The 144,179-nt window shown below is 40.3% G+C and overlaps 1 protein-coding gene across 1 annotated transcript; it reads left to right on the top strand.

Annotated features, from left to right (window-relative positions):
* Positions 1 to 40,104: 40,104 nt before the first annotated feature.
* LOC148035264 (uncharacterized) lies at positions 40,105 to 89,941 on the top strand. Its single transcript, XM_087680265.1, has 8 exons — positions 40,105 to 41,214; positions 41,378 to 42,585; positions 42,720 to 43,026; positions 44,366 to 44,623; positions 59,030 to 59,197; positions 59,290 to 59,469; positions 88,854 to 88,967; positions 89,128 to 89,941. Exons 1-8 carry the CDS (start codon positions 40,399 to 40,401, stop codon positions 89,524 to 89,526), a joined length of 3,450 nt encoding a protein of 1,149 aa, XP_087536391.1. The 5' UTR covers positions 40,105 to 40,398; the 3' UTR covers positions 89,527 to 89,941.
* The last annotated feature ends 54,238 nt before the right edge of the window (positions 89,942 to 144,179 follow it).

Genomic DNA, 144,179 nt, shown 5'->3' with positions numbered 1-144,179 from the left:
CTAGATTTTGGATCAATTAGCGGGTAGGGAGATATATTCGTTTATGGATTGCTTTGCAGGATATAACCAGATGGCAATTGCAGAAGAGGATAAGTTGAAAACAACTTTTATTACTATCTTTGGTACTTTTGCATACCATGTGATGGCCTTTGGTTTATGCAATGCAACTGGTTCGTGGCAACGAACAGCAGATAAGACATTTGGTGACATATCCCCTGAAGAGTTGAAGGTGTTTATTGATGGCTTAGGGGTAGCCACCGTGAGAGAAAGGCAGTTGATCATTTTAAGAAAGTGCTTTGAGCACTGCAGACAATTTTGCATCGCTCTTAACCCACGGAAGTGCGTTTTTGGCGTACCTTATGGGCTATTGCTGGGCCATGTGGTCAGTTTGGTAGGGATTGCAACAGATCCCGAGAAGGTCAAAGTCATAGTTGCCATGGGTCCACCACGCACTTCGAAAGAAGTTCATAGCTTCCTGTCTTCAGTTGGTTATTCTCGTAGATTCATAAACGCCTTGGCAGAAAGAACGTTGCCGCTTACAAAAATTTATTGTCCTTTAGCTGTTTGTTTGTATGGAGCGACCCTTGTAAGGTAGCTTTCGAGGATGTGAAGCAGGAGCTAGTAAAAGCTCCCGTTTTAAAAGCACCCAGAAGAGGTGAGGTGTTCTATATATTTTCAGCAACCACCATGCATAGTATCAGCTGCTGTTTAGCCCAAATCTGGGAGGAAAAGTGGTATCATCCGATAGCTTTTGCTAGTCGGAAATTGGGCATTTCAAATATCAATTATACCTACATGGAAAAGTTGTTCTTGCGATGGTCTTTGGGACCAAGAAATTCAGGCACTATATCCTCTATGAGAAAGTTGTGCTTTATACGAAGGCGGAGGGGCTTCGATTATTGATGAATAAGCTGCAACCGCCTGATCGTTTAGCGAAGTGGTTAATCACTTTGTAGGAGTTTGATTATGAAATCAGGAGTAAGCCACCAAGGTTACAGGGTATTATGGAATGTCTTCTGGACTTTGGGGAGCCGAAAGAATCTGTGGGGCTGAAGGTAGTGACATGGAGTTGTTATTTAAAATAGATACGACGTCTATTCCCTCCTGGTATGCTGCAATAATGCATTATTTATCAATAGGAGAGGCTGGATCCGAACTATCTAAAGCTAAGAGAAGGAAAATTAAGCAGCAGGCATTGAAGTTTGCCTTGATCACAAGTACATTATATCGGCAAGGGGTTGATGACATCTATCGCCGATGTGTGATGCCTGACGAGGTGCCATTCATTTTGGAAGAGTGCCATGATTCCGCTTGCGGAGGCCATTTTGCTGGACGGCTTACAGCACAAAAGGCTTTAAGGGCAGGTTATTGGTGGCTTGCCATCTTCCAGGATGAGTTTGTGTATGTTAAGAGATGTGATATTTGTCAACGACATGATAGTTGAGAGAATAGGAAAAGACCACTCACTCCTATTATGGCGATACTTCCATTTGAGAAGTGGGGAATAGACTTTGTGGGTCCTATTACTCCGTCGTCGAGACGACTGCACAAAAGAGGTATATTATTGTAGCAATGGACTACTTCACAAAGTGGTCAGAAGCACGTGCAACAAGGAAAGATGATGCTAAAGAAACTGCTAGTTTTCTTTTAGAGCGGATAATATGCCGTTTTGGTCCACCTAAAGAATTAGTGTCGGACCGTGGAACCCATTTCCTAAATAAGGTGATCAAAAGCTTGACAGAGGCTTGGCAGATCAAGTACAACTAAACAACTCCTTATAATCTGCAGGCGAATGGGCAGGTTGAAAGTACCAACAAGCAACTTGTGGGTATCCTATTGAAAGTCGTATCTAAAAAGAAACGCGACTGGGATAAGAAGCTATATGTGGCAGTATGGGCATATAATACCACGTTAAGCGAGAGCCACTGGCCACATGCCGTTCAAACTAGTTTATGGAGAAGAGTGCGTTTTACCCTTAGAAATTGAGTTACCGACTATTAGATTCACAATAAACCATTCTTTGGGTAATGAGGACGCCCTATTAGAGCGATTTACGACCTTAGCCCACCTAGATGAAATCAAGTTGCAAAGCCTATTACACCAAGAGGTGGCTAAACGTTGCATGAAACAGTTGCATGACCTAAAAGCGAAGAAGTACGCTTTTAAGAAATGACAACTCGTTTTGTATTACGATACACGTAGGGAGCTGTTCCCAGGAAAGTTGGAGCCTAAATGGGATGGGCCCTACAAGATTGTCAGGTTAGGGAAGAATAGGTCTACATCCCTATTAGCCGATCTACAGGGAGTAGAGTTTAAGAATAAGGTTAATCTTAATAAGATTAAACCTTACTATTTTTGAGTCTGCTAATACAAAGAAAATGCATTGTAGGTCCATGCTAGGAATGATCTGAGACCTACGGAAAAGAGCTTAAAAGACCTTTGATGGATCGATTAATCCCTTATTTGGAGCACCCATATTTCGAGCAAAGATACCATCAGGGAAAACTCATCTGGTGGAGCAAAGGATATAAAGTGATTGAGCAAGAAGATGGAACCTTTGTGTGGGAGATTAAAGTCTTCTGCCATCACTGCTTACGACTGTTGATGAGTATCCCTATCGACTTCAATGAAAAAGGTGGGATGGAGCCGTCAGTTCATCCTCTCAACATGCTAAACTTTGACTATCATAACTACGAATAGAGGAGTTCGTGATGGCTGGCTGTGTAAACCCATTATGGACGTATACATTATATTTTGACGGAGCGTCCAGGGGCCCTAATAGAAAAGGAAGTGTTGGAATAGTAATCCGCGACCCCCAACGAATAGTTACAATGAAGTTAGCTGCTTATCTCGGGGTAGAATTCACTAACAATATGGCGGAGTATAAAGCCTTGATTACGGGACTGTATATTGCCAAACAAGGTGGTATTCGTCGATTGTTAGTAAAAGGGGATTCCCAGTTGATCCTGAATCAACTAGATGGGACATACACAGTGAGGAATCCCATTCTTTGTATGTATCATCAGACTGCGACGACCCTACTTGAGGAGTTTGAGAGAGTGTCTTTTTAGCTGATTCCCCGTTACTGGAATCAGTTTGCAGATTCATTGGCAAATCTTGCTTATGAGGAAGACCTCTTCTTTAATTGTAGTCCTAGTTTGGATATTGTGATCAACGATGAAATAGGACCCGGTCGCTTGTGGGGTATGTTATTAGAGCATGCAATATATGGTAGACGATGGTTGATATGGGTGATGCAAAGAGTAGCCGAGACCAATCTATCGTTATTATCTGGGATCCATAAGTTAATAAGACAACATATTATGTGTATGCCTCTTGCTATTTATGCAGGAGGGATGGGTCATAACCTTATGTATTTAGTTTAGGGCTATGAGCCTGTTTTTCCTCCTTGGAAAGGAGCTTATGATTGTATATCTGGATTCTTCCAGGGAGGGATGTATAGATGTTATTTTGTTTGATCTCGTTAGGCCAAGAGGGCCAATGTTGCGAGGTTTTGAATGCTTTATTTTGTTAGGCCAAGAAGGCCAATTCAATTTGGTAGTGAAGTGTTTTATTTCGTTCGGCCAAGAGGGCCAGTTGTCTGTTTAGTGCTGGTGCAGTTAATGGTTTCTTGTTTGAGTTATGTGCTAGACAGGTTTGAAGACGAGCTTGGAAGGAGCCTCTTTGTTGCGTGGAAGCTTCTCGTAGCCCTATCCAGGTAATATATTTCCTTTATGAGTACAGTGGTTTTATGCTATATGTGTTTGGGTACTTAAAGGGGTTTTTCGTTTCTTGTTGGGGACCGGTGTCCAAGGCATGAAGTCCTGAGGTTTTGATTTAGTATGTTTGAGGGAGGTCTGAGTAGTCATTGCCTCCTATGAAGACATTGCCAGGCATTGAAAGACCTGTTTTAGAAGGGAGTCCTAGTGACCCTGTTCTGCTAGCTTGCTAGGCAGCCGTTCTAGGAGTTCTTGCTAGTTGTGAGGCAGTTAGAGAAGCCTACCAGAAGGAAAATAATGATGATAAAGGGGAAAAACCCTGAATATCTGACAAGAAAATAAATCTATATACAATGGTGTATAAAAAGGGGTTCTAACCTCTATCAAAGAAAAGAAAAGAAATAAAAATGTATAAGCAGTTGATCATTGCCTTGCGAGGGCCTAGTAGGTTCCTGGGGACGAGTCAGACCCGGGGCCGATACCTTCTCTTCCTAGGGGTGGCTTCTTGCTAGAAAAAACAAAACAAGGAAGGTTGGAGCGAAAATAAAAGTGAGCGTTAGAAAAGAATTAAGTGTCGCCTTGCAAGGGCTTGGTAGGTTCTTAGGTACCGAGACAGGTCCTGAGGCCGATGCTCTGTTCTCCTTGGGTTACTACGCTCAGCTCCCTCCTTTTTACATGCCCAAGTATGTCAATAAAATAAGGGGAAAAAAACCCTAAGAGAAGAAGAAATGTGCTACAAGAAAATACTTCTTGATTAGGCTATATGAGTCCTCGCCTAATAGGAGCTCCTAGTTGTGTTGTCCTTAGTTAGGTAGGTAGTTCAGACCACCACTTAGGATGACCTCTTTGATAGGTTTTTTTTATTTTGGCTGTGTTGGAGTAGTTGGTTAGTAACTAGCTTCAGATCTTCTATCATATTATACTAGGCCTACTCCTTGTGGATGTCATGCCTTGGTTTTGTCAGGGGGGTAGGGTGAGCATTGTGATGTGTTTACTATGTATCTATTTTGTATCAGCTTGATGCTTCCTTTGGTTGTTTATGTGCAGATATGTTCGTGGGTTCCACGGGCTGAGTCGCCCTATCCCGTGGTCGCCAAGGAGAGCGGAATTTTGGTGCCGAGAAGTGTTGAAAAATAGATAAAAATTATGAATATCAAGGGAAAAATATTCAACGTCGAAGGCGGTGGCTCGATCTAGGACGATTTTAAGCGCCAAAGTGCTTTAAAGGCGCCCGAGCGAAACTTGTTGATTTTTCATAATTTTTCACACAGTCATGCGGGTTGACACGAGTTACCGGTCAATGCGGAATGCCAAGCCAGACGCCCAGGATTTTTCAGAGCTCAATTCGGAATCCGAACGAGAAAATGGCCAAGAAACCGGTCAAGATGCGAAGAGGTGAACAAAATTTGGCCAAAATGGGCAAGTGACCCTTGGGAGCCCAAATTTAAATGTGGCATGAAACTTTCATGCAAATGAGAGATGAAGAATTATGGAGAGAAGGCGTGAAGGAAAAGGGCGCAAATTTCGCTTGAAGGGATGGAGAGGCATCATGGCTGCTCAACACAACCCACCCAAGTGATCATGGGGCTTCAATCCCCCCTGGATGCTGACTCTATCATCGTGCTTGGCTCCTCCATTGACGGTCTCTATGAAGAATTCTGATTTCAGTCTTTCTCTCTCCTCCCTCTCTCTCCCCTAAAGGCAAATTCATGTGGTGAAGAGGAAGAAGAAGAATGGATGATGGATGCTTGTCCAATGAAGACCGGATTGCTCCGTGGTGTAAGAAGATTGAAGATTGCTGATTGTGGACTGTCATGAGCATTAATGGTGGCTGAAAATCAGTCCTGAGATATGGCAAATAAAAACCCGCAACCCGCAAAGAACGGTAATCTCATTTTTACAAAGGAAATTTGTGTTTTTATGCAATTTGCTTCATGAATACTTGTTCCCATGAGATGATTATGCATTGTAATGTTGTTTGCAATGTCTTTCAACTGTTTATGCTTAGAAAATCAGAAAATCATAAGTGTTATGGATGAAATTAGTAGTGTAAAACCCGTAAAACATGCAAAATATGGAAAAATTGGGTGTTTTTGAGATATCAATGGAAAATATAGGAAGACACACCAACTCAACTTGTGTTTTTTCTGCAAATGAACCTAAGGGCCACATCCCACAACTCATTTTTTATTTTCAGTCATTTAATATTGCAAAAAATATAAGAAAAATAGAAAAAATGAAGAAAAAATATGGAAAAAATGGATTTTGAGTGCCGAAAATTGAGGAAAAATAAGATTCATGTTTGTGGATGTATGGGGGGTCTGAAGTATGAGGTTTAGCCTCAGTTCAGCCCTACCTTTATGTTTTAGTGAGTTTTTTATGGCTTTTTATACAATAAAAATGTGGAAAATGAACCCTAAACCTATGCACGATGCACAACCTAAACGGGTGAGGGGGTAGAGTGTATGAAAAGTGTTTAAATACTAAATGAAATGATGAAAATATTGCTGGGTTTTATGCATACCATTTAGGTTGGTCGATATTTTAAAAATTAAGGACCTAGTAGCACGAGGGTTTCTCGGTGCTAGGTTCATGCAATGCAGCATACGAGCAATAGTCAAATTCATTGAAAGAATGCTTTTGTACTAAGCACCAATGCTGATTTTCTTAATTGTTTGAGCACGTGGATATTCACCATTTGCATGAAGCATGAAATTTAAAATGTATCAGATAATACCTCCTGAATGCATAGCAATTTCTTTCTAGAGACATGACCAACGTTGAGTAGTAAGGTTGTCCCAAGCTGTAGGTTAGGCATTGGGTCTAGGGGAAAGTAAAGTGAGGAGCATGGTATATCTCTTGGAAATACGCGAATCATAAAAGAGAGAAGTTTGTGTTCGTATGTTATATATGTTTAGCGACGCATCGAGGGACCAATCCCCAAGGTGTTGGAGAGTCGCAGTGAGGTAGCGGCAGTCAGCCGTGGGAGGACGTCCTATGTTTGTGCTTCGTGCTATTTGGAAATGTATTGGGACTCCCTCTGAGGAGTGTTAATTGGGTTAGAGTTGGGCTACAAGACGTGATACAAACGCAAGATGTTTAGGAAGATGATGTATGTGTCATCCACGCTCCTGGCCGCGAGGTCATGGGGTTGTTGAGCGCATGATAGAGGTCTGGCTAGTGCATGAGCCAGTGCCGGCCCGTTTTAGGTCCCATCAGATGGCCAAGGCAAAAAAATCAAGGTTGAAGTAGAAATATGGATTGAGTCCATGGAAGATTATTTCATTGTTGTTGGAGTTACCCTAGCTAATCAAGCAATGATTGGCAAGTTAAAGCTAATAGGAGAAGCTCGAATTTGGTGGAAACAATGGTGTAAAGATGAGGGAATCTCCAAAGCGTCTGTTAGTTGGGACGTATCAAAGGATGTAATGCGAGGCCGATATCTTCCGATAGCATACCACATAGAAAAAATGAATGAATTCTTTGGTTTAAAGCAACTTGGAATGACACTGGAAGCCTATTACTCAAAGTTTGTAACACTTCTCAAGTATGCATTGTCTATGGATACTGTGCATCAAGTATCCAAGTTTTGCCACAAATTGGATGATTCCCTGAACACACGGCTTGAAGCAATGCGTTCATTCGACCTCCAATATGCATCAATAAAAGAAAGACCAATTGTACAAGAACTCTAGTCCAAACAAGAAACAATAAGCCTTGGAATAATAAGTTCCAAAATAGAAATATAACTAGGGGCTATGCAAAAAGAGCCCAAGGTCAATTCCAATCTGCTAATAGCAAGAAGGCTAAGACTTGACTGTGGAGAACTTTACTGGTGGTAATAAGGATACTTTCATGTGCTATTATTGTAATGAACCTAGCCATATCCAAAGGTGATGCCCAAAACTCAGACAGAATAAATGCCAAAGCAAGTTTTGTAACAACCAGATCCGGACAACCACGGTTAGAGGAAGAGTTGCCAGCATAACCCTCAAAAAAGTAGAAGATGAAGGTCCCACCTTGAAAATCAACATGGAGAAAGCAATATTTCATGCCTCTCTCAACAAGAAGGACCAAATCAACAATTCTAAGTGATTCAAACACCATCAACCTATAACAGTAAACCCTTTAAATTTTAATTGATTGAGGAAGCACACATTCATTCATATCACCAAGGTGTGTTAGAAAACTAGGCATAGACACAATGCATGCACTTGGGCTGATAGTTGAGTTAGCTAATGGAAAAGAAGTTTCCTTGTGTTAACCCCAACGCGAAGAAAGCAAAAGGAAATAAAAAAGACGCAAGGCAAAGGCGGAAAAAAGATAGCTCGACTGAAGAAAGAATAGGAGAAAAGGCCAAAAGCACAAGGGCAACCTTAAAAGTCCAAGGCAAACACAAAAGGGGAAAGGCACATTTTAAAATAAAAAGGTGCACCCTGAAATCTTGTAAAAGAGCGCTGGGCTCTCACCCGTGCAATTTGTAAATGTAGACGGGTGGTGGAAAGGAATCTAGGAAGATAGAAGGACAATGGGAAAAATGGCCAAGGCTACGGCCGGCCATGTAAAAAGGGGAAAAGGGGATGACCACCCAAAAGGGATTTAGGGTTTTGTATATAAAGTTGAAAAGTGAATGAGAAGCTCATTCTTGTGTGTGGCCAAAAGTGGCTCTCCTCTTCTTCTTCTTCTTTTTTTTCTTACTTGCTTGAGCTTGTGCTTGAGAGAGGGAGTGTGAGAGTGTGAGGGAGTGAGTGTGTGAGGGTGAGGGACTGAGGAAGAGAAGCTCTCCATCTTCTCCTCTCTTCTTCTCTTATCTTCTCTTGTCTTGTCTTGCTCGCGGCAATGGAGCTTGGAGCATGGATTTTAAGGATGGAGCTTGCTTGAAGCTTGCACTTGGATTGTGGAGCTACCGGAGTGCGCGGGAGAGGAGGTAACTCGAACGGCATCAAGGTAAGCTCACTACACCCGTAAGGTATGCATTGCGCGTCGGCTATGTGAGAGGTAGCCATTAGTGCTCGGCTTGGAACGCTTGAATCAATAAGCACTCCGTGGGTCTTGGCGGTTGAACAAAGCTCCCACATTTTGGTTCCATTGCTGGGACCTACGGATTCAAGCCTTGAGCACTTGCACGCTTCGAATCGAGCATCAAAGTAAGGGTTCTACACTTGGTTCCTATCCTCGTGAAGTGACATTATGTATATAAATAAACACGCATTCTCTGTGTCACCCTGTATAAACAATATCAACACACACAAGCAATGATAGTCAAGTGCAGGGACAAGAGTTGGGTCTGACAGGCTAAGCTCCTCAAGTCCTCCTCTCATCACGCATTTAAAAGCCGTGTGACCATCCCCACCTCCAAGTGAAGGGCATGCAACCCACATTACCGCCATAGGAAGCCTTGACCAACAACTCTAATGGTGTAGGCAGGATGTAGTACTTATCGACTAAGCCCCTATGATGTACTAGTAGCTTGGCAAGTCATCATGCCAGAACTTTTTGTTTTTAATGAGTAAAGGGGCAAGATCCCCACTTGTACACACTTCCTTCACCTACCGTTAATGTATGCGACCTTAACAAGTAATGGGATAGGCATCATAGCATTGTGAAAAAATTGTCTTAATATGATTGCATTGGTCCGATGTACTTAACGCAAGCGAGCATGTACTCTCACGAAGTGACAAGTTGATGTAGAATGACACAGGTCAATGTCTAGAAGCGTTTTATATCCAAGTCACCACAAGACCACCAACCCCACAAAGAACCATTATGGAGGAAGTGACAGGAATACCCAGAAACAAAAGCCATGATGAAACCGCCACTGGATGAGAACCCAAGGACACCTCTACAGAAAAAGCACATATCGCCAACTGAGCATGGCCAAAGATTACCTCCTCCTTCTTGGCCAAACTCTATGTTCGGGCAGGAGCCACACTCTCAACAAGGGCGAACGTCTCTTCATCATCCAGGATTCAATTCGCACGATGCTCTGTCCTTGTCCATGCACAGCTCACTCCAAGTGCTACCTCAATTGTTCTATGGCTCTCATGTTACAAAGAGGTTTGCAAAATCTCAAGTGTATCTCTTTATCTCAACAATAGTTCCTTTAGCATCAAGGCTGGTAACACAATCATCTCTGTAATATCAATTCTTCATAGCCTTTGAATCCCAACATTTCTCAATCCAAATGAAAGGCTAACAGTCTCAATGTATGGCATTGATTGTATTCACTTTTCCCACCCAAAAAAAAAGAGAAACAAAAAAAAAGGAAAAGAAAAGAAAAGAAAAGAAAGAAAGAAAGAAAGAAAGAAAAAAAGAAAAGACGAAAAGAAAAGAAAGAAAGAAAGAAAAAGAAAAAGAAAAAAGAGAAAAAAAAGCACACACGATCACAGCACCGCACCTAGGGGTCCTCAAATTAGGTACGTCCACTGACCTTGGTCGGCTGGCTACGTCCCTAATCCCCTAGCCCTTTGTATGTCCCCCACAATTGTTCAGGGCACATTAAGGGCAGGACATACCTAGGGAGCTCCCCTCGCCTATGGTTAGACCGGTCACCCTGAACCACTTGCACAATTCTTTTACACTCCATCTCAATGCCATTACAATCAACAGTGGTAAGCAAGGCATGGAAGACAATGGAAAAGTACACCATACTTTTCAAGCACTACAAATAGCCACTAGCTACCAAAAGCTAAGACATCAAGAAGCTTAATTATGCTACATTGCCTTGACAAGACCATAATGATGTCTCAAGCAATCTTCAAGTGTACTCCCCGTCTTCATCAAGGAAATTTTCCATCAACTTAGCCCCTTGCTTCACTAACCCATTGCTATACAAGGAACCATGCCGACAATCTTCTAACTAAGTAATACCTAAATATGCACGAGCACTCACATAATATCTGCACCGAAGTATATACATGGTTTGGGTCCTCAAGTGCAAGACAATACTCTCAGCTTGCTTAGAGTTCGACCTGTCTCCCAAACTAATCAAAATTTGTCTTGTGCGCAATAAGAAGACTAGCACTACCCTTGAGGGAGAGACCACATGAGAGGTTTTCCATTGCAGGTACTGAAAACCCCAATGAAGGTGTCATTCGCTCTTCATCAACACTCAACTCTGAATTCCTATCCTTATCACCTTGTAAGCCTGCCAAGAATCAACATGTACAGAATCCCCAACAAACCAACACTTGTGCTGGCCATCAATGCAATCCCCAACACAAAATAGCCCTACCACCAGCTCCAACACACTTCCACCAGCCACCTTGGCCACCAACAAGCCCCCAGGACCTTCTGCCACTCCACCACTAATACTTCTCCACAGAAACCACAGGCGTCCTTGTCACCCATATCTTCGGTGCATGCTACAGCCTGCTACCTACGACGGTGAGTGCCATGGGACTGGTACTCGTATAGGAGGGGGTAATGTTAACCCCAACACGAAGAAAGCAAAAGGAAATAAAAAAGACGCAAGGCAAAGGCAGAAAAAAGGTAGCCCGACTGAAGAAAGAATAGGAGAAAAGGCCAAAAGCGCAAGGGCAACCTTAAAAGTCCAAGGCAAACACAAAAGGGGAAAGGCACATTTTAAAATAAAAAGGCGCACCCTGAAATCTTGTAAAAGAGCGCCGGGCTCTCACCCGTGCAATTTGTAAATGTAGACGGGCGGTGGAAAGGAATCTAGGAAGATAGAATGACAATGGGAAAAAGGGCCAGGCTACGGCCGGCCATGTAAAAAGGGGAAAAGGGGATGACCGCCCAAAAGGGATTTAGGGTTTTGTATATAAAGTTGAAAAGTGAATGAGAAGCTCATTCTTGTGTGTGGCCAAAAGTGGCTCTCCTCTTCTTCTTCTTCTTCTTGTTCTTGCTTGCTTGAGCTTGTGCTTGAGAGAGGGAGTGTGAGAGTGTGAGGGTGAGGGACCGAGGAGGAGAAGCTCTCCATCTTCTCCTCTCTTCTTCTCTTCTATTCTCTTCTATTGTCTTGCTCGCAGTAATGGAGCTTGGAGCATGGAGTTTGAGGATGGAGCTTGCTTGAAGCTTGCACTTGGATTGTGGAGCTACCGGAGTGCGCGGAAGAGGAGGTAACTCGAACGGCATCAAGGTAAGCTCACTACACCCGTAAGGTATGCATTGCGCATCGGCTATGTGAGAGGTAGCCATTAGTGCTCGGCTTGAAACGCTTGAATCAATAAGCGATCCATGGGTCTTGGCAGTTGAGTGAAAGCTCCCACACCTTGACACAACAGACAAGTAGGGTGGAGTTTAATCTAGGTGGCAATCAGACCAACATGAAATTCAGAGTGATGAGCCTGGGAACCTATGAGTGTCTGTTAGAAATGGACTAGTTAATTCCCAATGATGCTCATATTCATTGTGAAAAGGGCCAAGTCACATTCTTGAATCTTGTAGGGCAAGAAGTGTTCACACAAGGAGAAGCAAGAAAACCAAAGATTCAATTAACGGAAGCTTTTCAAATCGCTAAAGGTTTAAGAAAAAGCTCACCTGCATACCTAATCAAATTAAATAAGACTGAATAGGATAACAAAACCGAAGATGAACCATTGTAGCTTAGGGAATATATTGACATATTTTCTAAAGAATTAACTAAACTTTCACCATATAGAGAAGTCGACTACCAAATCAAGCTAGTACCAAGAGTTGTACCAGTTGCAAAACGACCATATCAAATGTCCATTTTGCAAGCCATAGAACTAAATGAACAACTCAAATGGCTATTAGATCAGGGATACATTAGACCTAGTAACTCACCTTGGGGAACTCTAGTGTTATTTCAGAAAAAGAAGGATGGGACTCTCAGTCTCTCCATTGATTATCGAGGGCTAAATCAGGTAACGATCAGGAATAAGTATCCGATTCCAAGGATCGATGAGCTACTTGATTGACTACAAGGAGCGAAGATTTTCTCCAAGATTGATCTCAAATTAGGGTATTACTAGATCAAAATCAAGTAAGAAGATATCCCAAAAATCACTTTTAGCACAAGGTACAGTCATTACGAGTTTATCATAATGTCATTTGGATTAAGAAACGGCTATGCTACCTTCAAAATATTAATGTAAGATATATTTAGACCTCATCTTGATGATTTCGTCCTTGCATTCTTTGACGACATCTTAATATATTCCAAGGATGAAGGAAGTCATGAGTCACAACTGCGGACAGTTTTTGAGACAATGCGGACTCACAAGCTATATACTAAGAAATAATAAGTGTGCGTTCTTCAAGAAGAAAATTGAGTATTTAGGGTTTATAGTTTCATCAAAATGAATTTTAGTAGATCTGGCCAAGGTCAAGGATGTATAATATTGTCTGCCTCCAACCACCGTAAGCAAAGTTCGTAGCTTTTTGGGTTTAATAGGATGGTATCGGGTCTTTATCAAGAATTATGCATTGATTGATGTACCCCTCACCGACCTACTCAAGAAGCAGGTTGCCATTACATGGACCCAAGATGAACAATCTAGCTTTGACAGACTTAAGCAAAGTTTAGTCATAGCCTCGATCCTCAAACTACCCGATCTTAACAAAGAATTCGAAGTGGTGAACCAATGCAAGCTCTCTTGCTTTGGGATGCATACTCATGCAGGAAGGACATCCAGTAGCATATTCCTCTAGAAAATTGAAGACTCGCGAGAGAAATTATGCTACTCATGACTTAGAATTACTTGCAATTATCCATGCTCTTAAGTTATGGAGACATTATCTACTCGGGAAGAAATTCTCACTGGGAACTGACCATAAAAGTCTTAAATGGATCTTCACTCAACAATATCTAAATACGAGGGAATGTTGGTGGATCGAAGTCTTGCAAGAGTATGATTTTGAGATCAAATATAGACTGGGCAAAGAGAATGTAATTGCAGATGCTTTAAGCTGCAATTTATTTCTCAATGCACTTATCTAAGAAGAACCTCTTAGAGCTCAAACACTAACTACAATGATATCAATGCCTAGCAATCCCATCCTTGAGCTAGCCAAGGAGAAGGTGAATAATGATCCCAAATATCAACAAATGCTAAAGGAAATTCAGAATAAAAAACAAAATTCTAAGATTAAGACAAAGTATCTTAACTTCTCAGTTGATGAAGGCCTTATCTACTTCAGGACAAGATTATGTATTCCTTCAAGTCAAGATCTTAAGAAGAAGATACTATGGGAAGCTCATGATTCCCCAATTTCAAGACATCTTGGCTATGCCAAAACTCTCAATGCAATTAGGAAAAGCTATCATTGGAAAAGCTCAAAAGTGACGTACATAAATATGTAATTAAATGCTTGAGTTGCCAACGAGACGAGTTAAGCTGCTAGGAAAGCTACAACCACTTAATATTCCTAAGATGAAATGGAAATTCATTAGTATGGATTTTGTAGTTGGAATACCCTCAGTTCAAGGAGGATACAACTTAATCACGGTAATTGTGGACATGTTGACTAAGGTTACCCACCTTATTGTGGTCAAAACTAGCTACAAAGCCTCAGATATTGCTAGGTTATTTGTTAAAGAAATCTTTAGACTTCATGGACTACCAAAGAGAATTATTAGTGATCGTGATTCTCTATTCACTTTGCATTTTTAGAAGGGATTATTTTAAGCTCTCGGAACATAGCTTTGTTTTAGTATAGCTTATCACCCTCAAACTGACGGGCAGACATAGCATGTAAATTAGGTCATTGAAGACATACTCAGGGCATATTGTTGCAAATAACCTAGATGGTGGATACAATATCTACCTTTGGTGGGATTTTCTTATAATGTGTTCTATCATCAGAGCATTCAAATGACCCAATTTCAAGCTCTATATGGGCAAGAATGCTTAACCTTGCTAAACTTCTCTGACCCTACCTTGAAGGTTGAAGCTTCTAAGAAGATGCTTCAAGAGATGGACGAACAAGTCAAAACCATCAAGAAAGATATACAAGCTGCCAAGGATCTCAAAAAGCCTATGCTAACCTATCCAATCCTTATGTACAATTGAAATTGAAGAGATAGAACATGCCCACATCCATGATAAAGCATCCACCATAACATTATCTTTTCTAGCCATGTAGAATATTTCAAAATCATAGCATTGAAGAGTAGTTAGCCACCTCCTTTGCTTAGGGGACAAATTTGGTTGGGAAAGGAAGTATCTTTGCTTTTAAATTTGCTTTCTCCATCAAGCAGTGAGTGCTCTATATCTTTGAGTGAGAGACTGGGAACATTACTTAGAGTGGACACAAGGTTCTCATATGGATCCTTGTTTACACTTGCAAGCAGTACGGCTATTGCTTCATCTTCATCAATAGTCTTCTTAAGAGTTGCAAGCTGGGTTTTCAGGCTCTTGAACTTGTTAATGTGTGTGGTCATAGAAGCATTGTCTTTGATATCTAGTTTATAAAACTACATGAGTAGTTTTACCTTTGAGTTCTTTGCTTGGGTACCAAACATTCTATCAAGTTCCTCCCAAACGATTCTAGCATTTCTAATGCTAGATATATGATGTAGTACATCATCACTTAGTCCCCAGGCAATGATGCCTAGTGCCTTGTTATTCATTTTCTTCCATTCTTTGGTTTTGAACTGGTCTGCTTCAACGAACCCGTCTTCGTCATCTTCCCCCTTGCTATCTGCATCATCTTCAAACAGGTCCCACGAGTCCTTTTGCATAATGTGATACATGGTCTTCTCCTTCCAGGCATGAAATCCTTCACCATTGAATTTAGCTATTTTCTCAAGCTCTGTCATGTTGCTAAACTTCAGTTAACTAGCAAAAGTTTGTATTTTAATGTGTCAAGAGACACAAGAGAGTCAGTGTCAAATTGACACTAGTTGAGTGTTAATGGATACTAGTCGGTACTTGATTTCCTTTCTCTCATAAACTTCGTGGATGGCTTGTAAGCTTCCACCAATGAGAAGAAACTATGAAGAATGTCAAATTTTGAAGCTTTGGCTATGGCTTCTTGGATTAGGGTTTAGACATGAGTCTGGTTTTTTATTGATTTCATGAGCTACAGTGGATCATTTCCAAAAAAAAATTAATGGAAATGTAGCTCTCTTCAATCTCTACAGAAGCCTATGATGTTGGTGAAAATCGCACTGCGTGGAAGGAGAATAGACTACTCAAACAAAACTAGGCGTAGATCAGCCCCAGTGTCGTCCAATTTTCACAATGCTGAGCAACTGGGGGGCCAATGTCTCATTGTCATGTGCTAGATAGAAGTGCCTGAAGTTCTTGAAGGTTTTCCTAGAAGAGACCTTGGAGAGATATGGCCTCTATGTGGAGATACAACTCCTCTAAGTCAGGTGGGTGTTGTTGTCCACATACACAGATATGGCAACAACTTCAAAAACAGGCAATATTGAGGCAATAGTGACCCGATGTCAATGATTGAGGTGCAAGGGAGGAGCTCTGGAAGCAAGGAAATGCTTCTATAGAAGCAAGTCTAGAGAAATTTGGCATGCGAAGAGAGATATAAAAGCTTCAAGCTGATAGGGTACTGTTGGCTATGGCTGCCATGGAAGCTTTGTTGAAGGTAGAATTGTAAATGAAGTTGGGAATGAGATCCAACACTCAACCTGAGCTGGGAAGAGATGGAGATGATCTAAGCCATGCCCAATTGGGCTCTGATACCATGTTAAAAGATCCAGGTCTAGAGCATGACACAAGCTATGGTGGATTCAAGATGAAGACCAAACTCATAATGACATGGACAAGTAGAGACAAACTGTAACAACTCCGAAATCTGAAATTCTCATACGAAATCCCTCATAGGGATTTTTTTTTTTTGAATTAAGCAAAAAAAATTATTCACTCCTTCCCCCAGCCGACTGTGGTGCTAGGGGAGAGGGAGGGAATGGTGGATGACTAAGCATCCTTATTGGATGCTCTAGAGGGAGGAGGCTCATGCCTGCTGCCATGCAGGGGAGGGAGGATCCCCCTCCCCTTACCTATATAAATGGGGGGGGGGGATGCAAGTGGAAGGGGAGGGAGGCACTGCCATGAATGCTATAAGAGGAGGCTATCGAACTGCATAAAGAGGGAGAGAGGAGGCTATGTGGGTAGGAATCGTGAGGGAGGGAGAGGTTAAAGAGGTCGCCACCCTGTGCCACTGCTAAAGATAGAATCGTGATGCTAGGCGAGAGAGAGGTGGACATCGCTGCTGGGAGAGGCCATGAGCTGCAGTAGCAGCAAACACTGGTCGCCACCGAGGAAGATCGCCGCCGCCTGAGTAACGCGCCATCCCGAGATGCCATCTGTCGTCTATCCCCCCCCCCCCCCCCATGAAAGGTTTTACCTTAAAGCCTTTTCCCATGTCTTAAATTCCCCCCTAAGGGCCCCCCCTTAGCCCCTTTTTCCTCTCCCCCTCAAATTTCCCCCTTGGACCCCCATAAGCCCCTTTTTCCTCAAAAACCTTGGACCCCTATAAGCCCCTTTTTCCTCAAAAACCTTGCAGCCCTATAAGCCCCTTTTTCCCCAAACCTTGGAGCTCCATAAGTCCCCCCCCCAAAAAAATCGACTTGAAGGGGCCTTCATGTGGCCTTAAGTTTCTTTTTTTCCATACAAAAAAAGTCCTTCATAAAGCCCTTTGTTTCCCCCCCTCGGGATTCTTCCACCAAATTTCATGTGAAGTCCACCTAAATCCCTTTCCGTGTTCGCATACAAAGGAGATGGATAAGATTGCAACTCCGCACCCAAGGCAAAAAGGCTGCATTCACGATGCCTCCTAAGAAAGCCCAAGGCACAACCGCATGAGGATTGTCTCCTAGCATCCATGTGGACATCTCACCACAAGTCCAGGTTCTTCTTCCTAATTTTTATTTTTTCGTTGTTATAATTCAATCGTGCATAGATAATTTTTGAGATAGGATGTAATTTTTGTCTTTAATACTTTGATTAAATTTAAAAGAATTAGCTTACGACAGACAAGTTCAGTCATTAGTATTTTCAATAAAACGAACAAAAATAAAGTGAGCAAAAAATTGATATGCATTTCTAACAAGTAGTTTTTGTGCATTTCAATGAACTGAACTTAGATTTAATGTCCATATTTACAAAACGGAATTAAAATAGTGCATGGAAGTAAAAATTGCATGTCACATTATTAGGACATATCTTCTTTGCAAATGAGTCATTATGGAAAGTGCTAATAACCCATAGGGAATTGCAAGGCATGAAATGATTATTACGTTGCATAACTCTAGTCAATTATCGTTTTCAACTGCATAACTATTTGTAAACGTTTGCTTGTTTAGCGTGAATCTCGTTCGAAAAATTATAGGATGATCAGTTGGAATTAGGTTATAACCTAACCTACACTTGATCTTCAATCGATAAGTTAGGGTTGAAAATCAATGTATGCGTAGACAATGAGTCATGTGTTTATGGAAATGATAGCGTAATTATCTTCGAGGATTAAACAAATTCGCATAAACCTAAACACCAAAACCTGCGGAGTACTCATTTTAGAAAGAGTTAATTCAATTCCAAAGAACTCACTAGGATTTAAATATGTGACCTAGTCACACATATTGCTAAAATCGAAACTCCTATACCCTAAATACTTGCCCACATTCATCGAATGTAGGGATAGCGGAACATACTTAAGAAGTGATCTAGGGTTGTCCCTGAGAATCTTTCTCTAAAAAAGATGGAACTTGGATCCCTAGGACTGACAACGTCAACCTAATGTAATCAGGAACAGATTGTTTCGTGACTCCATTTGACGAGTAGAATAGTCTCATAGTTTGATGCGACACTTGTGCAACAAGTGCGGAGTCGTATGATCTTGTGATTGGATCACAAGGAAAGGCCAAGTCTCAGAATGAGGTTGGCAGATTTGTACGCAAGTTATCTTGCAAGAGGATGAATAATCGTCCTAATATAGTATCTTTCTTGAGTAAAGATAATTGCTTGGAAGCAAAAGACCAGCCGATAAATTGGAATAATCTATGAACTTAAGGTTTGACCAAGTCGGGTTAATAGGGTACGCCCTAAACCAGGATATAGGGGATCTTGCCAAGTTGCAAGTCATCCCGGATCGAGTGTTGGACGCATTCGAAAGGAAGGATTCATTCCTTAGCAGTTGGTCCCCAACAATAAATGACCAATGGAAATGTTTGTGCTTGTTACAGATTTAAGAGCATTGTTTTGCTTTGTTTGATCAATGAATTAAAGAATAAATGGATATCTAATGCTTCAGGTTGAAGGCCTGAAGGGAGAGGCAGCTTTAGTTACCCTCGACTGCCTGCCTAACCCTAACCAAGGGGGTTGTTGACCGCGCTGGGAAGGTGGACCGAACCCACCGCGAGAGGTCTCTCCGTTGAGCACTACTTGGAGCAAGAGGACGCTTGGATGCCAGGGGGGCTCTGGCCGTAAATCCCTTGCCTTCTGGGCCCTGCACAAGAGACTAACGTGACTCGAGATTGGATCTCGAGGCCCGCATACTAGTCTACGAGCGTAATCTTGGATTGGTAATCCCTGTAGATTGCTGGATAGCCTTCGAGCGGATTGTGGATAAGCCTACGGGCTAGACTTTTTGTATTTCAAAGATAAATATGATAACCTGTTAATAAGGAACTTGTTTGACATTGCTTTTCTATGTCAGTGATATGATTACGTGAAGGAATCAGTGCCTAACGGGCTAATTAAGGAAGCTGATTGATACATGTCCAACTAAAATGTGCTAGGTAATTAAATAACTAAAACAACCTGAGGAAAGTGCGGTGGATGTGGCCATAGGTCCGTCCTACGGATGGGTGGTCTCAGTTAGCCGGGAACTTTTCTCAAATCACAATGGACAGCTAGAAGATCGTCAATGAACACGAACAACAAGAGCGTTGACCTAGAATTATAACTAATCCCAATTTACGTTGTTTTAGGGGAATGGAATGGGACTATGCCTTATGGCAGAGAGATTGAGCTTTGCATCCCTCTTGTTTCCCATTCTCCTTGAACCAAGTGCAGCGTGAATCCGCTTCGGACCTGGCGTTTCTGCGTAAAGTAGTTCGCTTGGGTTCGACGCTAGTTGCCGTTAGGAAATGACCAATAAGCAAAATCCTAACTCAAGTCGGAACGGCCGGAATACTTCCGCTACATGGCAGACGTGGAAAACCCTAGATCACAAACCCCGTAACATTCCATGGGAATGCCGGGCGGAGCTTTCTAGACATCCTTTCCGATGGACTGCCAAGACGTGTCCTGAAGATCCGAGTGGACATGTTACACAAGTGAATTAGGTTCCAAGATTGGTGCACAGATCGGACGCCGTATGCGCGCATAGTGAGCATCGGAAGGTCCCCAAGAAAAATAACTCTACTTTTGCACAAAAAAACAAGGAAGAAAGCTTGCACGACATGAGCAAGAGACTAATTGGGTACAATTTTCCCCCATGCCTTGTGTGAGCGCTCCACAAAGCATATATTTTATATATTATTCATCTTCAAGCTCAAAAAATACCCCAATTTACAATTAGCACACTTTAGCTTTTGTGTTTGCTTTTGTGCCACTAAAGAATTAAAGCTATTGGGTGCCCAAGGAGTCAGGCGGTACCCAAATACAATGTCCAATACAAATATTTAAATCGTGCGTCCATGCGTATACAAAAGTAATAAATAAGTATCAAGCACTTTAATAAATAATCGCGTCAAAATATTGGCACCATGATGCCAGGAGGCATATTCCATGGTGGATTCCGTGAGGTTTTGCGGTGGATTCCGTAAAATTTTATTACCGGGGCTCATACACAAGTTGGATTCTTTGTGCGAAAAGTCGATGGGGACGCCTATCCTTTTTGGGCGTCTTGTTAATTTAATGTGCAAGTGGGTGATTCCATAGCGGGTGATTCCGCAAAATACATATTTAAATTAATAAACATTTATGAGTTTAGAGTGCACACTCGTAATAAATTAAGGTTAGGATTGAGTTCTAACCAATTTATTTATTTTGTAGTTGAAGACTGCTAGGTATTCACTTTTATCGGTTTAATTATATTATTTTTCTAACAATTGTGAATGCTTCAGTTGATGTGTAGAGCAAGCAGCGGTGGCATTGGGAAGCATTGGATGATAGCGTGTATTCAATTTATTATCATTTTTTTATGGACGCGCATCTTAGACATGGCGCCAATATTTTGATACGCTTATTTATTAAAGCGCTTGATATTTATTTATTACTTTTGTATGCGCATGGACGCATGATTTAAATATTTGTATTGGACATTGTATTTGGGTACCGCTTGACTCCTTGGGCGCCCAATAGCTTTAATTCTTTAGTGACACAAAAGCAAAGACAAAAGCTAAAGCGTGCTAATTGTAAATTGGGCTATTTTTTGAGCTTGAAGATGAATAATATATAAACTACATGCTTTGTGGAGCGCTCAAACAAGGCATAGGGGGAAATTGTACCCAGTTAGTCTTTTACTCATGTCCTGCAAGCTTTCTCCCAATCTATGCACTAATGATATTAGAGTGAAGCTGAGATCGAGAAATTTCAATCGCTTACCATCTCGCGCGAAGGCGGAGCTCCTGGAACAATCGAGCTCTATAGTCAGTCTCATGGCAAATGGTCGATACTACCATGTTCCTGGCAGTCAAGAACCCCTGATGTACACTCAAATCGCGAGGGACCGGCCTCTGCAGTGGAGGACCACGCGGAAAGATCCTACATCAAGTCGTTGGTTTCTTCTCAACAGATAAGCAAATTTCAACCATAGCTATTAAAGCTTCAAGATCAAGCTTAGAAGGCTTAAAGAGAAGCTTTTAAAAAGCTTCAAGCCTCGTTTTTTTCCGTCGGCGATGGCAGTATGTACTACACATCGCCGAAACAGACGTCAATATATCCTTGTTCTCAAAAGTCATATTTAATTAAAAAAACTAAAGGCTACAAGCCCCAAAGGTCCTAAAGTTCCTAAGCTTCAATCACAATCAACTACTATAGAGGCAGTTCCTATTTGACAATACACGAACCTGCTTACAACTCTCTGGAAGCCCCTGTTCATGGAAGATTTTATGGCTGAAGGTGATCTACTTGAACCAACAATGGAGCAAAAACTGGATTTGATTATGATGTAGCTTCAAGAGGAACGAAAAGCACGACAAACTTTGCAAGCTCGATTGGCTAATCTGCAATGATCTACTGTCGACCAAGATGGATCGCAACCTAAAGATCTTATACGATGTACAATCGATACAACACTTAAAGCTCAATCTATTCGAAAAGAAACAAAGATAAGTAAAAGAAACTTCAAATTTCGTATTTTCACTGGATCACGCGATGGAAAGACTGCACTTGCTTTTATCAATCAATTTGATGATTATTTCCATGAAGAATCATATGCTCAGAAATACAAAATTAAATGTGTCACTAACCATCTAGTTGACCGAGCATCTTTATGGTGGACTGTTGTCCGCAAAAGCGTTGATTGTCCCACTACTTGGGAGACTTTCCAAAAGAAATTTTTGCAAAATTTTCTTCCACCCCAATTCCATGAAAAAGCAATCAAGCAATGGGATCTTCTATAATAAAGGGATCACGAACCTATTTCATAATATACTGAGCGTTTCTGGAATGCTTTATTGCAGCTACGAATGCTCGAAGATGTACCTGAAGCAACTCATAAGCACAAGTTTATGTCTGGCTTACTTGGACATTTTTATGCGGAGGTCAATATGTTCAAGCCAATAACCCTCGAAGATGCAATTTCCTTGGCCCATGACACTGAAGACAAAATTCGCGGACAAGATAAGCGACCACAACAATTTCAAACTAATGGTAACTTTGGTTCCAAACAATTCAATTCAAAATTTCGAAGATTCAATCAAAGTCGTTTTCTTTCATATTCATTCCGTAAATCTTGGACACGACCACCTGCCTTGCCATCAAACACAAATCCAAACCTTGAGCCATCTCTTCAGTCAAATCCCAACATTCCTAAACTTCTTGCCATTACCAATAATGCATCTAAAGCAAAACCTATAGTTTGTTATAAATGTTATCAACCTGGACATCTAGTAGCCAATTGTCAATCCAAAAGGCCATCTGTTCATATCAATTATTTGGGAGCAATAGAAGATGAAGAATGTGAAGAGATGTCGGATTTTACGGAGGATAATGATGACTTGGTACTACTTCTGATACTTTGCCAGGTACGCCAACTCCCCATTCCTTATTAACAATGAAATGTTTTGTGCATGGTTAAAAAAATACTATTTTACATGATGATGGGAGCACACACGACTTTATTTCTGAAACATTGGTCAAAGTATTGAATTTACATACTGTTTCTACACATTACCGCATCAAGGTTATATTCCTAGGTACGAGATATAATGGAACACAAGAGGTGCATACTTTAGAAATTAAAATTGGTGATTATACTGAACGAAGAAATTTCTTAGTTGTACCTTTGTAGTCTAGTGACATTATCTTAGGAATGCCTTGGCGACATCAATACAATCATGATATAGATTATTCTACGCATTCAATAAAAATCTATTTTCAAGGAAAATAAATCACATTGCATGCACACTTTCAATAATTTTCCATCAAAGCATCAGCAAACATTCTCTTTTCTAGGCTGATATTGTATAAGGGGATGAAAACTTTGAATAAAAGCAACCCAATTAATGTGTCGGTCAGATATTTGTGATTGACTAAGGAGATGTCTGATGCTTTGTTAGTCAGTTTTGATCATGAATTCAGATCCCATTAAATAATGTTTCCATTAACGTAAGGCTTGTACTACGGCTAGCAATTCCTTGTCATAGGTAGAATACTTACAATTAGTTGGTTTGAGTTTGCAGCTAGAGTAGGCTATGGGATGAGAATCTTGCATAAGGACTGCTCCTATTCTAGATCCACTAGCGTCAGTAATTACTAAGAAAAATGGTCTATTGAAGTCAGGTAATTGTAATACAGGAGCATGAGTTAAAGCATGTCTTAGCAAATCGAAGGACTTTTGTTGATTGTCAGACCAATTATACACGATACCTTTCTTTAATAGTTTTGCCAAAGGTAATGCAAGTAATGAGAAATTCCTCACAAATTTTCTGTAAAAGCTAGCAAGACCTAGGAAAGAACATAATTCATATACATTTTTGGATATCAGCCAATTTAAGATTGCTTCTATTTTTTTAGGGTCGACTTTAATACATTCTGATGAAATAATATGTCCTAAATATTCAATTTCTGTTTGGAAAAATTCACTATTTTCTGGATTAGCATATAATTGATTGTCTTTTAATAATTTAAAAACTAAAGACAAATGTTCATAATGCTCATTCTCATTTTTACTGAAAACTAATATGTCATCAAAGAAAACAATGACACAATGCTGATGTTTCAAAAATATGTGATTCATCATACGACTGAATGTGGCTAGTGCATTAGTTAAACCGAAAGGCATAACCAGGAATTCATAGTGTCCAAATTGTGTTCTAAATGCAGTTTTGAATATATCAGATTTGTCCAATCTTACTTAATGATATCCAAATTTAAGATCTATCTTGCTGAATATGGCAGATCCTTGTAGCTTGTCCATAAGATCATCCACCCTAGGAATCGGGTATCTATTCTTAACATTATTTTTATTTAGGGCACGATAATCAATACACATACGATAGGTATTGTTTTTTTTCTTCACTAATAAGATAGATGTACCAAATGGAGAACTACTAGGTCTAATTAGTCCTTGGGTTAGCAATTCATCTATTTGGTTTTGAATTTCTTTCTGTTCAATTTGGTTATGTCTATATGGTGCTTTACATGGTGGTTGTGATCCAGGAATTAAAGCTATCTTATGATCTTCAGGACGTACAGGTGGTAATCCAGGTGGTAAATCTGCAGCAAAACAATCTTGGAATTGGAAAAGAAATTGTGCATGCCTAGGATGCATCTGGTTTTCTTAAGCTTTAATTTCATTCACCCATATTAAATAGGATTTGCTACTTTTACGTAATGCACGTTTAGCTTGAGTATGAGTAAGCAATGGAAAATTATTGAAAGTGTGCATACCATGCAGTGTGATTTGTTTTCCTTGAAAATAGATTTTTATTGAATGTAGAATAATCTATATCATGATTATATTGATGTTGCCAAGGCATTCCTAAGATAATGTCACTAGACTACAAAGGTACAACTAAGAAATTTCTTCGTTCAGTATAATCACCAATTTTAATTTCTAAATTATGTACCTCTTGTGTTCCATTATATCTCGTACCTAGGAATGCAGCCTTGATGCGATAATGTGTAGAAACAATATGTAAATTCAATTCTTTGACCAATTTTGTAGAAATAAAGTCGTGTGTGCTCCCATCATCATGTAAAATAGTATTTTTTTAACCATGCACAAAACATTTCATTGTTAATAAGGAATGGGGAGTTGGCATACCTAGCAAAGTATCAGAAGTAGTACCAATGTCATCATCATCTTCCGTAAAATCCGGCATCTCTTCACATTCTTCATCTTCTATTGCTCCCAAATAATTGATATGAACAGATGGCCTTTTGGATTAACAATTGGCTACTAGATGTCCAGGTTGATGACATTTGTAACAAACTATGGGTTTTGCTTTGGATGCATTATTGGTAATGGCAAGAAGTTTAGGAATGTTGGGATTTGACTGAAGAGATGGCTCAAGGTTTGGATTTGTGTTTGATGGCAAGGCAGGTGGTCATGTCCAAGATTTACGGAATGAAGATGGAAGAAAACGACTTTGATTGAATCTTCGAAATTTTGAATTGAATTGTTTGGAACCAAAGTTACCATTAGTTTGAAATTGTTGTGGTCGCTTATCTCGTCCGCGAAATTTGTCTTCAGTGTCATGGGCCAAGGAAATTGCATCTTCGAGGGTTATTGGCTTGAACATATTGACCTCCGCATAAAAATGTCCAAGTAAGCCAGACATAAACTTGCGCTTATGAGTTGCTTTAGGTACATCTTCGAGCATTCGTAGCTGCAATAAAGCATTCCAGAAACGTTCAGTATATTGTGAAATAGGTTTGTGATCCCTTTATTATAGAAGATCCCATTGTTTGATTGCTTTTTCATGGAATTGGGGTGGTAGAAAAGTATGCAAAATTTTCTTTTGGAAAGTCTCCCAAGTAGTGGGGCAATCAATGCTTTTGCGGACAACAGTCCACCATAAAGATGCTCGGTCAACTAGATGGTTAGTGACACATTTAATTTTGTATTTCTGAGCATATGATTCTTCATGGAAATAATCATTAAATTGATTAATAAAAGCAAGTGCAGTCTTTCCATCGCGTGATCCAGTGAAAATACGAAATTTGAAGTTTCTTTTACTTATCTTTGTTTCTTTTCGAATAGATTGAGCTTTAAGTGTTGCATCGATTGTACATCATATAAGATTTTTAGGTTGCGATCCATCTTGGTCGACGGTAGATCGTTGCAAATTGGCCAATCGAGCTTGCAAAGTTTGTCGTGCTCTTCGTTCCTCTTGAAGCTGTATCATAATCAAATCCAGTTTTTGCTCCATTGTTGGTTCAGGTAGATCACCTTCAGCCATAAAATCTTCCATGGTTTGATCAGACATCCTACAAAATTCCAAAAGACCTCACACACTTGAAACCTTGTTAACAGGATGAGCGTAGCTCAAAGGCGGGTTTACAAGGCTTATATAGTGTGGCTTTTGTAGTATTTCTCCTTTACGATTGCGAAATTTGATATCACAGTCGTCTTCCAAGAAAATAATTTTGCATATAGACTGCATGTTACCGATTGTTCACTGGAATCTGGTTCTGTCAATTCACATATGTGAATAGGGGCTTCCATAGAGTTGTAAGCAGGTTCGTGTATTGTCGAATAGGAACTGCCTCTATGGTAGTTGATTGTGATTGAAGCTTAGGAACTTTAGGACCTTTGGGGCTTATAGCCTTTAGTTTTTTAAATTAAACATGACTTTTGAGAACAAGAGTATATTGACGTCTATTTTGGCGATGTGTAGTACATACTGCCATCGCCGACGGAAAAAAACGAGGCTTGAAGCTTTTTAAAAGCTTCTCTTTAAGCCTTCTAAGCTTGATCTTGAAGCTTTAATAGCTATGGTTGAAATTTGCTTATCTATTGAGAAGAAACCAACGACTTGATGTAGGATCTTTCCACATGGTCCTCCGCCTACTGTAGAGGCTGGTCCCTCGCAATCTGAGTGTACAGCAGGGGGTTCTTGACTGCTAGGAACACACTGGTACCGACCGTTTGCCAAAAGACTATCTGTAGAGCTCGATCATTCCAGGAGCTCCGCCTTCACATGAGATGGTAAGCGATTGGAAGCTCTCGATCTCAACTTCGCTCTGATAGCACTGATGCACAGATCGGACGCCGTATGCGCATGTAGTGAGCGTCGGAAGGTTCCCAAGAATAAAAGAACTCTACTTTGCACAAAAAAACAAGGAATAAAGCTTGCACGACATGAGCAAGAGACTAATTGGGTGCAATTTTCCCCCATGCCTTTTGTGAGCGCTCTACAAAGCATGTATTTTATATATTATTCATCTTCAAGCTCAAAAAATAGCCCAATTTATAATTAGCACGCTTTAGCTTTTGTCTTTGCTTTTGTACCACTAAAGAATTAAAGCTATTGGGCGCCCAAGGAGTCAGGCGGTATCTAAATACAATGTCCGATACAAATATTTAAATCGTGCGCCCATGCACATACAAAAGTAATAAATAAATATCAAGTGCTTTAATAAATAAGCACGTTAAAATATTGGCACCATGTCTAAGATGCGCGCCCATCAAAAATTGATAATAATTTGAATACATGCTATCCTCCAATGCTTCCCAGTGCCACCGCTACTTGCTATATACATCAACTAAAGCATTCACAATTGTTAGAAAAATAATACAATTAAACCGACAAAAGTGAATACCTAGCAGTCTTCAACTACAAAATAAATAAATTGGTTAGAACTCAATCCTAACCTTAATTTATTACGAGTGCGCACTCTAAACTCATAAACGTTTATTAATTTAAATATGTATTTTGCGGAATCACCCGCTATGGAATCACCCACTTGCACATTAAATTAACAAGATGCCCGAAAAGGATATGCGTCCCCATCGACTTTTCGCACAAAGAATCCACCTTGTGTATGAGCCCCGGTAATAAAATTTTACAGAATCCACCGCAAAACCTCACGGAATCCATTGTGGAATATGCCTCCTGGCATCAAAGATAGATTAGCTTGGACTCATAAACACAATATTGTGTAGGATTGACAATGACGAGACACTTAACTAAAAGTACGAAGCATCATGACATTGTATTCATTTCATATTCAAGTACAATGCTTTATAGAGTTTGGGTTGTTCCACTTTCCTCACTGTGCATATGGATTCATGACAGCTCTTCCTGGAGCATACATCATTTGTCTATTTCTCAACACTTGGATGTGATAGCTAGAGTGTTGTATGCCTCACTAAGAATGCCATGTTTCATGCACATACCAAACATATTGATGTGCGGTATCATTTTATTAGATAGGTCCTTGATGATGGTCTAATCACACTTACTAAAATCAAAACATTGGATAACCCTGCAAATGTTCTCACTAAAAGTAAAGGCTCAACATGAGCACGATATTCGACTAGTGGGAGTTGGTTAAAGGTTTGCTTAGGATCTTTAAGTGGGAGGTTGTTGGGTGTAAAGGCCCTTACGCTACTCCCATGTATATATTACTTTACACATGTGAACTCACCCTTGCATGTGTAAGTGTACCGTACCCTAAGTATAAATACATTTTTTTATTCTTTGTGTATACCACACTGGTACACACTTGTCCTTTAACTCTCACTCTCACTCTCACTCACTGTTCACTCAACTATCACTGCACCTCGATAAATGCACATATATATACAAATACTTAACAACCGTCAGTGTCGAGCACACCTCCACATTTATGTGCGCATTATACTTCTTACTCAAGAAAGGGATATACGGAACGACCCACTAATTACAACATTACCATTTATAATCACAATGTTTCCATCATCTTGCCTTCAATAGATGGGATAGCTGAAACTATCAATTGTTGTCATGCCCATTGGTTTTCAAAGGTAGCATTTAGTACATTTACCATTTTCCATGCAAGGACTCTTGGGGTTCAATTGTTTGCAAGGGCCATGGATGTTGAATTTGGTCTCAAATAAGGCTAGAAACTTAACTCTGTCAGGCAACTCAACATAAACCATTCTATCGTAACCACATGCATCAGAAGGTTTGCAAGACTACTCTATACTTATCAAAGTATGAGAATGTGGTAGTCCCCTCTTTTGGAATTCAATCACAGTAACATAGCTTGTAACCTTTCCAAATGTAAGGTTTGGGTGCAAGGGTCAATTTTGTTTAGAAAGCATTTTTGTCGAAATGGAAAAGTAATGTTGCCACTGTTGCAATGTCCACCATAGCCATTGCATGATTTTTTGCATGGTATGCACCCTCAAAGTAGGATATTTAAAGATAACATATGGGCATACGACAATGTTCTTGTATTTATATCCCTTGAAGCTAATGTTGATGATGAGTTGCCTATTGTCAAGTTACTCCTTTAGAGTACATGGCTCTATCTATCACCATACAAGTCCTCTACTTCTTGATATGCAACATCAAGAAAGGCCAAGATTTGCACAACTCTATGTTTATGATACTAGGTAAGAGTTGCTTAATCGGTAGGGGATCATGTGTGACTTGTTGCTAGATTTGATTGGGGAGCTACAATCTATGATGCATTGACACAATTTATGTGCACAAGCTTTTAGGTCTATAGGTGTGCAACTGCAAAATAATCCCATGTGACACCCACATATATGCACAATGAATGCAAACAATACTCAGCTCCTATGGCAACTGAGGTTGTTGCTATCATGCCGGGGTAGGGTGATGAGAATGCTCTTGATCACCAAGATATTATTGTTTACACTCCGGGTTGTCAATGTGTTGCTATTTCAAACTTGCATATAGCATATATACCAATGCTATATGTTCTCTTTTTCCTAATGGGCAATGATGGTTGGCATGTAAAGGTTCCTTATAGTGATGCCAATGTTTCTATTAACATACATGACTTGTCCAATAAAAATTGTGTTACCTAGATGCAATTTTATGCATTTCAAATTTAGGTGCGTGAAGATGTTGAGGTGTGCATATTACACGGTAGTCAACTATTGCAATTGTTTATTGTTGATGCTTGTTATACTATAGAGTAGTGCAAGTTAACTTGGTGTCATCAGAACCAATCGATGTTGCAATCCAAGGCCTACAAAGGCTTGGCGGACATGGTGGGGACAAACAATAATGGGCAAGTGTAGATTGTTGGTGCCTTTGTTGGTAGGAGGATAGTTTTGTCGTCGTCATTTACAAGTGGACCAAGGCACATGTACCAATTGTATCGAGATGCATGGCTATAGTGTGATGTAAGGGGAAACTTGACCTTTTTATAGCAATGAAATATAATCCAAAGTGATTGGAGATAACTAATGCTTTGTTGCTTGGAAAGAGTGCTTAGGACCGTCCAGATTTGATTGCTTGTGTGTTTCACAAAAAACATGTTGATTTGATGCACATCATGTAGCAAAAAGAGACAAACTCCCCATGGAATAGACATCTGGCTCTTGAAATAGCAATACCATTGTTGTTAGATGAATATCAATTTGCAGGTAAAGTATGCAAAATGGAGAACAACCCACCATTTTAGGGATAAAAATTTGCAATACTATTAATACACAACTCATTAACCATGGAAATTTTCACATTGCAGCGATTCTTAACATCACAACCATCAATTGATGTTGGAATATTAGGCACAACATGATCAACATGCACCATAGCCAAATCCATATCAACATGTTGTTCAATAGGCTCATTATTCCCATAAACCACTCATTATGATTTTCTTCATTTTGGCAACTAAACATTGAAACGTTACTAACTTGTGACTCAATAATCACACGATTTTTCACATTCTTATGTTTTCAGCCATTGCAAACACCCGTTGATGCCAAAACATTAGTCAAATCCACACCAAACTACCATTAAGATGGCTCAGTATTGCCACTTGCATTCCCAACATAAAAAGGTATACCAAAATCACATTATATTCCACATCCATGCGATGCCAATCATTGCAACCAACCAATGATGGTAAAGCATTAGCCAAATCTACACCAAACTATCGTTGGCCCACTTCACGATGACCATTTGGAATCTCTTGATGAAAAAGGCAGGTTTTGATACCCCTACGAATGGATTTGTCATGCTCTAAAACCCCTCTCTAAGCCCTGAGCATAGCAACCTACCATCATTTACACCTAGGGGAGCTAAGCACACCCCTACAATATATGCAACTCATAATCTCTACCATTTGCTCAATCTGAATACCCCATGTTGATTTATTGCCCACAGAATCTATTATCAACATGTTTTATCAAAGGCATGGCCCAATACATACATACATGCATGTTAAATACACCATTAATATTTAAACATTTAAATATTAAACATAAATATACCAACCATCATTGGATTATCAAAATTTCTCCACGTAAACCTCAAGAAAGAGACATCACATTGTACATACTCATTACACTTTACTCAAATATGTATTCTTACATTAGAAGCATTGCACACCTTAGCACATTCCACACAACCTCGCAAAAAAGAAGCATATATTATCACAAAAAAATGGTTGACCTAAGCACTTTAAAATAAGTGATATAGTATGAGATTATAAGTTTCCTCCCAAGCAAGTCTTGCATATCTTAGCATGTTCCATGTAAGCTTCACAAAAAAGAAGTACATATTATCACAGAAAAATGCTTGCCCGAGCACTTTGAAAATTGCGAGATAGCATGACCTTATAAGCAAGGCTCCCTTCCTAACCATGACTGCATATCTGACAACTCAATTGTTGAACTAAGGCATTGAACCTAGTAACATTCATTTGAAACTGCAAGAACAATAACCAACAACCCCTTTAGCAAATCATAAGCTCATGGTCATCCTCGAGCCCCCAGAATAATGCCCACATATCATTCATTAGTAGATTCATTAACCTGCTTATCTCAGAAATAACTATCAACAATATCCCTACTTCACCACCTAGATCAATCGACATCTAGTGAAGAAAACTTTGGGTGTGCTTTGTCTCACACACAACACCATGCAAACCTTTAACATGTTTGTGCAACTCCATAGTAAGTGCATGATCCACACGTACACATAAACCTATTTGCATTTTCATCAACTCATTCATTTTGTCTCAAGGTTTTTAAAGTCTGAAGAACTTGGAGTACTCCTCGTGTTTCTTCAAATCCTTGCAATTCTTGCATGCTTAGCAACATGCATTCCCTATCCCCTTGCCACCTCTTTCATCTTTCACACATTCACTCTATTAGAGCCCATGTTTTGGCTGCAACAAAATATATGAATGTTTATCTCTGAAAATATACATAGCACCTCCATGCAAGCATAATCAAAACAACTTTCCATACCCATGCAAACAACTCCAAGCTAGCAAGCATCGAAGAGATGATGTTGTGGCTGTTTTTTTAAACTTAGCTGAATCCACTACATTCAATGTAGTTAAAAGCACTATGCCTGGAACATCCCCCATGGCTCCACTTTGTTCCATGACCACACCAAACCTTCAAGAGAATGTAAGAGATACAATAAACAAATCTCAAAGCTATTCAAGACATAAGCTACAGACACACTCGCAATTGCAAACCCTAAATGCATGAACAAATGCATGGGTGACTATGCAAGAGAACCATACACATAGGGCGCTCACTAAAGGCTAGCCAAGCATTGCCCAAAGGCCTTGCTAATGGATGTCTATTCAGCTATATGTATACAAATATATATTATTGAGGAAAAAAAATGTGCCCTACATGAGAAGGTGTCTAAGTCTCGAAATTACAAGAGATGAGTACATCCATTCTAAGAACATCCCAAAAGATCCCAAAAGACTACATTTTGAGCAGCAAAGCATCATCACCAAAAAAGCCCTATAGCCAATAAAAAAACTAAACAAATAGAAGGCACAATAGCCAATTGAAGAATGTAGTGGTAGGGCCTAAGCACACAACTTCTCAACAATAGTTTCAATTGCAAATTCAACTCCACTTTTCAAGTGCGGCATAACTTTTCCACTTAAAAATATGCTATGAAGTCATTGTTGTGTTCCAACACCTTTAAGCTTCATCTATTTTATGTATCTAAACCAAGTAATGGAAGCACTTTAGTCATATTGTATCAACCATATTTGATTTAATAAAACTATTTATTGTCACAAAAGCTTCAAAGTGGAAATGTTACAAACTCAGGAGGGCTATTGCATAGGTACCTTAGTTAAAAGGAACAACCGAGCATTAGGATATGAATGAACTTTGAGGCCAGGTCACAACAACAACACAATCAAGAGCGAGACAAAGAGAAGAATGGACTATTAAAATGGCTTTAAAATACTCTTATAATCTACAAGAGTTAGAGAATATGCTTCAAAATGGAGATTTTCATCAAAAACTGATTTCAGATGTTGTGCATAGACTACATATATCAAGCAAACTATGGCAATGAGCCTACACAACAATTCATCTACGTTAACATTGTTGAAAATATATTGAGATAAACTTAGTAAGTTGCACCACATCAAGAGCAATGTTCTCTAGTGCAACCAAGCTCTCATTCTTGTGGGCAATTAACTCACACACCCCATCAACCATGGCTTCACTTTGTTCCATGACCACACCAAACCTTCAAGAGAACATAAGAGTCACACAACAAACAAATCTCAAAGCTATTCAAGACATAAGCAATATACATACTCGTAACCACAAACCCTAAATGCTTTAAAATGCATGTATGGCCATGTAGAAGTAGCATGCACACATGATGCTCACTAAAGGCTAGTGGATGTCCATTTATCTACATCTATACAAAGATATATTATTGAGGGAAAAGAACATGCCCTAGATGGGAAGGTGTTCAAGTCTCAAAACTGCATGAAGGTTATTTAGAACTTGATAAACAATTCAACAGTTCATGACCTACCGTTGATGAGTACATTTATAATAAGAACATCCCACATGACTACATTTTGAGCAGCAAGCATCATCACCAAAAGATCCCTAACCAATTAATAAAACAAAACAAAACAAATAGAATGCACAATAGCCTATAGAGGCATGCGCTCATGATTGACTTCAAAGCAGGATTATCACATGCCCATGGCTATACCATTAGCTATCCCTAGAACACCTAAAGACAACAAATTCAATTGTAAATCTCGACCCCACTTTTCAAGTGTGACATCACTTTTCCACTTAAAAAGATGCTATGAAATCATTTTTGTGTCCCAACACCTTTAAGCTTCAACTATTTTATGTACATGAACCAAGGAATGGGAGCACTTTAGTCAAATTGTATCCACCATGTTTGATTTAATGAAACTATTTATTACCACATGAGCTTCAAAGTGAAAATGTTATAAACTCAAGAGGGCTATTGCACACATACCTTGATTAAAAGGAATAATAGAGCATCAGTTACGAACGAACTTTGAGGCTAGGTCACAACATCAACAAAATCAAGAGTGAGATAGAGAAAATAATGGACTATTAAAATGGCTGAAAAATAGTTTTATTATCTGCAAGAGTTAGACACGTGCTTCAAAATGGATATTTTCATCATAAACTCATTTCAAATGTTGTGCAAAGGCTACATATATCAAGCAAACTATGGAGATGAGCCTACATGATGGTTCATCTCCATTAACATTGCCAAAAATCTATCAAGATCAACTTTCAAAGAAGTAAGGTATGCATCAAGAGCAATGTTCTCTAGTGCAACCAAGCTCTCGTTCTTGTGGGCAATTAACTTGCGCACTCCATTCTCTATATGACCTGCACTATTAAAAATGTTTTTTAGCTTCTCTTCTTGATCATCCGAGGACCCAGCACATGGCCACCATTTTTTTTAATGTGTTTATAAATGTCACCTATATAACCCATTATCCCTTCTGACTCACCTTGTATCGTTACTCGATTGGCTCCTTCAGATTTCTATTCCAATATTCTCTCGGTCCTTTGCATACGGTAACCAATGTTCTCATCAAGAGAAATTGAAGCTTTTTTATGCCAAGACAATGTCTTCACTTGCTTTTCCATCCCATCCCAATAACAAATAATCCTCAGGAAACCGTTAAAATTATCGTGTCCTCCAATACGCTTGAGTGCATGATGAATCGCCTTCTTTCTGGTGACTGCTTTCATTTTGCGTATAACGTTTTCTATGGATACATTCTTGTTTGATGCAAAAGCCTCCATACTGGACAAAAAGCACATGTTAACCTTGAGAGATATATAAACCATTCTCTCTTTTTCTATGCCTAACTAGCTTACTAAGTAACTAATGTAACCAGCATAATCAACCCTCTCTCTCTTTCTACTTAATTACTTAACTAACTAATGTAACTAACCTACTTATCTCTCACACCTCTCTCTCTCTCTCTCTCTCTCTCTCTGTGTGTACCCAATTAACCAACTAACGTAACCAGCATAAGGTAATTAATCCATAAAATTTGTTACCTAACTAACCAACTAACATAACCAACATAAGATAACTAACCCATAAATTTCATGAGAGAGAGAGAGAGGAGGAGGAGGAGAAAAGAGAGAGAGGCGATAGAAGCGGAAGGAGAGAGAGAGAGAGAGAGAGAGAGAGAGAGAGAGAGAGAGAGAGAGAGAGAGAGAGAGAGAGAGAGAGAGAGAGAGGGGGGAGAGAGAGAGAGAGGTGAGAGAAGAGGAGGACGAAGAAGAGAGACAGAGAGAGAAGAAGAAGAAAAGCGAAGGAGAAGAGGAGAGAGAGGAGAGAGAGAAAGGGAGAGGTGAGAGAAGAGGAAGCAGAAGAAGAGACAGAGGAAAAATAATAAGAGGAGAGAGAGAGAGAGATAGAGAGAGAAGAAGAAGAATAAGCGATTGCAGCAGTGGCGGCCTTGCGATGGTGGCATGATGGTCGTATGGCCATGTCGCCCTACAACAATAAACGATGGAGTTGCAGCAAAGCTTGATGACCTTGTGCAACCCTACCCGATGAAGGTGGTAGCAGACAGCCCATGCCCTACATCCATCGAACTCAAGGCAGAACATCTCTTGGGTGGGGCCACAGGGGGTGCACAGAGAGAGAGAGAGAGAGAGAGAGAGAGAGAGAGAGAGAGAGAGAGAGAGAGAGAGAGAGAGAGAGAGAGAGAGAGAGAGAGAGAGAGAGAGAGAGAGAGAGAGAGAGAGAGAGAGAGAGAGAGAGAGAGTGTGTGTGTGTGTGTGTGAGTGTGTGTGAGTCCGCTAAGAGAGAGCAATCATGAGTCACATTTCCACCACCCGTCACTGTCACTTTTCCACCTTTCCCATCACTAACTAAACCAATTCAAATTTGCTTCATTTTGAGAGCTCTCTGGTGTTTCAGTACCTCCTGAACTTGCAACTCAAATAATAAAGTAGTATAGATGTATCTTAAAATGTTTACATCTCTTCATCGCATGGATTTGTTAGGTAATGGATTTCATTTGGTTTATTTGAAGTGTACTGTGTGCAGTGATCTATTTATGGCAAAATGTCTACATGTCATGAATATGTTGTGGATTTGTATTTAGGTGTGGAAGTAAGCATTGCCGTAAAAGCATTGAGACATAGAAAAAAAAAAGGTTCCATCTTAAGAAAGCTAGTAAACTAGAGCACTAAACTTAGACTTGACCCTTGTGTTGGTTTTCATAATTCAAAATCCTAATGGAGAAGAGAGAACTTGTTTCTGGTTGTTTCAAAAGTCATTCTTTTTCATGGCTCACTCAGTCACATCATATATAAAGATGTTACATATAAGCTTACATGATAGTTAGGCTTTACATAACTAGTGGCTTTGCAATATCTAATTATTACACAAGGTGTTCACCTTATCTCAATAAGTTTAAGCTATCTATACTATGTTAAAGAACTCCCAAAAGAAACAAAGGTAAGGATGGATGATGTTTGCCTATGTAACACCCTTTAATGTTTTGTTTAATTTTCCATCATGTTCATGCATGTGCATGAGTTATATTATGAATACTACTCCCATTGATGTAGCTATTAGGCAAGGGGGTTCAACTTAGAGGTTGAAGGAATCAAAGGCTAGTTGCTCTAAAGAGACAACCTGGTCCAACAGAAAGAGAAAGAACACCTAAAGTGATACATGTGAAAAAAAGCAAAATACTACCTTACAACAATAAAAAATCAAACTCACAATCATTGTAATATTGTTTGCATTGTTTGCAAGGCACCCTTTATAATATGCACTCAAAAGCTACTTGCACATCACTCACGAGGGATCTTTATACCATGGGGAGGCTTTGTTCGTGGAACCATCTAGAAGAAAATGTTGCTAGGCATCAACTTTTGAATTTGGCCTTTCAAAAACGAACCTATATTTATAACACCTTGCATGAGAAGGTCATATGAAGTTGTAGAGGTTGTTTCTCATAATTGGTAGTTGGTACTTGGTTCTTTATTTGTGAAGCAAATTCTTAAACTATCCTTCGGTATCCATTGAGATTGCCCGGTGTAAAGGGGCAAGTTTTATAACAAACAAAGGATACATAGCATATCTTCATGAAATTCCAAATCTACTCCAACTTATAATTTCTTATTATTGTTAAATAGGACATTTGAATAGGGAACTTTAGAACTCCCTAGAAGAGTTGAACATTAAAATAAACTTTACCTTGCAGATAGCAAGAACCAAGGTGACAATCTTTAAACTATCAAGAAAGGACATACACATTATTCAAATATATAAGCTATCACTTTGTCAAAGACTAGGGTTTGCTTATAACATTTTTCGAGACCTTGTTTGCACTTGTTTGGGTTGCGCTTGTGAGTGGCACCTCATGTGCTTGTGTTTTTTGAAGTGTGCCACCTCATGTGCTTGTGTTTTTTGGAGTGTGCCATCTAATCACTCTTGGAGAATTGTCAAAATCCATGATTTATAGTGCCTCTTGTGATATATTGAAATCCAAATTAGCAATGGGATTATCAAGTTGGTATTCATTATTTTGACATGTTAACCTCAATACAAACATGCTTAAATAGCAAAAACTAACCTTCCTAATTTATAGCATCTACATAAATGTGCTCATTATAGACATGTGCAATAAAATGGGCATTTATTGAATAAATTTCCTCCCATTAACAAAACCTCGAAATGAATGTGGCCATTACATAAAGTGTGATACAATGGAAAGTACTTACTTGATCTTTCAACCATCAATATAGACATGTTTAAATAGTGAAATCTAACCTTCCTAATTTAAAGCATCTACATAAATGTGCTCATTATAGACATGTGCAATAAGATGGGCATTTATTGAATAGATTTCCTCCCATTAACAAGACCTCAAAATGAATGTGGCCATTACATAAAGTGTGATACAATGGAAAGTACTTACGTGATCTTTTAACCATTAACATAGGAATGCGAACATTGCTTTACCGCATGCATGTAAACTTAAAGTATGTGCATATTCTAAAATCTAGCATGCCCCTCGAAAGAGGGTTGTGTTGGTTGAGGGTGGCCAATAAGCAAGAATGTGTCACTGAACTTTTAAAGGAAGGGGGCATAAAGCTATGCAATTCTTTATGTGGATGTAATACATGACAACTCCTCTCATTGATATCAAGGGAAGGATGGGGTTGTGCTTGTCCCTCAAATTTAGTTCGAATCAATCTATTGCTCATTAAATATTGCTTTTGGTTAACCACAACCATATTGGGGACTGTGGGATAGAAGAGCTAAGGAAACCCTTGGTTATTTTCTTTAAATCTCCATTTTTGAAGTATTTATTAAAATTGAGGTCACAAATTTTCATGTTAAGAGGCCCTATAATGGTTGTAGAGGATGGTCATAGATTTCTTAGAGTGATGACATGTCCTTTCATAGTGTAGAAGATTATCATTCATTTCTTGCAAGGAGGAGCAATTACAACAATTGAGATTATTGGTAAGTGAACTCATATAAGAGTAGAGCCCTTCCCTATGACAATTCCGTGATTCAAATGCAATTTGAGGTTGTCAAGTTCGAAGCAAGCTCACACATCAAGGTTTCGTTAATGGATCCACCATGTACTTATTGCTAGTGAGGGGCTACTTGAACTTGCTCCCATCTATCTCTCTCCCTTTCGCACATGCCTGTAGGTTTTGAATTTTTTATCAAATCTACCCACTTTGTTTATTTCAAATTGGGTTATTTGCTATTGTCTCTCTCTTTCTCACTCTCAAACACACATACAAAAATCTACACATTGAAATAAGATACCATGCTTCGTATACTCTGCCATCCAAGTCATTAACTTGCTTGTGGAAAGCGTGCTTTACTACGTGCACATGTCTTTGTTCAAGCAATATGCATAGGATCTATCCATTAACTAATATTATGTTGATAATGAAGTCTTAGAATGTTGGGAGTCCAATCTGCCTTATTAAATTGGCATGCGGCACTCTCTTTTTGTCTTATCTCGATATCACATTGCTCCTTATTATGGACACGCGTCTATTTTCAACCCTTCTCTTCTCTCCATGTTGAGACTTATCTTTAGGCATCTAAGTTCTATCGCCTTACCATTCCTTGACAAATGAATAATGCATGAGGGAATCCTCAAAATACTAGAACAAACTTGTATAATGTAGCGTTATTAAAACCTCCCGCATTGAAGGGAGTGGAGACGAGGCTTAAAGTGTGCTTAATGTTTTTCACCCTTGTCTCTCTTGTCATAACGAGATGAGGGACTAGGCTCCTCATGTTATATTCTAGGCGAGCAGTGTATTATTTGTTAAAGCATTTATTGGTTAGAACTTTCTCTTAGCAGCACCAAGATTTGAGCTCTTGACCATGCATTTATTATGTAGTCATTCTAGTGATCGAGTGGTTACTAGATTTCATGGAAGCCTTGAAAAAAAAAAAAGAGCATGGTGTGGCAATCTTACTCTTACTCTTGCTTACAAAAATGCCACGATGTTTACTCGACAGACTCAGGAAAGTCTATTAAAGTGCCTTGGAGAGACACCACCCTCAGTTGTGTGTGTAGCATGGCCGAAAACGCGCCACAAATCTCATATCTGTGCCAAATTAGGACTTAGTAGGTCTTCTAAGCAAGTGCCCCGGCCCTCGCCAAATTAGGACTTAGTAGGTCTTCTAAGCAAGTGTCCCGGCCCTCGCCGTTAGGTGACTTGTGGAGTTCTTGGCCTTCCGCACGTGCGGCGGAGTCACACACGTGAGGGCGTGACATCAGTACTCTCTGAGAGTCTCTCTCTCTCTCTCTCTCTCTCTCTCTCTCTTTGTGTTCAATTTTCATATTTCTGGTCCCGTCACCATATCCGCAACTTGCGCCTTATTTGTCTTCCTCTACTCCCGTTGCTTCCTCTTCTTTCTCTGTTTTTCCCTTCTCTATCTAGAGCTTCTAAAGCTTCTAAGCGTCTTCCGGCTTGCCTCGCCTCCCAATCGCTTGGCTTTTCACATTTCCTCCTCCTCCTCCTCACCCCCAGATCCCCATCCCGCCATCTCCCACCCGCATGGCATGACATCCTCCCTTGGCGATCGCCATGCGACCTTCGCCCTGACAACACATCCCCTACCTGCTCCGACATGGTACTCGGCCTCGGATCGCGATCCAAGAAGGATCGCGGCCCTTCCTCTTCTGGACCGCGCACCTTCGACCTCGATATCCATCTCCACGAGATCAAGCCATGGTTTCCCGTCTCGCGCTCTTCGAAAGCTCCACCCGCGGTTATCCTGCGATGGAGCCGGGGCGAGGTGCCCCTCGGCAACAGTAAGCCTGCCAGTCCGAAGCTCCCGAGTCCCTCCGAGGCAGGGAAAATAGTCTTCAACGAAACGCTTCGAATTGGCGGCATTCCCTTTAGCCATGGATCCAAGAAAGCCAAGAAACCATCCGCGGACCCGAACACGTCCCTCCTCTTCAGTCTCTTGGATGCGAATCATCTCAAAAATCCGCCTCTCGCCCAGACCGGATTGGCCCTCGCAGCATTCGCGGCGACAGAAGAGCCAAGAACTATCTCAGTCCCTCTGTCTCTCGCAAAGAAGGTGTCCTCCAAAGGTGCTACTTTGTACCTTCATCTTACAGTGGAACGTCCTAGAAATGATCAAAACTCGGGCCCTGCTGGTGCAGCAGCTGTAACTGGTGCTGCTTCAAGTGCGAATTCTGCATCCAGTAGAACATCGGATGCGTCAACACCCCCTCCCCTGGACGAGGAGATTCAGCAATCCTTGGTAGCTGCATTGCTGAGCGACGAGGATGAGGAAGTAGCATCCTTTACAGATGATGACGATGCTTCACAGGGCTCAGCTCCATCACAGGAGAACGCACATAGGATTCGTTCAGATGTTAAAGCATTGCAGACCGATCAGAGTGCTGCAAAACCAGCAGCTCAAGAGCCAACAGAGGTAAGCCTCATTTGGTACGTCTGGATTGGCCGTAGCCCAGTCTGGAAAAGAAACCTATGATATAGATGGATTGCCTGTAGCCTAGTCTGATAAAAAGAACTATTGTGTAATCAAGTGGCTGTATTCAGTGTTATGGGAGCATAATGACCTGATCTGAATGCAGAAAACGTCTGTCGCAGCAGATGTTAGAGTGCCTAGACCTCCTGTTTCTGCTCCACAAGCTTTACCTGTCAAAGCAGCTGCAATTGCAGCTGCCGCAGCATATGTTCCAAAGCGGTCATTCTTGTCAAGGGATCCAGCCCCAGTGATGGATACTTCATATGATTCTTATTCGGATCCAGATAGTCTTGAAGATGATGGTGTTGCAAGTCCTGCTTTTCGAGGAGCTCGATTGCCTTATCTACCTGCTAAAAGTCCTGTAAGACCAAGCGATTCTCAGGTTGTGCCATGCTCTCCTGCTCTCACAGATCGAGTTACTCATGACAGTGGATCCAACAGCACAAAGGCAGTTGAAGATGAACACAAGACTGATCTGAAACCTGCCTTGGAAAAGGAAGTGTTTGCAGGAGCAAGGATTGCCACACCAAATTCTGCAAATATTTCAGAACATTCAAGTGCATCTTCAGGCAGTGCTAGTATTGGACGTACAAAAACTACCTCTTCAAATTTGCTCAGTCCCTCTTCTGAAGCACCTTTGAAGGTGGATTTGGGGAGCAATAAGGGAGGAGACAAAACAGAGTTGACCATTTCAACCTTAGTTGTTGAAAGTAAAGGGACGCCACACAAAACTAAACTGGAGCAGAAATCAGTCCTTGATAAAGCTTTGGACAAAGAAAAAATTTCCCAAAAGAACTATTCTCAGCATAAAGGGGAAACTATGCAAACAGAGGCTGGTTTTAAAGCTGAACATTTGTTAGTATCGGAGGGTGGGTTTGAAAGCAAAACATTTGAGGCAAGGTCTAAAGGTGCCGCTAAAGTTTCAACGAGGCCACCTGTCAATGACGAGGGACCCAAAGTAAAGGCTTCTCTGAGCCCAGTTCAAAGCAGAGGGACAGAAGAATGGAAGCTGAAAGTTGCATCTTGGGAAGCCAAGGCTGCAGCTGCAGAAGGAAGAGTCCAACAATTGGAAATGCAGGTCGAGAAATTGAAAGGTGAATTGAGAGATGTTGCTGCTGTTGAAGCTGCCCTTTATTCAGCTACAGCAGAACATGGGAGTTCAATACCAAAGGTTCATGCTCCTGCAAGGAGGCTTGCAAGGATGTATATTTATGCTTCAAAGCATTGGAGTCAAGAAAGGAGGGCAAGTTGTGCTAAAAATACAGTTGCAGGACTTGTTTTAGTTGCTAGAGCCTGTGGTAATGATGTACCCAGGTCTGCAAATTCTTGTGCTCTGCTGATTTGCTTAATATTTTCTAGCAAAAAGCATATTGATTCATGTTACTGATCTGTATGTGTAAACATTTTGTTTTAAATTTCTTCTCTAAGTTCTCAAAGGGCATACACAGGTTGACTTTCTGGTGGTCTAATGTGGCTGTACTAAGGGAAATTATCTCCATGACCTTCAATGCATCATCTTCATCGCCTAAAGCAACAGCTGTTGGGAAATCTATGTCATACATAAAAAGCAGAGAGTTGAAAACCGAAACACGGCATTTTTCGAGTGGTACAAAGCCAGTTGGCTACTATTCAAATCATCTTGCTGCTTCTGCAGCTAATACTGATGACTGGACAGAACCAAACACTTTCACTGCTGCATTGAAGCATTTGGAGGCATGGATCTACACCAAAGTTGTTGAATCTGTATGGTGGCAGGTGCTTGGCTATCCATAATCTTCTCTATTTTAGATTTGATTGGCTGTCTTTGAGAAATATCTTACATTAGGATTTGGCAGTTTGACTTGGATCTTTTGCGTTGTTGCAAAATAACCTTGGTTAGGCTGTTACCCACAAGTATAGGATTTGTTGACTTCCTGAGCAAAGCATCAATGCCAGTAGGAGTAGGGATTGTTAAGATTGCTCAAGCCTCACGGGTTTGGCAAGCAAGGGCCTTGTCACATCATTTAGAGGGCTTCGGCATGTACTGGCATCATTGCCTTATGTGATGACTGAAGCCAGCAGGTGTTAAGTGGGAGGGCTTTAAAAGGCAATCAAGTTGTTCTATTGCAGGATAAGGAATGTGATTGACCAAAGTTTCATCAGAATAGATGGTACATCATAGACACCACTGCATTGGGGAGGCATGTTATTGTGAATAGTATGCATATGAAACATTGGTAGGACTCTTTATATCAATCTCCAGGCAACTATTCTCAGGTCAATAGTATTCCTTGCTAGGAAGGTGGAAAGTATCATTGAAAGTGAAAAATAAAGCATCACTGTGGTGTTTTATGTTTCATCTGACCGTGACAACGTGGGGAAAGAGACTTTTCTTGGTAGGACTTTCAGGCTCAAGGTGAATTGCAAGGTCCGAGTACATGAAAACATTTAAAAAGAATCCACCTGAACTTGCCCAATGCTAAAGGCACCATAAAGTTTAGTCAAGAGAACCTTGCAATAGGAAAGAGCAAAGCAACAATGTTTTCTTGGTCTTCTAGATCTTGTAGGCTATGGTTTTTTCAGAGGGTTTATTGGGGTGATTTCTGAAATAATGGTAGCAAGAGATTTGGGCCTTTAAAAAGAAGGTGAATCCAGGAAGTCCACATTGTCCAAGGGCTCTAACTTTATCATAATCCTGCCTGTGAACATATACATCTCCCTAAGTGCTCAGTTTGCCCGTTGGATATTGGTTCCATCAACATCTCTGATGTAGTATGAAGAAACTGAAGGCTGCTGAGAGAAGCTGAACTTGTGAAGTTTTGTCACTTGTTAATGTTTGGAGATAGTGCAACCATTCAGATGTTTGTTCTTTCCTTGGTGTTGAATGTAATGTGCTGGTACTTTCCCTGCTCGAAACCTGATATTCTGGCCTGTTTCTGTAATCCAATAGATCGTTTGAAGTGGTGTTTGTCAGATGAGCTCTATCCTAATGGGCTGAACCAGAATCTTTCATACTTTCAAGTAATCAGTGTGGGAAAACTATAATGCAATCAAAATGTCATAAGTGATTACATTTCAACTAAACAATGAGAAATCTGAGTGTTCCTTTTTGCAGATATTGACACTACAAATGCAGAAAGCAGCAAATCCTACCTTTTGTGAAATCAACCAAGGAAATGATACGATTGAGGATGGTAGCTCAGATGAAAGAAGGAAAGAAAACATAGCATTTGGTGCAGAGTTTGAAGATGGCATGCACAAAAATCTCTCAGTAGATATTTGGAAGAAAGCATTCTCAGATGCATATGAAAGGATGTGCCCTGTTCGAGGAATGGGCGTTGATTGTGGATGCCTTCCCATGCTGAGCAAAATGGTGAGTGTTTAGTCTCCTCTCTCTCTCTCTCTCACACACACACACACACGCACGCGTGCGCACACACAAGTATGCATGTTTATTTGTGTCATGCACTTATGCATACACATCAAGATATCACTTTTAAAGAATTTAGTGTACAAATGAACTCCAAATAGAGGTTTGGAAACTGTGGTATGAAGTGTCAAGCGTAATGAAAGCTGGTCCATGGGTCTCTTACAAACTCTTTATAAACACTTCAAAATGGTGTGTCAGAATAGTATGGAGCAATAGAAGTAAAGAGACATTGGCCTTCAAAACTGCAATAAACACAAAGGACAGAAAAGAATAGCAAGAACACAAGAACTTAGAGAGAATAGACTTGGGAAATGGAATCCATATACCAAGGCTCAAGTGTAGTACAATGGCATTGGTTGAGTGTGCAGCTACTAGAGCGCAGTAGACTCCTCCTCTATCCCACTAGGAAGCAGACATGTTGTAGGATGAGCATATAATGCATGCTTGACAATGGAGAAGCATCCTTTAAATAGGCTAAAATAAATACATAAAAATGATCAATCATTGATTAGCTGTAGATGCAATAAATGCAGTCGGCCATAAAAAATGATGTAGTCACAAAAATGAAATGCCCATTGGCTATGGGTCTTGGCACCAACATGTATACACTACTAACACCCTCTCTTAGATCATTGGTGATCAATACAAAAAAATATATAATGATCACGGACTTATCACAATACATATAACAATGATTAGATAGGACCATGGATACCCAATCAATGAGTGATCAAGCCACCACCAAGGTGCCTTGGAAAGATATTGACATCGATGTTGATTATACCAATCCTTAACCATAGAAAGTGGAAATAGCTAAATCTTGATGCTTGCCATGGACCAACTCTCGGAAAGCACATTATGACCATGGATTCCTTGCCTCTAGCCAGACCGTCGAAGTTTCATCATGTGAGATCAGACTAGGAGTAAAGACCACTCTTTTTCAAACATCCCATTATGAACCTAAAATGCAAACTTGCTCTAGGATTTTAATTTGCCAGACTTAGTTGATGTTGTGGAAAGTTGTAATTTGGATCACCTATGTATGGATGAGGCTTGGATGTCCCCCTCCACCTCTCACACTTCCTCTTTGGCATTGGAGAGTTGTACGAGATTACATCACCACCACTGGGGCTAGAAAGCTAAAGAGGAGGTCTTTGGGGCCTTTGCCTTTAGTGTATGGTGTGAGCCAGAGTTTGAATTGGAAGATGATGATGACTTGTTGAAAGAGTCTTTGCCCTTTATCTTTTTCTTCTCCTTTGTCACTTTGCCTCTAGTTTCTTGCTAGCCTTTTGGAGATGCCTCTTCTTGTCATAGTGGCAGCACCGATCTTTCTTCTTTTGGTGCTTGTTAGTCCTCTTTGAAGTTGCAAAAGCCTCTTTCTTGCTATCAAATTGAGATGGTAACCTCCCTTGCAAATTGAAAGAAGCCTTGTGCTCAAGCAATAGAGGCCATATGATCAAAACTGATAGGTGTGATTGATGTTTGGGCTCGTAGGGCATTAGCCAGCCCATCAAACTTTGGAAGTAGCTTGCAGAGGACAATCTCCAATATATGAGCTTTCGAAAAAATGGATTGTGAGTTGTGAAGTTGATTCTATGGTTGTGTCACCTTGAGAAGGAACGATTGAATCGTATCAAATGTTTCGAACTTGATGTTCTGTAGTTGACCATAGAGGATCACAACTTGCATGGTTGATGGAGTCTCCTACATCAACTGCAATTTCTTCCACACTTCAGAAGATGTTTTGCACTGGAAGAACTTCTTTCTATGCACCAAAGAAGAGTGGAGAGTGCTCAGGTATTGTCGCAGTCCCAAGTAAGAATTGCTTCCTCAAAGTTATCTTTGTCCCAATAATTTGGAATAGGAGAAGGTCTTCAAGGATGCAAGATCTCACTTAAAACAACGTATTAGAGGCACTTCTGCACAAACCAACATTTCATGATTGCAAGAATAGGGTGTAGTGATGGAAGTGTGAGACTTTGCTATAATCGATTGCACAAACACAAGAGAGAAGATAAACATTGTGAAGAAAAAAAAACATTGCAAAGAACTCAGAATAGAGAGGCTCAAGAAATGCAATCCATATACCAAGACGGGATGATATAAACCCAATAGCGAGTCATTGGGTGTGTGGGCAATGGCACTGTCTTTGTATGTAGTAGGACTTGCATGTGAAGGTGTATGTTGAATGACAATGGAATGAGGGAGCCATAGCCTATAAATAGACCACAAATGTGATTGCATAAACACGAGAGAAAGAAAACATTGTGAAAAGAGAGAACATTGCAAAAGAACTGAGAAGACAAATGCTTGAAAAATGGAATCATATACCAAGAAGAGAGATGGTATAGAACAACAATCAGTCATTGGTTGTTTAGGTACTAGCACCGGCTCCCTCTCTCCAACAGGAGTTGCATATGAAGGTATATGCGCAATATAATGTAGAGGGAGTGCTTGGCCAATAAATAGGCCATCAGTGAGGTTGAGTGCGATCAGGTCGGCCCAGAATCTAGCGCCACAAAAATACAGTTGGTGAGCCTAGAAAATGCTAGTTGGCCATAAATAGACGCCCAAAAAACAAGTAGACCACATCATTGTTTGGTAAAAGATACCCAACCCATTGGAACGTGCACACAGACGCACTCATGAAGTGACAATGTTTACTAGCACCCTCTCTCATATCATGGGTGATTTGGTACGATACAATGTACAATGATAATGGCTCATTATAGCTCATACAATAATGAACATCGGATAGAATCATGGATATCCAAGTAGTGGGTGCACAAGCCGCCGCTAAGATGTTGCGGAGAGAACTTGATATCGATGTCAATCATACTAGCTCCTAAAAATAGAAAGGAATCATAGTAGCTCTCTATGCTTGTCAACAATGCCTTTGATCTAGCATATGTGACCAACTCGTCAACAATGCCTTCGTAGTAGCACGTGTGTGAGAGTGCACAATGGAAGAGGAATATGAACAAGGAGGGCGAAGGGAAGAGAAAAGAAGAGAATGGAAGATGAAAATCTGCATTGAACTTTGAAAGAATATTGAATACAAAGGGATTGATCAGTCCCTGCTCACAGCCCAAGGTGTCAGTAAGGGCATCAGATCAGGCTGGTGACGGATGGCAGCACTCAAAGATGGAGGAATGACCTGAATGTCATAGTGTGTTGAAACCTACAAGACTAAATGACCAACCAACTGAGGGATATTGCTGTAAACAGCAAAAAAAGCCCAAATTTGGGGGACTTGGTCAAACAGGGGGAAAAAATACTGGTTGACTTCCATTTGGTGAATAAAATAGTGAAAACGCTAGGAAAAATGCTGGTCGCCATCATAATGTTGGTTGTCTCATCTTGTTTGGTGTGAATGCAGTCAAAAACTACTCGAAAAGAAATGTAGAGGCTGGAAACTAAGCAGCCAATATGAACACACTTGAAACCCGATTGAAAAAGGGAGAATGAAAAGAGATGGTTAGGTCCAACACATCACGAAACAAACAAGCTAACTCAACCACTCGAAGGTGTCAATGACAAGGGGTGAAGAAGGATGGTAGTTTGGCGGCAAAGAATTGCCAATGGAGACAACTCAGGATTTGCTCAAGGATACTTTGCATAATGAGATACAAAAGAGTATACTACTTGATGAGAATGTGCATGTAGCAAGTGCCACTTGGATAGTGTTCCTTGTGGAAAAATTGTTCACTTGTCCAAGTGCCCTTTACAAATATGATAAAATCATGAAAGGCAAAGGAGAAGGTATAACTGTTAGCAGAGTATGTCAGCTTGTGTGTGAGTCTGAGCATGTATTATGGTTGGGCACATTAGGTCGTTATTTTAGGCATTTTTATTGTGTAGCATTTTATGCTATTGGGGCATTTATTGTTGCCAGTTGGCCAGCATTAAATGGTGGCCAACCTGACATGTTTTATGGCATTATTCATGCCTATATATATTCTGGGCTCCTCTTTCTCACTTAGTTCAGTTTACCACTTGGAGGTCTTGTGGAGAGAGGAGCTGGTGCCGGTACCCACGCAGCTAGTGACTCACTATTGTATGCGATAGTCTCGTGTCTGATATATGTATTCCATTTCCCAAGCATACATCTGATTTCTTATCTGTATTGTGTTCTTTCTTTCCCTTTCTCTTTTGTCTTGTGTTTCACTAGTTTATTATAGCTTATATTTACGTATCCATTGCTGCACCACTTCTGACATGGTATCAGATTTCAGGATTTGTGTTCTTGCTGTGTTTTCTTGCTGATTTCAGGATTGTTTTCACCCTTACTGATTAGGTGACTGTTGCTCCATACAAGCGACCCGTTTTCCTTGCGTTTTTTGCAGGTTTGCCATCGTCTACTGTCTATAGCCCCTTTGCGGCCTGTGTTTTCAGTTTTCAGGCTGCTGCGACAATTTTCTAGCCTATTTGTGGCAGTACTTAGTCTACGTTTTGGTATTTCTAACTCCTTCTTGGTTGGGCGACTGTACCTTCAAGCCATTTTTGACAGTTTTTGACTGATTTTTTGAATTTTTGCAGCAGCTTTTGTCTTCTTTGGTCAGATTTTGGGTTATACTGTACGTGAACTCTTGTTTTTTCGTAGTCTGTACTCTTGTTTTGGCTGTGTTTCCTCTCCAAATACCTTCTTTTCTCTACTTCTTTTCTAAATCCTTTACAGATGGCTCCTCCATGCACATCCACTGATGACAAGCTCCATGGACTTGATTATTACACGTGGAGTGCAGTGATGAAGGCCTAGTTTATCCAAAGGCGGTTATGGTATGTGGTTGGCGGAGCTATTGCACATCCTCAGCAACCTTCTCTTGTTCCAGTTGATTTTTATGAAGACAACCATGAGGAAGCAATGCTTACATGGGATTCGGATGATGCCCGTGCTTACTCGGCCTTACTTCGGTGTATTTCCAAAGAAGTCTTATCAGTGGTCACCTCATGTAGGATAGCTGCAAACGTATGGTCGAAGTTGCAATTGATGTATGAGGATTTTTCCACTATGAGGTCCGTTACTCTCTATGGCTAGCTCCAACAAAACTGAAGCTTGAAACCACAATCCAATCATTTCTACTTCGAGTTACCCACATCCAGGACCGGCTCTGCACTATGTCTTATTAGAGGCACATATTGTTGGTATGGTAATCTATAAGCTTCCTCAGGAGTTTGATGGAGTGGTGAATGCTTTACAGATGCAAACATCTACAACTCCTATCAGTTTTCTTCATATATCCTCGATACTACTTGAGTATGAGGCGACTTTGCAACTACATTATGGAGGTTCAAGTGAGGCTCTTGTAGCTTCAAAGAGGGGTTTGAAGATGAAGAAGTCCAAGGCCCAGTGTCATCACTGTGGCAAGAAGGGCCACTTGCGGAAGAACTGCAAAGAGTTAGTGGCTTCCAAAAACAAAAAGGAGCAAAAGGTGAAACGGGATGTGGACTCCTCCGATGAGTCATCATTTGCCTCAGATTTCGACTCAGATCCTTCGGCCAAGGTGAAGTCCAAGGCACGGAAGGGATCCTCTTCTTCGGATTGTGGGAAGAGCTTGGTGGCTCCTTCCTCAGCTGCTTTCTAGTGGTGGTGATGTTGTCATCCCTCACGACTCTCCAGTGCGAGAGAGGAAGTGTGAGAGGGTGGTGAGATGGGACAGCCATGCCTCATCTATATTTCTATACAGATGCACAGGATCCAGAGAGGGACGTTCTTGATGCATCGATCGTAGTTTGGCAGGTACAAATCCAAGAGCTAGGATTGTCATCCAGGTTCATGATGGGCTGGTTTTTTGATAGAGAGTAGGTGGTTTTCGTCTAGAGCTCACATGAGGGGACACTTTGGCGGTTCGGCCAAAGAAGGGGAATCCATGGTCATTTATACGCTGCGGCATTGGTGACAGGATGGTCACGTGTGCTACATTAGTGGCATTATTGACAGACATTGAGAGCTGCTATGATCTTCTCTATCTTCAGGAGCGATCGATATCGACATTAGGTTCTCTTCGAGGCACCTTGGTGGTGGCTTGATCACCCATTGTTTGGGTATCCATGGTTCTACTTGGTGGTTCTATGTTGTATGGTTTCTGATTCATTCTCATTGTATCATTGTCTTGTATCAGATCACCCATGATTTGAGAGAGGGTGTTAGCAGAGTATGCCAGTTCATGTGTGAGTCTGAGCATGTATTATGGTTGGGTACATTAGGTAGTTATTTTAGGCATTTTTATTGTGTGAGTCGGCCAATATTAAATGCTGGCCGACTTGACATATTTTATGGCATTATTCATGCCTATATTATTTTGGGCTCCTCCTTCTCACTTAGTTCAGTTCACCACCTGGAGGTCTCGTGGAGAGAGGAGCCGGTGTCGTGCCCATGCAACCAGTGACTCATTGTTGTATGGGATAGTCTCATGTTTGATATATGGATTCCATTTCTCGAGCATACATCTAAGTTCTCATTTGTATTGTGTTCTTTCTTTTCCTTTCTCTTTTGTCTTGTGTTTCAACAGTTTATTACTGCTTATGTCTATGCTTCCATTGCTGCACTAGTTCTGACAATAATGAGGGGAGGGAAAGGCTAATGTCCATGACAAGTGTCGAATCTTGTAGAATACCATGAAAGGGTAGGAAGTCCCTCTCAACCCTGGATGTTGATGTTGAAGGAGGAAGAGGAGCCTAATATGAGTCTCTGTGTGGTGTTGTAGAACCATAATGATGAAGATGAGAATGAAGCACCTCGACTAGAAGAGCGAGGTAGACGTCACCGCTAGGATAGCATCAAGAGAGATGTTGCACAATCTACCTTGGGAGAGGAAGCCTCCATGCTAGTAGAAGAGTAAATCTCCCAAAAAGATGAAACTACCAAAGGGATAACACGCATTCCATGTTTTCAGCCTAGGAAGGACCAGTGCAAACTTGCATGTTAGCTCTATATTGAAATACAAAACCCAACAAGAGAGATCAGAACATGCAAAATAGAGATCAATAATGAGATGCTCCAAAGTAAAGCAAAGTAGAAAATGAGAGCTAAATGAAAAATAATGTAGCGAGTGGTGTGTGTGAGTGAATATAGTGGAAGATTGAAGAAGGAAGGACTTAGGATGTGGCCACCATCGCTTACGTTGTTTATCGGTAGGTTGTCGTTGGTGAAATTGATGAGATGGAGAAGGGGTCCTTACATGGAGGCGTCGAGGATGGCCTAGGAATGGATGCAAAGAGTACAATGGGTGAGGAAAATTAGCTAATCCTTTAGGGGTACTGAAAAATATAGGTTGTTTAGGTAGTCCATGTGCTAGGAAGGGTGTCACCCTTGTTTTGACTTGCCTTCATATCTTGTAAGTTCTTGCTATTGCTGATTTTCCCTTGCGAAGAAGAGACAACTAGGCCCCTCTTTGAATAAGGATATGTGGAGAACTTCTTGTGGATTTGATCCTGCTATCTTGTGTTAACACAAGAATTGACACTTGAACTTATAGAAGGTTGGAAATTAGGGCAATGAGATAACGTGTTGAATGAAATGGAAGTATTTTTCAGGTAGTTTATTAAAAAAAAAAACGTAACCTGATCATCGTTTGACTTTGGAGAGTTAGCAATGACAAACTCAATGAGTAAGCACCGATATTTGGCTAACTTGACTTTTAGATCATGCCTTTTTCTTGATGGAAAACTCTTGAAGCTCAAAGTCGAGATTGATACGTTGAGTGTGATCTTGCATCGCATAGTGGTTGATGAGATGAGTCCAATGCTCAAATTTGATAGGAAAATGTTGTAATTGAGAGTGGAACTTAGGAAGCAACCCGTACATAAGCTCAACGTAGGCTGTGGCATTGCAGGCTCTCCATTGACAAATGTACTCAAGGGGAGCGAGTTGACGGTCTCACATTGGCTCAACCAACTACTAGGTCCCAAAGTCATTGAGATTCAAGCACTTGTTGTATGAAGTTCAACCAAGTAGTGAAATTTGATCCATTAAAACAAGTCTTATCCGTGAACGCATTCTTGGCGGTTGCAATAGGAGCGGTAGTGCCAGGAGATGGATAAGATGCGTAATGGGAGTAGGGTGGATAGGGTGGGGGAGTGGAGATTGGAGTATACTTAGGAAGGAATCCGAGAGTGCCCACCATGTATGTGGGAAGTATGCACAATGGATCCAAATGTGGGTATGGAGTTTGGGAATTGATTGCGTATGGGCATGGTCATCGTATGAGTAGCCCATGAAGGAGAGAGAGGGACATGTGGAGCAGAAGATGGAAAGCCTTGCGTAGGAGTGACCCATGGACTGTGTGACAAGGCACCATAAACAAAGGATGGGAATCCTTGTGTCTAGAAGGTTGATAATTTGTTTAGGGGTAGTGAGGGGGATGCCTATCATAATCGTCCTAGGGTGAAAAAAAGTTCTCACTTGTGGAAATGTGAAAGTCACAGTATTAAAGGGTGGCATACCTCTCAACAATGTACCATGGTGCAAAGAGGTAGTGAAGCGAGGATAGGTAGAATATGATATGGAGAAAGAGAAAGTGCTAGGAGGGGAGATGGAGAATCCAATTCCTAGTGTGTTGTATGCAAAAGTGGAGTGCAATTCAAGGTTTTGGAATGAAGAAGAGTTGAAATTGAGGTGTGGATTAGAAGAGGGTGGGATGGGAGGGATTTGAGAGGAGTGGCTTACATGCTCAAATGAAACAAAAGATGCAGATATACTTGATGAAGGATGTTTGCTTGGAGAGCCCCTTCTATTGAAGTTAACATACTTAAAATCATCTGGATCTTGCACTCCAAAAGGAGAAACATTAGAGGGTTTTGATTCATACGACTCAAAGGGGTTGTACAAACTTGACATTGGGTCTAGTTGAGGTGACGAAGATGGGCCGCTATTCGTCCTGTGTGTTGTATGTCCTCCATGATTGGAGAGATGATTAGTCTCACGAACTAGTCCTGATGTAGTAGCAAAGATGGTAGGAGAGGTGTAAGCACAACTATATGTGATGCACAAGTATTCTTCAAACTCCTTCTCTAGGATTTGTTATGAGACTAAAATTTTGAATAAGAGAAGAAAAAGAAGGTGAAGGTGAAGGCGTGGTGTTGTCTTCCTCATTGAGTCCATAATACCTCCTTCGGGCCTCCAATGATGGAGAAGCTTGATAAGACATTGTGGGATTTCGAGGAGGTGTCTAAGACATTATGAATCAATTAGGTGTTGTCCGTGTACCTTGCACAAAACCAAGCCTCCACAATATCTGTAGGATACTCTTTACAAGAGCATCAACTTTGATACCATGTGAAGATATGCTAGGGTTTGCACCGAGGAAACACAAATTGTACGTTCACGACTTAAACACAAAGACGACCTGATGTAGATGATGGAAGCTGATCGAGGCTTGCGACAATTGTAGACCATGTAGGAGTAGTTGTTGGGGGTTGAACAGCTACTAGAAGAGGGCTGATGGTTGAAACCTACAAGACAAAGATGAAACTGAATGGTGGGCAGCTTGTCTATTTATAGAACTGCTCCCGGAATTAGGGTTTTGCGTGTGGGACTTAACTCTCTAAACAGCTCCCCGTTTTGTTCAATGAAACTTTTGGTAATTTACTGTTTTGGGGCTGTTTTAATGAGCTAATCAGTGGGAAATGACTTTATAGCCCAACATGAAGCCCATTGAAATATGGGCTGATCTCTTGTCATGAATAACCAGCACTTCTTGGGCACAATTTGTCCCTTGATTGTGCTCAAATTATGTCTTCAATCTCTTGCATGCAGGCCACAATAATTTGGGAACGGGCTACTCCTTGGATCAGCCACAAATTAATGCCTTTAAGTGCTACACCAAGGACTTGGCTCTTCAGTAATCGAGTACAGATCCGGAGGTGGCTGTGGAAACCTTAATTTTTGTTGTAAATTAGGTTTCAGCAGCAATTTCTACAATTTCTCCTCACCCCAAGCTGGAAATGGCTGAGAACTGCTGAGGGATTATCAGAGGATGAGAGAGGAAGCTCTAGAGAGAGACTTCACAATTCGGTCCCCGACAAGTGCCTATACCAGCTGCTGCCCTGATTTTTTGCTGTCTCCTGCTGATCTATGGGCCTCGTATAGCTGTTACCTTGCTCTTCTTGCAGTAGCCAGCAACTGGGAGGCCAACTAAATTGTCGATTGCTGCTCCTTGGCCTCTTGATGGCTGTTGGCACCTGCTGTAGCAGCACACGCGCATGCGCGTGCTCACACACACACACACACACACACACACACACACACACACACACACACACGCTCTCTCTCTCTCTCTCTGAACCTCCACACAGCTTAGAATGGTTGGAATGACTCTCAACCAGCACCAAACAGTTCACCTAATTTGTGGTGGTCATCTTGACAAGTGGCAGCCTGTTTTGCACTTACCAACCTTCTAGAATTAAAGCTAGTAATCAATTTTGAGCTTTAATTAATTACCTTTCAGAATTTAATTTGTGAAAATTAATTAGTTTATTGATTTGACCCTAGCCAATACTTGGAACTGCCTATCTAAAATTTATGTGCCAACTCCATGGGACATTTAATTGTCGCGACATGGATTGGCCTTGGACTAGCATCAATTTATTAATTGATGTCTATTCCCACAATGTCACCACTAGACATTTAGTGGCCCAATTAATGACCTAGACCCAAGTTGACATGAAGTACCCACGAGTACCTCTTAGGCATAACTTTGTACAATTTTTGCCAATGTCACCCACTATTCACTTGGTTTATTTAGGCTGTCATTGTGACTAAAATGACTGGCACTTCACACGTGCACCTCACATGTGCACAACTCAATAGTGCCAAGGCTAAGCATTAAAAATACATGTCCTTGTGACATCTCTATTTCTGACATGTTGCAACATTGTCTTGCAAAGTGCCCTAACTTGAGAATATCAGAGGATTTTGTCTCATGTAAGAAGGATGTGGACTATGGAGATGAATATCCAAATACAATCACCATTGGTTGAACCAAAGACTTTGGGAGACTAGAACAAGCTATTGGTGCAATGAGCAACCATCTTCAAGTGCTAGTGTAGAAGCATAGTCAGAATTTCACACTAGCTTATTCAAAGCAGTCTCAAACCCCTCCTCATTAGAACCACAACCAATTTTCTCTCTCTCTCTCTCTCTCTCTCTCTCTCATATTGGGAACCAATCACCTTTGAGAAACGACTTCTTTAGTTTACACACTTTATTTAGGGTTTTGCACTGACAACCCCAAAAAGGACTGGTGTCCACATTTTGGCCACTTTTTCAGTGGGTGCCCACACAGTGGTGTATCCTAGACAGCTTATGCCTATAATAAGGTAGTCACTTCATTCATTCTTCACCTCTCTCTTTAGTTATTCTTCACCACCTTCTTTGGTTACCACCACCACTTCCCTTCTCTCATCAACCCCTTCCATTGCCCTCACATTTCTTTAGGAAGACATTGCAGTTCGTGGCTTGTGGCTGCCTTCACCCTTCATTATTTGCTTTAGGCGTCTTGTTTCATCATCAGGCCTTGTGTTTGGAGCATCTTCCACTTGGTGTCGCTATCATCTACTTAGTGTTAGCACCCTTCCCCTTTAGGCCCCATCTTCACTTGCGTTTTTCAATTTGGAGGTATTCTCCTTGCTTGGCGTTAGCATCCTAGCTTTTGGCAGCAATCTACATCACCGAGCGTCAATGATTTCATCACTTGTCTATCACAAGGGCTGCTGGGACCTTCGTTTTTGTAGCTTGTCTCCTCCTACACTTGGCATCACTCGTGTGTCACAGGCTGTTGGGACCTGCATTTTTGCAGCCTGGCTCATCCTCCATCATTTGGTGTTAGCATTATCTACCTAGCGTTAGCATCTGGGCTGCTCTCCCTATGTTTGATAGCTTCGACACTTTGGGATTTGCGTTTTGCTCCCCGCGTCACTCCCCGACATCAAAGGATTGCGGTTCGCTTCCTTGATAGCTGATGATTATCTTCCACATCTTCGACAGCATGAGAGGATTGCAGTTGCTCCCTCAACAACTATATTTCACCTTCTAGTAATTACTTTGATAGCTCATTGCCCGGAGGACTGTGTTTTGCTCCCTTCATTGTGTAGATTTCCTAGAGGTGTTGTTGCTTGATTCAAACAGGAGTGTGCAATTATCTTTTGAGCTTCAGCTCCACTATATCAGCTTTTCTTCTCATAGCATGGTTTAGTGCATTATCACTATGTTCTTGTGTTTTTGATTCTCCTCTCTTAGGGTTTGCCATACACACTTTGTGTTACTCCCCGCAAAGCTTACTATCTCTCTACACAGTCGCTTATTTTGACATGGTATCAGAGCATAGACGTTATTTTGACACCACCAATACCTCACTGTATTAGCTTTTCTTCTCATAGCATGATTCAGTGCATCATCACCGTGTTCTTGTGTTTTTGAGTTTCTCTTCTCTCTCATTGTTTGTTGTACACACTTTGTGTTACTCCTCGCAAAGCCTATTGTCTCTTTGCACTGTTGCTTATTTTGACATGGTATCGGAGCATATTTGTTATTTTGACACCACTAGCACCTCTCTCCCCTCAATAACATTACCACCACTAGCACCGCCACTGCCACCATATCTTACTCTCCCCCTCCTCATCAGAACCACAACCAATTCCTCTCTCTCTCTCTCTCTCTCTCTCATATGTTGGGGATTAATCATTGACATCTCCCCTCAATAACATTTCTCTCTATATCACACACACACACACACACTCTCTCTCTCTCTCTCTCTCTCTCTGTGAGACCCATGGCTGCATGTCCCTCTCCTCCTCCCCCTCACACATGAAGGTCTTCTATTGTCATTGTGATAATCAGCAGACTGTCATGTATATTCATGGTAATTAATAATTAGCTTGCATTGATAAAGCTTAATAGGGGTCTTGTTGGAATCATTTGCATGTTTCATAAAGGTATGTGGATGCTGATGAGATTTGACTCCTAAGTCCATCTTGTGTAGGACTCACTAGTTAGGGTTTTAAGTTTAGGATATCACACTCATTTAAGCATGTTTATTAGCATTCTCATTTGACATGGATTCATTTTGATTTGAGAGACTGGTATGTTTGAATTGTTATTCACCTATGGCGTTATGCTTCTTCTACAACCAAGGTTATGGTTGATCATGGATGATGAATGGGGTATATAAATATTAGTTTTATGTATATCATGGGTTTGGGCAATGTGTGCCACATTTAGACCATTGGGTGGCAATGCAAACTAGCCAATTGGATTCTCTGTGGGTCTTGGTTTCAGGCTATACGTATAGGCATATACTCTTGTTCATCATCATAGCATCACCTAGCATCCTCGGAGGGAGGGAGACTAGAGGCATTGTGGGTGGTCAATAGAGTGTTGGTTACCATGGTGGTATTGTACTCATTCTTGTTCTTTTGTCTATGCGTTCCATTGCCTGTTCATGGGTTCTCTTTGAGTTCATTGTCTCTTTTCTGTTCAGTTTTCATCATGTTCTGTGCCTTGTGTTTATTGCTGCCACTTGTGTTGTGCACTTTCACATGGTATCAAACGTCTAGCTTGCTGGATCCTAGTGCTCTTGTTTGCTGCATTTTGGTCTGATTGTGCAGGTGCTGAACGGCTGTGTTTGTTAATTGGAGTGGCTGCTGCTTTGCATGGTTTTGGGCTGCTGTCCATTGGGTTTTGTCTTCCCTACCATTGTCCCTAGCTGGGCAGCCTGTTTTGGAGGTGGCAACAGCATATCCTCTCGTCTTCCCTTCTCAAACCAGCTGCCAATCTGTGCATTTGCTCATGCTGACGTCTTGCTGATTGGACTGATGTTTTGGCGTCCTATGCTGATGATTGGCTGTTCTGGAATGACCATTTTCCTTTTTGGGTGCCATTTTGCACTTAACTGCTGATTTTGACTGACATTTGGAACTTATGCCAACTAAGGTTGTAGATGCTGATACGTGCTGCTTGAACTGTTGAATATGTGTGTTTTGTACATATTTACACTCCGAACAGTTTGTACTAGAGGGTATTCAGTGCTAACACTCAACTTTGTGTACTATTAATCCTAGTGTCTGTGGTAGTTTGTGTTTGTATGTGATTGAACTGGGACTTCTTGAACTGTTGAAAATTGTATTTTGTTTGGGCTCTTTGACCCATGAGTTGCCCCAGGTATCTCTCTCTACATTTGGTTTTAAGGGTTCAATTACATATGCGCCATGTCAATTTGAATAGTGACTAGTCTCCTCAAAGGGTTTGATTCTAAGTTTGTATTTGTTCAATTTAAGACACAAAGTTATTTAAATAGCAATCACATGCAATGCATGATATCTTTTCAGAGACTGATCACATTCATATAACAGGTTCTAGAGGAATGTGTTGTTAGATTAGATGTTGCCATGTTCAATGCTATACTCCGAGATGATGAAGCTCCTACAGATCCTGTTTCTGATCCAATAAGTGATGCATGTGCTTTACCTATATCTACTGATGGTTTAAGTTTCGGCCAAGGGGCACAACTGAAGAATGCGGTACAACATCATACTTCACTAAGATGGGCTACCATTATTTCACATCCAATTTTGTTTGGTTCTTGTTTTCACATTTGATTGGTGTCTTTCAGGTTGCTACTTTATCTTCATGGATCACAAACTTACTTGGTAGAGATGGAAATAGCAATGTGAATGGCAGTGTCTCTGAGGATGATGAAAAAAACCGAGCTATATTCCCTCTATTGAAAGCTATGGGAGGGTTGCTGATGCTTCCGAAACACATGCTGATTGACAAATCGCTAAGAACAGAGGTATATGATTTCTGTGGGAATACCAACGATATTGCACAATCTATTGACATCATTATCATTTTTTTCTGCTAGCTTGTGATGGTAGTAAAAATTGGTAGTAGCAAAATAAAAATCACATTATGTTCTCCATTTAGTAGCTGGCTGTTAGGTGTGGAGTAGCCCTTAGTTGTGGGACAATAGGTCCATTATCCTATGAAATGCTTTACATTGAAGAGGTACGAAAGGTCAAGGGTGAATTCAAACCCAAAGTTCAACAGTAGAATTATTTATGTTTTATTGTTTGATTTGATTTTTGCTTGTAAGGCAGTCTTGACTTTACAGCTTTAATACCCAAGGGTGTGTATGTGAGTATCATCTGAAAGCTATGTAGAGCTGCTGCCTATGTTGGAGGAGAGAATGCTAAGCTGATAAGTGGAATCTTCTATTAAAGGAGCCTTCCAATCACGAAGACAAAGAGGCCATGGCCGATCTCACCAAGGAAGGGGCTGTCTGATCATACAGCTGTCAAATAAGTTTAATTTATGACATGTTTTGCACATTAGTGCAATTTAAATTTCACTTATTTGCTTGCCCAGTTTCCCTTGACCCCTATTTGACATAGTTGAAAATTCTAGCTTCTGATACTACATAGTTCTCAACAAACCAATGGTAAATTGTGTTGGGATACTAGTATATCTGCTACCCGCCATGAGAGGAGGAGAGGGGTATTGAGGGACGAATTCTTAAGTTTATTGTTTTAACTGAAACTGAAAACTGAACTGATTTATTCAATTGAGAGGATCTGATAAATCACAAACTTGAGATTGGAAAGGTGTCATATTTTAGATTGGCTTGAATAATGGGAAAATTATAGCAACATTTGAAAGGTGGGGCAACTGTATACCTCTTATGCAGGGAAAATAGTCAAGGATGGTCATAGTACATATTTTGCCACCCAGTCATCTGTGGATCATTTGCCCCAGTTATAAAGTGCTGGCGTTTATGTTAGCTTCAGACAAATGGCATAATTGCCCTTCAAAATAGGTCAAGTGACAAACTTCACATAAATGCCACGCCCATACAATTGTGTCTCATATTAGAGAAGTAACAAACTCATTATGCAAATCCCTATTTAGAAAACAATCTTTTTGATGCATGTTGTCTATGAAGTGTTGCAAGTGTAACTAACTAGACATTGTCATATGAGAAGTCACAATCAATACCTAAACCTTGACCACAAGTCTAGCGGTATAACCAAGGCCACTATTTGGCTGGCCTTTTAATTTACTTACCCAGTTAATGCTGATGGAATTCTGATGTGGCATTTTACTGCTTTCTATTAATTTCTATGTGTATGGTTGCCAACTAACACTCGTCCTCTAATATGAGAGAGAGAGAGAGAGAGAGAGAGAGAGAGAGAGAGAGAGAGAGAGAGAGAGAGAGATGAAATGAAATGATATACTAGCGTTTGCAAAAGGCCAAAATGACCTATGAGACCATGAGTTACAAACATGTGTATGATCATACAACAATTTGAACAAAATATGTAGCACAAAGCAAATGAGAAAGAAACTAATTAAAGCTATGCGTAGAACATAGAACTCTATCTAGTAACAATTAGCTTATGGTGGTAAAAATTCATGTACATATGGAGGGCCTAGCTCTAGTCGGTGCGATAATCTCTTGTATTTGCATGAAGGTGTCGTCAGTGTTTGTGTTGAGGTCTAAAATGTCTGGATCAGCTCAGGTGAACGGCTTGATCAATCAATACTCTCTGTTTGTGTGTGGGCTGTGAGTGAGCCTCTTGTGTGGACTAGGGCTGTAATTGTATGGACATCTTCAGAGTCTCCCTCGCAAAGAAATTTGTGAGCTACCTTTGTGAAGGGCCTTGACATCTTGGAGCAGCTATACCCTTGAGGAGTATGTCACAAAGTTGTCGTATGTCTAGGAGGAAGAGGCCAAGGCATCACTGGTCAATAGTGGAAACGGCCACGAACCTTATAATAAGCTACGTAGCGGAACTGAGTGTGGAAGGCTACCCCCACAGTGGTGTTAATGGCATGATCTACTGCATCTTCGAGGAGGCCTGGTGATACTGAAAGGTCTTGGATGTGTGTATCAACATTGGTGGAGTGAGTACGTAGTCTGCTGTGCTGATACAATGTTGATGAGGATAGCATGTGGAGGTGCTGGATAGGGGGTATCTAGCCAAGCCATTAAGGATGGCCAACTCGTGTATTGTGCCCATCTCCACAAGGTATCTCCCATATTCTGCAGTTTCCCCCATTTCTTGGGATGTCCTCTCTAGTTGTAACTTCCACACATCCTACTCTTGTAGTAGCTCCTCTAATGCCTCAAAGAAAGACACTTAGTGGCGTGCTATCCTAGCATTAAAGTCTCCTAGTAACATAACATCTCCCTCCTTTGAGAACTCCCAAATATCCTCATCCAAAGCCACATTGGTGATTGCCCCTTGGGTAGGGCATACCTAGATGTGGTAGAGGGAAAATAGCATATGGCAACATATAAGGTGTGCTCTTGACCACCCACTCTCACCCACATGTATCTAGATTGCTCATTTTTGTGGGTTACCTAGATCATCTGCTGTAGCTCCTCCTTGAATAACACTGCTACTCCCCTCGACCCTTGGTTAACGTGGTTTGTGCGTGTCTCCTGCTTGCAAGCAGACTCCTACCTATAGCTTATTACACATCAGAGTGTAGTATGTGGTCCCTCATGTGTCTTTGAGTAGAACACTATATCTCTCCCTCTAAATACTTAATGTCTCCTCAAAAGCTTTCACATCTAATCAGAGGGCTCGGTTATAGTTCCAAACTACCACTGCAAGGTTGGTCCCATAGGTCTCACACCGTCATTTGGTGCGTCTCTCCATGACTACCACTCTCCCTCCTTTGTAGAAGGCAAGTTTTCCCTCCTCCTTAGTTGCCTTAATTTTGGGCATGCACTCCCTTATGTGGGCTAGTTCGCCACTCAAGAATACACCAGTCCCCTTCGATGTATGACGTTGAGCTAGGAAGTCTCTCTTGGCCTCCATGGTGGGGAAGTGGAGGATGAGTACCCGCTCTTTCGAGCTCTCCCCTCTGCTTTTCTTACTCACTCTCCAAGCGGAGATGTGTGTGTCTTTCTTGATATTCATTAATGTGTATAGCTCCTTGGTGTCCTTTTCCACTTTTTAATGCATCTTTAGCCCCGTCATGCGAACATGGAGTGCTCTCATTTTCCTTCTTTTTTCCTTCTAGTGTGTTGATTATGGTTGTCGTAGATGTGTGGGTTGGGTGTTTTTCCTTCTTTGCAATTTGAATCCATTGTTCCACCTCCTCTACTTGTTGTTGGGTTTCTTGAGCATCTTTGCCCAATGGCCTCCTTTGTTGTCTCCTCTTCCTTTTTTTAGAGCTGTTGTACTAAGTACTTCGTGTTTGATGTGAATGAGCTTCTCGGTCTTGCTAGGTTGAATTTCTCCTTCTTCTAGCTTGGGGCTGAGTTGAATTTGAGTCAGTTGAATCTCCTCATCTTGGGCTTCAATCTTCAATTCCGGCTTTTTAATCTTATTGTTGAATTTCACGTTCACTATACTCAATCCATCGTCGTACTCCTTGACTTTGTTGATGGCATTGGTAATCATCTGCTCTATTTGGACCTTCTCCGTTTGGGGGTGAGTTCTTGCTGTGCTTGTGGAAGAGCTCAATTTAGATAGCCATTTCGATGTACAGATTCAAGGTGCTTTAGGATGGGGGGAAACCATTTCAGTGTGGGGGGAAGACATAGGGATTGCAGGCGTAAAGAGGTGGCTAGAGAAAGGTGACTCGATTGCAGGTGCAGGGATTGTAGGCGTGGTAGCATGTGGTGGTGGGAGGAGAAGCAGTGGTGGGAGGGGAGCAACTAGTGGTGGCAAGAGAAGTAGGTGGTAGGACAGGATGGGAGGAGCAGTTGGTGACGTGAGTAGATGGCGGGAGATGACGGGAGGGGCTGTTAATGCAGGGGCGATGGGACCATAGGTGGTGTGTTGGCTTAGTGGGAGGTAGAAGGTGAATCGGACGGGACATGTCGAGCAAAGTAGAGTAGAAGAGATGCTTTTCTGTACATCCAACGTGGAATTTTCGCATCATAAATCTATTTCGTACCCTTTGGCTAGGAAAATTTGGGCTCTTGAGATGTCAAATATTTGGCAAGCAGTGGTTGGTCTATTGCTGTGCCCTTTTGATTGGGTTTTTGCCAGGGCTAAATATTCCACCTTGGTGTAGACACATATGAATGTCTTGTTCGAGTTTTTCAGATTTTAGGGCTGTTGGCATAATTGGATCACCTAGAATGCTTTCGTCTTTGACTCTACTATGGGTGTTCAGGGAGACGTAGCCAAACTCAAGGGTCTTCTACATTGGAAGCTAGATCTTGTGTAGCATGTTGATCTCCCCAGGGAGGATTTAGCTCCTTGGCATATGGCAATCTCTCCTGTTTCTTTGTTGCGACTTTCGTACTCTTTTAGTTATTTGGTCTTTTGTAAAGTGAGTTTGTGCACGATGGCCTAGAGCCATTTGTATCTTGTAATCATGTAATCTTGTACTTTTTTTGTAATTCGTAATTAATACAATCACCTATGAGAGAGAGAGAGAGAGAGAGAGAGAGAGAGAGAGAGAGAGAGAGAGAGAGAGAGAGAGAGAGAGAGAGAGAGAGAGAGTTGCAGTGGACATGCGTGAGTTAAACATTGTTTCTAGTCGATCAAGTGGTGGATGCTTTGGGACCTAATTCGGATGTTGAGGAAGGGGAAGCCATGGTTCCTATACCGAGATGGAGGTCCCTTGTTTCGAGGTTCCGCTCGGCCTTGATGTGCAACCACTGATTGAACATAGCAAACATGCAGCAAATGCCTCGAGGGAGGAAATTGATGGAATGCTGCGAATGGATAATTAGGTATGCTCCTGTGCGTAGGTCATGTCCGTCTCACTGAAGACTCTTAGGACCTTGATTGGGAACGCTTATTGGAGTTTTCCAATACTTTGTTGGGTGATTATCTTCAACTCAATTTTGAAGCATTCAGGATGATGTTTTAGATGCAACCATTGATACCAAGATAGTGCTTTATTCTTTATTGGCATTTTATGAAAGAGGGGTCATCCCCTTTTTTATAGGCAAGATCCTAGTGCTTTCATGGATCCGCCAATGGCTCAACTCAATGCTATTGGGTGACTATGTGAAGGAAATTTTTGTGGGACCATGGGGGTTTTACCTATCTTGTGGAATTGTATTAAAGGCTTTGCAAGAATCCACAAAGCAACAATAGAGTCTCTTCTTCCTCACTTGCACTTGCTCAATTGTACCTCTTAGGATGAAGATGTAGTCAAGTGTAGAGAATCCCTGTTTGAATCCAGCCTGTTCTGTTGCTCTCAATCTCCCTCTCTTTGTATATGCAGAAAGCTTCACCTACATTGCTACTCTATATATCTTAGCCAATGTGTGGTTCACCATGATGGTCATGTAGTCACCCATATCTATGGGATCTTCAAACTTGTGAATGGGCATGATTATATGCATGGTCCACTCGTCTAGGAAGCCTTCTGCTAGAGCCTTGTTAAACATTAAAGCAAGAAGAGGAGCCAAAATGTCTATTGCATGAAGACTTAGATTGTTTAAAGATTTCCTATTTGAAATAAGGCTAAGCCAACTTTTGGCTTTTGCTCATAAAGTCCTCTTTTCTTTGCTTGTTGGTCTGTTGATTTGAAAAAAGCCTAATGCTTGACAAAGCTCGCATTCCATCTTTAGTTAGCCATTTGACAAGTTAACGAGGTTGGACACTCATGTAAATTGGGTTATTGTTTAGAAGTGCTTACTTTGTATACTTATGTGCTCCATCAATTGTCCATGTTGTAGGCAATCTATTGCTCTTCTCACCATATCATGTGTGAAGAAGGCGGATGTGGTAGGGTGAGGCTTTGGTTGTTGAGGAATCAATATGGTTGGTGTGGTATATTATATAGTCCCTTTGCATAGGAGTGCCATGTCTCTGGGTTGTTGATGGGTGTGAGATGGCATACCTCTTGCAGTTTGCGCCATGTTGTGGCTACATCTTTGCTCATAATAGATAATACAAATCCCAATACTATGCCTATGCATATACCCGCTGTTTACCACAAGTCAGGGTCCTCATCTACTTATAGGCTTTTCTCTTTGTAATAGACCCTAGTTCTCATTGAATTCAGAGGTCTTTGCATAGCTCCCTATACTCATCATCATACCATTTGTTCTAGGCATGGTCCTAGGTTGTGTGAGTACTAGTGTGCGTGGAGTGTGAGAAGCTTTAGAGAGTAGTTGAGTGTAGGATGAAAGTGAGTTAGGAGGTGAGTGTCCCTAGGAGGGGAATGCCCTTAAATTGTGTGAGCCTATCATAGATGTGATGGTTGTATATGTTAGGTAGCTCGTGTGTGAAATAGGTGGTGAGTCGGGTGTGGGAGGTGGTGGGCAGTTGGGCATGGTGAGGAGGATATGGTGAGGGATGCTCTAATCACGCTAAGGGAAATTGTCATGAGGACGTGAAATTTTATTGCTTTGCTTAGCATTTGATTAAAACTTAATCAAATGTGAAAATGTGACTTGAACTATGAGGTGCAAGCTAATTATTTCATAGTGTGGGATCCAAGAACACGAGATATTAGTTGGTGCCAAAGGCAAAAATGTAATAAGTTATGCCTGATAGGTACTAGGTGGTACCTTGTAACCAGGCTTCCTTCTCGGATAGGGTGGTAAAAAACCTAATTAAGCACTTAATTACAGCAATGAAGAAATTCACAAAATTGAAATGCTCACTTTACCATACAATCTTGGACATTGGACAGCCTATTGGCCCCAAAATTGGTGCTCCTTTCGGTATTTCTTTGACTTTAATTGCTAATGGATCGAGTACAAGTTGAGATTCCACAATCTTCTTTGATGATCCAAAATCCCCTTGCTGTAGATACAATCAGTAGGCAATTTCAGCCAATTGCCCCTTGATTTTCACCTAGGAATTGCACAAAATGGAACCATCAACTGGCCAAATGTTCCCTCAATTCACAATGGATGGCTTAGCATATGAAATCCCTGTCAATCCCATGAATTTTAGGTGCTGATTTCAGTATACGATGCCTTCTCTTGTTGGCACAGGTGCCAAGGTGGCTTCTAAACCCTAAATTTTGCAGAAATTTAGGGTTCACAGTAGAGATCTCTGTGTTGTCCACCAAATTTGACTAAGATCTACTCAAAATGGTTGAGAAATGTTGAGATCTCTTGAGAATGGGTTGGAGAAGGTGAGAGAAAGCCAAGATGAGAGAGAAATCTGATTTTCTTCACTAGAAAAACCCTAAATTCTGCCTCTTGCCTACTCCAGTTTACATCTAATGTAGTCATCTATTGCTAGACACCTTCAAAATGCTGTCACTTGATCAACAATGCTATTGCTAGCCCTTAGAAGGTGACTCCTTGTTGTCCCTTGCTTGCTGAGGCCCCTAAATGGCTGTCTTCTGTAGCAAATTGTTGTTCTCTAATTAGAAAATGGACCAGTAGCTCTCTCTCTCTCTCTCTCTCTCTTCCCTCTAAGTTGCAAATTGATTGAATGACTGAGACCCAACCCCTAGAAATGTTTTCTCAGTTTTCATGGGCATTTTTGCGAAGTGACAATATTCTAAAACCATTCTCCTTGGCATCCCTTGCATGTTGAGGCCCCTAGATGGTTGTCTTTTGCAGCACATTGATGTTCTCTAATCAGAAAATGGACAAGTAGTTTTCTCTCTCCCTCTCCCCTCCCCCCAAGTTGTAAATTGAATGAATGATTGAACCAAGTCCCCAAAACCGTTTTCTCAACTTGCATGTGCATTTTTGCCAAGTGGTAGCCTTCTAAATCCATTTTCAGCATTATGCATCAATTTAATTAATTTTTAAAATTAAATAATCTTGAAAATTGATTTCAATCCTTTTGACCTTGCCCAAAATTAATTGTGTCCACTCGTAATTAAATTGGCTATGCCATTTGCAACCTAGAGTGGTTTCCAACCTCTGTTGACTCTTAGACTGACACTAATTAATTAATTAATACTAGTCTCTATTGTCACCGTCGACACTTATTGGCTAGTTAGCATAACTTATCACAACTTTTGTCTTTGACACCCACTGCATCCTTGGGGTCCTTGGTGTGTTAATATGGAATATTTGCCATGTGCATCACGTGCTAAATAACCTTGTTCGTTTGATTAATAACTTAATCAAATGCTATCAACAAGATTAAAACATCTCAAAATTTCATGTCCCCGTGACATACTTGGTGCCAAATTTTAGCCCAGACCAATTTAGTGGCCACTAATGTTAGTAGTGATGTCAGAGACTAGGTATTAATTAATTAATTAATACTAGTCCGAGGATCAATAACGGCTTAGGGATACTTGGAAGACAAATTGGCCTAGTGAATTTAATTATTGGTTGGTGGAATTATTTTTTCTTGGCACGAAAATAATTATTAAATTAATTTTCAGAATTAATATTTTAAAAATTAATTTAATAAGTTGGATAATGCTGGAAAATGAGATTAGAAGGCTACCACTTAGCAAAACCTACCCATACAAGTGGAAAAAGTGTTTTTGGAGGTTGGTGGAAGTTTATTTGAGCTATTGAGAGAGGAGGTTGTTAGAGAGCAAGGAGATGTTGTTGAAGTGATTTGCAGCCACTAGGGACCATTCCTATAGTTGGTGACAATAGTTTGGAGCCCTCCAGGAGCAGGCAATAGCAGCCCAAGGTCCTTTTGGTGAAGGTGATAGTATATAGGAAGGGGCAATAGGCTTTCTGGTGGTTCTAAGTTGTAGATGATAGCTTCTATGACTGTCTGAGCAAGGCAACAACAGTTTTTCAGCATTTCTCGTGATGAGACTTTGAAATTTCTCTCTCTACAACATTCTCTCTCATCCCCTATTCATCTCTCAAGTTATATCAATAAAATTTAGTCATTTGAGTCATTAGAGGTGGAGATATTGAAAAATCTATGTTGTAAATTTTAATTTATAGGAGAAACTGGGGTTTGATAGTCACCTTGGGATATGTGCTCAGAATTAAGGGCTTAGGATTTGAATTCCAATAGCTGAAATTAAAGAATTTCAAGGAGATTCAAGAGGCCAGATAGCCAATATTAGATTTGGGGCTGAATTTGTTTTTCAAGGAGGAGGGTGAAGGCCAATTACAAAGCAAACCAAGGGGCAAATTAGTTTGGAGGTTTATTGGCCGGTTTTGACAGCAAGTGGCACTTGGAACAGTGGAGGAGGTCAAAGGATCTTAGTTGTATGCCGTTATTTGTAATAAAAGTTAAAGTAATATCACAAGGGGCGAGTTTTGGAGCCAATGGCTGTCCAATGTTTAAGATTGTGGTAACATTTGCATTTTTAGTTTATGTGAATTTTATGCTTGCTGTAATTATTGTCAAATTAGATCATTACCACCCTCTCCGAGGAGGAAGGCTAGTTTCAAGGTTCCATTGTCGGGATACCATTAATTCCTTGGAATTGGTGGGCTTGAGGCACCTGATTGAAGGTTAGAAGCTTTGCTCTAGTACTCAAATTGTATTTAGGTGAGCACTCTTGCAAGAATGTCTTCAAATAATGAGATGGGATCAAGCAAGATGATGCCTTTCAATCTGAAAATTCACAAAGTGTTAGGGCAAATGTAGTATGTAATCTTGGACAAGGCATGTAGCATGGGCAACAATCTGAGAATGAGGGAATCGGATAAGAAGTGGATTCTTCTAGGTTTCTTAAAGCTAATGATCAGCAAGAGGAATAAGAATTTGATAACTAGTTTAAAGATTAGTTGAGGGCAGCAGCTGAAATGCTTGTGCAATTGGCAAACAATCCTCAATTCATGCGCTTATTGAAGCTCTTAAAGGAGGGCAGCAAAGGCAAGAACAGAGAATCGTCTTCAAGAGCTTCAAGAATTGGGATGTCAAGATGCACCAAAGGAAGAGCCAATACAACAACATGATGTTCCTAAGCAAATGATGCCAGTGGGGCGATTGATGCATATGCAAGGCCAGCTTGGTAGTGCCAATTCAATTGGTTTTGGATGGCAAGAAAGGCATGCAACGATAGGTAGCTATGGTACTTTGGTGGTGGCACTAGTTTCCATGTTATGGTGGGTCAGCGATCGCATATGGGGATGTATGGCACAACTCCATATGTATGTAGCAACCAATGCATGGTGTGTAAGGCCCAATGCCAGCTTGGTAGTGCCAATTCAATTGGTTTTGGATGGCAAGAAAGGCATGCAACGATGGGTAGCTATGGTACTTTGGTGGTGGCACTAGTTTCCATGTTATGGTGGGTCAGCGATCGGATATGGGGATGTATGGCACAACTCCATATGTATGTAGCAACCAATGCATGGTGTGTAAGGCCCAATGTATCCGGGTATGGCTAGTAAATATGCATAACCCCATGTATAGCAATGTTGGGGTGATATTGGGGCACAAATTGAAAAGTGTAGTAATGTATATATGTAGCCCACTATGTTTGGGACTCGTATTAATGATAGTCATGCAAATGCTCCATATAGTGCTTGTCATGAGAAAAAATCCATCTAGTAGCATTTAGTATGCTAGTTAGTGTGAGTTGGTATATATATGGTATGGTTTGCAACTAGGGTGTGAAACTATACATTTGCAAGGTTGCTAGCATGTAAGGGATACATGGAATGTACATTTAAATGTGATGTGCATTTGCAAGGCATGTATGGGATACACGACTAGCATGCAATATACATTCGGAGGTGATGTAAGAGAAGTACAATTGCATAAGTTACATGTGGTTTACAGTTGATGTTTATCTTATATGAGTATCATGTAATACATAGTTGCGATGAGACATTGGCTATGCTTATGCATTAGAATGCCTTTGTGGTTAGAACAGCGTTGGGTTTTGGCATATGGATGCATTCCTTATGGTTTTGACAGTGGTAATGATTCATTGTGTGGATTGTAATTGGTTTAAGTGATTGGAATTTCAAACATATAGAGGTCATGAGTGTGGTTATGCAATAGGTGCACATGTTGTTAGACTATGATGCCAGTATCTATTTTCAGTAGTGGTAATAGATGCTTTGGCACATTACAATTGCAAGGATTTCAAGGGGGTGATATGTCACGAGGATGTAAAATTTTATTGCTTTTCTTAGCATTTGATTAAAACTTAATCAAATGTGCAAATGTGACTTGCACATGTGAGGTGCAAGTTAATTATTTCACAGTGTAGGATCCAAGACCCCTAGATATCAGTTGGTGCCAAAGGCAAAAGTTGTAATAAGTTATGTTTGACAGGTACTAGTTGGTATGCGGTGTCAGATTTAGGCCTTGATCGATTTGCTAGCCATTAATGCCAGTGGTGCTAACATTAGAGACCAAGCGTTAATTAATTAATTAATTCTATTCTAAGGATCAATAATTGCTCAGAGATACTTGGAAGACAAATTGGCCTAGCCAATTCAATTATTGGTTGATGGATTTTTTTTTCTTGACACTAAGATAATTATTAAATTAGATTTTAGAGTTAATATTTTAAAAATTAATTTAATAAGCTAGATAATGCTGAAAAATGGGACTAGAAGCCACTTGGCAAAACTTGTCTATGTAGGTGGGAAAAACTTTTTTGAGGGTTGGTGGAAGTCTATTTCAGCCATTGTGAGAGAGGAGGAGGTTGTTAGAGAGCAAGGAGATATTATTGAAGTGATTTGTAGCCACCAGGCACCAAGGAGATATTGTTGAAGTGATTTGTAGCCATCAGGGACCATTACTACAATTGGTGACAGCATTTTTGTGAAAACATGGGATCTAGAGCATGGAGGCTATGGTGGCTCATAAACATAGACTAGATTCATGTAGACACTGACATGACAGAGTCCAAGAGACTTGACTCAAGAACGGAGAATAAGTAGCAAGTACACTATATTGAAGTATAAATCGACAATGACATTGCATTCATCTCATATGAAAATGACAAGCAAGTACAATGATATATAGAACTGGGGAGGTGCAGCCTATCTTCTCTAGGCCTATGGGATTTAGTTGCCTACATATCCTTAGCCCAGGACTGCCTCATACAAAGAGGCTATGATATGTGTGATTGCAAATCTCAACAATTTTGTCACCTAGGAGCAGGTGACAACAAGTCAAGTTCTTTTTGGTGTAGGTGATAGCATACAAGAGGGGGTAGCAGTCGTTCTGGTGGTCTTCAGTTGTAGGTAATAGCTTGCATGATTGACTGAGTAGGGCAGCAGTAGTTTTTCAGTATTTCTCGTAATGAAACTCTAAAATTTCTCTCTTTCTAGCATTCTCTCTCATCCCCCATCCATCTCTTAAGTTATCTTAGCAAAATCTAGCTACTCGAGTCATCAAATATGGAGATATTGAAAAATCTTTGTTGTAAATCCTAATTTATAATAGAAGTTAGGATTTGACAGCCACCTTAGGATGTGTGCTCAAAATTGAGAGCCTAGCATTTGAATTCCAGTAGTTGAAGTTAAAGAATTTCAAGGAGATTCATTAGGCCAAACAATTAATATGAGATTTGGGGCTGAATTTGTCTTTTAAGGAGGAGGGTGAATGCCAATCCCCAACCAAACCAAGGGGTAAATTGGTTTGGAGTCTTGCTGGTCAATTTTGATAGCAAGGTGGTACTTTGATTAGTAGAGGAGGTCAGAGGATCTTAGTTGTTCTCCATCCATTTTCACTAAAAGTTAAAATAGCGCAAGGGACACTAGTTTTGGAGCCAACAGGTTGTCCAATATCCAATATTAAGTGATAACATTTCAGTTTATAGGAATTTTATGCTTGTCATGATTACTGTTAAATCATGTCATTACCACCCTCTCTGAGGAGGAAGGTTGGTTTCAGGGATGGTGAAGGATCTAATTAGCTCCATCATCTCAGTGACACCTAGTACATAATTTTTCGTTGGAATTAGAAATAAGATTAATGATTTAATTAAACTTCACGAAGGTTTCTAATTAAATTGAACTTTTATTCTGGTACCTCTAGCTCTTGCGATGGTGATCATTGTATATGTAGTGAAGGATTTGATAGTAGGGTATGTGGTGGATAATTGTGTAAGCTATGTGGTACAAGGATAGGGCAAAAGGAATAAGGTGCAACCTGAAACTTCCATTAAATTGAAAGTTTGCATTTGAGAATTGAGTTACATTGAAAAATTTGCCCAATGAGTAGCTCACTTGGAATACTTAAGTTATTAAACAAGTCTTGAGCTAAAGTTTCATCTAGTGAGCAACTCATTTATGAGATTAATGATCAAGTCATTAAATATCCCTTAATCAAATATGTGATGTGATTAAGGAGCAACTAGTTTTTCATTTGGAAACTTGATTTTGGCTATTTTGGGGCTCTCTCTCTCTCTCTCTCATACTTTTGGAGTAGCCCAAGTTTGGAGAGCTGTAGCACCAAAAGAAGATACATGCTTGTTGATTTTTTACGATGAACAGTATGAGTAGGGTGTCTTGCGGTCATCTCGAGGTGCTAGACAAGTGCAAATCATTCTCTTTCTTCTTGTTTCTCTCTCTTGGGCTATTCTTCTTTTGTTTTACAGCAGATCGAAATGAGGGTTTGCCGTTTACAGCAGATTAGTGGCTAGGGTTTGTCGAAATTAGTCATTTTGGGTGTAGAATTGCTTGCCAAAGACATTTCAATGAAAACCCTCAATTTCCCCTTTATTTTGGGTCACCAAATCATTGAATAATTTAGGGCAGACTTTAGGAAAAATATATTTAGACATGTAGTTGTTGGGTGTAAAGGCCCTTTACCCTCTCCTGTGTATCTCCTTGTGTATATATTACTTCACACATGTGAACTCACCCTAGCGGGTGTAAGTGTACCGTACCCTAAGTATAAATACATTATTTTATTCTTTGTGTGTACCACATTGGTACACACCTATTGGTTGACTCTCACTCACTCTCATTGTTCAGCACCTCGATTGATGTGCATGCTCTCTCTGCTTTTGCTAGTACTAATCAAACTGGTATCAGAGTTGATGGTTCACATAGACGGTCACAACATCGAGAGTGATAAATAGTGGTCGTTAGCTACAATCAACAGCCAATCGGTGCACAGATACTAGTTGTGGATAGAGACAATCGTCAAGCTTAGGCGACATGCAAGCTAAGGTAGATGATAGGTCAAACAGACTGCACGATAGGTGGTAGGTGACCGTCGTCAGGCTTAGACGATAGGTCAGGTGACATGTCGTCGGGTGATAGCGGGGGGTTTGGTGGCGGCTGACGGCAGGCAGCGAGGCGGACGGGACCGGCACACGTGATTGGGACCAGCGCATAACGAGATCTGCATGTTGCGGCTAGTCCACGGTGGCTAAGCGGCAAACAGGATGGGCAGGTCAACGTTTTTTTTTAAAATATGAATTTTTTTGTTTCCTCTTCCTTCTCTACCGGATGTTTGCACGCGCAAGCACAGAATACAAATTTGTGTAAATTTGCTTCTAGAAATTTGGGCTTTTCCCAGACTTGGTGCTAGACATATATTTCAGTGACTCCTGACCCATAAATTGCAGCCATTGGGTGTATATGCCTCAAAAATTTTGGGGCTTTTCACGTATAAGTGAAATTTTTCCTCGGTTGAGCCAATTTCTTTGAAATTTGTGCACTCTTGGACCTCAAAATTTGGGGCTTTTGCAGATTTTGTGAAATTTCTGGAACATTTGCCCACAATTGATGCAATTTTGGGGCTTTTCACGTATAAGTGAAATTTTTCCTCGGTTGAGTCAATTTCTTTGAAATTTGTGCACTCTTGGACCTCAAAATTTGGGGCTTTTGCAGATTTTGTGAAATTTCTGGAACATTTGCCCACAATTGATGCTTGGGAACATGAATTGATGCAATTGGGACAGTTCTACTGTAAAATTTTTGGGGCTTTTCACATTGGTGATGTATTATGAGTTGATTTGAGATTGAACAGTGAAATTTGTAGCAGATTTACTGCTGGCTTCAAATGTTGAAAAAGGGCAGCTTCTCTTGGTATATGTATTGCTGAATGAATACTCACTATGCAGTGAAACAGTAGTAAATACAGCATTTGGGTCATTGCATTTGGACATTATATTGATGCATTACTGAAGTGGGAGCTATCATTAATGCAAATGTATCAGATTTGATTTGTGCATATGCTGTAATCAGTACTTGAGACTGAAATTGTAGTAAAACATCTGCTTCTTTGACACCTTGGAAGTACAAGAGTGTGTACTTGCTGTTACATTCAGCAACCTTGCTATTGGCTGAAAGTATTCAGCTCTTTATTGCAGTTGTTTATTGCTGAAGATGGCTGGTGGTGCATCAACATCTGACACAAAGAATCTCTTTGAGATTCGTAAATTCGATGGCAATGGTTTTGATCTTTGGAAAGATCGTATGCAAGGTATACTCTTTGTAAAGGATCGTGATGATACTTTAGTAAAACATAAGCATGTTGCTTTGTCATATGAGGATTGGGCTAAAATGAATAAAAAGGCCATTACTTACATTAAAATGGCAGCCACAGATGATATCTTGGTTGATATTAAGGGGTTTGATATTGCCTATGCAGTTTGGGAGAAACTCAAGGCTACTTATGAGAATACAACTCTTGTCAATCAGGTACATCTCATGCGAAAGTTGGTCAACTTGAAGCTTGATGAGTCTAAGCCTGTCTTAGAGCATTTGAATGCTTTCATTGGTATTTTGAGTCAGTTATAGGATGGAGGCTTGCCATCTTTTGATCCTAAATTGAGGGCTATCTTCTTGCTCATGACCTTGCTCGATTCATGGGAAGCATTGGTTGTGTCATTGAGCAATAACCCCAACTTGACATTTGATGGTGTGCTTGGTTCTATTCTCAATGAAGAGATTAGACGCAAGGCAAGTGGGGAAAACAGTGGATCTGAAACCAGCCTTTCTCCTCGGATAGGGTGGTAAATCCCTGATTACAACTTAATTACAGCAGCAAACAAAAAATGCAAATCTGAAAATACAAATTTATCTATTGATCTTGGACAATGCACACTCGATTGGCCCCGAAATTGGCGTCCCTTTCGGTATTTCTTTAGCTTTATTAAAGAAAAATTTGACTTACAATGAGATTCTTCCAATCCCTTTCGGTATTTCAACTCCCCTTGCTGTCCAAAGTGACCAGCAGGTTTTCAATCTATTTTTCCCCTTGATTTGGGCACTCAATTGGTCTTCACCTACTTCATAGATGATGGAAATGCCCCAAATTCAATGGCTAGCTAGTCCTCTACCTGAATTCAGCTGAAATTAACCTTCAGTCTTGTTGAATCCAAGTCTTGGAGCTTCCAATTTTTAGCACGCTTTCCAAGGTTGTTGTTAAACCCTAATTTCTGCTGTAAATTAGGGTTTACAGCAAATAAATTTGCAATTTCTCAGCCTCCAAGGGTCCAAATGCTGAGATCTTTGAAGCAAGGCTGTGAAATGGCTGGGAGATGAGAGGGAAAGCTGTAGAGAGAGAAAATTCAGTGTTTTGTCGCGAAGAATGACTGAAAATCAGTCAAGTGCAGCTGTTGCTCCGCCACAATAGTATGTAGATGCAAAGAATTGAAGAAAATCAGTCATTTACTGCTGTTGCCTTGCCTCAACAGCCTATAGATGCTGTCTCCTGCTGTTGATTGGTCTTCTTTTGCCCTTGGCTGCCTCAGAAGGTCCTCCAACGGTTGCAAATCATACTAGCAGCCTCCACTCCCTCTCTCTTGCAAGCTGATTTTATAGAAATGCATCTCTTCAGTTTCTAGAGACGTTTTTTAGTCTTGCACGGGCATTTTTTACAAGTCGCAGCCTTTCCAAATGGTTTTTCTAGCATTTTTCATAATTAAATATTAATTTTCAGCCTTAAAATACTGAAAATTAATCTAAAAATTATTTCGGTGCCCTGAAAAATAATCTGACCGGCCAATAATTAAATTGGCTAGGCAACTTCCATTACCTAGTGTCTCTGCGTCATCTTTGACTATCAGATTGATGTTAGGTACCATTTAACGTCACTTCTCTAGTGTCACCAACTAACACTTATGGCCAAATTGATGACCTAGGCCAACAACTGGCACCAGATACCACCAAGTACCTGTGCGGCATAAGTTATAGCAACTTTTGCCTTTGACATCCCGTGATTTCTTCGGGTCCTGGGCTCGTAAATTTGCTTTAACCCGAGTTGCACCTCACATGTGTATCATTTACTTAATCATGTGATTAAAAATTAATCCACATGTTAAGTGAGGTTTCAGAAATACATGTCCTCATGACAGGGATCGGCCTATAATGTAAGAGGAAAAACTGAAAAAAGATCTAATGGTACAAATAAGAACAAAAATCGCAGAAAAAGCAAGGAAAACCGGCAAGATGTAACTTGTTATCAATGTGGTTGCAAAGGGCATGAAAAGCTCGATTGCAGGTCCTTTAAAAGGGAACAAGAACGCAAAAAGCAAGCTAATGGAAAAAGCAAAAACAGTGACAACTCTACCCTTAAAGAGACAAAAAAAAAGTGGTATCTAGTATTGTTATTGAGGACATTGAAGATGATAAATATGTTGATTTGTTGGTTGCATTTTCAAATCCACATGCTATGACAGTGGAGGATATGTACATCACTAAAATGGATGTGATAGATGCTTTGTTGTCAGCTCATGATGGTTTGTCACAATCGTGGATTGTTGACAATGGTGTTTCATTTCATGTAACTCCATCTTTGGAGTGTTTTTTTTCTTATGCAGAAGGTAATCTTGAAAAAGTCTACCTTGGCAACAATCATGCATGTGATATTGAAGGAATGGGCACCATACACCTCACTCTTGAAAATGATCAGGAATTGATTCTTCATGATGTTTGGTACGTATCTGGTATTAAGAAGAGCTTGCTTTCTGTTGGGCAGCTAGGCAACAAAGGTTACTTCACTACTTTTGGTGGTGAAATGTGGAAAATACAGAAAGGGTCTATGCTAGTCACTAGAGGTGGTAAAAATAGGACTCTATATTATCTCTATTGCAAGGCACTCCTTGGAAATTTTGTTGCAGTTGTTGAAGTGCAGTCACACATGGAGTTATGGCACAAGTGTCTTGGATACATGAGCCAAAAGGGTTTGTAGGCACTTTCTTTACTTGGAAGAGTTGATGTGAAAAACTCAAAGCTTGACTTTTGCGATGAGTGTGTTTTGGGTAAACATGTAAAGAGTCGATATTCTCATGGAGCCTTTAGAAAGGCATGTATCTTGGATTTAGTCCACTCTAATGTATGCACCATGCCAATAAAAACTCAGTGGTTTTTGTTATTTTGTGTCTTTTATTGATGGCGACTCTAGAAAGCTATGGGTTTACTTGCTTAAACAAAAAAGTGAGGCATTGGATGCTTTTAAAAAGGTTTTATGCATTTGTTAATACTCAAAAGGGTTTAAAATTAAAATGCATAAGAACAGATAATGTGAAAGAGAATGTATCTAAAGAATTTAATAAGTTTTGTGATGTCAATGGGATTAAATGAGAGATTATAACTCCTTACACTCCGTCATCTACTAGTGTGGTTGAGCGAATGAATTGCACGTTATGTAAGAAGATTTGGTGTATGCTGTCCACAGCTAATCTCTTGCAATCGTTTCGGGGAGAGACACTTAAAACCCCGGTACATATTTGCAACCGATCTCCACATCGTGCACTTGAAAGTGGCATCCCTGAAGAGGTTTGGTCTGGCGAACCTGCTTCATATGACCACTTAAAAGTCTTTGGCTACGAATGCTATGTACATGTACCTGTTGATAGCAAAACCAAACTTGACATGAAATCTCATAAAGGCATCTTCATGGGTTATGGAGACGAGGGTGAAATGTGGTATAGAGTTTGGATTCCAAGCATAAAAAAGGTGCCATGCAGCCAGGGTGTGGTATTTAATGAGTCAAAGCTGCTGAAAAGTGTCACATCTAATGACTCAAACAAAAAGAAAGTTAAATTTCAGTATAATCAGTCACTTGAGTAGCAATCAACAACTGAAAATTCAGCTCCTTTTGATGTTGATTATGACAATCAGCATATCATTATTGAGCTAGATGAAAATGGGCAGCAAGGGGATGTTGAATATCAGCCAGAGGACCAAAATCAGCATGCTGAGAATAAATTACAGCAGCCTGAAATTGTATTACAGCAACCTGAACATGCAGTTCGGCAGCCAAACAATGAGGTCATTGATATTCCCTTGGATGTGGATCCATTATGTGATAACACAGATCATTGGGTAAGATGGTCTATACGTGTCAAAAGACCTATACAAAGATATGATCCTTCTTTGGATTGCATTTTGGTCAGCTATGCAGGAAGAAAATAAAGTCATTGTATCAGAATGATACTTGGGATTAGGTTACATTGCTCAAGGATAGGAAAGCCATTCCTAACAAATGGGTTTATAAAATCAAATGTGTGGATGACAAACCCAAATACAAAGCCAAACTTGTGGCTAAGGGCTATACATAAAAGGAGGGCATTGATTTTTAGGAAGTGTTCTCTTATTGTCAAAATGACTACTCTTTGAGTGTTATTTGCCATTGTAACATCTATGGATCTTGAACTTAATCAAATGGATGTTAGAATTGCATTCTTGTATGGTGATCTGGAAGAAGAGCTGTACATGAAACAATCTAAAGGTTTTGTTATACAAGGAAAGGAGCATTTGGTATGTAAGCTTAAGAGAAGCTTGTATGGTTTGAAACAGACTCCTTGACAATGGTATAAAAAGTTTGATGCCTTCATGCTCTCACATGGATTTAAAAGGAGTGCAGATCATTGCTTATATATTAAGAAGGTTGATAATGGAAGCCTTATTATAATGGCACTTTATGTGGATGATATGCTTATTGCTGGTAAGCATAAAGGCCGGATTAATGCATTGAAAAGACAACTGAATTCTACCTTTTCCATGAAGGATTTGGGTGCAGTTGAACACATTTGGGCATGTGTGTGGCGCGAGATAGAGAGCAACAACTCTTATTTTTCTCACAAGAAAAGTACATCAGCAAAGTACTTGATGGCTTTTCTATGGTTGATGCTTAGCCTCTTGGTGTACCTTTTCCACCTTACCTTAAGCTTAGCAAGGTAGATTGCCCAAAAGATGATTAGGCAGTCAACTCTATGAAGGGTATTCCTTACGCTTCAGCTTGTGGCTCACTCATGTATGTTATGGTTGCTACTAGACCTGATATTGCTTATGCAGCTTGGCAAAGCACATTGGGAAGCAGTGAAATGTATCTTATGGTACCTTAAGGGCACACACAAAATGTATTTGCTATGGAAAGGGTACGTTAGATCTGTAGGGGTATTGTGATGCAGACATGGTAGGTGACTTGGATACTCGCATATCTATTGGCGAGTACATATTTACCTTGACTGGTGGGGCGGTTTCTTTGTGCTCTAGATTGCAAGAGATAGTGGCACTCTCTACCATTGAGGCTGAATATATTTGACTTGGTCGTTTGGTCAAGGATTTTGGGCTGCCTACCCAAACGCCGGTACTTGGATGTGATAGCCAAAGCGTTGTATGCTTGGCTAAGAATACTATGTTTCATGCACGTACCAAACATATTGATGTTTGGTATCATTTTATCAACATCTGAATGATGGTCTAGCCACACTGACCAAAATCAAATCACAGGATAACCCTGCAGATGTTCTTACTAAAAGTCTTGCAAAGGCTCAACATGAGCATTGCATTAGACTTGTGGGAGTTAGTTAAAGGTTCTCTTAGGATCTTTAAGTGGGAGGTTTTTGGGTGTAAAGGCCCTTTACTCTCTCCCGTGTATCTCGTGTATATGTTACTTCACACATGTAAACTTACCCTAGCGGGTGTAAATGTATTGTACCCCAAGTATAAATACATTCTTTTATTCTTTGTGTATATCACACTGGTACACATCTATCGGTTGACTCTCACTCTCACACTCTCACTGTTCGGCACCTCGATTGATGTGCGTGTTCTCTTTGCTTCCACTAGTACTCATGAGTAGGTTTGATTTTTCCAATCTTAGGGAAAATGCATGTCGGTCTGAATTACTTCAATTTGATAGTGAATTAAAGGTGCATTGGTTAGGGCAAAACTCTAAGATTATTGGACAATTAGGGCTAATAATTATTTGGTGCATTGGATTAGTTCGAGACTAAGATTTGTGTGAATTTCTCATTGATTCTAGAGTGGCAATAGTGAGAGACCATGGATGCATTTTTCAATGTCATGCTGTTTGACCTTGGAGTGATTGCAGCTTTGTATGCTTGAAGACATAGTGGCTTGAGTGTGTAATTGAGATAGATTCAAAGCTCATTGATCAAGGTTGGTGAGAGCATTTGAAGATATAGCGATTAGAGAGAATTTGATCCATTGAAGAGCGAGGTATATTTTTATCATGCGTGTGAACACACATCGTGTGTAAAAATGTGTGCCTAGGTGTGAACACCTTTTGCACCACTTGGTATTAAATGATGGTCAAATGGTTAGCTATACAGCTTTGTCTATATATTCAAACCCTATCACTTGTACTTTCATCCTACTTATTATTGTTTTATCTATTTAGTTCACACACACACACACACACACACACACACACACACACTCTCTCTCTCTCTCTCTCTCTCTCTCTCTCGGTTGAAAGAATGTAAAAGCCATATGGGATTGTATGTATGAGAGGAGGAGAGATCCCCCCAAAGGTATAAGATGAGAATCGAGATTAAAGAGATTCGAGCTTGCATGGAAAAAAAATTAATTCATGGGGGAAGTGACGAAACAAGCACAAGCACAAGTGAAAGAAACAATGCAATGGATTGATGTGGTTACAAGACAAAAAACATCACCCATCCATAATGTGGAGGTTATGAATGCCATTCTTGAGGAAGAGGCAAATTGTAGAGTGCGTGTCTTTTGAGTGCGAGTAGTGAGGTGGGCTGGGAAGGGCACCTCCCAAGAAGATGGAAAAGCACTTATGGGAAAAATTGGTATAAATGACATGCCAATTATGGATGCATGATGTGTGGATATAATAAAGCTCCTAATTCTTAGGTTTGAGGATATGGAAAAAAATAGGGCTTTCTTGTCCAAAGGGGAGCCTTAAAAGAGGAGAATATATACTTAGATGAAGACCTCACTTTGGCCCAAGTGGCACACAGGAAAGAGCACATGCTTCGAGTCCTCGAAGCTCATAAGAGGGAAAAATTTGCAGTGTATCGTGATAGATGGGTGATTATCACTAATCTTCGGTCCAGATGACAATGTGCAGCCTATGAGACATTGAGATTTACAATATGGAATTGTAATGGAGCTCTTTGAATGGATGGTGGTTATTTTGAGGATACTTTCAGAAATGTAGATCTTGCCATGTATATTGAGACAAACGAATACAATGGTAAGCATTTACTAGAAGTACGAGGATACTTTTAGAAATGTAGATATTGCCATGTGTATTGAGACAAACGAATACAATGGTAGGCATTTACCAGAAGTACGAGGATATAGATAGGAGTTAGTTTTTTTGCCCCCAGTTATGCATGTCAAAAGATGATGTACCAGCGAGACAATAGGGTTTGTAGGGAGGAATATGGAGTGAACTCGACAAACATGGAGAAGAGAAGAGGAGAGAAGAAACTCTTTTGAATGGAATGATTTTGATACAAGGGAACAAGGGTGCCATAGCATAAGGAAGATGATGAAGACAGCCATGAACCATGAACCACAATGATTTGATGAAGGGGTGTGAGGGCAGTGGAGAGGGTGAAGAGAAGAGGTGGCGGATTGAATGAATTAGCCGTAAGGAATGAATGAGAGAGCGGCCTATAAATAGGCATAGTCAGTCTAGGGTGGCAAGGGTGCCATGGCCCATAGCACAAGGAAGATGATGAAGACAACCACGAACCACGAACTGCAATGTCCTCTTGAAGTGGTGTGAGGGTAGTGGAGAGGTTGAAGAGAAGAGGTGTTGGACTGAATGATTCAGCTGTAAGGAGTGAATGAGAGAGTGGCCTATAAATAGGCATAGTCAGTCTAGGGTGGCGTCCCTTTTTGGGGCTGCAAATTCTAAATGCAAAACACAGAAATGCAAAAATGCAAACTGCGGGTGAAGGGTTTCTCAACATCCCCTCTTAGGCCCAAAAAGGGGAACAAGAGAAGAGTGAGGTGGAGATGCAATGCTACATGCTAAAGAATGCTCATGTAGCAGGTGCCACTTGGACAGTGTCTCTTGTGGAAAAATTGTTCACTTGCCTAAGCTCCCTAGTACAAAGATGATGAAAATATGCAATGCATAGGAGGAATGTCGGACTTTGTGTGGTGCCAAGAACTATAAGGATACGCCCGTACTCGACCTTGGAAGCTGACTCCATGCTGACTAAGGGACGAAGAAGATCCACCTTGTAATCTGAGAATACCACTTGAAAGGAGACCTTTGAAGATAGCCAAGAGATTGGATGAGTTGTAGAACCCGAAACTCATCCTCGGGAGAGAAGCCACTACCTCTGTGACTCCATGGTGGAAGGAATATGAAGGCCTAGCCACCAAGTCGTTGCTGAAGACCCAAGGACCCCGATTAACGTAGGTCCTCTAGATCCTGGGTATCAGTAGAGGAAATGATTGCTTAAAGGAGAGCCACTCGAAAGTGAAAGGTGGTGGTGTGGGAAGAACCTCATGGCACATAGGGTCCCTCTCTAAATCGGAAGGAGAAGTAGGGGCCCCCTTTGAAGTCGAAGAAGAACTGGAAGCCCCCTCTGAGGGCGAAGTAAGAAAATCCCCCTTTGAATCCTAGTGCAAGAGAAAAAGGGAATCCAACCACTCATGGCTCACGAACTGCGAAGCATCTGATGATGAAGGAAGTGTCACCAGACGTGCCAAAGAAGGGATTTGGGGCTTAGAAGAAGAAGCTGGAAAGCACCCAGAAGTGGCCTCTCGAATCTGAGTGGAAGAGGGTGGGGAAGGAGGCTCAGGATGAGCCAAGGGTGGAGAACAGTCGTGGGCTCTCAAGAGAGTAGACTATGGAGGAGATGTGGGTCGTGGAAGCCACTGTACTCGGAAGTGGGTGGGGGAAACCTCCATGTAGTGGGGTGGTCTCTAGGAGGGCTCATCGCCTTGGAAGGTCTTAGAGCTTCCTTGTGCTTGAAAGGACTAGTGCGTGTCGGGTGCGGCTTATTGCCCCGAGCATAATACTCTGATAGCTGATGCAGAGCGATCTTTGTGGCCTAGAAAGGAGAGGTGGCACAAGTACCAGTTGGGAGACGCATGTACCTCGGGGGGGTGGGGAGTAAAGGTCGAAGTTGGTAGTCTTTGGTGGGATGACCGTTCGTGCCACGGTAGGAACACCCAATAGAAGGGCAATTTGTCGGTGGAGATGCCATGGTATCTATGTGGCAACTGGAGAAGGGAGGGGCAGCCACAAACCACAAGCCACAATGTTGGGCTCAAGGGGTGTGAGGGCAATGCAAAGCACGAATCACAATGTCTGCCTCAAGGGGTGGGAGGGTAGTGGAAGGGTTGAAAGTGAACTGGCATTGGGAGGAGGATGCTACCAGCAATAAAAGGTTGCAACCAATAGAAAAACGTAGGTGAGGAGAGAGAAGTACTAAAAACGTAGGTGAGGAGAGAGAGACTAAAAACGCAGGAAAAACCAGCAATAGCAGCCAGCATGCTAAAATCAGCTCCGAATAGTGTGTGGTAGATCGGAAATAGGCACCGGACTGTTATAGACAGCAATGGCCAACTTGGACCACGATGTCCTCTGCATCTGGGTTGTGGGCAACAAGCTGAAATACCTGAAATTTGCAAAAACGAGATTATTTTCTGAATGGAGAGTGATTAGCAACAGTCGCTCTGCTGTAAACAGCTGCAAATTGCGGGTGGAAGGCTGGAAACATGTGCTAGAGTGTAGATGACAGTAAGGGACAACTGAGACTGCGATGTCCTTCGTGAAAGGGGTGTGGGTAGCAAGCAGAAAACATCTGAAACTTGCAAAAACGGGATTTTGATGCAGCGGAAGAATAAGAGAAGTGGATGCCGAACCCGCCACCAGTCTTTGCCGTCACTGGAGTAGAGGATCTTTGCCGTTGTTTGAGTAGATCTAACTTTGATACCAAGTCAAAAGATGATGTACCAGCGAGACAGTAGGGTTTGCGGGGAGGAACACAGAGTGAACTCGGCAAACATGGAGAAGAGAAGAGAGAAGAAACTTTGATGAATGGAATGATTGTGATACAAGGGAACAAGGGTGCTGTAGCACAAGGAAGACGATGAAGACAACCACGAACCATGAACCACAATGTCCTTCTGAGGGGTGTGAGGGCAGTGGAGAGGCTAAAGAGAAGAGGTGACGGACTGAATGAATTAGCCGTAAGGAATGAATGAGAGAGTAGCCTATAAATAGGCATAATCAGTTTAGGGTGGCATCTCTTTTTGGGGCTGCAAACTCTAAACGCAAAACGTGGAAACACAAAAACGCAAACTGCGGGTGAAGGGTTTCTCAACAATGCACAGCAGGGGGGACCAGACGATATGGAGGAGCAGTTGTCATATTTAGGGAGGAGCTCCATGATCGAGTGCATATCCTACATAGAGACACCTAGGCATGCTACTTATGGATTCGAGTAAGTAGACATGGACTCGGAGAGTTATATATTGTATTTCGATACTTTCCACCAGCCGATTCTAGGTATATACCATCAAGAGATGTAGCAAAAGAGTCCCCTTACATGCCATTGTATGAGGATATTCTACAGCTGCTAGTATAGGAGATATATTACTAGTTGAAGATTTTAATGCATGCATAGGTGCCAACTAGACTATGTTGTATGACACATATTATGCCATGTATCGAGAGATTGCCCCAAAGGATACAAACATGCAAAGATCATCGTGTGACACTGGGGAGAGAATAGAGTATGGCAGACATTTCATCGCATTGGGGAGTGCTCACTGCACACAGGATGGTCATCTTTAATGGCATCCACGATGGCCAGGTTTAGGAAGGCTCACATGTTGGAATCCCAAGGGGGATCCAGTATAGAAGACTATTTGATGGGATCACCGTCTTTGCGGCCAGATATTATTGACTTTACCCTTTCAAGCAGACCAATTGGCTTAGTAGTGGATCATGCATACTAGAGTTTTAGAGTGATAGGAGGTTGCATGAAGAGCTCACTTGTAACTCTGGTTTCTAGATATCCTAGATACTGGTTTTTACAGGCTCATGTATATAGAATTGTAGTATATGAAGGATTGTTTTCTATGGACATGTATTGCTCTTTGGATGAAATCACAAGAAGGTTGGGAGAAGTTTTGCATGCATCAGCGGCACATGCCTTTCATCATACTGTGGCTTCCTCAACCTTGCCAAAAAGTATTGCTCCACAAAACAATTGGTTTGATGATGAGTTTTGTGAGACATGGACAATGCTAAAATGTGGGATAGCTACTAGAGATACTACACATAAGCAAGCTCAATTGATCTTTCAACACCTAGTGTAGAGGTAGAGAGATACCAATTGTTTTTGGGATGAGACAACAAGAGGGCATGGGAAATGTTTCAAAAAGGGCAGTAGAGCACTCTGATCACAGCACTAGAGGCTATGATACCTGTATGCAAAGAACCTTTATGATGTAGAAGGCCAGCCCCCTACGTCCCCCCTACAAGGGCCTCATCCATCTTGCAGTGCATACGTTACTGTAGGGATGGTGTGGTAACGCTTGCATGTAGATTCTTGTAGGTGCTTGGTTTGGGGTATATATCCCCATCACATCTCCACCACTAGATTGTGGATAAGAACTTGGTCATGGGATACGTGTCCACGGAGTGTGTTGCTCCACAAAATAGCTGGTATGATGATGAGTGTTGTGAGACATGGACAAAGCTAAAACATGGGATAGCTATTGGAGATACTACACATAAGCAAGCTTAATTGATCCTTTGACACCTAGTGCGAAGAAAGAAACGAGCATATTTGACTAGACTAGAGATAGAGATATACCAACTATTTTTGGGGTGAGACAACAAGAGGGCAGGGGAGATGTTTCAAGAAAGGCAGCGGAGCATTCCGATCATAGCACCGGGCATGTAGAGGGCCAGCCCCCTATGTCCCCCCTTGCAAGGGCCTCGTCCATCTTGCAGTTCGTACTTTACTAGAGGGATGGTGTGGTAACTCTTGCATGTAGATTCTTGTAGGTGCCTGGTTTGGGGTGTATATCCCCATCACATCCCCACCCACCAGATTGTGGATAAGAACACCATCATGGGATACGTGTCTACGGAGTGTGTTCCCTAGTATAGTGAAGTGTAGCAAAGGTGGATGCATACATGAATCTGCAATAGAATATGTGCATGTGTGTGTGTAGTGGGTGGGATGGGTAGGAATTAAATGGATTGATGTATAGATGAATGTGCAATAGAATATGCGTGTGTGTGTGTGTGTGTGTGTGTGTGTGGGATGTATAGAAATTGAATGTATTGTGATGCATTAAAATAAACATTTCTTGAATCTGCAAATGGGTGATTTGTTACCTGGTCCTTTCCTTCTTGAGCCACCTCTATTAATGTTCACATACTGGTATGGGTTAAGGTTGTCATGAATACTAATATTTTGCACATCAATTGTAGAAAAGAGAGGACTAGATGAAATTAGAACTTGTTCACCTTTCACTGGATTTGATGGGTACTATGAGACTTGATATGGAATGCATCCCATGTTGGTGTCCTTGGGTGATCCACACTAGTGTGTCATACTCGGGCTGGTATACACCTCCCTCATGGTTGTGTGTTGGGTCATTTGGATGGTATGCTGAAGGGATATGAGTAGTGCTAGATGTGCTCTGAGGTATGCCCATTCCTTGAGCACACCTCTCTTCTTTCCTCAAGACTTCAATATATTCTGCTCTAGTGAGTGGTTACAAAGTTGTTAATGGAATACTTGGAATGATGTTGGGAGGATTTTGATTTTAGAAGCATGATGCCACTCTCTGAGAGTCTCCATGGAAATAGGTGTAGGCCTTGGGGGTGACTTCATTGGTGAGTGTGACTCGAGACAATTCTTCTCTTTTGCTTTCTTACTTCTTTTAAATGTTGAGCTTTCAGATCAAGGCTTAGGGATCTTTGTGTGTGTACCTAGCTCTGATGCCATGTAAATATATGCTCGAATTGAGATAGAAACACAAGAGTGTATGATGAACATAGAATGAACTATAGAACTCAAGATAAAGATAACACAGAAGGTGAATGAATGAATGAACCAAACTGAATGCTGAATATGCTACAATGGGCCTCAAACATCCGTGCCTCAAGGATCAGAGATGAGGTGAGCTGAAGGAGGAGTTGGAGATACCAATGTCAGCTCCGAATATGTTGTACTTTGTGGATCCTGAAATGCAGCAACAGCAGTTCAAAAGATCTCTGAAATGTCTAAAGAAGGTGGCAGCAGTGTAGATAGAGGAGAGGCAGCCGAAATGCTGATCTTCCCAAGTGTAGGACGATGCTGGCTGTCCATGTATGTTGCAGAGGGCTGGTGAATGGCAGGGCAGCCTGCCAGGGCAGTAAATGCAGGTAGGGTAGGAAGATGAAGACCTCCAAAGAAAAAATACAGACCTGGTGTGGAAAATCAAAGCTGTAGGAGACTTCTGGATTCTGGGCAGCCTCCATCAGCAGTAAATGCAAGGTAATCTGATGTAGAAGGCTGCTGCTGCAATCAACAGGAGCTGCTGGGCAGGAAGAAGACCACTGAATTACAGCTGACAACAGGTCGCAATGGTGCACATGCGACATGAATAATGAAGGTGATGCAGTCCAAGATCTCCAAATCAGGTTGCCTTTATGTGTAGACCATGTGGACATCAGGGGCAGCACAAAGGAAGGCTGCATGAACCCATGTGACCTTGGCACATCTGACAGACACGCAATGCATTCATTTTAGATTTGGCCTCAGGTATCCGTGGTCATGTGAGCTGTGTTCGAGGATTATTATTGTGAGAAGTTAGTTCCATGGTTTCTGCTTGTGTGATTGTTGTCATACACTCCAAGGTAGGGGTGTCATTTGCACCACCCCAGTTATGCCCACTTTGTGATCCCCTTGCATTATTGTAGCCCTATGTTTTTTGTAGCCTTTTCCTCCACGTGATATTTTTTAAACTGTCTTTGAATCCGCTTTGTTGGCCAGAAGGTCTTTTGTAATTATTTCAATTCATTACACACACACACACACACACACACACACACAGAGGCTAACTTAATTCTGTTCATCGGGTTTGCCGTTCTTGAAGTGTACCATTTTTTGTTTGTAAATATTTCAATTCATTAATGCACACACACAGAGAGATAACTCAATTCTGTTCATCAGGTTTGCCCTACTTTAAGTGTAACATTTATTGCAAGGATTTTGTCAAAGTTCAAGCCAGATGAGTTCTCTCCAGAACCTGTGACACCTGAACTACTACAGACTTTGAATTTAGAAGTAAGTTCTTTACTCTATTCATACCATTCTGTAAAAAAACTGGGCTGCCACATTTTTAGTCTAGATTTTCAAGTTTTGGCTAGTGAATAGGCTTTTCATATTTTTGTACGACGGTGAAGAACACTGCTTTGTCACTGGTTAATCTGTGGCCATGTATCAGATAGCGGCAGAAAACCACACATATGGGGAGACTGAAGATGAGACTTCTTGTTCATTCCGGATTGCAACTGCTCCTCCAGTTGGGTACTCCCCTCCTCAGTGTACTGCTGTGAGGCAGTGGATAGGAGAACCTACAACTCAAAGTCGGATTGGCAGGAGCAATTCTTGTGTGTTAAGGAAGGGTCACACAAGTGATGATGAAATTGATGAACTCGACTCCCCCATTTCATGGCTTGTCGAGAATACGATGGGTTTAGTGCAAGAAAGCAAAGGTGGATTAGCTGCTTGTCATGAGAAAAACACTTATCCTAATTCTAATGGGAAGCACATAATAAAGGATGGCACAAATTGTCGCTTTCAGTTGCTTCGAGAGGTTTGGAACACAGACTCTCAGTTGTAAATCCTGTGAGTGAAAGTATGAGATTTTCTGCTTTACAGAAAACGTGAGGAGGCTGAAATATGTCCAGAACTCACTTCTACATCTATCAGGACAAAAGCAGGAAATGGTTCCCTTCGGTTGCTCTAGGGAGGGAGTCTTAGAAACCAATTTGCTACATCTAAAACACTGCAAGGAATAGGTCCAAGAATGAAGCATTTGAGGCTTATGTTGTACAGTACGGAAGTTCCATTTATTCTTTGCAAACTGTATATAGTCAAGAGCAGTGTAAAGATGCATGTGTAGGGGTTTTTGGTTGATGTCTATACACAGTTCTCTGTTAGTCCCTGTTCAGCAAAGGATATAATTACGTTGATGGCACAACATTTCTTGCTAAGTTCCGGAGTCTGCATTAATGTAGTTATATTTAAAATTCTAATTATGCCTCTCTTGAGCTAGATTGGCTTTTAGGGTTGAAGGTTTCTTTGTTGTTTTTACTAGTGTGTGTGGGGTGTTATTATGGGGGCTGTTTTAATAGGTGATAGTCCTGTTGCATACAGAAGTAGAAATGTTCAAGGGGTGAGTTGACTTAACAGTGCATATGATAAAAATTTCGCTTTAGTCCATGAGCGAATAATTTTGGAAGTGGTATCTTATGGTTTCTGAACTGTTAATGAGAACCCTTAAGATAAGTCTTCCAAATTGTTTGTGTTTTTCCAACCATTGATCAGGGATCGACATACCACAAGGCATTAAACATTTGGTTTCTCAACCAATCACTGATTGGCCTATGAAAGGGGGTTCACTATTTGGATCTTTTCAATTCTTGGACTCAAACTCAGCTCGGTAAAGCTAATGTTGCTCATGCATTAAGATAAATCAAGTAGCAATTCTATTATATTGTTTGTGCTTACTTTTCAATGCTTTGATGATATGCAAAACACTAGTCCCATCTTTTCTTCTCTCCCTCTTGATTTGGCAGCTGTTAGTATCCATCAGCCGGCTTTCTTCCTAAAATGTGAGCTTAATTAATGAATGACATATTAAAGGGAAAGAAAGTAATTGCATGAAATGCAACATTCTGCCAGTCATCTTGGCCATCTTCCTATACAGAATCATATAAACTTAAGTGTTAGATCTTATTTTACGTAGCATGGCAATAATATCATTTGCATGTGCACACCCACACACATGCTGTATATATGAAGAGAGAAATTAGTTCGAAGTTGGCCTCTTCAATCGATTTTTTCACAAAACTCAAAAGAGGCTTGACCAAACTCTAGTATCTTAGTTTCTTCCTATATTCTACACAGTGAACATAGAAAACTAGATGGTTTCTTAGATAGTCTATCCTCGGTAGGAAATTTGTGGATAATGAATCTTAATAAACTAAAGTTAAGCCTCTTCTTTAAAGTCCTCAATCCAAAGAGGGGGTAAAGTTTTTTTCTAGGTGCCCAAACATTGACAAAAGGCATATTAGTTCCACCATAAGGCTCTCCTTTTACATGCGTGACCTAATCGTTGACCATAGTCTTCAATCATTTGGTTTGATATAATTTTGGCTTTGAAGGAAGTTGCCACCCATATTTTTTCGTGAAGGGAGTTGACAATTGAAAAGCACATTCTCCCATCTCAATCGAGGCCAACAATTGCCTTTGATGCGTAGTGATGATTTCATGACAAGATGATAATTCATGGTTGGTCTAGATCAAGTCTTTTGAGGGGAAAGGAAAACTAAAGCTTGTAGCCTTACTACCAAATTCCTAGAAAATCTTTGAAGAGCTTCTTTATACTCTCCCACACTCTTAGTGAACTGCAAAATTGAGGCAACATAGGGTGTAGTAGTGTTGTAATTACTAGCCTACCAACAAGAGTGAGGTACAACTCCGCTTTTGTATCTTCTCAAGTTTGTCATAGATTCAGTACAATCTCTAACTCATGGTTTACCCTAATGCCCATTTGAAGACTCTTCCCTAATTGATCACCTTGAAACCATAGTACGTGAACCATTGCTCAAGCTCTTTGAAGATCATGAGCACCATTTCAATTGTAGCCTTACTCATGATAGAGATGGACAACTCCATAAATTCATCATAGGCTTGGAATAGTGCATCCATAGATTGTTTTTCTACCATCATAATACTAGTATCATTTGGCAAAAAATTGAGAACTTGAGGTTTTACCATTTGAGAAATGCAGAAACCAATCCTCTTATAGTACTTAGCATATCAAATCATGAGGATAGACCAAAGATGTGGAGCAAAGGAATGATTCAATACTTTTTGTTCCTCAAATGAAATATTGTTTTCTAGCAAATGTTTATGAATCATCACGTATTTTAAAACATTGATAGGGCATAATGCATATTCTATACTTTATATGGAACATTAAAAGAAGATATATATTTTGAGAATAATTTAAAAACAATGTTATTGGCTCCAAGACAAAGAAAGATGTTGATAGACATACATTAATGTTTTAGTTACAACCTATTTTAGGGTGCCATTGGCATGAAAAGAAAACTAATTGCTAAAGTTGTGCTTAGGCTTTCTAAACTCCTCTATGACATTTTTGTCACCTTGATAAATTGCCCATTTGCCCTCCTTTTAGTTGCCTTCGCTTTGGTGATTTCACTTGGTTGTGTTGATGTAACTTCATTTGTACTTAGAAATGGATCTCAAGCTTGCATGCATGAATAGACCCTTGTATAAGGAGGAGGGAGAAAAAGGAGGGGGAAATGAAAAAGTGCGTAATACTATTTGAATTGACCAACAATGGATGCTAGAGATGATATTGCACTAGCTAGCTTTACTAGAGATGACTAGATTGATGGGATACTAATGGTTAATGCTAATGAATAGAAAATATGCAAATATAAAAGAGAGTGGTTCCACAAGGGCATGTTCACACATAAAAAATGAATGGTTCAAAGGGAGGTCCTCATATAGCACCAAAACCATGGTCGCACATGTGCCCAAGATCAATGGAAGGAGAGAAGAAGGAAGTCATGGAGGGCCCCAAAGTTGGTTGTGAGGTGCATGTGGAGATAATTTCATAGGGACTCAACCTTGTCCTTGGCAATGGCAATGTTGCTTTTGGCTAACAACATATTTCACCCTTTTTCTCACCCTTTTTCATCACCAATTGTTTTCAAAAAATAAGACAGTTAAATCAAGCTAACTAAGGGTAATTTTTCAATCGTACCATTGTAATAGCATATGCTCTAATGGTTAGTGTTAGGAAATACACATTATGCAAACATAAAAGAGAGTGGTTCCACAAGGGCATGTCCACACGTCAAAGACAAATGGCTCAAAGGGAGGGCCTCATATAGCACCGAAAGCATGGCTCCATATGTGCCCAAGATCAATGGAAGGAGAGAAGGAGGAAGTCATGGAGGTCACTGAAGTAAGGTGCATAGGAACTCAACCTTGTCCTTGGCAATGGCAATGCTGCGTTTGGCTATAATAACATCTTTCACAATGGTGTAAATGGTGGTGTGATGCTTGCACTTTCAACCTTTGTAGAGGTCACCATTGGCTACATTAATCACAACCACTTAACAAATAATAATGTTTATTTGCATGTAATTAATAAGGGATACATTTACCCAAATGCTATAATGACAAGGAGACATGTAGCATGCACATCAATATTGTACTAGCTACATTGACCTTTGAGGCCTTTCATACTTGCACACATCGCGCTAGTTAAGAAATTTGCATCACTGAACAGATTTTTTGGGTTTTTCCAAGGCAGCATACATTGTAGTAGCAAGTCCAAGAAGCTATTTGAATGAAATTGATTTTAACGATGATATTTACCAAATGAGGTATAGGGTCTCATTCAAGGGATTCCACATCCTCCTTCAAGAGCATCACCATTTTTGACAACATTTGCAAGTTGAAAAATCATGTGTTCATGCTCCAACAAACCCTTTGAGAGCACCCAATTGTACATTGCTGATACATTTGGGGTGGGTGAGTCCACAATATGAAAGTATTATCATTTGATTGTCCACATTTTGGCATTTTGATTACACCAAATGTGCATTTGTATTCCAAAAGGCCAACATCTAAAAAACATCGCCTCATATTTTCAAGCTTTAACAATCTTCCCAAATGTATGTGGGGTTATAGATGGAACATATCTATGGCTTGCTAAAAAGCCAAATCTGGAGGACATACCTATGCAGCATTAGTGTAGACATTAATTGCATACAATCCTCCTAGAAGGTGTTTGTGATGCTAGAAATTAGTTATGGAATGTTTGTGTTGTGGCTGTTGGAGGCATAAATGATCTAGATCACTAGAAGACCTCATCCCTCTACAAAAAAAATGTAAGGAAAGGAATTTATGTAGAAACGAATGCTGCAATTTTGGAATGTGCATGTCTTACGGTTAACTTTTTTTGCAAAAGAGCTACAAAAGCAAGAAGCAGCAAGCAATGAGTGTATACAAAAAGAAGCAACATGTGCCAAAAGAAGTGAAAAGTGAGATACATGCAAAGATCAAGGAGAACCCAAGAGTGATGGCTTGAAGATACACTGAATGCGTCCAAGTGAAAAAATTCAAAGCCTAGAGTAAAAAGCTCTCATCAAGAGAGAAAAATGACAAGTAGTATGAAGACGTCGAGTGCTCTAGAAAAATCAAGAATTAAAATCAATACTAATAAGGTCCAAAATATTTTTTTTGTAAAATCATTCTCAAGCACTAAGCTCACTCCTGTGCAAATTGTAAATTAATGCCCATTTAAGGGGGTGCAAATGGAGCAAGTTACGATGTCTAGATAGGTCATAGGAATCTATAGGAAATCATGAAGAGACCATGAGCAGTTATATATAACGGGAAAAACCTTATTGTAACTATTCCATTGACTAATGCAAAGTAGGCTTATCTCTTTTCTTCTACACAGTCTCGTTTTCTTCTCTATGTGACCATTTCTTGTATGCAAGATCTTAGAGACACACGAAAAGTCTTGTGAGAGCTTGTGAGTTTGCTCTTGGTTACTACAACAAAACTCTATTTCCTCCCCTCATCTTTTTGGGATCTTCTCAGTTTGAGTGGTGGAAGAGTAGAGAGTTCGTTGCAGAGATAGAGACTAGAGGGGGCTGTGTGTGTGTGTAGAGAGAGAGAGAGAGAGAGAGAGAGAGAGAGAGAGAGAGAGAGAGAGAGAGAGAGAGAGAGAGAGAGAGAGAGAGAGAGAGAGAGAGAGAGAGAGAGAGAGAGAGAGAGAGAGAGAGAGAGAGAGATGGATGCTAGACCTACTCTTTGCATGCAAAGGATAGTAGCGTGCATCAATGGAGTTGTTGGAGCTTGGAAGATCTCAAGGAACATCTAGACTACATGTGGTGAGTGCATTAAATATTTTTCTTTGGTTGTCTTCTTGCTTGATGGGTTGCAGATTCTCATCTGTGACAAATTAGTGAGCGAGACGAGATGGTAGGAAACCTCATGGGTGAGAGACCATGAGTAGACTTGGCTTGAGGGAGCGCATGATTGATATGCGTCTTTCTGTCTAGATCCAACACTGTTTCCAAGACCCGACAGAATCTTTCTTGCCAACCATAGATGGCAAGTGGAATACGTCAAATCTGAGCGAGATGGGCTTTCTTGCCATAATGAGTTCAATGTAGAGACCTCGTGCGTTGTAGTTAGGATGGGCGGGTTGGAAGGGGACCAATCCGTAGAATGCGCATATGTTTTTGTTTTCATAGGATATAGGCTTGGATTTTTGAAAGTTTTTTAGTTTAGATAAAAAACATTTTGATTCAAGAAAGTTTAGAAAAAACCAAAAACACAAACTACTCTCTCTTGCATGTATAACAACCATAACCTACATTTTGGGCAATGGCAATCCATTACTTGAAGGTGCTTCATGGACTAAAAAGCCACAAAAGTTGCAGGTTTCACTCAAATTTTACTGATTTCCATCAATTTTTACCATGGGATGCATTGGCTATTGTGGGTTGGGCGTTTGATAGCAACTAGCTAGTTGTGGGCTCTTGCATGTGCATGTCAATGCTGTTCATAATTGCAGTTTGAAATACACGAGTCATGAAAATATGTGGGATTTTTTGTAGCTAATTCATATTTGCTGATTTTGGAGCTTGACACAAGAAGCACATGAAAGCGGTTGCGCACTTGTAAACAACTAGGTCCGTTACTTGCTTGTAGTGATTTTCACACATAATTGGAAAAGGGTAAAGAACATGTGCATTATTGGTATGTCATTGAGATTTTTTGATATTCTTTGCTAAAAATTACATTTTGTTTATGGTTTGGAAAAGAATTCAAGAAAGGGTAGTAAGAGGGCACAAACAATCTAATCATAACCATTGTGGGTAGTCTGAGAAGACTAGATCATGCATGCCTGACAAAACAAACTACGCTGATTGCTTACATTAGTAAATTCAATATTGAATTCCAAATCTTCATGATAAATCAAGAGTCCATGTTGATTTTTTTTGTTTCTTACCAGATGATTGCTAAAAATCAAATATAGTGAAGATAATTAGCAATCATTTGGTAAGAAACCCTTTTTGATCATTATATTGACAATAGGTCCAAGAACAAGATGCTCACAAACACCATGAACTAGTCAGAGCTGACTAGTTCATGGTGTTTGTGAGCATCTTGTTCTTGGACCTATTGTCAATATAATGATCAAAAAGGGTTTTTGCGATAATTTATTGTGTATGCTTAATAAAAATGGCTAAAGTTTGGTTAGAAATCAAATCATTGGTTGTAAAAACCACTTGGGATGAACAAGTAGGCAAACTAGTTGCAGTGATGTTATCATTAACTAGTCAGCGGACTATCAAATCATTGGTTGTAAAAACCACTTGGGATGAACAAGTAGACAAACCAACTATAATGATGTTACCATTAGCTAGTCAACGGACTAGTGATAGGTAAAACCAACTTGTGTGAGCTCCTAAAATTCTTGATGTGCCCAACCAAAGCAGGCCACAAACTTGCAAGTCACTTGATATTTGTCGAGCATTAATAATAAGTGTTGCACAGTTTGCATACCACATTGAGATAGTCCTCCGCAATGTTAACTAGCTCATTTTTATAGGGACTGGAGAGTGCATAGTCTGAAAAGAAAGGGCCGAAGTATGAGATGACTTAATTCCCATTTTTATTTCAGAAAATTTAATGTTATTTAGAGTAGGGGAGGTGCATGAGGGTGCTATTGCAAGCACTTGATGGTAGACTATTTGAGAGGCTCAAAAAGCTAGTTCGGGGGTGTCTAGGGGACATAGTTTTGATCTATTCATGCTCCTTGGTCCTTGTACTATTGACCATTGTGGAATTCCATGATTTTGGGGCTGAACTATAGTCTTCACAATAGCAAGGACCCTTGCACGCTCAGTTTCCTATTGGAAATTGATTGATAGTTAGGAAGCAGTTGACAAGACACTGTCTAGTGAATAGCTTACCTTTTCGGGTTTAGAGGGATGACTTGCATGTGATTTGGTGGCCTAACTCCTTGTGTTGGAGATCACCAAGTCATTTGTGAGAATTTCAATCCAAAGTCAAAGGGGGTAGCTTACAACCATGCGGAATTGTAGGTAGGTCGTGACCTCTAACTACACAATATTGTAGACCACTATTAGTGGTTGGAAAACCTTCATGAGGTGGTTTGATTGAACTCATGTGATGGACTGAGTACCACCTCAAGGGTCAGGGTTGAGTACTTACCAACTCTCAAGAAGGTAAGATCACCCTTATTGCCTTGAACCCTAATGCATTCACTTATTCCAACATTCAAGTCACACTTGGGCCATGATTTCTAGGCAAGACAATCATCTGCCCCATTGCATGATTCTCAACACCTCAAGAATTAGTGCTCATCATTTTAGTCATCCAAAGAGACATTCTCTTGAAGTGAGATGGAAGCCTTGACTCACCTTTGAGTGCAATAATGCCAAAAAAACTTCTGACCAAAGGCAACCCAAGTTGGACATAAACATATCATGAGCACTAGATAATAATTCTGCTAGAGACAACCCTCATCTCTAGTAAGGAATGTCTTTTATCCATAAAAGAGACCTTATTTTTTGATCATCTCTAGAGGAAAATGCCACTCTACCATTAGTAAGCATACATACTACTCTTCAAGGGGTGAAGAGACATGTGCTCTCATGCTAGTATCCACTCATCTTTGCTTGGGCTTTGAGTGAACCCCACCATCTTGAACAAGACCCATTCATGAGTGCATATATGAGGCTTGCTAAGCCATATTGACCATACAACAAGGTCATGGGGTTGACCAAAAGTGTGTAGTGCATCACCCCATAACAACTTGAGTACATGACACAATGGGCTGAAGGGTCCACCTTGAACACATCGACACTAGTGCATAAGACTAGTGTCCCAAGAACTAGCAAAAGCATTGCCTTGGGGGGCCGATTTCAAGTGCCTTGACAGACCAAGAATTGATCAATCATTGTAGATGTAGGTAACATCTTGCATTGTACTATGGGAAGAGAACTCTAAGTGAGTGGCCATCACACTAGGGGAGGAATATTAGGACTTGTTGAAACACTAGGTGTAGAACAAGAGATACTACCCTTGTCCAAGCTTGGAATATCACTATTGACTAGAGCATTGCCAACAAGCCAAGACACTTAGAGTGTTTGGATTGACACTCGGGTCAATACAATTATTGTTAGAGCATTTCTTTCACCATGATCACCACCTTTTTGTATTGGAGTTGTCACTCAAAGCAAACATCCTTGGACCATACTCACTTGTGCTATTCTTGAAACAATCGCCCTTATCACACTCAAAAATATCACAATCAATATCATTAGAGCAAAGCACTTGTGATCATCGCCAATAGTCAAAGCCCAAATCAACCCTGCAATCACATCAATGTGATCAATCTTGTGATCATCACTCCCTTCATGCTCGACTGATTCTCCTTGCCTTACTCAAACCAACCCTTGTTACCTACTCTAAGTGGTTAAAACCCCACGATCATCTTCATGTATGCCAACTTGAAGCAATATTTGTTGCTATGATCCTCTCACAGGGATCATCATCTCGATGGAATATTTGGTGCCTTTTCTTGAATTGATCAACCTTGGTGACTAGCACAGACCAAGCAACAATCAGCACTCGGATCGATTCTTCTGCCCACACTCAAACCATTGTAGTTCTTTTGAAACGTATGACTCGGATGATCGCCTAAGGGTCTTTGGACTGTCATCACCACCACACTTGCACTATTGGACTTAAACAATTGCATCAACATGTAATCATCAAGTCATCATCTTCATAGTGTTGACATTGGAGCAACAATCATCACCACCATTATCATTGTCAGGCCAATCGTCAAAGTCATCGATCGGAGCACAATCACCATTATTGCTGTTGCATGTTTGGATCAATTGTGAAGCATAGCTCTTAGACTGACAACACCCAATATCACCGCTTGGACCAATGATGCCCAACATCACCAGTTGGATGCTCAACCCCCTCACTATTTGGATTATCAAAGTGCCATAGAAGCTCCTTGGAAGCTTCTAGGATTTTCCAAAGAAAGCTTCTAGGAACCTATGATGTTCCAATGAAAAAATTAGAGTTACATAGGGTCGTTGAGTATATGGTGAGAAAACTAGCTTACAAAACTATAGCCAACGTGAGGCTTCTCAAAGATCTCATGGAAGAGACAAGCTAGAAATGGACTAGAGTAGTGCACGGATCTGAACCTACAATACAATTGGGATCTATTGAGGGACAATTGAAACTTGTAGGATGATGAACTAAGTGTTCTAGACAAGAGGATTTCGAGGATGAATGTGAAAGTGGATTGTGACTAGACTTGGCTAGAGCATCTAGATGTGGTTGACTATGAGCAAGCAAGGTTAACTTGATGAGAATTCGTAACCATATATGAAATAGAATCAGCATGCTTGAGCTTTCAGCACTTGGTGAGGCTCGTTCTTTTAGCAAAGGCTATGAATTCAACTCCAATTCTAAAATAAGCTTTGATAGTGATCTTGAGATTCCACAATCCCCTAGGATCCAACACACCAAGGGAGAGCTCCAAATCTACATGAGTCACAAATGGCTAAAGGAGGATGTGAGGATACAAACTAAGGATTCAAATGCCCAAAAGCAAAGGAAACCACATGGCTTACCTAAGTGATTCACGAAATTCAAAAAGGGTGATACAATAGTGGTGTTACTGGGAGCAAAACAACAAGGCCAAACCAACGAGCCCATTGAAGGACTTGCTAAGGTTAAGGAAGTCAACTTGGTTGGTGAAGGTGAAAAACCCTCGCTAGTATTAATAGCAAATGACTTGACCAAGGATGAGGAGGCTAAAATCTTAGTCTCTTCAAGGAATTATCTGATGTGTTTGAGTGGTCCATAGAGGAGCTAAAAGGCATCGATCTAAGCATAGTAACCCACAATATCCCTATGGTCCGTGATGCAGGACCAATTAAACAAAGGCCTTATGCTATGAATCCAAAGTATGTTCATGCTATGAAAGAAGAGATTGATTGAATTTTGGGCATAGGATTCATTTATGAAATCGAGCACACAGAGTGGGTATCACTCATTGTAATTGTACTAAAAAAGAATAGTAACATTAGAGTGTGCATAAACTAGAAAAAGTAAATGCACATGCTTGAGAGAGTGGTGGAGAAGGAGGCATATAGCTTTTTAGATGGGTATTGAGACTATAATAAAGTGTAAGTCCACCCAAATGATAGGCACAAAACAACATTCGCCACTGAATGGGAGTCGCTTGCTTATATAGTCATGCCATTTGGGCTAACTAATGCCTCTACCACCTTCCAACATATCATATATGAGATCTTCAAAGGCATGCATAGAAAATAGCTAGAAGCATTTATTGATGACGTGCATTCATACCAACTGGAAAGAACACTTGGAGAAACTCTACATAGTCTTTGAATGGTGCAGACAGTATGGTCTCTTGTTGAACACCTTGAACTGCCGATTCTGGATAAAATATAGCTATATCTTAGGCCATATGGTGTCAAGGAATGGAATTGCTACAGACTTCTCAAAAGTGAAGGTGATTGTTGATCTTCCACCTTCAACAAACTACAAGGGAGTTCAATGCTTCCTAGGTCATACTGGATACTATTGGCAGTTTGTGTTGAATTACCCATTGATTGTTGCTAGATCCCTATACAAGTTGCTAATCGTGTTTGAATGGACATAGAATTGCCAACAAGCATATGAATGGCTCAAAGAGGATCCATCTTAAGAGGCCTAGATTGATCCATCACTTTTCATGTACACATTGATGTTGCAAAATTTACCATGGGGGCAGTGTTGTGCCAACTTGGTGAACATAATATGGATTTTCGAGTGAGCTTCACTAATAGGAAGCTAGCTGATGCAAAGATGAACTACTCCATAACAAAGCGAGAAGGTTTGACAATGGCATTTGCAGTTAAAAAGTCTAGACATTATTTGTTGGCTACACCATTCACCTTCTTGGTTAATAATTAGGCATGCTTTATTTGGTCAACAAGCCTTGTGCACACCAGGATGACGCATTGCCAGATGGTTGCTGCTCTTGATGGAATTTGACTTCTCAGTGGTGGTATAAAAGGAAAAGTAGCATTATATGATAGATCACATGTTCTGCAAAACCATTGGAGAGCCTGTTGGGAAAGGCATCATGGATGATTTCCCTGATGCTTATCTTTTTAAGGTATCCAATGAAAAGGAACTTTACAAAGTAGATCTTACACCTTATTGGGTTGCTTTTTATAGTGCAGATTTTAGAGAATGGAATCCCCGATTGCCCGATTGAAAAAGCTAGACTAAGACATCTCATTTTGAATGTTCAACTTTGCCAAATGATTGTAAGATAAGACGACGTGTTTGTGAAAATGAGACACATGATGTGCTCTGAAGCACATAGAAAAATTGCAAGAGATAATTTCAATGGAGACACCATTGCAAGAAAGGTCTTGCAACGATTAAACCCATTAGTCTTGCTACTTAGTGTTCCCAAGTGAAATATATCATAGTAGCCACTGATTACCTTAAAAATTGGGTTGAAGCAAGGGCAATGAGAAGAAATGATGCAAGGACCATTGCTAAATTTCTTTGGGAGTAAATCATCTCTAGGTTTGGCTACCCCATTGAACTAGTTAGTGATTAGGGCACACATTTCATTAACAAATTCATTGAGCATCTCTTATCCACCTTTTTGGCTATCCATTGAAAGCCATCACCATACTATCCCCAAGCCAATGGTCAACCCGAAGCAATGAATAAAATCTTAGTCAATGTAATACTGATAAAAGCTACTCTGCTTCACAAAGTGATTGGGATAGTAAGCTAATGGAAACCTTCAGGGCGTATCGCATTGTCTACAAAACAACTATTGGACAAACGTTATTCAAGCTAACCTAGAGAATAGAAGCAAAATTTCCAATTGATTTGATCCGTATTTCACAAAATTCAAAAAAAAAAAAGAGATTGCTTTGGATTGAAAATATGGATCCATTGGTTAGAAATTTGAGAATTCTTTGTTCCAATCCTGTGGATAGTTGTGCAAGAGAGATGGGAAGGCGAGGAGGCTTAGACTGAACACTCAGCTAAATTGGAAAGATTATCTAAAACATGACTTATCACCACTCACACACTCATCTGTGAAACGGCATAAAGGAAGGCCTAGTTTGACAAGCATGTAAAACAATGTGACTTTGAAAAAGATGACAAGGTGTTTATTCAATCAAGGGCCATAAGTAAAAAATGAAGTTTCGTGGACTAGGACCATTTAGTGTTCGTCATATTAGTAGAATCAACAATGTGGAGCTTGAAACCCTAGATGGGGAGGGTATAGGTTTCTTCAATGGAAGTCCCATTAAGAAATACTATCCACTTGCATACCCATTGCACGAGCCCAAAAAGACTAAAGTTGACCCTGAAGATGAGGAAACCATTGCATCAACCTACTTGCAGCTATGTGCTGTGACCCAAAAAGACGATGTCCTTGATGCATTGATTGATGAAGGTGATGTATGACAACTTGATGGGAAACCCTACTTGATCCCAACCTTGGCCAAAATTAACCCATATGGGGGAAAATCATACTCCTTGCTAGGAAAGTGCAGAGTCATGAATCAACATTGAGACTAAAAGCCTTCGCAGTATTTTTTATGTGCTTTCAAACACTGAGGGAGTGGGACATGAAACACTATTTGGATGAACCTTCAAGAGAAACAAACTCAATGCAATGTTGACTATGTGACCTAACATATCCATCTCACTCTCACAAATGTTAGAATAATAATGGCTTTTAGCAAGGGCACCCAGGCATCAGCTAGGCTTATGTCACCACACTAAGGTTTTCATCTGCCATCAACTCTAGTGAGAGGGGTAAACAAATATTGTATGACTTGCAATAAGCTTAGATCGCCAAACAAAAACGTGTAAGAAAGTTAACCCTTGGTCGAAATGTCCATGCCTAGTCTGGTTTTGACACAGAGTATTATTCCTAAACAACTCCAATCTCAAGACCACCTAAGTCTTAAACCCACTATTAGAAAACCCAATGAAGAAGTTAGTGCTATGGAAAATAGACACATGTAAAGCCATGATGGGTCCCGAAGGCCTTATTGTGTGCTCAAGGGTATTATCAAAGAAATTATTAGCTATGGCTACCAAAGAATCCCACCATGATTACTCTCACAACCGTATAGACCAAAGGGAAGTCAATTCATTCTCATGTTGCTAGTTACCCTAGTGTTAAATAGACCCTTGTGCTTCCTTGTAGTAGCTAGCAAAGGTAGTAAGCCACCTAATCCGATGCCCAAATGGAATGATTCAATGATGTCATAGTCAAGGGCTAGATGACCTCTACATCATCAACCACCACTATCTGTCTACAAAATAGAAACCTAAGCACTAGGAGCTCGCTACCCTCACACCAACATCAATGCAAGCTACATGAATAGATACCAATTGTCTGGATCTAAAGGCAGCTTCTTCTCCATCTCAAGAAGACTAAAAAATTGTCTCCCTTTTCAATCCAATTACCCCATAGGGACATTTCTCAATGACCATAGCTACTTCCAAGTGCACACTAGCACACTGAATGATAATTAAGAAAATCCTCTAGTGTCAGGTATAAGTATATCATCGGTGAGTCATGTTAAACCAAAACCTCTTGTTGACTTATCACCCACGTACTTTAGATACTTTAGACCTTCCATAGTGGAAATCATAGCAGACATGGCTGTCAATATGAGTGATAGTGTAGTTAAGAGCATCCACTATCTTGACAATGCATTCACCTTGTTTGCTTGCAGCTATGACCACTTGAACCTAGGTTTGTTAGATGAAGACACTACGACAACAGTAAGAGGCCACCCTAGCTCTTGGGAAGAGTATGGATACATCTTCACCAATCACACCTCTATTGCTGAAGAACTCATTGCCACACAAATTAGCAAAGAGCAAGCCATACACAGCCAATTAATCACATCTTTTAAGCGTAGTTGTGGAGAAGCCTCAAAAATAGAAATCACAAACCTAGAGAAGCTAGCCATGTCAAAACATGCATTCCTTCACATGTGATCACTTTGCATGCATAGTGGGAACAAGGAATAATGCAAAACAATGATGATCCATCAAGACCATTGAGTATGACCCCACTTACATTGCACCCACTTCCTTTTGGGTATTGGCCATCACTTAAAAAACCCTTTTGGAAGATCATGTGCTATTACATTTGTATTTGGATAGAGTACTATATGTAAGGAGGAGCTATGTTCTCATTTGTATAATGCATGTGGGCATCAGACCAATTGACATAGAGCATTATGCTACCAGGGAAAACAATCTTCATTTTTATGATTGGTTTCTACGCAAATGTCCAACACTATCTCCTTAAACTCCATTCTCATGTGCATCACTATCATCACCATATATATGTTTCATTATTTTATTTTTCTCTTTATTTTTATATTTTCTATCATTTTGTATATAACATATGTTGAGGCTTGTGCCACCCCAATTCTTTCCCCACTCACCCCCTAGAAGCTAGGAAGCATTGCTAACTCTCTAGGGAGGGGAGGGAGTGTTCATCAAATGTTATCAAGTGTTCAAGTGTTCAAAGCTAGTCATTGCATATCACTATTAGCAATTTTTGTAATAAGAGAAGCAATACTTAATTTTTAAACAAGAAAATGGCATAAGATCATGTAATATTTCAAACCTTCATTTGATTGTAGTTTTTTCTTTTTCACAGAAGACGTAAAAAATGGCAGGAGTTGACGAGAAGGTTGTCTGCGCGAGAGACATGGGAAGCTACAAATCCCCTTTACAGATGTAGAGCAATACAACATGAATGTTGATATCTTAAGAAAAGGAGAATTGAGGTACATACAAAATCTTAGCAGACAAGTGATGGATGACTAATAGAAAGCTAAAGAATTGGTGGATTTGTGTTCATTGGCTAAGTATGTGGAGAAATTTGGGGGCAAAGTTAACCACCCAAAATGCATCGAATTCCTAACAGATTATGATGGAATCAAAAGAACAGGGACCATCATGATTAAGCCACTTGAAGGGCTATAGAAGGTAAATATTCCACTCTTACCAGGATTGGTGCATCGAGCCCTAGGTCTACCATAATCCCCCTACAAAGTGAAGGCAAAGAAAAATGTTGTGACCTAGTTTAATTTCACAAAGTAGAAAATGGAGAATGATGGCATCGAGTTTGAGGTAATCCTCGACCCTAGTCTCTATAGTTATAGGCCAAGTTCATCCACACATTGTTCTTAGGTGCTCGCCACAATGCTACGATGAACAAGATCCACCTTAACATGTTTGAAGATTTGTTTGCAAGATATTTGAAAGATGTGGATCTGAATGCATACACAAGGAGCACCATTCATGCAGTAGCCATGCTACTTAGTGAGCCCACCACCAGGTTTAAAGACGTCATAGTGGAAAGCGGAAAGCTTGCTAGGGAAAAAGCCACTGAGAGAGCAGCCATGGTTGCACTTGAAGGGGTATTGATGACGGCTATCATTGAAGAAGCATTGAATGATCCCAACATGCCCAGAGAGGTGATAACATGTGCTGCCCAAGAGCATACATCCACATCCTTGTGGTAGCAAACACAAGAAGAAGAAGGGTTCCAAACTACACTCAACAAAAAGAAACAAAGGATATAGATGCACAGGGAAAATAAGATTGAAGAAGAGAGGAGGAAAATAGTAGATGTGTAGCAAGCAGAGCTAGAACCCATTAAAAAGCAAAAGGAATAGAAGGCCAGGAATGAAGAAGACCCACAAAAAGATAACCAAGAGAGGAATAAGGATAAAAACTTTGCAAAAAGAAATAGGGTGAACAAAAAAAGATCCCATTAGAAGAAGAAAATGCATTGGAAACGGCCATGGAGGGGTCCAAAAAAGCTAAAGTGGAAAGACAAGCCAAGGAAAAGAATGCAAAGAAGGAAAATTGCTTGGCTATATGAAACTCAGTGGAGGAGACACGTAGAACAGAAGAAACCCCAGTGGAAGCCCCACCCAATACTAACAAACTAGCAAGCAGATCCGGAATCACAACTATAGTGGAGAAGGGCACAAGGATCTAGGGTAAGGGGAAATAGCCAGTCCATCCCTTTTCATCACCACCATAGCCTACCAAAGCACTTAAAATAATCACACTACCTATTGTCCCATTACCATTGCCACCACTTCCTAGGTCAGAAGGAGGTAGTCAGATATCAAGTGAAGGTTGGCAATGGGTGGAAGAAATCTACTCATTTTTGTTAGGAAATCCATCAGTGGGGTCTACCCTTATAGGTTCAAAGGGGCTTGCAATAGAAGAAGTTGAACCAAAAAGGATGATGGAAAAGGTGCCATGGCTAGAGGACACCTCATCTCAAAGGAACAAGAAAAGAAACAAGTGGTGTTAGCCTTGGAAAGGGAAAATGAAGCTTATGTAACACTCTAGCAATAGTACACTAGGGAGGTATAGACAAAAGTCTCTTTTTTTTCATTTTCTTCATTAAGAGCGAGTATGTAAAGAGTGTTTAGAGCTGGAGGAAGACTGAGATTTGAATAATATTTAAGCATATAAACTATTATTTTAATAACATAATCTTTGAACTCAATTATAAATTGATCAGAGTTAGACATACCCGCTACTAGTCCTATGTAAGCAAACCTACGCCATGCATAACATGGATGACAAAGACATATATGAATGAAACAATGTGGGTCTACTATTTCAAGACTTTACTAGTGATTTATCTACCTTCCTAATCCCAGAAAGCATCAAATGTTCCCTAGAATTTATTGACTTTCATTAGAATTGGGACTTAAGTCCCATATAGTCTCTTTTGATAGGTGACTTTTAATTGTGTTTTCGAGACAAAGGTGAGGTGGACAAACTATAAATGAGTAGACAAAGGTCACTGAGGATAGAGGGACTTGAATCCTCATGGTTCTGTAAAAACTAACGGTTTTTCCTATCGTGTATTCGACAATCGAAAAATAAGGCTAAAAAAAGCATGAATAAGGCTGGAAACTTCAGCTCAATTGAATAATCAAGAGGGGTTAAAAATTTTTCTAATTGAATAAAAAGAGATAGAAAACCTAGTGTTATAATCTGGATTGGCACATGTACAATAGATTTCATAAAAATGGATCTAGGTTTTGTACCAGGCAGGTTGGTTGATTCAACTCCATCTTTTGTTTTAGCATTGAACCTTTTGTTTATCCCTCGGCCTTTTAGTCCATTTACTAGCTTTTTCTAGTGCAGAAAACTTGTAACTCCTTACTATCTGGCATAATTGTAGGGAGGTTTACACTTTCAATATCTACTCACCATTTTTCAACCTCCAAAACTCCCTTCCTTATTATTTCAACCCCACTTCCCTCATAGTCATTCAGGGTCCTCAAGGGTAGGACATCTGAAGAAATTGGTTGAGCTATCACCCTAAACACCATCTCGCTGCACCCAAACCTCTCAGCGATTGGGTCCTCAAGTATGGGACAAACCTAGGGAATCTCAGTTCACCTAGCACAGAGCCATCTCACACATCCACCCACTTATACCTTGCTCACCACACACAACTTTTTCTTGCAGGTATTTGGAAGAGCAAGGGAAACCACCAACAACTATCCCTTCCTTCATTAGCACAGTGACCTCTTATCTTCCCTCTGACCACTCCATGCAAGTCCCAAGTGCCTTCACGGGTGCCAAGGGACTAGCACTTGTCTAGGGCAAGGGTGATGTTAACCTTTTTTACAAAAGAGCTACAAAAGCAGGAAGAAGTAGCAAGCAACAAGCATATACAAAATGAAGTAATAGATATCAAAAGAATGAAAAGCAAGATATGTGCAAGGATCAAGGAGAACCCAAAAGTGATGATATGAAGATACATTGACCGCATCCAACTAGCACAATTCAAAGCTTGGAGTAAAAGCCACTTGTTGAGAGAGAAAATGGACAAAAATAACATGAAAGCTTTGGGTGCTCTAGAAAAATCAAGAATTAAAATCGATATCAAGAATGTTCAAATTATTTTTTGTAAAATCATTCTCAAGAGCTGGGTTCACTCCCCTGCAAATGATAAATTAATGCTCATTTAAGGGTATGTGAGTGGAGTGAGTTAAGATGTCTAGATAGGTTATATGACTCTCTAGGGAAGCATGAAGAGACCATGGGTAGTGGGCACCTTCCAACATAGGACCAACCCAAATCTTAAATCAAAGATCACATATACATGGTGAGAAAAACCTTATTGTAACTATTCCATTGACTAATGCAAAGTAGGCTTATCTCTTTTCTTCTTCACAATCTCATTTTTTTCTTTGTGCGGCCATCTCTTGTATGCAAGATCTTAGAGAGACATGGAAATTCAAGTAAAGTAACATGATGTGGCATGAATATGTAAGCAAATAATTTTTGTATACACAAACTTGCTAGTTTAAGACTTCAAATGAATGTCACAAAGGTGACGGCCTAACATTTGAGACTCAGGCTCACAATTATGAGATTGTGGGTTTAAGCCTTGTTATGTGCAACACTTAGTTGGACACTTATATTCACATAGTGTCTTCATGAATATTTGGGCAATTGTCTTTGTGAGCATTTGTTTTTGCTCCCCCTTTTTGGGTCACTAAGGAGGGACATAGTGTGACCAATCTTAGCTATCCATTTGTCTTGCCAACTGTCTATGTGTACATATATAAGCAATGCTACTTTGGCTCTTGTTGTCTCTCTTGGTAATATTTGGAGGGGAGATGCCCCCCCTTGTGGGAGTTTGGGTGTGCATTGTGAAGAAATTGAAACCAGCCTTCATTCTATTTATTGTAAGAGCTTGTGAGCTTGCTCTTGGTTATTGCAATAAAACTCCATTGCTTCCCCTCAGCATCTTGGGATCTTCCCAGTTTGAGAGGTGGATGAGTAGAGACTTTGTTGTAGAGATAGAGAGCTAGAGGGGGCTTGGGAGTGTTAACCCCAGTGCAAAGAAAGCAAAAAGGAAATTTAAAAGACACAGGGTAAAGTGAAAAAGGTGGCCCCTGTTGAAGAAATGGGATAAAGAAAGGCCAAAAGCACAAGGACAACCTTAAAAGTTCAAGGCAAGCGCAAAAGAGGAAAGGCACATTCTAAACATAAAAGCATACTCTAAATCCTTGTAAAAGAGCGCTAGGCTCCCTCTTGTGCAATTTGTAAATGTAGACAAGCATGGGTGAAGGCACAATGCAAATAGGAAGGGAATAGAAAAAGAGGATCTAGGTTAAGATGGCCAGTCGTGTAAAAAGGGATGGGTGCCCAAAGGGAATTAGGGTTAGGGTTTTGTATAAAAGGCAAAAATCAAAACTAGCTCTCCTATTCTCTTCTTCTTCTTATTCTTGCTTGCTTGAGCTTGTGCTTGAGAGAGGGAGTGAGTGTGTGAGGGTGAGGGACCGTGGTGGAGAAGGTCTCCATCTTCTCCTTTCTTCTTCTTCTTCTCTTCTCTTCTCTTCTCTTCTCTTGTCTCATGTGTGGCAATGGAGCATGGAGCTTGGAGCTTGAGGATTGAGCTTGCACCTTGGATCATGGAGCTACTAGAGTGCTTGAGAGAGGAGGCAACTCGATCAATCATGGAGGTAAGCTCACTACAATCATAGGTTTGAGAGCATGTACGACTATGTGAGAGGTAGCCATTGCACTTGGCTTGAAACACTTGAAGCAATAAGCGGTTTATGGGTCTTGGCAGTTGAGCGAAAGCTCTCACATTTTTGTTCCATTGCCGGGACCAATGGATTCAAGCTTTGAGTGCTTTCAAGCTCCGAATTGAGCATTGAAGTAGGGTTTGCTCCGAACCGGCAGTGCTTGAGATAGGTAGAAAGCAAGGGAGTTGAAGAGGTATTCGATCTCCTTTGCAAGTAAGTATTTCTAGTTTTTTTGGATTTAGGGAAGTAGATTAGAGTAATATAAGTTGTTATTGTGATTTGAATGCATTTAGGTAAGGAAAAAAATAGAAAAAATAGAGAAATACATAGCATGGTGTTTGCTGTAATAGCAAGCCAAAAACAGGGAAAAAACAAGGCAAGGAGAGTTTTGATTCCTATGACTGGGTGCATTCGGAGGCTATAGGTGAGTTGTTTTGATTCCTGACACCTTGTTGTTTGATTCTGGAGCTTGTTAGAGACTAGGAGGAAGCATGAAGTGTGATATATTGAATTTTCATCAATTTTGCATGTGTTTTCACCTTTGCAAAGTTGGGTAGTTTGATTCCTAGAATTGGATAGCCCAAAATTGGACAGCCAGAATCGAACAGTCTAGGACTACCCATAATTGGATTGTCCAAAATTAGATTGCTGGAATCGGACAATCCAGAATAATCGGGTAGCCTAGAATCAGATAATCCAGAACCAGACATAAAACTTGCAAATTGGACGGGAAATAGAACATAAAATTTTGACAAACTCTGACCTCATTGGATCCTGTAGAGGCCAAGCCCTAGCCATAGGACACCCCATTGGATTCCTAGGAGAGTGAAAGGGACAATAAAGCCAATTGACTCAAGAGCTAAGATCTGATGGTCTAGAAAATGATTGTAGCCACTAACCCTCAGCCTTGTATCTTGATAAAGACCTGGACTAATTGACCAAACCTGATATCCCTTAGACCACATGTCTAGGATGCCATAACAACTAGAACAAACAGACTAGAGTGGTTGTTAAATGCACGAAAGAATCAAGAAAGGGTATGATGTGCTATATTGTTTTCATTGGATTCACACACTGCATAAATTAAACATTTGACGTGCACAAAAAAGGTGAAAGTTTGATTTTGCACAGCGCATCAACTTGAAGAGCACACCAGTAGCATCTGAGTGCCTGTAACATTGAGGATTGCTTTAAATAACAAGAAACACACCCAAGATGAGATAAGCTAAACAAACCCACTAGTAGGAGGAGACCCCAAACGTTGAATAGTGGTCAACAACCCCAATCTGTGGGCTTTGGAGGAGTGTTAACTGTCATCATTCGGGGAGCTTTAGGGGAGGCAGAAAGAGAAGTAGTAGAGAAGACCCCGGGGCCATCACCAATTTGAGAGGAGCATTGCTCTCCCACCCTAGGAAGCCCAACCATCTTACTTTCAGCAGCAACAAGAAAATAGGGGGGAGACGAAGTCCACAAGGAACAACAAGACAACATGTAGAGAGTTACTAATAAAAAAGAGAATGACCAACCACCTCAACAGCAAGAGCAAGAGGACAATCAGTGAACATAAATACCAAAAAATTGTCAAGTCAAGGGGAGAGGAAAAGATCACTCTCAAATTCCCCATAAGAAGAACTCGATCCACCTCCAAAAGAAACAGAGAGTTGCAAAGGGCGGAGCAGGAATCGAAGAGACTAGAAGAAGAATACAGGAAAATGCTAGAAGAGGAGGAAGAATGAGTAAGGCAAAAGGAGGAGAAGGAGATTGCTCTAATGAAGATGGAATCAAAGATTTAGCCTACAAGCTAGCACATTTCGAGAGTGAACGCCTCTTGGTGGAAAGAGAATTCGTGGCTATCAAGATAGGAAGGGTGGGGAGTAGTGATGTGTATCCTCCTTGAGCACATTGAATGTCATGCAAATTGAAAAGGAGAAGAGACATTGGAACAACTAAAAAGAAAACTAGAGCTAACAAGGAGGGTGCTGCAACATGGACTCCATGCCACGACACCTAAGCCTAACATTGGCTTAGGAGTAGAGGAGCAACGTGCTCCCCTAATTTCAATTGGCTGAACCTCATAGGAACTCTCCTTGCTAGGGCTTGGGGAGCCAAAACAACAAATATAGTCACCTCAACAGGAGCCACTGGAGCCGGGGTCTAGGAAGAACGGCTCGATTCTAAATTAGATCAACAAAAGAAAGAACGAGTGCAGGAACCAACCCCCTTCGTGGCCACAACAAGTACAATCAGAAGAGCAAAGGGCTCCATGACAAGCCATGCATTCCTTGGCAAATCTCTTAGGCTCCCTCGAAATGTAACTATTGTAGAGCATTAGGATGATGTCTAGCATGCTCCCTCCCAATGCATCTCCAGAATAAAAAAAAGAGAAAGAAAAAGAAAAGGAAAAGAGAAAACAAAGAAAAGACCCACACAAAGCAAAAGGAAAGGAACAATGAGCTTTTCCATGTATATCAGAGTGCCACAAACATTGCACCTAGGGGTCCTCAAGTTAGGCATGTTCGGTGACCTTGGTTAGTTGGCTCCGTGTCTAATCCCCTAGCCCTTCATGTCCCCTCACTTCACACTTAGGGCACATCAAGGGCAGGACACACATAGGGAGTTTTTGCTCCCCCCCATAGTTAGGCTCGTCTCCCTAGGTTACACCCACATCACCTCCCTTGTACACAAACTAGCTCCTCAAAGTGTGGGACAACACCACAGGCTTCCCTGAGGTTTGATCCAATTCTGAGTTTCACCAGCACAGACACCATGTAGCACTGCACAGTGAGGTATATACGTCCCCAGGTAGTGCACTTCCTTTTTCTTTTTTAGGTATACTCAACAATGGCGATCAACCACCAACATCGAAGGCCCCCACTACCCACTCAAATCTATTCTCAGCCTCCACAATCTATAACCCAATTTTGATGCTTCTTCTCCCTATCCAATCTCTATAAAGCCCCATCACCAACCCACATGGCAACCCTTCAACCATGCGAGCCCTCATCCACAAGTGCAACAAGTGCCATGGGACTGGCACTCAGCTAGGGGGGTAATGTTAACCCCAGTGCAAAGAAAGCAAGAAGAAAATATTAAAGATGCAGGGAAAAGCAAAAAAAGTGGCCCTAGTTGAAGAAATGGGAGGAAAAAAGGCCAAAAGTGCAAGGACAACCTTAAAAGTTCAAGGCAAGTGCGAAAGAGGAAAGGCACATTTTAAATATAAAAGTGCACTCTATAGGAAAAGAGGACCTAGGCTAACATGGCCAGTCATGTAAAAAGGGATGGGCGCCCAAAGGGAATTAGGATTAGGGTTTTGTATAAAAGGCAAAAAGTGAATGAAGAAGCTCATTCTGGTGTGTGGCCAAAACTAGCTCTCCTCTTCTGTTCTTCTTCTTGTTCTTGCTTGCTTGAGCTTGTGCCTGAGAGAGGGAGTGAGTGTGTGAGGGTGAGGGACTATGATGGAGAAGCTCTACATCTTCTCCTCTCTTCTTCTTCTTCTCTTCTCTTCTCTTGTCTCATGCATGGTAATGGAGCATGGAGCTTGGAGCTTGAAGTTTGAGATTGTACCTTGGATCATGGAGCTACTGGAGTGCTTGAGGGAGGAGGAAATTCGATTGAGCATGGAGGTAAGCTCAATACACTTGTAGCTGTGAGAGCACCTACGGCTATGTGAGAGGTAGCCATTGCACTTGGCTTGAAATGCTTGGAGTAATAAGTAGTCAGTGAGTCTTTGTGGTTGAGTGAAAGCTCCCACAGGGAGAGAGAGTGAAGAGAGAGAAAACTTTCATTGGATTGGAGGAATAAGAAATGGAGATTGACTCTTTGTATGTGAAAGATGATGCAACAAGAAGTGTAGAGCTTGTGATAGCATGCATCAACGGAGTCGTTGAAGCTTGGGAACTCTCAACGGACATCTAGATTACATGAGGTGGGCTCCCTTGCATTGACTATTTTTCTTTAGTTGTCTCCTTGCTTGACGGGTTGTGGATTCTCATCAATGAAAATTTGAGTGAGTGAGATGAGATGGTAGGAAACCTAACGGGGTGAGATATCGGGAGTAGACTTGGCTTGAGGAAGCGATTGATTGATATGTGTCTTTCTATCTAGATCTGGCATGTAGGCGAAGTGACCCTACACTTACCATACCTATTATAGATGTTGGAGGTCATGGTGCATGTGATCACTTGATTAATATCATACTCTAGCATCAAGTAATTCTAAGATAGTCCAAAAACATCTTTCTAGAGGCAAGACCCAACTTGAGAATATTTTTGGCATGCTAAAAGAGAGATGGCATATTTGCACAACATTAATGTAAACCTTCATCAATTGACCATGTACGTTGTTGCTTGCTTTATGCTTAATAATTTTTTGATAGATACAAACTTTGAGGAGCTAAGGGGAGATGATTTTTATCCTCACCCTAATCATCAGCCTATGTCGCATGTGGAAAGATTTGAGTGTGAGGAGAACCAAGCTCTTTGATAAGTTATATTTGATGGAGTGGACCTTGTATATTCAAGTCACTTACTAGTTGTTAAAATTAAATAAATAAATTATTATTTCATCATATTTTACATTATCTTTGGTTTTTAAAAAATAACTTCTAATAAGGTCATTAGACCTTCACCTAAATGTAACTCACTTTGTTGGCTTAATGAATTGTGGATACTTAAGTTTTTTACACTTCATTTTTTGAGAAGTAGATTTGCATCTAAAATACCCAATGCATAGGAATCTATTTACTTTGACTTATGCAAAAATTTATAAGTCATTTTCACCATCATAAATTGAAGTCTACCGTTGTTTGTAGTACCAATTATCATTATGTTACAATACCTTAGTTTAAACTGCATAATACTTTATGTTTGCACCAATTATGCAAACATTTTATAAGTCCTTGGTTGAAAGTACAATATACCCACTCGATATTATCTAAGGGTTTTCTTTTTTGTTTATACCTTGTCAAATCTCAATGTGGGCAGCTACAAATTCTAAAAGTTGGTAGGTGCATTGAATCAAATTTGCCTCACACAAAACCAAATCTAAAACTAGAAAATTAAGAATGTAGAACTTGCATGTGAACCATGGTTAATGAGGGGGAACATTAAAGGTGAAAACTTTATATAAAAAGAAGAAGGAATAAGAAGGGGGGGGGGGGGGGGGGGGGTGCTAAATAGTTTCCATCAATCTCATGGCCCCTCCCTCCCCCATCGTTTTAGGTTTATTAGAAACATGATTAATAATAATTCCCCCATGTAAAAATTGATGAGCCCCATTAAAAAATGAATTTTAAATCTGTTTAAAGCAAAGCACTCCCTCCCCCCTCCACAGATTGTTACAGAGACGCATCCCCAACAAGATTTATATATAAGTAAACTATGTAATGTATGTTATGATATATAATAGGGAATCCCCTCCATTTAAAAAAAGAACAATTTTTTAAAAATAATAATTAAATAAGAGAGAAAAGAGCGAACCCCCTATCCATTATTGTATTGACTCTTTGCATGACTGCGTTGATTTTCTTTTAAAAAAAAAAATCCTTTACCCATGACAAATCACCTCCCTTCTCCCAAATATCTAGATTTTAAAATACACAAACTCTCTTACCTTTAGACATGCCTTAAGATGCATAAGGAAAATTGAACACAAACTTATCATGCAATTGAAAACAAGTAGACCTTCTTTAAAATATCTCTATCCCTCCCCCTTACCATTGCATGGCACCTCAAGAACTTGTGACATAGTGAGGTATCCCCTCCCCCACCAAGGGGAGAATAAGGGAGGTAGAAAATAAAGGGCAAAGCCATACTGTGGCAAGGTGCAATCAAGGGAAAAAAAAGAATAAGAAAATAAGTTTGAGAGAGTGTTAGTGAGGGAGGGTGAAGGTAAAATAGTTCTTGTGGCTACATCCACCTCTAGACAAAAGAATAAGAAAATTAAGTTTGAGAAAGAGTGATGGAGGGTGAAGGAAAAATAGTTCTCATGGCTACATCCACCTCTAGAAAAAAGCCTTGACATTTTATCCCTCTTAAAATCCAATCTTCTCTCTATCTACTGAGCAATGCCACCATGCAAGAGGCTCAACATGGCGAGGACATACGATGTGGCAAGGACATCTAACATGACAAGTCCATCATTGACCATCAACAAAACAACCACTAATAAGGTCAATATCACCAACATCTTGAACACACAAAACCAGGTATTCATCTTGCATACTTCACATAGCTCATCGTGGTAAACAAAAGTAAACATATATGTAAGTAATGTTATAAAGAGTTCTTTTAGAATCAATACATTAACATAGAATTATTAATAGATGAAAGACCAATAAAAGATTATATATTTAGTATTTGAAAATGCCCAGCTGATTTTGGTTAAAAAAGAAAAAGAATAGGTACACCCTTCTTTTAAAGGAAATTTCTCCATATTTTGACTCTAAATTTAGTTTGTATCATGAAAAGATTTTAACATACCATTAGTTGATGGAAGATTATGTACATTGTGAAAGAAAATATGCACGATATCATTAAGGATGCATTTTGGATTTTACATGCACATTATAGTAAGTTAATTAGTATATATACGATGAAAGTTCTTAAGATATACGTGATTAGATTGGGTGTACATATTGAACCTAAGCTATGCACATGTTATTAAACAAAAAGTGCTCTAAAGAAGAGTGTTTTAAAAGAGGACTTGAATCAAACAAATGAAGAAGAAACTGTGGGTGGTTTTGATCAACGTTGCACCTCTTGAAGGGCAACAAATCGTGGCTCCTACACCCGATCCAATTCTCATCAGTTTATGGATGCTTGACTTATGCGTATGTTTAAGGGGGTATCATATAGAAGATTTCCTCTTATGGTAAAATGGAAATGAAGGGGTTTTAGTCTAGTAAATATAAAGTTGCCCACTAATCTTGTCATAGAGGATGAAATTCATATGGCATGTGGTGTGGTAGTGCACTAGGAGCCCACAGTTAAGGATTGGTGATTGTCTTACAAAAGGGCTGATTTTGTTTTCTAAACTTATGTCTCTTATGAGTAGACACGACAATGTAAAGATTTATAATACAACTATTTGGAAAGGGATGATTGCTTGCTTTTATGTATGTATACTAATGAAGATGTGAAATGAACACTATGATAACGAGTAATTAAAAGAGCCATTTTTATATGTAAGATAGTGTATGTAGCATGCTATGTTTAGAAAACTTAGAATGCTATGTTTATGAATGGAAAGTAGGTGAATGATTTTTCCCAACAAAAGCACTTAGTGTGATAGGAGGGCTCTAATTAGTCGGGTGCTTTCTAACTATAGAAAAATAGGCCACAATTGATCAATCACTTTTCCAAGGTCTGGTCGTAGAACTCGACCAAGACTATTTTAGGGGAATAGAGATGAGATTTTGTCCTATGGGTAGAGGGATTGATTACAACTCCCACTCATCTCTCACTTACTATGAACCAAGTGTGGCAATTGGTCTAACTTTAGCCTTGATTGATTACAAAATGATCATCTTCATTGAGTGCTAGAACTCTATTAGAGATTGGTAGTTCTTAAGACCATGCAGGTTGATCCTTGTGGGTTTGAGAGCGGTGGTTACCCTCATATATAAAAATCCGAATCTTCTTGAGAAATATAGACATCGAAAACTAGGAGAAAAACCTAAGCGACTAACAAATGTTACCCTTTGTATTAAGAAGTAGGTACATTACACATTGTATTAAAGTAAATTAATATTTTTAAAAAAAATGCTAAAGTGCTTGAAATCAAATAGAGAAATAGGTTGGCAATGAAAGCTGAAGTAAGAAACCTTTGGTGTGCATAGATATACAACTAAAATAAATATGGATTTCTAATAAGTTGATGTTCCTTAGATTAAATCCAAGAAAAATCTGTAATTGTATTATCACATGAGCAGTTATCAAAGCACAGATAGGAGCCAAGGAAAGGTTTGAGGGCAGTAATAGGTCAAGGCTAAATAAAGTGGTGATTTGTTAAAATTAAAAGGAAATTAAACATATTAACCATCAACTATGTGTTGAGAAATAAAACTAGGATCTCTCAAAAAAGAACTTTTAAAACTCACTACCAAAGTCACGTGTAGGGAGAACTACAAAATTTTCATGAACGAATCCTTGTTGTCTACTAAGCAAGAGCTCAATGTAATTTCACCTTGAGGGAGAAGATTTTTAGTATAATAGAGTTGATATTTATTTCTCAAATTTATTTATTTAGTCCAAATCATTGGATCTCATGTCAATGATGGCATTGGATGCCTACTTGTTTCTTCATTTATACCAACCAAACATGTGGTCTTTAATTTAGTTTATGCAGGCTCTGTTGGGTAGAATGAATTTGACTAGTGCAAATTTTTATGTTTCATAGAATCCAAAAAAATCCTATAGTACACAAAGAAGGCCATCCTCGGGTTACCAAGAATATTTAGCCAAATAGTGTGCTCATAGCTAGACAATCTTTGTGAAATTAATTATGAGATTAAAGAATTTCCAACTTGTCAAGTAAATATTTAGCACTTAATACTCTCAATGATTCTCTTACTTATTACATCTTACCTCTATTGTTATGTAACTACTCAAGAACTTGCCACCAACAAAAGTTTGAAATCTAGTACAAACTCCTATATATAAAACTTTTGGTCTTGTATGAAAAGCCTCATGTAAAAGTTTTTGTATAGCCTATGGCACATCAATAATATAAATATATAACTCTTTTTTTGTGTGTAATGTGCCTAGGTTGCCACACGTTTTAGTAGTCCATCGGGAGTCTAATCTAAAAGACGCTGCTTGGCACTCCCACGGAAGGTCACAGGGTTTGTTGGTTAGCAAATCCCAAGTCTACTCTGCAACGGAATGTATCGGCCAACCCTATTATGATCGACTTGAATCTTCCTGGGTTTCTAATGCTCAAGTCATTCTACAACCTTCTAGCATCGGTCTTCAGATGATCTACTTTGTGCAGAGCATCTAAACTGAGGCGGACTCATATCATACTTGGTTCAAAGAGAATGGAAAACGAGAGGGATGCATCTCTCAACCTCTCTACCCGTAGGGTAAAGTCCCATTCCGGTCCCCTAAAATGATATGAGCTAGGGTTCTACCCTACATCATCTAGGGTCAATACGTCATTGTGATTTGAATGTTGAGAAACCTCCCAGTTCTCTGGGACCACATGGACCTGTCGGGGTTCCACCCACCTGCTTTCCTTGATAGCTTTAATTTTCTACTTACCTAAGGTACATTAGTGGTAACACATACAAGTAGCTTTCTTAATTGACAAGTTAGTCACATGTTCCTTAACATAATTTTATGCAGTGACACAAAAACAGATCAGACAAATTTCGTGAAGGTAAAATTTATATTAAAATTTCAACTGAGATACCAATCCTGTCTATGGGAGGATTTCCATAATCCGTAAGGATGCGTCTTATTTTCCTCCAAGTTTTTGTCCTTGCACTAGTAACATGGCCTCTAGATTCCTTTCTGAGTCACGTAGACTATCTGACTAGGACCCGGAGGTAGGGGGTTTATAGCCAGAGCCCTTGTGGCACCCGAGAATCCTCCTATGGATAGACGTTTCTATGTAGAGACCTCTCATGATGGGCTCGATCCATATTCCTGATGTGGCTATTAAAATCCCCCTTGGATAGGGTTGCCAGCTAGCTAGGGGTGCTCAACACACCTTTCCTAGGTATTTCAACTTGAATCCAATATAAAAGATTTTCTTTTGATCAATTCCTTTGTTAGATGATTTCTTTTCCAAAAAGGTGTTACTAAGTACAAACGCAAGTAGAAGTGCACAATATGTACCAGACAATTCTTTGTTCTCTCTGCCAAAGGAAATTTTGATTTAATGCGATAGCATCTAGTCTTGGCTTTGTCCCTGTTATCATCTGAGATTTCTAGAGATAACCTAATTTAATTTCCTCATTCTTTTGAATGAAGGAGTATCCTTGCAATGTTGATTGCAATTTGGGACATTGGCTTCCCTACAATGAAACCCTACGTATTCATTTGAGCTAGGGTTTATCGTGTAATTCATATAGTTACTTAAGGACTTTTAATTCCTTTCAGCTTCAAGCAAGATGGGCCTTGAGAAGAATCCTTCAACTCTTTAGGGTTTGAAATTCTTACACTTCCTAGGAACCCTACGTATTCTATCACAAGTTCAATCTATGTTTTGTGAGATGTAATAGGATTTCCTATTATTTCAACCAAGCAAATGGATGCGGATGCATAAAATCTATTTGGCTTAATTGCAGTTCAATGCGTATTCTTGAAACTTTTCACATACATACATACATACATACATACATACATACATACATACATACATACATACATACATACATACATACATACATACATACATACATACATACATACATACATACATACATACATACATACATACATACATACATACATACATACATACATACATACATACATACATATATATATATATATATAAGCATGAAATTTCCATGTAATTTATGTGCAATTTAACGACTTCTAACTGCAATTTTAATTGATCACCTAAGATAAATGCGATGAACCAAAATTTTCCTAGTACGCTCATTATCTTGAAACATGCTTAATTAAGTTGCGATAATTAATGTAAACATTCTTTTCTCCCAATTTCTTTTCCCTAATAGAACGGGGTGCACTTGATTCATAAGAGATGCGTTTCCTGTAGTTGTGGTCCCTGGGTTTTTCACGGTCCCGTTGGTTGTGATGGGAGTTTCAACATTTGGAGAGATCTTTCGCTTGGGGGACCATCATCCCCAAGTGGATTCGAGAGAGAAAGAAGGAGGAATGAATTTGAAATGGGAGAGTGTAAGATAAGATGGCTTAGTCGAAGACCGAGATAGGGGGAATTGAGCTAACTCTCTCCCTCACAGCCTCTCGGGGTAACTCCTCTCTCTCTCTCTCTCTCTCTCTCTCTCAAGCTACTTCTCGCAACTCTTGGAGGGGTATCCCTCTACCTCCCTCTCTCTATCTCTCTCTCGTAGCCTCTCGAGGTGTCCTTGTGCCTCCCTAACTCCTCCCCATGTGTCATATTTATAGCTAAACAAGAGAAGAAGGGTTGTGGCTGAGAAGAAGAGCTCTTTGCGGAGGGGATCTTGGAAAAATCAGCAATTTGATGCTCAAATCACAATTTTAATAGTTGCGTTGGCTTTGAAAGGGGGGTAAAACCCCAATACACTCTCTTAGAAAACTTCCAGATCACTCATTTTTTTCCCTGTTCGAAGTGCTGTTTATTGCCTGTAAACTACAATTGTGGCGTGCACGATTTTGTCAATCCTTTTTTTTGTATTAAATCTCCAAAAAAGTTTAAAAAACCACTTTCTTTTTTTACATGACATCTTGTTCTAGAAATCTCCATAGCTTTTTAGGATATTTACAATAAGTAATATCTAAAATATGCTAGTTTTGCCCAAAAATCTAATATTTTTGGACCATCCATACTCTACACATTAACACTAGTGATTAATATGGCTCATAACTCTCATTCACGATGTAACTTCCGTGAAGGGTGGCTATAGTCCTTGTTAAAATGAAAAAAATATGAGATTACAATTCTTGATTTTTTAATAAATATTTTTAATTAAATAAAAACTATTAGTTATTATTTTTAGTTAGTTTTTACTTTAGTTAGTAACCTTACTAACTTATTAATTGACTAACTAAGTTTCAAACTAACCAACTTATTTTTAATTGCATGGAAGTATTACAATTTGCAAAGATATTATCAAGAAGTGTGAAGTCATTTTTGGACCCAATGTATCATCTAGAAACAAATTTAGGATAGTTTTATTGAATCCTAGAATGATATGAAAATGCCTTTAGTGTATAATCTTGTTAGAATAATAATACATTGTCCTTTTCTAAAACCAGTAACTTGGAAAATCAAGTTGAATAATTTGAAGGGTTGCCAAGTATGGAAAATCCAAGGACTATATTGGTCTAACTAAAACATCTAAAGATCTTTCAGATCTCCTCAAATTTAGCTATTGTTGCTATTGACCCAATTGAAGAAAAAGAGAGAAAGTTTCGTCTCAAATAAGTCAAGGCACTTGGATTCAACGCAGAAGGAACAAAGGTTGAAGTTAATGCCAAAATTGGATTGAGTAGTTGGAAGAGTACTTCTTTGCTGCATGTACTAGTTTGGCAAACCAAGCAATGATTGCACACTTAAGGTTGACAGGTGAAGCACAGCTATGATGGAAGCAGTGGTGTTGGGATAAAGCTATTTTAGAAGCCACGATGACTTGGAGCCAAATCAAGGTAGCAATCCAAGGCTAGTATTTGTCGCCTACTTACCGAACCTTAAAGATGAATGAGTTCTTTAGCTTGATGTAGCTAGGATTTTCTACAAAAAGTTACTATTCTTGTTTTGTGAATTTACAGAAGTACACTCTCCACATGTCCATGAGCCAACTAGTGGCATGATTGTGCCAAGGTTTAAATTGGCCTCTCAATGGTCGACTAGAGGTGATGAGGCCCATTGATCTAGAAGACACCTTAATGAGATTGCAGCCATTAGTGACCACCCTTCCCAAGAAATATAACAAGTTTAACATATTTTTATATCCCAAAAGGCCTTGAGTAAATTATCGACAAAGTAATAATAATCTGACCCATGCAAATCTTGCCAATACTCCACAAATTTGTAGCTACCGTAATAACAACAAAAGGAACAAAGACATTGAGCCACACTATCTACAATCAATCAAACCATTTTTAAGTTTAGTGCCCCAACATGGGAATAAACACCAAACCAATGTTCCTTTTAATCCTCCTAGAGAAGGAAATTTCAATAATCAAAGACATGGATGTGGGGCAAGGTGTGGAATTGGGCCAGAAGCTAGACATAGAGCTAGGCAAGAAGCATGATACAGAGTTAAATCCCATGTATATGTTGTTTCCATTAATGAATTGGATCCTTTCCTAGAAGAGGAGGTTGAAAGAGAATCTATTCATGCATTAGTAAATAAAAAACACATTGGGTGGGAATTTTCTATCATCCAAATTTGAGCAGAACACCAATGTACTTCTTTCCAAATCCTTATTGATTCTGGAGCTTCCCATTCATTTATTTTTCCTAAATGTGCAAGAAAACTAAAGTTAAAATTAGTAACCTCTAAGAAACTCTTGGTAGAATTAGAAAATGGAAAGGATATTGTGTCAACACAAGTAATCCATAATGTCTAGCTTCAACTAGGTGGGAAGTTGCTATATCAAAATTTATGGTCATGCTTTTAAGAGTCTACGATTGCCCATTAGGAATGGACTAGTTAGTGCCCAATCATGCAAACACAATGTGGTAAAGGGTGAGCCACATTCAAATGTTTTAAAGGAAAATGATCCAGTCATAGAGAAAAGCAAGCAAAGAAGTTAGCAAAAGCCAATCGAATCTTCAAGGGAATGAGAAAACTACTTCCAATTTATTTGATTAAACTTAATGAGGTGGAAGATACTAAGGATAAGGATAACCTCTCATGATGATTAAGTAAATATCTAGTTGTCTTTTCTAAAGGATTAACAAAATTACCTCTTAAGTAAGAAGTTGTTGGTATTTAGAGTAGAATCAATTGCAAAAAGGGGCTATATAAAATGTTAGCTCCTAAAGCAATTGAATTGAATAAGCAATTAAGTAATTGCTCGATCAAGAATTAATTCACCCTACAAACTCTCCCTAGGGTGCTCTTACTCTATTCCAAAAGAAGAAGGACAAAACCCTCAGGCTATATATCAATTACAAGGGAGTGAATTAGGTTAATATCAAGAATAAGTATCCCATTCCTCCACTAATTGGAGAGGTTGCAAGTAGTGATCTTTTCAAAATTTGATTTGAGGTTTGGATATGATCAAAGTTAAATAAAGGAAGAGGACAATCCAAAAACAACCTTCAATACTAGGTATGGTTGTTATGATTTCACTATAATGTTCTTTGGATTGACCAATGCTCTTAATACTTTCAATAGGCTTATCTAAAATATTTTCAAGCAATTTCTTATGAATTTATCATCATGTACTTTGATGATGTTCTTACCTACTCCAAGGAAGAGGAAGATCATATAGGCCATTTGCAGATTGTCCTAGAAATTCTTCATGAAAACAAGCTTTTTGCCAAAAAGAAAATGTTTGCATTCTTTAAGAGAAAAATTCTAGGATTTATTATCTCAAAGGAAGGCATATAAGTAGATATTACCATGGTCAAAGATGTCCAAGATTGGCCACTACCCAATAATGTTAGAGAACTTTGAGGATTTCTAGGCCTTTCAAGGTGGTACATGATTTTAATCAAGCGCTACTCCTTGATAGTAAGTCTCCTCACTAAACTACTCAAGAAGCAAGCAAAAAATTACATGGATGACATGTGAATGTTAGACCTTTAATAAGCTGAAGGATTGCCTTACTATTGCTCCTATTTTGATAGCATACAATAGCATACAATAGCAAGCTTTATGCTTTGAATGCCTATTGTGCCTAAATGGTGTTTTAGGTATGCTACATGTTTATGGTGATATCTAGCATTGATTTATGAGCTCAGATATGGTCATGACATGCTTTGGCACTTAGATTTGAGCTACATTTGATATACTTGAGTTTTGATTAATTTCTTTGAGCTTTTGTGCTTAGTCACTTATGCCTATTAAAGCTTTATTGGACACTTATGGCTTCTAGATGTATTTGTGATGTGCTTGGGCTTCTCAAATGCTTTGATATATATTTCGAGCTTTGCTTGTTCACTTTACATTCTAGATTTGCTTCTAACTGGAGATGCTTGTAGTTACATGGCAGAGCTTGGTTCTTTGAGACGATGGGACTCTTGGTTCATATAAATGCTCTCTTATATGCTATTGAATGCAATTACCTATGCTTATGGGTTGTTGAGAGTGAAAAAAGACTGAATTTTTGACTGATTTTTGTTGTTTTTTAGGACTAAATGATTGATTTTTGATGGATTTAGAGTGATGTATGGTTGTTAATGGAAGTATTTGAGAGTGTTTTGGATGATATTGATTATGTTTTAGAAGTTCATGATGATTCTCAGTAGAAATATGAAGCTGTGTGATGTTTTGTTGAGGTTCTGATTGGTTATGTATACCTTCTATTTTATTCTGATTTTCTTTTGTATGAAGCATGGATTGATGATTGATGAAGATTGAAATCTTTTGGAAGCTTATTGAATAGTTTTTGATAGTTTGGAATGGTTTTAGTATGAGTTATGAGGTTCTGATGACCTTCTGTAACCCTTTGTAAACTTTCTACAGAGCTTCTGTCTCTACTTTGTCTCTTCTTTGTCTCTACTCTGTAACTGTTTTGTATCTGCTCTGGTAATGTACTGTACTGTTCTGTAGATATTCTGTAAGTGTTATGTAGAAAGTATATGTGACTTTGGAAAAGTTTTCTAACTTTTGGAAAGGATGAATCTAAGTTCAAAAGAGCTAAAACAAATGGAAGAAGCAGCTGTTGAAGAGTGAAGAGAAGACTGGAGTGACAGTGACAATAGTGAGCTATGAAGAGACAATGTAGTGGCTCTGGTACCTCTTCACACCAGACATACCTCTTGGGAGGTGTATCCATGACCTAAGAAGGATTATTGAGAGTCATTATGAGAGTATTGTTGTGAGGAGATAATGTACTATTGAAAGAGAGAGAGAGAGAGCCAGAGATAGGCAATTTTATCAAAATAGTTTAACTGTATATGAGAGATTGAGAGAGAAGACTATGAAGACATTGAAGATGAATACTATGTGATTGATTTCCATTCAAGAATGGTGTATTCCTTTATGTTCCTTGTTCTATTGATGGATTTTATGAAGTTGTTGAAGATTATGGTTGATTCTATCAAATCTGCGGGGGATATTTACTATAATGTTGTGTGAAGAATTGCTGATTTCTTTATTTTGGTTATCAAAAGAATGAAATAAAAGCTTGTTGATGTTACAAGATAGATTTTCTTACAGTAGAATTCCATTTTCCTTGGTGTTCCTCTTGGGGCACCATGTTTTTGGTGCGCAGCAGGGGAAACTTGCCATCGACAAGTATTCGAAGAGGCTGAAAATAAAGGAAATGGCATTGTCAAGAAGAGGAGAATTCAATGGATGTTTGCAAAGTTCCTTCTTCCACGGAAGAGTTGGAGATTCTCATTATCAAAGCCATATTCCACAAGAAGTTCATCCCACAATGGCGGAAACATATCACCATCATGATGCATGCTCTATGTGGTGAACTGTTTCCTCTTCCTGTTGAAGCAGTAGAAACTTGCATCTTGATGGCAAGCTGTTTGGGAACAAATTGAAGAGCAGAAACATAGAGAATGACCACCCATGGAAGATTTGGCATTCATTGAGAAGTTTCCAGACATCATCAAGTGGGAGATTGTGAAGAAGCTTAAGGAGTTGTGGTCTGTGGAGGTTTACAAAAACGAGAAGGAAAAGAGTTGGAATTTGTTCGTGGATGCTCAACAACAAGATACATGGGATACTTGGTGCACTGACAATTGTCCAATTAGAAACCCACTGGAAGTTGGTAGACAGAGTGTTTTTCACAATATACACTGTTGAAACCCTCAGAAGTTGGCATTATTATAATGGCACAACAACGATCCTAAGAAGAATGAGTTTTGATACTTTCAGAACGGAATGTCTCCCCCTCTGTAGTGGTTTGGAAGCTGAATTTAGAGATGTTGAAAAGAAGGAAGTAGAGGAGATGTTAGCCAGAGAATCCCCTAGAGACTGAAGCCCTCTCTGATACTATCCTGTTGAATACAGACCAACTAGTTGGAGCCAACCTCTTGATGAATGACACAATCAAGAGGCAAGCGTTAGAACGAGTCCAGAGGTATGTGAGAAGAGAAAAGGCAAAAATCAAAGCTGAGAACGAGCTCGCAGTAGAAACCTCCTTTGACGCCCCAAAAGCACTCTTTACAGAAATCCCCATGGTGACTCAAGGTCCCCTTCCTAGTCAGATTCATCCTGGAAATATTGATGACATGCCAGCAAATGTAGTCCCATTGCCAGTTTTTAAGGGAGAGTATAATGAAGACCATGATCTTCATGTAGCAGAGTTTATGGTAGCATGTGTGGGTAACAATGCTAGAACCCCTGAGCATTGGTTAGCGATATTTTCCGTCACTTTCAAAGGTGCGACGTTTTAATGGTATGAGAGACAAGCATCATGAACTTTTGGCACATGGGACGAGGCCTTCCTCACTAAATTCAGGCGTGAAGGTTTTGAAGAGCGGATGCAAGAGGAGTTCATGAACCTAAGTCAGTCCTTTGGAGAAAGAGTAGAAGCTTATGTCTCGCGAATGGAATCCATCCTGAAGAGATGGACTAACCATCATTTGGACAAAGGTATCCAGAAAGGAGTGTTTCTTAGAGGCCTACAACCAGAAGTTTGCAAGTTCGTGGAATTGAGAAGACCATTCAATCTACAAGTTGTAGTGGAAGGTGCAAGATTGTATAACGAAGTTGAAGCAAGGCTATCAATGACTCTAGGAAGAGGAGTCTTACATCTTCCCATGCCAGTAATGGTATACCCCCCAAATGTAGTCCCACGGATAGTTCCCTACCCCATCCCCAGATGCAAACAGTGCCGTAGTATAATGCACCTAATCCACTGTGGTCACCATAGATGAAAGTGCCTCAAATGATGGTTCAACCACAACAATAGTGGCCTCAAACAGTTCCTCCAATGGCAACTCAACAACAGTGGAACCCTACCAACTAGAATCAACAACCCCAAGTCTCAACAAGAGCTCTGAATCACAACTAGAACATAGGACCTTCTGGATCGACCCAACTAGTGTATGCAGTGATTACAGAAGCTTCCCAAAACCCTACTACAAGCACTTCAGGAGGTGAAAATCTGAAGGACTACCTATCCAACTCGATTGTAAGTATCAAGAAAGAGCTTCTAGATGTGATTACAGAGCAGCTACAGATACTGAAGGTGAATACCGCCAATATATTCACTCCTGTGGGAGCTGGAAGAGATATGATGCGCTCTAATACATGGTGCAAAAAGTGTCATCAAGCAGGACATTTAGCCACTGAATGTACCCGAAAACCAACCATTCCTGGAGCCTTATGTTCCTACTGTTTGCAGATGAACCATACAGAGGATATTTGCTCTCTGAAAGAGATGTATGAATGAAGACAGAAGGATGAAAATGTAAGATTCAACTTGCTAGAATCCAAAATGAAAACATAGGATATTGAACCAAAGCCTAGAGAATTTGGTCCTAATTTTGGTCCAAGGAGGTTTCCCTCTCAAAGTTATAGAGAACGACAGTCTGGAAGATCAGAGGTGGAATGTTATAGGTGTGGAGAAAAGGGTCATATCTCCCCAAATTGTCAAAATCCTAGATGATCTGTGGATTACAAGCCCTTATGTAGTCTATGCAAAAGAGAAGGCCACACTGCAAAGGACTATCCAAGTCCAGCCCCCCCTGTAAAGGCCAATGGCACTGATAGCCAACAGAAGCTACAAAAGCCTGTCTCCAATTTGGTAGAGTTGGAAGTTGCTGCTATCACGCGCACCAAGAAGAAGGAACCGGTTGTTCAGAATGAAAATAACTCTCCTACCAAGACTGTGAAGTTCAACCTGCCAACAAAGAGATAGAGCAGTACAGAACAGAACAGTGTAGTACAGAGCACTGTAGTGCCACAGAGAGTCACATAGACAGGACCAGAGACCCAGGAAATAGATGATACAGAAGCACCTCCAGAAACAGAGGAAGTGCCAGTGCTGCAATTACTAGAAAAAAATGAAAGATGAAAATGGGTGTAGCCCCATTCCCCAGTAGGCTGGAGAAGCCTGTGGATCCTATCAAAGAATATGACCTGGTCAAAGACCTAGACACCTTTAAACCAAACTTAACATTCCGACACTTATTACTGATGTTGTCTCCCAGCTGTCGAAAGAAATTTAAAAGCATCTTGACAAGAAGACGTGGACTAAGGATCGCTCCTTCAACAGCGACCAAGACCAATAAGGCCCCGGAGCCTGTAAAGGAAGTAGATGTGGCTAACGCCTTCCTAGATCTTGGAACCCCAGAGATTAATGTATGGATAGAATGATGCTTCATCTCAGATGCATTGATTGATGGAGGTTCATCAGTAAATATAATGAAGGATGCTACAATAAAGGACTTAGGGTTGCAAGGAATTCAAACTACACAGTGGCTTATCAGATTGGAAGACCAAAGCAGAATTAAACCATTGGGCATCCTCCCATACGTCAAAATAACCCTTGTAGGAAGAGACTATTGGCTGATATACCTGGTGGCCAAACCAAAATCTTATGGGACCTCATACCCTCTACTGTTGGGAAGACCTTGGCTTTTTGAAGCAAGAACTAGGACGGACTGGTTCAAAGGAACCCTAACCCTAGGCAGAGGACCCAACAAAGTGTTGTTGAAGTTGTATGGATTGAAAAAAATTTAATGGATCCACATCCATTGAAGTCATAACTAACTCCTCCAATGAGGTAACAGATGGTACATTAGGAGATGAAGAGGCTGTTAAGGACATATTTCCTAAGAAAACAGAGGCACAGTCCCTAACAGTGGGCATTGTAAGCCAACTACCGAGGGAAGCAAAATCCTTGTCAATAGGAGAATACCTCCTACCTCAACTAGAATTAACTTCTGAAATCGCCTCTAACAGTGAAATAGAAGCATGGATATACTGTTCTCCCTATTACATGACAGTCGCAGAGACACAGCAGAGGCAGAACAAATACATTGCAGTAACAGATACAGAGACAGAGCAAAGGCAGAACAGAGACAGAGCAGATACAGAGACATCCACCTTCCATTGAGGGGGGGGGGGTGTTAGATATGATCAATGCCCCACCCTCATTAGGTGCTACCAATGATCCATGGTGCTCAAAGTTGTAAGGCCCCCATTATGAGGAGAAGCCAAATGTGAGCCCGGACATTGGTTGAGTCTTGACTTTGTATATCAGATGATGTCTATGTGACCGGATAGCAAAAAGGTGACCATTGTGGGTTTAATATTTGGGTTAGATGGAGTGGTTAAGCTGGTAGCAACTTGAGGCGCATTGCATCGAGTTGCGGGGTAAGGGAGTTAAAAGGGGCCCCTATTTTGGGGTCCGAGGGCCGCGGAAGCGGCCCCTAGTTGGGGGGTCCCAGGGGGGCTAGCGCCCTCCCTTGTGGGGATCCGGGGGCAGCGCCCCCGGCCCAATGGTAAAGGGAATATTCCCTGGCCGACTAGTGGAGGCTTATATGGTAGGTCGGTCAAGCCAACCTCACGGCCTTTGCCTGCTATAAAAGCTAAACCCCTTCACAGCCATCGATCACTCATCTTTCACCTAGTCAGAGTTGTTGTTCCAACTAGCCTTAAGCTCTTCACCTATCTTCTGTCTAGATTGCCATCTAAGCTTCACACAGTGGAAGCGCACGGGTGGACAGAGCCATCTTTGTATTAGTTGTTTGGAGCTAAAGAATTTACTGATTCTCCTCTTATCTGTTGTGTACTCTCTATCTCTTTCTTAGATTCTGTTCGCTGTGCCGTGTAATTTTTTACAAATGATGGCTGTCTTCCAGAATCATTTGCATGATTTCATTGAGGTGTGTCTTGATGACTTTTGTGTCTATAGTCTGATATGTGAGCACTGGGGACACCTAGAGCAATGTTTTAACAGATGCCGTGAGTATGGGATTTCTCTCAACCCCGAAAAATGTGTCTTTGGCGTCTCATCAGGAGTTTTGTTGGGCCATATTGTCTCTGCACAAGGGATTGCAACAGACTCGGCAAAGATTGAAAAGTTTGCCTCCTTGATAGCATCAACAAACCTCAAGCAATTGAGAGGATTTCTTAGCCATGTGGGCTACTACAAAAGATTTATTGCACATTTTGCAACCAAGGCAGCCCCTCTTCACAAACTCCTAAGGAAAGATGCGGATTTTCTTTGGACTGATGACAGTGAAGAGGCCTTCAATACCCTAAAACAGTGCCTTATCCAAGCACTTATTTTACAACCTCCTGATTGGACAAAGGAGTTCCATGTGCACATAGATGCATCGGTTGAAGGGCTAGGTTCTATCCTATGTCAAAAGGGCCCCTCTAAATTAGATCAACCAATTTATTATGCAAGCCGAAAGGTCACTAATAGGGAACGGAATTACACAGTGCAGAGCTTGAGTGCTTGGCAATGGTGTTTGCACTGGAGAAGTTTCGACACTATCTATTGTCAATGCATTTCAAGTTCTACGTGGATCATGAAGCCTTATCCTTCCTGATGAACAAAGCAGATGTTAAAGGACGATTGATGAGATGGTTACTCCTATTCTAGGAGTTTGATTTTGAAGTGGTCACTAAGCTTGGCCATTCCCATGTCCTAGTTGATCATCTATCACGGATCCCTCAAACACATCAGAAGAGGAACAGGATGACCCAGACCTTCCTGATGCTTCTTTGTTTCTAGTTAAAACAATTACTTCCTTGTATACAGATATAGCCAACCTCCTGGCAACTCAACAGTATCCTCCTGGCATCTCAAGCTTTGAGAATAAAAAGCTTATGTTAGAATCAGCCCCCCACACTTTGCTAGGCGGTGCACTGTAGAAGGGAGGCAAAGATGAAGTGCTACGAAGATGTGTTGCATGGGATGAAATTGGCATAGCATTGAAAGCATGCCATGGCGAACCATGTGGTGGACACTTCGCGGGAGAAGCGATAGCCAGAAGGCTCTGTTGGCGGGATACTGGTGGCCGACCCTCCACAAGGATGCACATGATTACGGCAAGAGATGTGATGCTTGTCAGCGAATGGGGAAACCCACCAAAACAAGTTCCATGCCATTGCAGCCCATTCTTCCCCTAAAGCCGTTTGAGAAGTGGGGGATTGATTTCATGGGTCCCATTGATCCACCTACCAGACGGAAGCAGAACAAATACATCTTAGTATGTATGGATTATGTCACAATGTGGTGCGAAGCTAAAGCCCTGAAGCGGGACGATGATTTACACACACAGTCATAAACTGGACTGCTCTCATACCATCTTTACTACGAATCCATGCATAAGCAGATCCATCATCCATTACTTTCGTCTCCATGCGCATCTCTGTGATGAATGGCTGTCCTAGGATTATGGGGTAAGAGCATGAATCCTACACAAAGAAATGGAAATCCTCCTCTACATCTCCAATAGAAATCCTGACACTGGGACAGGCAGCATACAAATCACCTACAATGTTGTTAGCGGCTCTCATACGCTATCCATGCTCTGCATCCATAGGCCATCTATTACTTTCATAAACTCCATGAACTATGAGATTAATCTCTGAACCATGATCCACCAAAGCAACATAAGACACCTATTTCTCTCCAATTTTTACCATTGTTTATGTAGTTGCCCTAGCCCAATGACTCCGCAAAAAATGACTACGCGGTACCCCTATTCATGTACGAGAATATTATCACCCGTTTTGGCAGTTCTCTCCAGCTGGTAAGTGACATATGTACTCATTTCCTTAACAAAATCATGGAGGATCTGATCGATCTGTATAAAATCTACCATTGCAAGTCCACTCCCTATTACCCCAAAGCCAATGGACAAGTTGAAGTCACTAATCGCATCCTTTGCTTGATTTTGACAAGAACGATTTTCCCACATCGTCGTGACTGGGATGATCGACTTACAGAGGCCCTCTGGGCATACGGAACCTCCCATAAGGCAGCTACAGGACAGACCCCTTTCTAGTTAGTTTATGGTATAGAAGCTGTTTTCCCTATTGAACTAGAATTGCCCTCTTTGCAAGTAGTAGTTAAAGAACACTTGGGAGATGATGAGTCACTGCAACACCATCTCCTGCACTTGGAATGCTTGGAATACGGCGGATGGCCCTACAGTGCATGGAAACTACTCAAGCACGATGCAAAGCCTATCATGACAGCTTCATCAAGCACAAGGAGTTCAAAGAAGGTGATCTTGTCCTAGCCTATGATTCGAGATTTGGCAAGTTTCATGGCAAGCTTCAACAACGATGGATGGGCCCGTACAAGGTACTTGCTGTCAATCCTAATGGCTCTGTTCAAGTGTAGACCGTTGATGCCTCTGATGATCCTTTTCTAATCAATGGCTATCGTCTGAAGAAGTACTTCCCTCCTTGGGGATCTTGACAATCACAGCCAACCTACCCTTTCCCTTTTGAGAGTCACACTGTCCTTCTCGTCATGCTTCTGATAGCCCTTATGATTCTCCTCATAAGGCGGTCTTGTTCTGCTAGCCCCTCACAGATACCTCTCAACCCGACCTTGTTCTCTTCTCATCTGTCCAACAATGGTGGCGAGGTTGGTAATGACACATGGTATTTCTACTATTTTCTTTCTTACATGAAAAAAAAAGAAAAACATGAAAAAAGAAAAAAAAAGAGAGAAAAAGAAAAAAAAGGAAAAAAAACTGTTATGGGAGAAAAGGAAGAAATTCCCTGTCATAACAGGCCTCGTTCTAAGAAAAGGTGGATACACCCTTGGGCGAGAAGCTAACTGTGGAAAAGGTGGTAATGCCCCGTAGTTCAGGATAACTGACTCATCACCATCAGAACCTTTTCAGCAAGTAATTTGAAGCCACCTCCCTTGGTGCACTGTCTCTGTAATATTAGTCCGTCTATCCTACTTAACAGACGACTCTTCTTACAAGTCATTGAAGTATGAGATTTGTTGGTTGCCTCCCTGGGTACGCCTCGTCTTCAAGATCCCGATGACAACAACAATCGACATGATCTTCATCACCAACCCCTTGATTGATGCGAGCTTTCATCCTAACAGAATGGGGATGTGCGTATGGGCTTCCCTCTATATCTATCAGAGAGTGAGACAGAGGGTGGGGTGAGTGACCAGTCTTTCCCTTTAAATCAAATGAGAGGTGAGATGTGTGAACGGAGTGTTGCATGCACGGGATGGGCCTCTCAATGCAGAATGCACGATTTGTTCCTGTGCACTGCACCATAAGGCTCCATGGCCTTCCTTCTTGCACTGTATGTTGGCACAGGCTGGGACGTACAGTTGCACCATCAAAAGCGCACAAGGCATACAACCTTTGCACAAGTGACAGTGAGGATTACATTAACGGGTCTCAGGAATGGGTTGCCCTCTATATCTATCAACATAGCATGAGACAGAGGGTGGGCTGAGTGTGACTGATGTTTCTTCGATCAATTATCAAGAGGTAAGGATTGAGGGACGTTACGACCATTAGAGTCAGGTACGTTCCTATTTCCCTCTGCACCCAGGGGATGGGTTTTTGCCATCAACACAGGACACGTCACTCTGTTCTGTATACTGCACTGCAAGGCTCCCTAGGCTTCCTACTTGTACCTATGCCAGAGGGGTTGGATGGACTGATGCACCATCGATTGTGCACCCTGGCATACTCCCTCTGCACCATTCCTTTGTCGATTCCTAAATCGGGTGTGAGATCTAGGTTCCATCATTATTTCCTGGAGTGATGTTAGTCATGGGGCGAGTGACTGCTCTTTCATTCCATTTGCGTGATCGTGAGTTGAGTGTAATATCCCTCGTCATTAACGACTTTCCTGCGATTCCTTCAACCAACTACCTCCCTAGGTGCTGCCGCACGGTCCCTGCCGAAGGACGAAGGACGTGAGCTGTGAAGACACCTTGTTACTTCCTGCAGCAGCCGACAATGACACAAGACGCAACCTCGATAGTCGACATTCCTCCTCGGCAATATGGACCAAGTTCTTCTAACCCTACACCTTCTGTTTCTCAGTGACGGTCATGTCTTAAGTGTGGGGACGTTCGTGGTTGGTCTCATGTGTGGTACTCGGTCCTTGATGTTCATTTTACCCTTCCTATTAAGGTTTTAAGTGTGGGGACGCGTCCCTGCGCGTCTATGTTGCATACCCCCATGTATATACCCTAATATGATCATGTATATACGCCATGACTTCATTTTATCTTGATGGGTCCCTTCCCCACTCCTCCATTCTATTTCACCTTGTCCTTGAGGTTGTTCCTTGACCGTTTGCCTTTATTCTTTGTTTTCACGCTCTTTCATGTGAATGCATCCTACGTTCACTAAGAATCACATCCAACCTTACAACCTTATTCATCGTTTTGAACTGCCCGTTTTTCCTTTTTACCAACCCCTGTTTCGACAGACGGTTCTAAAGCTATTAATTTTTGAAGCATTTCCCGTAAATTGGACAGTTTTCCATGTAAAAGCGACCTTATTGCTCCGGAATCCTGATCTCATGTGCTAGCCATGTCCTACCCATTCCTCTTGATATTTTTCCTTTTTACTCCATGTCATTCTGATGCACGGTTTATCTGTTATTAATTTTTGCGGATTTTCAGGCCCTTTTCGTGTCTATTTTTCACATTTTTCCATGTGAACCTGCCCTATTTTCATCGGACTTCCAATTTAATTTGACAACCGTGTCCGACCAGCCTTTCCCCCAATTTTTATTTTTTTCTCCCCCCTTCTGACTGCCAGATTTTTAGTTATTAATTTTTATGAGTGTTTTCAAGTGTGTTTTTTGTGTTTTTTCCATGTGAACCCTTCCTACTTTTCCCTAAACTGAATTTTGATGCATCAACATTGTGAATCCTTTTCTTCTAGGCATTTCTTCTTTTTACTATACTCTATTCCGGTGCACGGTTCTTCTTGTATTAATTTTCGAGTCCATTTTTGTATCTGTTTTTGGGGTTTTTTCCCATGTGAACGCATCCTATCTCAATCAAGACTGTGTTTTGCTGCTATAGGGTTGTAGAACACATTGTTTTGCACAATTTTCATTCTTTCCGCACTTCGTTCTGATATACAAATTTTTTGATATTAATGAGTGTAAGTGTTTTCGGACTTGTTTCTTGCGTTTTTCCCATGTGAACACCCTGATTTTGACCCGGAACCGTTGTTGCATTTTTCTATCATCTTCCCCTCGTCTCTTGGCACATTCTCCCTTTTTATAGATTTTCGATCCGACGTACGGTTTGGGTTTGATTAAATGTTCTTCCTTTTTGTCTTGTGGCCGCATCTCTCGTGTCACGCGTGAATGTGCATGTTTTTGGTTTTACGCGCCTCGGGACACCCTTGTGGTGTCTGCGACTCGCGTGTCATCGTCCCTGCCCCGTCAGGTTCCACCATCGCAAATTTTTTTACCCCCACCCCGCGCACGCGCGTGGGACAGGGGCGGGTCGCTTTTTCCTCCCTTTTTCCTCCTCTTACATTTACAAACACACTCCAAATAAACTAAATAAAAAAATTATTTAAAAAAAAGAGCACAAGAAGAAAAAAAAACAAAAGAAGAAGAAAAAAAAAACACACAACCAAACAAAAAAAAAAAAAAACCACACCTCTCAAATTAAGAAAAAATAAACATAACACCCTACACTCTAAATAAACAAATCAATACCTTATTAAACAAATGAAAAAAAAGGGCCTTAACTGATTCTCCCACGGCGTCTCCTACGTCCTCTCCTTCCTGTTCGCGGTAGCCTTCTCCATCGCCGCCCCGCAGTCCCTCTCTCCACCTACCCCGCGCTCCTTCTCCCTCGCCTTCCTCCTCGCCACGCAGCAGCACCATCTCTTCCCTTGGCGCCTCCCTCCCTCTCTTCCTCCACACGTCAAACCTCCTCCTCCCCTCCTTCCTTCCCTCCTTGCCTCGCTGCCCACGATTTCCTCCCCTCTCTCTCCCGCACGACTTCCTCCACCATCTCCCTCCTGTGCGATTTCCTCCCCTCCCTCCCCCACGCGATGGCCCTCCCTCTCTTCCTCCCACAACACCGCTGCCAGTCGCATCTCCTCCTCCTCTCCTCTTCTCCTCTTCCGCCGTGCCACCTCCTCTCCTCCTCTCCTCTTCCGCCGTGCCACCACCACACCTCCTCTCCTGGTTAGTCTCTACTAACCTAATTGATTTACCAGACTAAACTAACCTAATTGATTTACCAGACTAAACTAACCTAATTGATTTCACAGACTAAGCTAACCTAATTGATTTAACTGACTAAGCTAACCTAATTGACTTAACATACTCAGTTCACCTAATTCACTTAGGTTACTAACTTAACCTAATTTCCTTAGGTTACTCTGCTCACATACTTAACTTAGGTTACTACCCTAACCTAATTTCCTTCCACTAACCCCTGTTTTCCCCCATGTTAGCCCCTGTTTCTGCCCCTTCTCCCTCCCTTGTTCCCACGCCGTGCGGCCGCTATCGGTGTACGGGTGTCATTCGCAAATGGTCATGCGCGAGGACGCACTTCCGGTTTGTTCGTGCGGTGGTGTGTTGCAGTCAGCCGTTTACGCGCAGTCATCCTCCGCTGTTCACATGCAGCTTGAGTACTGCCTTTTAATTTCCAAACTCGAAAAACATATAAAAACACGTAAAAATACCATAAAACACCTTAAAAACATCAAAAATTTATTTCAAATCCAAAAAAAAATTGCAAAAAAATTGCAAAAAAATTTCCAACATTTTTGAAATCATTTGCACTATTTTCTAAAGTGGGAATTCAAGAAAATTAATTGTAAAAATTCAAAAATCTTTAAAAATACATGTAAAATGAGTAAAATTCATTAAAAATTGGTAAAAATTCAAAAATATTTTCAGAAAATGATGCCAGGAGGCATATTCCACAGTGGATTCCGTGAGGTTTTACGGTGGATTCCGTAAACTTAGATGACCGGGGCTCATACGCAAAGAGGATTCTTTGTGCGAGAAGTTGATGGGGACGCCTGTCCTTTTCGGGCGTTTCATTAATTTAGTGTGTACATGGGTGATTCCATAGCGGGTGATTCCGCAAAATGCATATTAAATTAATAAACGTTTATGAGTTTAGAGTGCGCACTCGTAATAAATTAAGGTTAGGATTTATTTCTAACCAGTTGATTTATTTATGTAGCTGAAGACTGCTAGGTATTCACTTTTGTCGGTATAATTGTGTTATTTTACTAACGATTGTGAATGCTTCAGTTGATGTGTAGAGATAGCAGCAGTGGCGGAGGAAAGCATTGGAGTCTAGCGGGTTTTCGACTCTTGGACTAGATTTTGATAGGCGCCACGCCTATATTTTGTTATGTCTATTGAGACATCGATTATTTATTATTATTTTGTATGCGCTTATGCGCCTGGATATGTTATTTCTATTTGGACATTGAGATTGGGCGTGCCAGACACTATGGGCACCGTCCATTAGCTTTATTTTCTTATTTTTGGTAGAAAGCAAACTCAAAAGCTAAAAGCTTGTCATATTTTTGTAATTATTGAGCATGAAGATTGGAAATATACATTAAATACATGCTTTGTGAAGCGCTCACACAAGGCATGGGGGAGATTGAACCCAATTTGTCTCTTGCCTCTTGTCGTGCTTGCTTTTACATGGGTTTTTGTGCTAAAAAGTAGAGTACTTTGTTCTTGGGGACCTTCCGGGATTCACCACGTGAGCTATTTGCGACCGATCTGTGCACCAGAAAAATTTCAAAAAATTCTCAAAATCTCCTTGCCCCTTTTGCCAATAATTTCTTAGTTAGCAATGCTTCTATAAATGGTTAAAGTATTATTTGAAGCCAAAACCCTAAATTTAATACTTCACTTTATAAAAAATCATTTCAAATTCAACAAAAATTAGTTAAAAAAATCGTGGATAAATTAAAACACATTGTTGATACTTGCTGGATTATTGAAATTCCACCCTTATACTTCACAACATTTTCATGTGTCATATATTTCATTTTAATTACTAAAAAAAAGAATAACAAAAAAAACTAAACCATATAGTACACAAAATACAAACACATCTAAAATACAATTTTTAAAAAATAAAAAAATAAAAAAAATCACAATAACACAAAAACCCTTATGTGTTTTATTTTTTCTAGTTAGTGGGGTTTATTTTTTTTGACAGGATTCCTTGGATTAGGAGACTACTCAGTGCACCTTCAGTCTTTGCATACACACCCCTACCAGATATATATTTTTTGAGCTTTATTCATTTTCATCATCCCTTAACCACAATTAATTGCTAAAATAAACTATATTCACCCACTTTTTCACGTGCACGTGCACTAAACACATAGTTTTTAATAATTTAAAATCAACCAGCCGTTCACTTTGCATGCGCTATGTGCGCTTCAGAAGCACCTTAATTTTTAATAAAAATGAACCAGCTGTTATAAAAAAGCACGCACTGGTAAAAAAACGCTCCACATTACTATTAATTTTTAATTAATAAATTTGTATTTAGAGACCCCAATCTGGGAATCGTAGTCCAGGTTTCGTTAAAGCACCGTTTCACCCTAATAAATTGTAATTAAAATTTTAAGAAGGAACCGTCGTTTTTTCTTATTAAGGTTTATCACCTAATAAAATGTCACCCATTGTTAATAATTTTTTAAAATGAACCCTTCTCTAAAACCATTTTCCCTCCCTACACCTTTTTTCCCTTTTTAATAAACACGCTTCGTGGGATGGGCACGTAAAGTCCTCTCAGCTGAAATTGTTGGTCAAAGTTATGGTTAGGTCATGATTAGATTTTTCTGGTGTTATGGTTTGCTTATGTACTACGATTACGAGTGTGGTTTGAAGTTTTTCTTTCTTTTTCTTATCTGATACGGGGTTTTGGGTGCCTGCTTGTTGCATCACATGAAGTTTTCGGTCACATATGTGTAGAGGTCATGTCGGATTTTTTCTAGGATGTGGGTTGTTTGGGGTGGTAAATTGGTTAGCTACGTATGTGTGTGTCCTTCTTTTGCTTGATTTCTTTTTGATAGCTATTTTGGTTGTTTTGCAGGCATTCTTTGTGATTGTCTGTGTTTGTGGTGCATGTGTTTTTCATCTGAATGGCGCCTCACGCTCCTCCTATCCAATATGTCCCGTTGATTAGCATGGATTATTCTTCCCTATTGGATTTTGAGCCTATAGCGAAAGCATGACTTGCAACTTTCGTAGCTGCTTCATTCCCATTGATTCCAGATGATCCATCTCTATGTGATGAGTTTCTTACATCGTATAGCAAAAAGTCGGGCCTGGTTCATGGTGCTTCCATGGTATTGATACCTCGAGGGTTAGGGAAGGCTTTATCTCTTCCCTACAAAGGAGAGCCCTTTGTTATAGCCAGACAATTATTCTCCAATGATGAGATTATCAAGCTATTACAGAAGCAGACCAAAGAGAGTCTGGATGTTAAGAAAGTGATAAACACTTCAGGAGTATCTTTTTTCATGATCACTGATCTTCTTTGGAAGTTAGTCTGCCAGTTCCTCCAAGACAGGTTTATGCCTGTCAAAACACCATCCCATTATTTGTCCAAAGAATTCTTTACAGCTTCTAGGATGGTGTTAAAAGGGGTGGCCATTGATTGGAGTACGTACCTACTTACAAAGATGGACCAACATTTTATCAAAGTAACCAGAGAAAATGTCACGAATGTCACTTATGGTTCCTACTTATATGCTTTCTTGACGTACTCAGGCCTTAAGAAGGGTGTGCTACCACCTCCTCCATCTGATCCAGTTCCTCCCCCTCCACCTTCAAAAGAGTCAAAACCTATTGATATAGAGGATCTTGATTCCCCTCCTCCATTGGTCATTCAACGGAAGCGCTTAAAAATTAGTCCCTTCACTGAACAGTTTAGTGTCAGGAGATGCTATTTCATTCCTTTGTAATGACATCCAGAGTTCTATTGAACTTTCAGTGACATCTTGTGTTCAATAGCTCTATGCTTCTTTCTATGAAGAATTGATGCAATCCAAAGACCAGTTGCATAAGGCAACCTCAGAGTTAGCCTCTGCTAAAGACACACTTGTAGATCTATTTAAGCAGATGGAGCAGCAGACCCAAATGATTGAGACCTAGAGAGATGAAATATCTTCTTTAAAGATTCAGTTAGCAGAAGCTCAGTCAGAGGTCACTAAAGTCACGGAGGAGAAAGAGAGAATGTCTAAAGAAGCTCAAGAGTTTCAAACTCTTTTAGATGCAAAACTGTCAGCTTTACAAACTGCTCATAATACAGGGGAATCACAAGCTTTCCAGATTAAGCAATTGCAAGACCAACTAGCACATTCACGGTCCGTTCCTCTAAGCCCTGATGTCCCTATTATTCCTTCTATCTCTAAGCAGGACTTGGCAGTTCTCCAGAGACGGGCCACATTGTGTCCGTTGTTTCAAGATAAAGTGGAAAGATTGCAGTCCAGGATGGATTTGTTATGGTCTACATTTGAGCACTTTCAGGAGTATGTTCCTCTGGACCATTCTTTCTTTGTCCACTATCAGCTGCAGAAGTTGGCCTTCTATATGAAGCTTTGAACAATGGATCTTCCTCTTCCAGAGGATGGTTGGAGTGGGGCTTGGTCTCCTGATTTGCTGAGAGAAGTGGTCCGTATGGTTTTTGAAGATTCTGTGATGACGGATACCATGTTGCTGTCTTACATGTATCTCTGAGGTGATCTGTTGATTTCAGATGATGTAGATTTGGCCGGATATGTGGGGGATGTGGTTTTGCAAGTTGTTTTGTATGTCAACTATTTGGAGTTGCAAATAGAAGAAATGTTCCAGTGTTATTCTTTAAAGTAGCTACTTGCCCTGACAATTCATGGCATTCAATGATTGATTCTGTGGTTATGAATCAACGTCAGAATACAGCTTCTACTTGTGTACAGAGCACTAACCAACTGAGGGTGGATCTCCTAGCTTATCTTTCCAAGAACGATCCATTTGATTCATCCTTTTTTGAAGCCTATCAGAGAATATCTGTCCTAGGTCCCTCTATTCCTGGCCTATTATACTATCAACAAATGGCTCATCGCTATGATACTTATCTTTCCCTTTATCAAACCAACTCAGCAGCAATCTTAACTCTTCTTTTCCAACCTCAGGGTTTTCCTCAAATTCCTATATTTACCTATTGTTCTTTCATCGAAGATCGAGTTTTTTCCCCTTCTCCACCATGCCCTTCTCCATCTATCCATATACCTTCTACTTTTCTTGTTTATTAATTGACACCTTTCCTAATCGATTCACTTAAATTTTCAGCCACTCCTTCTTTAGCCTATTCCTCCTTTTATGATTTTGCCTACCCATCTCTTCATCCTCTTTTACTTATTCCACTTCCATCTCCTGCCACTTCTATTTCTCAACCCTCTCAGTTGGTTAGTGAGTACGATGGATTTAATCAACAGATTCCAAGAAGAAGAGGATGGAGCTTGATTGATTCTCTCACGGGACTACATATAAACTAGCCATTAATTCTAGGGGACTGGACTACTGCTAGTCAAGCCTACCAGAATTACCTCCATTTTGCTCACCAATATTCACAATCTCTAGATCCTTCAGTGAGATTGACAGCTCATTTTGCTTGGTATCTAGCATATATGCATCGGCATTCCCATAATGATCAAAAGGCCATTCCAAAGCTTTGTATGAATGTCAATATAAACATTGATTCCCAACAGTTGGATGTCCTATATTTCATGCCCTATGTCTACCTAGCAGATATCTTGTTTTGCTAGAAAGGATGTGCTACTTGGAGTTCTTTCAAAATCCTCCCAAGACATTTGAGGATGAGTCCTTCTCCATGGATCGTTTTCGAAACCACCAAGCCTTCAAAAGGGATCACCTTCATTGATACCTTTGCAATGTATTTTGGATGATTCTTAATGATATATATATCTCTTTTTGGAGGTGTCATTCAGATGGTTGTGCTAATGTTTTGTGTGTGTGTTGTAATAATTTGTATGTGATGAGTTCATGCTGGTTGAATAATTTGTTCGAGAGCTCTTTTCAAACTATTGATGGTGGATGGAAAGTCTACGATGGAAAGCTGAAGAAGAACCTCTTATATCCTTAACAAATTTGTTATGACTTTTAAATGATTATCAGATGAGTTAATGAATAACGAAAGTTTTCCTTTAGAAGTATTTTTTCTATCAGATACAGGTGATAAGTTGGGGTCGTGGTTTGGCGAGATTGTTGAAGATACTGAGGAAGATAAAATTGAGCTCTTTAGTGAACTTGTATTCTTCTTTTCCTTAGGTCGCAAGGATACTTCCTTTCTAAGTGTAGGGATATGTTGAGAGTGAAAAAAGATTGAAATTTTGACTGCTTTTTGTTGTTTTTTAGGATTGAATGAATGGTTTTTAATGGATTTAGAGTGATGTATGGTTGTTAATAGAAGTATTTGAGAGTGTTTTGGATGATATTGATTATGTTTTGGAAGTTCATGATGATTCTCAATAGAAATATGAAGCTCTGTGATGTTCTGATAGGTTCTGATTGGTTTTGTATACCTTCTGTTTTATTTTGATTTTCTTTTGTATGAAGCATGGATTGATGATTGATGAATATTGAAATCTTTTGGAAGCTTATTGAATAGTTTTTGATAGTTTGTAATGGTTTTAGTATGGTTTATGAGGTTTTGATGACCTTCTATAACCCTCTATAAACCTTTTGTAAAGCCTCTGTCTCTGCTCTGTAATTGTTCTGTATATGCTCTGGTACTGTACTGTACTGTTCTGTAGATCTTTTGTAAGTGTTCTGTAGAAAGTATGTGTGACTTTGGGAAAGTTTTCTAACTTTTGGAAAGGATGAATCCAAGTTAAAAGAGCTAAAACAAATGGAAGAAGCAGCTGCTGAAGACTGAAGAGAAGACTAGAGTAACAGTGACAACAGTGAGCTATGAAGAGACACTGTAGTGGCTCTTGTATCTCTTCACACCAGACATACCTCTTGGGAGATGTATCCACGACCTAAGAAGGATTATTGAGAGTCATTATGAGAGTATTGTAGTGAGGAGATGATGCACTATTGAGAGAGAGAGAGAGAGAGAGAGAGAGAGAGAGAGAGAGAGAGAGAGAGAGAGAGAGAGAGAGAGAGAGAGAGAGAGAGAGAGAGAGAGAGAGAGAGAGAGAGAGAGAGAGAGAGAGAGAGAGAGAGAGAGAGCCAATTCTATCAAAACAATGTAACTGTATATGAGAGATTGAGAGAGAAGACTATGAAGACATTAAAGATGAATACTATGTGATTGATTTCCATTAAAAAATGGTGTATTCCTTTATGTTCATTGTTCCATTGATGGATTTTATGAAGATGTTGAAGATTATGGTTGATTCTATCAAATCCGTGGGAGATATTTACTATGATGCTGTGTGAAGAATTGCTATTTTCTTTGTTTTGGTCATCAAAAGAATGAAATAAAAGCTTGTTGATGTTACAAGATAGATTTTCTTGTAGTAGAATTCCCTTTTCCTTGGTATTTCTCTTGGGGCACCATGGGTTGATTTGATTTCATATGCTTTGGACACTAGCATTTAGCTTTGTCAATAATTTATCAACGATGTATATGCTCATGGAATGTATGGTTTATTGACACTTTGAGTTCATGATAGTTTGTGGTACTAGTGTTATATGCTTAGTCACAGCTACTTGCATTTGTTGTATCTTGGTCACTACTCG

This window comes from Lygodium microphyllum, chromosome 6 (genome assembly GCF_053477565.2).
Source record: "Lygodium microphyllum isolate KBCC chromosome 6, Lygodium_microphyllum_v1.1.10, whole genome shotgun sequence".
NCBI classification, from domain to species: Eukaryota; Viridiplantae; Streptophyta; class Polypodiopsida; order Schizaeales; family Lygodiaceae; genus Lygodium; species Lygodium microphyllum.
The sequence above is the reverse complement of the archived record's forward strand: the minus strand, read 5'-3'. Positions and strand labels throughout refer to the sequence as shown.

Coding starts and splice junctions, on each gene's coding strand:
- LOC148035264 (XM_087680265.1), top strand. CDS start 40,399: ATGGTACTCGGCCTCGGATCGCGATCCAAGAAGGATCGCGGCCCTTCC. Junction 44,624..59,029: donor TTCCCATGCTGAGCAAAATG/GTGAGTGTTTAG, acceptor TTCATATAACAG/GTTCTAGAGGAATGTGTTGT. Junction 59,470..88,853: donor ACAAATCGCTAAGAACAGAG/GTATATGATTTC, acceptor TCTGTTCATCAG/GTTTGCCCTACTTTAAGTGT.